The following is a 142,978-nucleotide window of genomic DNA, read 5'->3' on the forward strand; positions in this document are numbered from 1 at the left end:
CTTTTAAATTTTTTTAATTTTAATTTTTTAGAGAGAGAGAGAATTGGCATGCCAGGGCCTCAGTCACTGTAATCAAACACCAGACACTTGTGCCACCCAGTGGGCATGTGTGACCTTGTGCTTGCCTCACCTGTATGCCTCCGGCTTTGTGGGATCTGGAGAGTTGAACATGGGTCCTTAGAGTTGACAGGCAGATGACTTAACTGCTAAGCCATCTCTCCAGCCTGAATTTGAGATATGGTTTCACTCTAGCCCAGGTTGGCCTGGGACTCATACTGTAGTTCTAGATTGGCCTTGAACTCACAGTGATCCTCCTACGTCTGCCTGGGATTAAAGGTGTATGCCTCTATGCCCAGCAGTAATAGTAATTCTACTTTAATGTTCAAGACAGTTGTAGAGATTGGATCGAACATCAGGAGATTGAGTTATAGCCCATTCCTCCACTGGGTGGGTATGCTCTTCACTGCGTGGGTACGTTCTTCACTAGGTGGGTAAGGACTCAGCTTATCTCCTTAAAGGACAACAAAGGTCAGTCCTATGGAAGCATGCATTTTCAGTCCATCAGATTTTTTAAAAATATTTTATTTTTATTTATGTATTTAACAGAGAAAGAGGGAGAGAGAGAATGGGTGCACCAAGGCTTCCAGCCACTGTAGATGAACTCCAGACATGTGCACCCCATTGTGCATCTGGCTAATGTGGATCCTGGGGAATTGAACCAGGGTCCTTTAGCTTTGCAGGCAAATGCCTTAACTGCTAAGCTATCCCTCCAGGCCAGTCCATCAGATTTTGTGCCCCACTGAAATGAGAGGGTGTGGCTGGCTCAGATTGTCACAGCAAACTTGATCTGTGTTATGCTAGGTAGCTTCCTTTCCCTACTGACTTTCACTGAAAGTTTAACAACTGGCCATAAAGGAGGCTTCAAAGGTCCTCGTTTTTCCAAAGGAGCTCCTTCCTCTCTCCCGTGCCCTCCACCAACCCATGTCTCAGCAGGGCCATTCCCTTGCAGTTGCCCCTCCCCCAAAGGGAGCATATATGTGTCCTTCAGACCCAGCTCCCTCTTTCCCCCCAACTTCTTGTATAAGGTGTGTGTTTTGCCTCTGCCTTGTTTTCTCCCTCCCGACACCCACCCTTCCTTCCTCTTCCTGTGGCTGTCCCTCTCCCTTGGGTTCCTTTCCTCTCTCACACTCTCTCCCATCTTCTCAGTTCACAGCAGTCGTGGCTTTTCTCCCGAAGCTGGCCACCACTGCCATCTCTGCTGGCTCTCACTCTTCCACCCATCCATCCCTGCCCTACGTGGGCTCTCCCGCGATACAAAATAAAAAAAAAATACCCTGCCCCAAGGAAACGGTGTCCTCGAACCTCTATTCCAGACCTGAACACCAAGGACGTTGCCCTCGCGGGTTGTCATCACGGCGGGGCGGGCTTCCTGGGGGTGCGTCTGCCCTCAGTCACTCCTGCTTCTGCAAACGACCTCCACCCACACTCCGGGAAAGGAATCCCAGTAAACTCGCCGCAGCACTGAGCTACATCTGGGTGTAATCATTTCTTTGGGCTATTGTCAGTGCCCCAGCTGGGTGAGTAGATGTTTGTTCTTGTCTCCCAAGGAGAAGTTTACATGAAATGCGGTGCCTGTGTTTTATCCCATCAACGTAACAGCTCCACTGAGCGCTCGTCTGCCTAATCCACACAAACCTTCCCAATCTGTAACCGTTACATATGCTATTGGTTCTGAGTGGATGGACCTGCCTTCAGCTACTGTGGTATTCTTGGGAGGTAGCTGTGCTCACCACTATTACCCTAGTGTAAGCCTGTGTTCTTTTTTTTTTAAAAAAAACTATTTTTAAAAAAATTTATTTGAGAGAAAGCAGCAGGCAGAAGGAGGGAGAGCGGAGAGAGGGCCTCCTGCCGCTGCGAACGAACTCCAGACACTTGTACCACTTTGTGCATCTGGCTTTAGGTGAGTACCAGGGAATCAAACCCGAGCCACCAGGCTTAGCCACAAAGGGCCTTAAAAAAAAAAAAAAAGGAAAGGAAGAAAAGGCCGTTAACCACTGAGACATCTTTCCATCCTTAAATTCTTTTTTTATAATATTTAATTTAATTAATTTATTTATTTGAGAGAGAGAAAGAAGCAGATAGAGCGAGAGAATGGATGTGTCAGGGCCTCCAGCCATTGCAAATGAACTAATTCCAGATGCATGCACCCCCTTGTGCATCTGGCTTACATGGGTCCTGGGGAAACAAACCTGGGTCCTTAGGCTTTGCAGGCAAATGCTTTAACCACTAAGCCATCTCTCCAGCCCACCCCTGTATTCTTAAGTTAGACTTTCCTTACATTATTATTATTATTTTTTATTATTTTGGTTTTTCGAGGTAGGGTCTCACTCTAGCCCAGGCTGACCTGGAATTCACTATGGAGTCTCAGGGTGGCCTCGAACTCATGGCGATCCTCCTACCTCTACCTCCCAAGTGCTGGGATTAAAGGCGTGCGCCACCACGCCCAGCATTCACAGTGATCTTAAACGGGGACGGTGGGACTAGGGAGACGGCTTGGGTTCAGTTCCCCAGCGTGCATGGAAAGCCAGACGCAGGGAGTGGAGATCATTTGCAGTGCCTGGAGGCCCTGGTGTGCCCATTCTCTCTCTCAGTCTCTCTGTCTGCCTCTTTCTCTCTCTCTGTGTTGCTCTCAAATAAATAAAAATTTAAAAAAAATTTAAAAAAGCTGCCTTGTAGATTACTATGAAGATTGAGTGAGGTGTTGTGTGTGAAATTCAGATCCCCGCTGCCTACTATTTAGCGTTTGTAAGCAGTATTGTTATTCTTCCTACTGTCACATACAAAACAGACAGCAAGTCATTCCCGGGGGCCTCCTGGGTGGTTGTTCCACGTCTGTCACAAATTACTTGCCTACCTCAGTTTCCCCATCTGTAAAATGGCAGATACCGCTATATCTGGCCTTTTGTTCTTCTCGCAAGGAAGACTTACCAAATATTAACTTTGTTGCGGCCAGGCACTGTTGAAAGCTCCTTCAGTATCAATTCACTTAATCCTTACCACACCCCAACTTTGCATAGGAGGAAAGTGAGGCACAGAGGCCGAGGGTCAGGTGGCAGACGGAGCTGGAGTTCTGGTTCCGGCAGCCGGCCCAGAACCTCCGTTCTTCTTCCCGTGAGTCTCCAGACCGCATCACAATCATGAAGTGCCTTGGTAGTGGGGAGCCCCGCACACGGGTCGTTAGCCCTGTTTACCCGAGTCGCTCGGCATTTGGTCTGCAGCTGGATCCCTTGACCTTGCCAGGGAAGGGATGGAGTGGGAGAATTACTTTAAATTGTCCTGGAGCCTTTGAGTCACTGCTCTTGAGAGGACAGTGACATTCGTGGGTGTGGTGACCCGCGCCTTTAAACCCAGCAGCACTTGGAAGGTTGGGAGGTTGAGGTAGGGGGAATCACCATGAGTTCAAGGCCAGCTTAGATTAGATAGTGAGTTCCAAGTTAGCCTGGGCTAGAGTAAGACTCTTCCTCAATAGAAAGAGTTGTGTGACCAAAACGTATCTGGTTGAGGGCTGGAGAGATGGCTCAGTGCTTAAGGCACTTGCCTGCAAAGCCTAATGACCCAGGTTCAATTCCCCAGTACCACGTAAAACCAGATACACAAAGTAGAACACGCATGTGGAATTCATTTGCAGTGGGTAGAGGCCCTGATGGACCCATATTCTCTTCTCTCTCTATGTATCTCTCTGCTTGCAAATAAAGTTTTTAAAAATTTAAAAAACATATCTGCTGAATTCTAACCATAAGTAGTACCCCGGGGGCTGGGCACAGTGACACATACTTTTAATCTCAGCACTTGGGAGGCTGAGGTAGAAGGATCTCTGTGAGTTCAAGGCCAACCTGGAACTACAGATGAGTTCCTGGTCAGCCTAGAGTAGAACAAGGCCCTACCCTAACAAAACAAAACAAAACAAAACAAGTTGGGATGGGCTCTTGTGGATATGACTACTATCCTTATAAAAAGGGATGAGCTGAAGAGATGGCTTAGCTGTTAAGGCACTTGCCTTTGAAGCCTAAGGGACCCAGGTTCAAGTTCTCAGTGCCCAAGTAAACCAGATGCACATGGTGGCACAGCCATGCCTGCCATTGTATTCTCAAGAGCAGTGACTCAAAAGATCTCAAATTATCTCCCTGGTGTGGGCACAGCTCCCTTTCTATTTTTAACTACCTCTCATCTCTTAGATTTTCAGGATGGATGGCAGAGTCTAGTGCCTTGGGTCTCCCTGAGCTTGGAGATTTTTACTCTAACACCAAACTCAGAGAGAGAGGCTGACTGTCCAATTGGGGGAGCAGAGCATCTTCTGAGGACTGGGGAAAGGCAGTTGAGTGGGAAGGCAAGAGCAAGGGGGGGTTATGACCACGGTACCTAGGAGGGGGCACTTGGGATGGGACCACGTAGCCAGATGCCATGAGTGTGTATCATGTGTTTGCAAAGCCAGAATTAAGCACCAGCAAGAAGTAAGAGTTGGGAGCTGGAGAGACAGTTCAGTGGTTAAGGCACCTGCCAGCAAAGCCAGGGGACCCAGGTTCAGTGCACCAGGACCCACATGAGCCAGATGCACAAGGTGGCTCGTGTGTCTCGAGTTTGTTTTTAGCGGCCAGAAGCCCTGGCACACCCATTCTTTCTCTCTCTCAAATAGATCAATAAATAAAAATAATTAAAAAAAAAAAAAGAAACAAAAGTTGGGAAGGATTTGTTATCTGCAGCTGGTACACAGAGCACAAAGGAAGTGCCTTTCATGTGAAGCGTAGCAGTTGCCGTCTTGTTGCCGGGACAAACACCCAACCAGAAGCAGCTGATGGGAGGAAAGGGTTTGCCTTGGCTCACAGTCTTGAGGGGCAGCTCCATGATGGCAGGAAAGGATGGCATGGGCAGAGCGGTGGACCTAGCCTATGCCAGGGCAGCAAGAGGGTGAGCTCACCTATGCTGACAGACTGGGGGTTGATAAGCCTCAAGGTCCACATCCTCCAGCGATGCTTCTTCTCCCAGACTGCCATCGGCTAGGCATCAAGCCCTCAGAGCACACGCGTTTATGGGGGACACCTAACTCCAACCACCACACCAGGAAGAGCAAAGGCTTGAGGAAGGCAAGCCAGTCTGATCATGGGAAGGCGCTTTAGACTGCAGCGTGTTGCAGCGCAGGGCCGTAGTTTAAAAAGGAAGGATGGAAGACATAGTTTTTGGTTTAGCTTAAATTCATGGGACACACATTTTATTTAATTTATTATTATTTATTCATTTGCGAGAGAGTTCATTTGCAGTGGCTGGATGCCCTGGTGCAGCCATTCTCTCTCTCTATCTCTCTCTTGGTTTGCAAATAAATAAATAATTTTTTTTTTTTTTTTACCTTGGGATGACTCAGAAGGTATCAGGGTGCTGGAAAGACGTGACTGAAGAGCTCAGTACTGCAATAAATAAACATTTAAAAAAAATTTGTTTATTTATTTGACAGAGAGAGAGAGAAAGAAATAGACTTTTGGGCTTCTTGCCACTGTAAACGAATTCAAGATACATGCATCACTTTGTGCATCTGGCTTTACCTGGGTACCGAGGAATTGAACCTGGGCCATTGGATTTTGGAAAGAAGTGTCATTAACTACTGAGCCATCTCGCCACCCTCTCTTTTTGTTCTTCAAGCAAACTCTGGTGAATTTAACTGGCCTACTAGTTTGCCTTTTCTTGTTGTCCCTGTTTTTCTATTAGCTGTTTCCTATGGTCACTATAACAAGTACGTGATGGTCTAAACAAGAACTTTATTCTTGCAAGTTCTAGAGACCAGAGGTCTGCAGTCAAGGTACCTGCACGTTTGTTCTCTCTAGAGCCTAAGGAGATCAGTGCAATGTCCCTCCTGGCTTGTGACAGGAATCCCTGGGCCCTTTGCTGGTAGGTGTATTACTATAGTCCAGAAATGAACCACAGCAAAGTCCACAAAGAGGGACTATTGGCCGAGGGTAATGCAAGAAACAGGCAGTAAGAGAGAGGGTGTGTGGGACTGGGGAGGTGGCTGAGCAGTTAAAGGCACTTGCCTGCAAAACCTAACGACCTGTGTTCGATTCCCCAGGACCTGTGTAAAGCCAGGTGCACAAAGTGACATATACGTCTGGAGTTCATTTGCAGTGGCTTTGCGGCCCTGGCACACCTGTCTGTCTGTTTCCTCTCTCTCTCTCTCTCTCTGAAAGTAAATAATATTAAGAAAGACAGGGTTTGGAAAAGGGTGGAAGGTGGTAAGGAGAAGGGAGGAATGCTTTGCTGAGTGAGCCCTCTCCTGAGTCCTTGCTAGTTGCTTTTATTTGTCAGCGGATTCCTACGTGAATTTTACATGCTTACGTAAAGGTCATTTCTGAAATCAAAAAAAAAGTCAGCTACATGAAAAAAAAATAAATAAAAGTAGAGCATTTTCATTTCAAAAAAAAGAAAAGAAAAGAAAAGAAAAGAAAAGAAAAGAAAAGAAAAGAAAAGAAAAGAAAAGAAAAGGTCATCTCTGTGTTGGAGAAAACTGCTCAGTTTCCTCTGAAAAAAAGTGAGTGCAACGCCGACTCCACCTGTGAACACCAGAGGGCGCACTGTCCAGCGCCCAGTGACCTCCTGGCCAGGCTGAAGTCACCGCTGGGTCTAGACAGCAGCCTCAGCCGGTCCTGGGTGACTTTCTACCATCGAAACAGCCGAGCCCGGCCTTCTCAGCCGGCCTTTCCTCCCCAGGTCTCAGAGGAAGTCCTCTGTCCTATAGATCTCCTTCCTTTTAGAGCAAAACCCAGCGTCAGTCTCAAAGCGCCCTCCCGCAGCCCAGCTGGCTGAGAACCCGAGTCTTTCTCCTGAGGGCCAGCCTCACTGGGGACCCGGGACGACCTGTCTTCTCTCCTGAGCTGGCACCCCCACAGGGACCCCTCCAGCTGGCCAGTCTGACACTTGCCAAGGACGTGGATGGGAAAGTCCTGGTGTCATTTCTCCAGGCCTAACCTTGCTCTCTTTTTCCTGTGACACGAGCTTGTGTTTCTGTTTCTATACCTCTTGGCACAATATACGCCTCTTTGCTTTTGCCCGCTCTCTCTCTTTCCTTCTCTCTCTCTTTCCCTCCCGCCTCCGCTTTTTTTTTTTTTTTTTTTTTGAGGCAAGTTCAACAGACTGGCCTTTTTTTTTTAATGAAAGAACCAGAGAGAGAGAGAGAGAGAGAGAGAGAGAGAGAGAGAGAGAGAGAATTGGTGCACCAGGGCCTCCAGCCACTGAAATCGAACTCAAGATGCATGCACCACCTTGTACACATGTGTCACTTTGTGCGTCTGGTTTATGTGGGTTCTGGAGAGTCAAACCTGGATCCTTGGGCTTCTCAGGCAAGCACCTTAACTGCTAAGCCATACTCTCCAGTCCCCCTTTTGTAATTAATTAATTTATTTACAAGAAGGGAGAGAATGGGCACGCCAGGGTCTCTTGCCACTGCGACCTTGTGCATCTGGTCTTATGTGGGTACTGGGGAATCGAACCCAGGTTGTTAGGTGTTGTAGCAAGTGCCTTAACTGCTGACCATCTCTCCAGCCTGGAAGTGAGTTCTATTGCTAAGTTCCAGAGAGGAACAGAGGACTCCCAACTGCAGTGTGAGTGAGCCAGGTGTGAAGAGGCCCCCCCCCCCCCCCCCCCCGTCAAGCCTTCAGGTGACTTCAGCCCTGACAATAGCTTGACCACAACCTCCAGAGACATCCTGACCAAGAACAATCCCAGTGACCTGCTCCCAGAGTCCCGATTTCCCTTCAGAAATGGTGAGATAGTAAAGGCTTGCTGCTTGGAGTCACTAAACTCAAGCATGATTTCTTTTTTATTCAATTTTTAAAATTTATTCATTTGATGGATTAAAGACCTTAACATCAGACCGGAAACTTTGAAACTGCTAGAGGAAAAAGTAGGGGAAACCCTTCAACATATTGGTCTTGGCAAAGACTTTCTGAATACAACCCCAATTGCTCAGGCAATAAAACCACAGATTAACCACTGGGACCTAATGAAATTACAAAGATTTTGCACCGCAAAGGACACAGTGAAAAAAGCAAAGAGGCAACCTACAGAATGGGAAAAAATCTTCGCCAGCTATATATCTGATAGAGGATTAATATCTAGGATATACAAAGAACTCAAAAAGTTAAATAATAAGGAATCAAACAAGCCAATCAAAAAATGGGCTATGGAGCTAAATAGAGAGTTCTCAAAGGAAGAAATACGAATGGCATATAAGCATCTAAAAAAATGTTCTACGTCACTAGTCATCAGGGAAATGCAGATTAAAACTACATTGAGATTCCATCTCACTCCTGTCAGATTGGCCACCATCATGAAAACAAATGATCATAAATGTTGGCGGGGATGTGGAAAAAAAGGAACCCTTCTGCACTGCTGGTGGGAATGTAATCTGGTCCAGCCATTGTGGAAAACAGTGTGGAGGTTCCTAAAACAGCTAGAGATTGATCTACCATATGACCCAGCGATAGCACTCCTAGGCATATATCCAAAGGACTCATCTCATTTCCTTAGAAGTACATGCTCAACCATGTTTATTGCTGCTCAATTTATAATAGCTGGGAAATGGAACCAGCCTAGATGTCCCTCAACAGATGAGTGGATAATGAAGATGTGGTACATTTATACAATGGAGTTCTACTCAGCGGTAAAGAAAAATGAAGTTATGAAATTTGCAGAAAAATGGATGGACCTGGAAAGTATTATACTAAGTCAGGTAACCCAGGCCCAGAAAGCCAAGCGCCACATGTTCTCTCTCATATGTGGATCCTAGCTACAGATGACTGGGCTTCTGTGTGAGAATGAAAATACTTAGTAGCAGAGGCCAGTAAGTTGAAAAGGAGACATAAAGGGTGGAGAAAGGAAGGGAGGAGGATACTTAATAGGTTGATATTGTATATATGTAATTACAATGATTGTAACAGGGAGGTAATATGATGGAGAATGGAATCTCAAATGGGAAAGTGTGGGGGTGGGGAGGGAGGGAATTACCATGGGATATATTTTATAATCATGGAAAATGTTAATAAAAATTAAAAAAAAAAGTGATACAAACAGGGCTAGAGAGATGGCTTAGTGGTTAAGGTGTTTGCCTGCGAAGCCTACAGACCCAGGTTCACTTCCCCAGTACCCACATAAGCCAGATGCACAAGGGGATACATGCATCCGGAGTTCATTTGCAGTGGCTGGAGGCCCTGGGGTGCCCATTCTCTCTCTTTCTCTATCTGCCTCTTTCTCTCCCTCCCTCTTTCTTTCTCTCAAAATAAATAAATTCTTAAAAAGTGAAAAAAAAATTTATTCATTTGAGAGAGACAGACAGAGAGATAAAGAGGCAGAGAGAAAGAGAGAGAGAGAGGAAGAGAATGGGTGCACCAGGGCCTCCAGCCACTGCAAACGAACTCCAGACGCGTGTGCCCCCTTGTGCATCTGGCTGACATGGGTCCTGGGGAATTGAGCCTCGAACCAGGGTCCTTAGGCTTCACAGGCAAGCGCTTAACCGCTATGCCATCTCTCCAGCCCATGATTTCTTTTTTAAACCATTTTTATTTGCAAGCAGAGAGAGAGGCAAAGAGAGAAAGAGAAACAAACAAAACAAAAAACAATGGGTGCACCAGGGCCTATAGCTGTAAATAAACTCCAGATGCATGTGCCACTTTGTGCGTCTGGCTTTACGACAGTACTGGGGAATCACACTCAGGTCATTAGGCTTTTACAGGCAAGTGCCTTCACCACTGAGCCATCCTCCAGCCCCTATTATGGTTTCTTACGGAGCACTAAATAACTAACCTGCCCACAGCAACTGCTCTGAGTTATCTTCCAATACTTTCTCCCCAGCTCCCACAAACTTACTCTGACCAAGGTGTTTGCTCTCATCCTCCTTCTGTTTAAGATTTTTTTTTTTTTTACCCCAACAACATGTCTTGGGTCTCACTCAGTTACCTAGTTGCCTAGTCTCTCTATATAGGCTCAAAGCAATTCACAGAAGAAAAAATAAAAGTGAGTGCTCAGTGAACATATCTTTAAAATAAAACATTGACTGACTGTATTTAATTTCATGGAAGCATGCCCCTCGTGAAGTTACCTCCAGTCTCTGAGGTCAAAGTCCATTTTGTACTGGGGGGGTGGGTGGGGTGTCACTGGTTGGCCTGTGCACTTAGAATTCTGTAATGGGCTGGGCATGGTGGCACACGTCTTTAATCCCAGCACTTGGGAGGCAGAGGTAGGAGGATCACCGTGAGTTTGAGGCCACCCTGAGACTACATAGTGAATTCCAGGTCAGCCTGGGCTAGAGAGTGAGACCCTACCTCAAAAAACCAAAAAAAAAAAAAAAAAAAAAATCTGTAATGGGGAGCTGAGGAGATGGCTCAGTGGTTCCAGGTGCTTGCTTGCAAAACCTGCTGGCCTGAGTTCAAGTCCCTAGTACCCACATAAAGCCAGAAACGCAAATAGAGCATGCATCTGGAGTTTGTTTGTGGCAGTAAGAGGCCCTGGCATGACCATTTTTTTTCTCTCTCTCTTTCTCTCTCTGCTTGCAAATAATTAAAAAAAAATTTTTCAGTTTTTTTGAAGTAGGGTTTCATTCTAGTCTAGGCCGACCTGGAATTTACTCTGTAGTCTCAGGGTGGCCTCGAACGCACGCTGATCCTCCTACCTCTGCCTCCCGAGTGCTGGGATTAAAGGTGTGCGCCACCACGCCCAGTTAATAAAAATATTTTTAAGGCTAGTGAGTGGGACTGGGGAGGAAGGGAGAGAGGGAAAGGTGTGGAGCAGTGTCTTGGTGAGCCCTCCTTCCATCAGGCCCCCACCTTTGGGTGCCCGTCGTCCCCATGGCCAGGCACCTGGCTTTGGACTTCACCTTGGTGCCCTTGCCAGGTGGTGGTAGTTGGCGGTGGGCCAAGAGAGCCACAGCCGGGGGCTGGAGGGAGGGCTTAGCGGTGAAGGCGCTTGCCTGTAAAGCCAAAGGACTTCCGTTCAATTCCCCAGGACCCACGTAAGCCTGATGCACAAGGGGGCACAACCATGTGGAGTTCGTTTGCAGTGGCTGGAAGCCCTGGCGCACCCATTCTCTCATCCCTCTCTCTTCTCTCTCTCTCTGAATCATCCAGGGGTTGAGCCAAGCCGGGAGGTATGCCCTCCTCCTTATGAGTTCTGTGGCGTGATGGTGTTGCAGTCCGGTTCACATTGCTGGTAGAAATCACCCAATCAAGAGCAGCTTGTAGGAAAAACAGGTTTATTTTGGCTTACAGGCTCGAGGGGAAGCTCCATGATGGCAGGGAAAACGATGGCATGAGCAGAGGATGGACATCACCCTCTGGCCAATATAAAGGTGGACAATAGCAACAGGACAGTGTGCCAAACACTGGCAAGGGGACACTGGCTATAACACCCATAAGCCCACCCCCAACAATACACTGCTTCCTGGAGGTGTTAATCCCCAAATCTCCATCAGCTGGGAACCTAGCATTCAGAATACCCAAGTGTATGGAGGACACCTGATTCAAACCACCGCAGATGGCCTACTGTTGGACCTCAGGTTGGAGTGGGCCCGATGCCTCTGGTTGGCTTGTAAACCTTGCTGTCTGAAAGCAAAGCAGGAGCCAGGGTGGAGAGCGATTCAGGGAGGTTGGTGCCCTAAAGGCGGAGGTGGAGAGCCTGTAGCCCAACCCCGAGGAGGCCCAGCACGCGAAAGCTCTGCCTTGCTCTCCCATGCTGCGGCTGGAGCGGCTCTCCAAGGCAAGGACCAAATGGACCACACCTGAGCAGACACCTGCAATTGCATGTGTCACTTAGTGCTTCCCCCGAAGGGCTTGATCTGAATGATGGCCAGATGGCCCGGAATAGGAGGGGGAAACCTGACACCAAGTCTCAACGTTGGACAGGGAGACAAGGCACAAACCCCCAGGGAGATGCCTGACGGCTCTGCTTTGTTGGATTCCCTCCCTTGCAGAGTTGGGGGTGGGTTGGGAGAGGAGGAAATTCACTGACCCAGGGAATCTCAGGGCCCTGGGCCCAACGTGATAGGTGACTCTAAATTGCTGCAGACAGATAAAGACTGATTCTAAGAAATTTATTAACTGCTAACAGACAACAGCCCCAAGGTTTGTGTTTAGATTAAAAAGTAATCAATGTTGAGTTCGTCAGAAAATTTCTAAAACTTCTGTGTTCAAATTTTTAAAATATATGTTTCAAAGAGCTGATATGAGGTTACAAAAAAAAATCAACAAATGATAAGATCTATATGTATATTCTGAGTAAATAAGATAAGTCAGGATTGCTCTGCTCTTTTATAAAAGATTATTTCAAAAAGCCTTTTAAGGATAATAAAAATACTTAAATGGTCATATTAAAAGATCTTATGATAAGAACAATAAAAGTTTTGCTGGTAATTATAATGAGATAAGCTAGATAAAAAGATAAACTAAAAAAGAAACTTTAAATGTTAAATATTGAATGTTTGATGAAAAGATTGTTTCAAAATGGTTACACAGATTATGAGATAAAAATATGTAGATAAAGGTATAAGTAAATTTAAACAAAAGATTTAAAGACAAAGTTGATTAACTAAATCTTAAACTGCTTGATCAGATTACAGATTAACAAAGGATGGCCCTAGCTGGTTACAGGATGTTATAAGGTTGTAAAAGACTGGCTTTAAAGTTCTCAACCAAGCCAGGTATGGTGGCGCATGCCTTTAATCCCAGCGCTCGGGAGGCAGATGTAGGAGGAGGATCATCGTGAGTTTGGAGCTGCCCTGAGACTACATAGTGAATTCCAGGTCAGTTTGAGCTAGAGTGAGACCCTACCTTGAAAATCAAAAAAAAAAGTTCTCAACCAAGTTAGCTATGTTCCTCTATTTGTCAACCTTTTAAGATTTAATAAGATTGTTGTATCTAAAACAGAAAACCCACAAAATACTGTAATCTTAAAATGGTTCCTGTCTTGTTCAGGCTGTTTGACTGGGTGATTATCACTGAGATTATTCTCTAAGTCCTAGGTGACTTAGTCATTGTGACTTTGTTCTTAGGAAAACTGAAAAAAAAAACAAAAAACTCCCGTCCTAGGAAAGCCTGCAACATACAAACCATGTTAATATAGTTTGTCTAAGCTTCATATATTCTACCAATTGTAAATGTTGCTTTATGTTAAGATTAAAAGTGGTCCAATAGTTACAGGTACTTAATTAAGAAATCACTTCCTGTCTGTCATAATGTCTCTAATATATGTTAAAATCAGGTTAATTTAGCTCAAACAATTGGCCAGGTTTGGCTTTATTCTTAAGATGTGTATGATCAGTCTCAGTCAAGGTTTTACTTAAGTAATTGTCTCATTTCTGGTACTTTAAGTTCATTGTTTATAGATTTATTGCTACTTAAGACATGTTCCCTACTCAAGAAAATTGATCTTAAACTCCTGTTCTGCTTCCAGTTTGGAGGGTGATTGGCACCTACATAGGTGCACAGACTAGCCAAAGTTGTTTTCAAACACAGATGCCAAGTTTTTATGCTGTCTTGTCTTTTCCTGTCATATAATTTCTAGATCAAATCAATCGATTTAAAATTATAGATAAAATATTGTTTCCAGGGCTGCTAACATATTCTGCCTATACTTACAACTGGCGGATACTTAAAAGATAAAATATATGTCTTCTCTGTTCCAGATATAGCTTACACTGTCTCCTGACAACTAAACTTAAATGCTAATCAAGATGATTTAAAACTATTGTGTCATTCTCTGACTGGATCTGCTTTGCTAACCAGATATGCTCAGCACCTTTTAAGGAAATATGCTTTGCTGATCAAATATGTACAGTCTCTCGAGGTGATTACTAACCATATGTAAGAGCCAGACTCAATTAGAAACATCAGAGTTAAAAGGATAACCAATATTTTGGTCCATCCTCCTAGGTCAAAAGGCCACAGGAGACAATGGGACACTTGCTAACATCTAACCTCTGGCAAGTTACACGTCTTCAGTGTGATCAGGGAAAACACAGAGACCTGAAGATGGGCTCCAAATCAATGTATCTACAACAGGAGAGTACATCGGAGGAAAGTCAGTCCTCCTGGCTTCCCAAAAGAACGAGGAGCACTTGGTCAATATGGCCTTGAGTTATCCTAACAGAGGACAATGCTGAGAGTCATAGAACTCCTCACATGTCCCCAAAGTCTCTTCTACAGAGCAATAAATGACCTCTAAAATATGATACATAGTAAATTTTGGTTGTCTACATGGTCTTAAACACCCAGTTTTATATAGATAGATAGATAGATAGATAGATAGATAGATAGATAGATATAGTTATATATATATAAAGCTATAAAATATTATAATATAAACCAAGATTCAAACAAATAGACTGCCCTGCCTGATGGTGGCTTACAGTACTAAGCTATTAACTGGTGCCTTCTGCCTGGCCCTGATTAGTCAGCCACTGTTTGCCTTTAAATCAAAGATCTTTTAATCAAAGATTGTCCTCACTAATTATGTTTACTGGATAGCTATTGATTCATACGAAATCCAATCTCTCCTTGATATGTCATATCAAAAGGGCGTATATCACTAAGGACAGATCTCAGAGCCAAGTCCTAAAGTACATTTATGACAAATCTAGTGCCTATCCCTAGGATGTAAAAACAATAGAGTTCTGAATGCTTGTACTTGCTAATGTTGGTGGTGCTGGATGTTTGTTGGCATCTCTTTGCTCATATTTACAGAGGTAAGCCAGGTTCTCCTGCCATTCATGATGTTTCCTTACATTTTATAACACAAGGGGACCCACCTACCCTTAGAAAATTTGGCCCACACCCATTGGCCAAGTGATATAAACTCAACACACTAGAATCCAAAAGACAGTGTCCTCAGCCAATTGTAACAGTTAATAGTTCACCAGGGACCTAGAGGGTGCCCTCAAAGTCAAGCTCTGGAGGACACCTGCCCCTGCCACAAAGACTGTGGCCCTGCTCCAGTCCCAATCCTGAAAGCTGACTGGTCCACACCTGACAAAAGCCTGAAGACTTCAACATGAGATGCCAAAAAAAATAAATAAATAAATAAAATAAAATAAATAAAATAAATCAGACACACGGTTAGAATCCTAACTCCTTCCATTTGCTGAACCAATCAACTCATTTGACAACCTAGTGGGATCCACAAAAAAAGAAAACTTTCAGCCCTGAACAGATACAGCTCTTTAGTTTTTTTTTTTTTTTTTTTTTTTTTTTTTTACTATTGCCTAGTTTTATATCCTTTTCCTTCCACAGAAGTATGCGTTTTTTTTTTTTTTTTTTTGAGGGATGCGGCACAACACCCTCTTCCAACAGCAGGAATGTTCTTTGCTCTCCTCCTCACAACAGGATTAGTCACAGCAGCTCCTGCTGACTCATCTTGCACAGAGAAGGCCCTCCCGGCTCTCTTTGGCTTTATTTATAATAATAATTCTTTTGCCATCTATGTTTTCAAGGACAATCATCATGAACCAGTTCCTGCTGCTGAGAATTAAGTGTAAGATTGAATTGGCAGCGGTGCCAGTGTTCCTGCAGAGATGACAACGGACATGTGCCTGGCCCTCAAGGTCATACTTGCTCTGGATGACCTACAGCTGGCGTCCCCCAGACCTGGGGCCTGGCCCTGTGTGGACTACATGTGGACACTGGCTAGCTCCGTTAACGGGCCCTCTCATAATAATAATGCTGGCACTTATGTTAAAAACCTGGTGTGTCCAGGTTTGTCTAGTCTAGGATGAAAATAATTAAAATGCAGGAGTACCAGCCATTACAGACAAAATCATAAGGTGTTACGATGATAAAGAGGAGGGAATGTGGTAGAAATGAAGCTAAATGTTCAACTGACTCACTGAGTTAATGTAAGAGTTAATGGCTGAGGACCTGAAACTTAAATCTCTGTCAGCAGATAGAAAAATCCCACCCCCCAAAGAAACTGTCCAGAAAAGACCCAAAAGAATGATGAGAAGAAAAGACAGGTTAGGCTAAAACAAACTAAAATAGAGCTCATTGTTAGGGTGGCCTGACTGCAAAAATGATTGACATACAAATTGCCACATCTTGTTTGTTCACTTACCCCTCCCCTTGGCTATGAAAATTATAAAATGAGGGCTGGAGAGATGGCTTAGCAGTTAAGCGCTTGCCTGTGAAGCCTAAGGACCCCGGTTCAAGGCTCAATTCCCCAGGACCCACGTTAGCCAGATGCACAAGGGGGCGCATGCGTCTGGAGTTCGTTTGCAGTGGCTGGAAGCCCTGGCGCGCCCATTCTCTCTCTCTCTCTCTCTCTCTCTCTCTCTCCCCCCCTCTTTCTCTGTCTGTTGCTTTGAAATAAAATTTAAAAAAAATATTATAAAATGAAAATAAAGTCTCAGCTCGGGGCCAGAGCTCCTTTGGAGGGCTCCCTCAAGCTCTTTGCCCCCCCCCCCCCGCAGTTAATAAACTCTTCTACTTTCTCTCATACTGGCATTAAGATGTTCTTTCCAGAAAACTTCTACGACAGTCCCAGTGTGGTTCTGCAACTGCAACTGGCGCCAGAGGATCAAATGTTCAGGAAGTGACTGTGCCCGGTGAGGAGAGTTTGAGGCTTCAGGGTCTCCTTTTCCGGGAGGGGGTCCGTATCCTCCCCTCTGGCCCGGGGCCCCGGTTTGGTACCCCAGGCTGTGCGCACCCCATGCCCTACTCCTCCATCCGTTCCCAGAGGACGAGGCATCACCTCTGTTGCTCCCACTGCTCCGGCATTCAAATTCACATTGAGGCGCCGGTCCTGCCCACAGGGGGGGACCCGAGTGGGGAGGTAGGGGAAAACAACCTGGGCTTTTATTTATTTATTAATATTTTGTTTTTATTTATTTCTTTATTAGAGAGAGAGGAAGAGACAGAGAGGGAGAAAAAAAATGGGCACACAAACGAACTTCAGACACACACCCCACCTTGTACATCTGGCTTTTATGTGGGTACTGGGTAATCAAACCTAGGTCCTTAGGCTTTTATTATTTATTTTTTCATATTTTTATACCACTGACTATCAGGAATGATTTTGAAAATATTTAACATCTGATATGATAACTATAATCTATAAATTTGTGTATAAGTCAGAAAATTAAAATACATTTTTCCTTATTGTCTAGCTAACTCAAGCTATGGTTACTATGGTTAGCATAAAAAGGGACAAGGGTGTCAGGTGAATCAGTCTTAAATGAATGGCAAATTTCTATCCACCACAAGACTCATCAGCCATCCGTGCGTTCTGGAGGGCGACAGGTGGTGTCACTGCTGCAGCCACAGTCACCAGGTGCTGTCCACTCAGGGCTGGGGAGGCAGAGTCTTCCCAGAGTTCTGGGCCCTGGAGTGCTCGGCCTCCTCTGGCGGAGTCCTGGACCTCCTCTGGCTTTGTCAGCCAGTGTCCCGTGATCCTTTCTCCAGCCATGCTTTTCTGTGCGGTCCTTTTTTCTCTTGAGGAGACCTCTCTCAGAACAACTTTCTTTTCATATTGATTTTTTAAAATAATTTCTTGTTCATTTTTATTTATTTATTTGAGAGTGACAGAGAGAGAGAGAGAAAGGCAGAAAGAGAGACAGAGAGAGAGAATGAGCACACCAGGGCTTCCAGCCTCTGTAAACGAACTCCAGATGTGTGTGTCCCCTTGTGCATCTGGCTAATGTGGGTCCTGGGGAATGGAGCCTCAAACTGGGGTTCTTAGGCTTCACAGGCAAGTGCTTAACCACTAAGCCATCTCTCCAGCCATTTTGTTTTTTTCTTTTTTTGAGGTAGAGTCTCACTCTGGTCCAGGCTGACCTGGAATTCACTATGTAGTCTCAGGGTGGTCATACTGATTTTAAAAATAGTTAATTAATTTATTTATTTGGGAGACAGATATGTAGAGAGTGAGAATGGTTGCACCAGGGCCTCTAGCCACTGCAAACTAACTCCAGACACATGTGCCGCTTTGTGTATCTGGCTTATGTGTGTACTGGGGGAGTTGAACCTGGGTCCTCAGACTTGTCAGGCAAGCGCCTTAACCACGAAGGCACCTTCCCAGCCCCTGATTTGAATTTTTTTTTTTTGGTTTTTCAAGGTAGGTTCTCACTCTAGCCCAGGATGACCTGGAATTCACTGTGGAGTCTCAGGGTGGCCTCGAACTCATGGCAATCCTCCTACCTCTCTCCCGAGTGCTGGGATTAAAGACGTGCGCCACCACACCCAGCTCTGATTTGAAGTTTTAAAGAATATTTTGTTTATCGTTGGTGGGGGGGGAGAGAGAATGGGCATGCTAGGGCCTCCACCCACTGCAAACGAACTCCAGACACATGCAACACCTTGTGCATCTGGCTTACGTGGGACCTGGAGAATTGCACCTGGTCCTTAGGCTTTGCAGGCAAGTGCCTTAATGACTAAGCCATTTCTCCAGCCCCTTGAATTTTTTTTTTTTTGAGGTAGGGTCTCACTCTAGCCCATGCTGACCTGGAATTCACTCTGTAGTCTCAGGGTGGCCTTGAACTCATGGCAATCCACCTATGTCTGCCTCCCGAGTGCTGGGATTAAAGGTGTGCACCACCACGCCCGGCTTCTGGATTTTTATATGCATCCCTTTTCCCTCGGTGTGGCTTATATACCCCTCATGGGCTAGGATGCTATCTTTTATCCCCAGAACCAACCGCAGAGTGCTAAATCCTACAAAGTTTATATTGAGGGCTGAGGAGATGGCTCAGTGGTTGAGGGTGATTGTTCCACAAGCTTGCTGACCTGAGTGTGTAACCCTAACGCCTACATAAAGCCAGATGCAAGGTGGAACACGTGTCTGCACTCTCGGTGCACCTAGGGCAGTGAGCGGTGGAGGCAGGAGAATCGTGAAGCTCACAGGCAATAATTCCAGGGGCAATAAGACAAGAGAGCCTCTGTCTCCAAACCACAGCAGAAGGAGGTTGTCTCTGACCTCCATGTGTGTGGTGTATGTAGCAAGAGCGTGCCCATACACACATACACATATGTGCACACACGCACAATGTTTTTAAAGCTTGTTCCAAGGGGCTGGAGAGATGGCTCAGTAGTTTAGGTACTTGCCTACAAAGCCCAAGGACCAGGGTTTGATTCTCCAGTACCCACATAAGGCCAGATGCACAAAAAAAAAAAAAAAAAAAGATGTTGAAATAAATGCCCCCTTAAGCCTCTGGAGAACTTTTCTGTGGAGGCTGGCAGTTAAAGATAAAAAGGCATCTGGGAACCTCTTAGAAAGCTGTCATGAAATGTCATGGTTGGCCCTGTTAACCTAGCCACAAATAGACATAAAATAAAATTAACCATGAGTTCCCACATCTCTGTGCTACGAGCAGTTGTGTGTGTGTGTGGGTGGGGGGGGTACACTCTATGAAGATACCCAGCCTGTACAGAGCCCCAGATTCAACCTAGCACCCTAGTATAGCCCAACTTAGGGGCTGTATGGATGAAGATAGAAACTGTTCTATCCTGACCTCCCATGACCTGTGGCATGCGGGAGGGAAAATGACTGTGAAACTTGATCTATAGTGAGCTGCAAGCTGAGGGTGACCCTGTCTTCCTTCCTCTGATGTATAACTTGTAAATTGTGCTCCTCAGGTAGACAAGTGGTGGCTAGTATTTTGATGAAACTCCTCAGACCAGAAAGTCTTTGGGAGAGCTATCATGCCAGATACAGAGTCAGAAATCAGATTCTGGGGCTGGAGAGATGGTTCAGCACTTAAGACGCTTGCCTGCGAAGCCTAAGGACCCATGTTTGACTCTCCAGATCCCACATAAGCCAGACACACAAAGGAGAAGCAAGCACAAAGTCACACATGTCCACTAGGTGGCGCAAGTGTCTGGAGTTCAATTTCAGTGACTGAAGCCCTGAGTGCCAATTCTCTCTCCCTCTCTCTCTCTCTCTCTCTCTCTCTCTCTCTCTCTCTCTTCCTCTCTCTCAAATAAAATCAAAAAATAAATCATATTCTGATTTTGGTCACTGAGTTACTTGTCTCTGGATTTTGTGTTGGTGTTACACAGGTAATTGAGAGTCTTATCAGGTTAAGAATATTCTAGCTCCTTGAGTTTTACATGAGTAAAATGAACTCATGCTGTTAGCAACACAATAACATACTTAACAGATCAGATGCTGCCGCTCGCTAACCTCCGGTCAGTGATGTTCCACCTTAACAAAGCAAATATTTTCTTTCTTTTGCTTCCTTAACCACCTTATGAAGTTGTTCCCTCACTGTTGCTGGATAGATCCCAAAACACTTGTAGTTTGTTGACTCATGAATTGTTTGCTCAAATAAACTCGAATGTTTTTTAAATTTTTATTTACTTATTTGAGAGAGAGAGAGGCAGATAGAGAGGGAAAAAACATGGGTATGTTAAAGCCTCCAGTCACTGCAAATGAACTCCAGACAGACACATGCACCACCATGAGCTGACTTACATGGGCTCTGGAGATTCAAACCTTGGTTGTTAGGCTTTGCAGGCAAGGGCCTTAGCCACTAAACAACCTCTCCAGCCCTAAATTAAAATATTTTAATGTGCATAGCACTAAACATTTAATATGCACCATGAGAGACTGCCAATGTGTTATGATTTGGATATGAAATGTACCCCTAAAGCTCATGTGTTGAAGTCTTGGACCCCAAGTGGTTGACCCAATCATTGACAAGTGGTTGGATAAGGATAATGTTGAATAACAATGAAGGTTCTTTCCTCATCAATGGATTAACCTATTGGTGGATTCGACCTTTGAATACACTGTAGGGAGAGAGTGGTGCGCTGGAATCTGGAGGAAGTGGGTGACTGAAGGCTTGCTTTGGAGGACGTGTATTTATCTCTGGTTCGCCTCAGGTGGCTTCTCTTTCTTCCCAGCTGCCGTGGGTTGACCAGCTGTCTTCCACAACGCTTCACCATGATCTGCCTTGTTTCAAGCCCCATAACAAGAGAGCCAAGTAGCCATGGACTGAAATCTCTGAAACTGTGAGCCAAAATAAATCTTCCCTGCTTTTGAATTACTGCTATCATGTGTTTGTCATAGCAAAAAGAAACTGGCTACCATACCGTGGGAGGAAACTATCTTAATAGATTGAGATGGAGACTGATGATTTAGAGGGATAATTTCTTTTCTTTTTTTAAAATTTTTATTTATTGATTTATTGATTGATTGATTTTTGAGGTATAGTCTCACTTTAGCCCAGGCTGACCTGGCATTCACTATGTAGTCTCAGGGTGGCTTTGAACTCATGGTTCTCCTCCTACCTCTGCCTCCTGAGTGCTGGGATTTAAGGTGTGTGCTACCACGTGTGGCTTAGAGGAATATTTTCAAAAGTGTGATTTTATTTTATATTATGCTAGAGAACTAAGGTATGTAGTTGTTTTGTTATAGCTCTCTATTTCCCTCATGACAAAATTCAAACTTGTTTCTTTGGTGCTGTTCCATAATGGCACTCTAGGGCCTCCTTCCCTTTTTTAATGCCCCATCAAATGCAAATACATTCTCTGTCCTCAAATCGTGGCACTCTTCTGCCCATTGACTATGTTAGTCTCTACCTGGAATCTACCTGTTCTACCCAATGGTGGTTCCACCTTATCTTTCCTACAAATCTCACCTTAGATATGACTCTCCTTAAGAAACTAGCAATGATGGTTAAGCTTGATTGTCAAATTGTCAGGATTTAGAGTTGCCTAGGAGACAAACTGACTGCTATCTGTGGGAGGACTTCCTTCTTTTTTTTTCCTCCCTCCCTTCCTTCCTTCCTTCCTTCCTTCCTGTTTTCCTTTCTTCCTTTCTTCCTTCCTTGTTTTCTTTAGTTTTTTTGAGACTGGATCTGATGTAGCCCTGGCTGACCTCAAAGTCAATAGGTATAATATGTGGTTAAAGATGACTCTGAACTTTTGATCCTCCTATCTCTGCCTCTCAAGGGCTGGGATCACAGGTTTGTGTCACCATGCCCAGTTTATAGAGTGTTGGGGGTTCACCCTGGGGCCTCCTGACTATTAGACAAGCATTCTGCTGAGTGACATCCTCAGCCCAGCTAGAGAGGTGACCTGAGGAAAGACCCACCTTGAATCTGGGTGGCACATCCCATGGGCTGGGGTACCAGACTGAATATAAAGGAGAGTATGAGCTAAGAAGTACCCTTCATCTCTCAGAGCTTCTGGAGGTGGTGTAATATGACCAGCTGCATTATCCTCCCATTGCTGCAGCTAGACCGCCCACATCTTCCCACCCCGATCAACTGCACCCTAAAACTGTGAGCCAAAATAAACTCCTCCTTCCTGAAGTTGCTTTTGTCCCGTTGTGTCACAGCAATGAGAAAAGCAAGGAATCCTCCCAGCCCCAGGTTTAATTTGCACAATCTGGTTGAGGCATGCTGGTTGGGTGTTGTGGTGGTTTGATTCGGGTGTCCCCCATAAACTTAGGTGTTCTGAATGCTAGGTTCCCAGCTGATGGAGATTTGGGAATTAATGCCTCCTGGAGGGAGTGTATTGTTGGGGGCGGGCTTATGGGCTTTATAGCCAGTTTCCCCATGCCAGTGTTTGGCACACCCTCCTGTTGCTGTGGTCCATCTTATGTTGGCCAGGGGGTGATGTCCACCCTCTGCTCATGCCATTGTTTTCCCCTGCCATCGTGAAGCTTCCCCTCGAGCCTGTAAGCCAAAATAAACCTCTTTTTCCCAGAAGCTACTCTTGGTTGGGTGATTTCTACCAGCAATGCGAACCGGACTGCAACAGTAAAGTGGTACCGAGGAGTGGGATTGCTGCTAGACACCTGACTATGTGGCTTCAGCCTTTTGTAGCTGATTTTCAAGAGGAATGTGGAAGGAGTTGAAGTCTTGGCCTAAGAGATGCCTTGCAGTACTGTAAGTACAGCCTGATGGACTAATCTGGTCAGAGCTGAAAGACCTGAATGCAGTAAGAACTACGGACTGTGAGGTTTGGCTTATGAGGGTGAGAAAGAGCTGTGCCTGGACTGGGCTAGCAGTTTGTGTGAGAAGCTTGCTCTTGTGCCCATGTCCTGAGAAGTTGTGCAGGGTTGCTTAGCATAGAAATGAACTGGTGTGTGCAGAGGGATATGGCACAGAAAGAAAAATCTTTGGGTGAATTGTTGCCCGTTCAGCTGCAACTGAAAGATTACAACCTTTGAGACGGGTTAGCTGACCTGCGCTGGGGCAACAAGAAGAATGTAGACTCTTTTGAAAGGGCCTGAGTGCTCAAGGAGTCCTGTTCTTCAAAGTCTGCTTTATTCCCCCCTGGATTAACAAATTGGCACCCTACCTGGTATCGTGGAGTATAAGAAATGCTGGAAAGAGGGTCATTGAATTTGCAACATGGTCTTGTGTTTTGGAAATGGCCATGGGCAGTGTGAAGCAGGTTTGCTGGTTGCCTTCATAGAGACCCCATGGGGCCATGAGGATGAACCGTGGATTGCAGTGGAGACCCAGTGGAGATGCCGGGACCATGAGATGGCTGCCGAGGAGCTGCCGGCCCCGATGAAGTTTCCCAGGACTGTGAGTAGCCTAGCTGGAGGGGCGGAATTGGAATGCCAGAGACTTGTTGCTGGTTAGAATTATCAGACTTGAAGATTTGTCACTGGCTAGAGTTGCTGGACTTGAAGCTACAGAGTTTGATGTTTGCCCTGGTTGTTTTAAATCTTGTATTGGTTGAATGTTTCTTTGCTATGCCCAATGCCATCTTTGCAGTGTGAATATTTATTCTGTGCCATTATGGGTTTTTTGAGGTTATTTTTTGGCATTATGGCTCAATTAAAAGATCTTGAACTATGGGGATGTATGAACATCATTGGAATTGATAAAAACTATGGGGACTTTTAAAGTCAGACTGAATGCATTATATTTTACATCATGTATGGATATCAGCTTATGGGGGCCAGGGGCGGAATGTGGTGGTTTGATTCAGGTGTCCCCCATAAACTTAGGTGTTCTGAATGCTAGGTTCCCAGCTGATGGAGATTTGGGAATTAATGCCTCCTGGAGGGAGTGTATTGTTGGGGGCGGGCTTATGGGCTTTATAGCCAGTTTCCCCATGCCAGTGTTTGGCACACCCTCCTGTTGCTGTGGTCCATCTTATGTTGGCCAGGGGGTGATGTCCACCCTCTGCTCATGCCATCGTTTTCCCCTGCCATCGTGAAGCTTCCCCTCGAGCCTGTAAGCCAAAATAAACCTCTTTTTCCCAGAAGCTACTCTTGGTTGGGTGATTTCTACCAGCAATGCGAACCGGACTGCAACAGGTGTGTACCCAGATCAACTTTCCCAGCATGAGACTGAAGGGAAAACTACCTACAGACTATTTCAGTCTTAACTCCAGACCCTTGTCAATGTGAGATTATTTTTTTCATAGGCTAGAGTATCAGATGAAGATTTCTAGCTCTCTTTGATGAGAATATGACAGTTCTGAGCCGGAAAGATGGCTTAGCAGTTAAGGCACTTGCCTGTGAAGCCTAAGGACCCACGTTCAAGTCTCCAGATCCCACGTAAGCCAGACACACAATGTGACACAAGCAGGCAAAGTCTCACGTGCACACAAGGTGATGCACACGTCTGGAGTTTGATTGCAGTGGCTGGAGGTCCTGGCATGCCAGTTTCTCTCTCTCTCTTGCATTATAAAAAGGCCAGTCTATTGGGCTTGCCTCAAAAAAAAAAAAAAAAAAAAAAAAAAAGAATATGACAGTTTTCATGTATCAGGCTCTAAGAATCTAGTTCTGATTTATTTAAATTGAAGACAGTTTCTGGGAAATGATCATGATTTTCATTTTGATCCAAACCCACAGAGAACATTGCAACAAATCTGTGTATGTAAGTCAGCATCATCTCCACCCGCATTAACAGAGCAACTTTAGAAAACCACATTGGCCTTATACTAAGCAGGATCCACAATTAAGCGCAGTGTGGCAAAGCTTTCAAGGCTGGTCTTGTAGGCACTGTGCACCTGCGCCTGCCTTATCTAACTGAAAATTGCCTTAACCATTGTCACACACTTTGCATCCTCCAAAGGCTTCATCTGGCTTCCTGGTTGCAGAAACTTCTTCATGGTGGGAAGGTTGCTGAGTCTGGTTTTCAGGGCCTGTGATACACAAATCATAGCCTTAGGTGGAGCAAAAGTAAACCCTATTATTTGTACAACCCTGCCAAAAAAAACAGTTGAGCCCCCTCCCATGCACCCCAGCACCAGTGTGGTGGCTAGAAACAGACCTCAGTGAGAATAAAAATGAGAAGGAGAGCATAAACTTGATCTCCAATATATCTTTAGGCCTCATTGTGTTCCAGCCATCCCTATTTTCTTCCTTAAATGGGCCTATAGACTGTTTCCTGTTTTATAATTAATTGAGGAAGAACAATTGGCCTATCAGATATCAATACACAGAGACACCCAAACAGGTGAGATGAAGACACAAGAAAATTGATTTACAAAGTATGATAGAAAAATAGAATTGAAAAACCTAGGTCCAGTCACTATCAGCTTTCACACTGAAGGAAAAAAGTGGGAGTTTGTCTTGGGAGAAACAGAGCGAGAGAGAGAAAGAAAAAAGCCAGGCCCAATGAGCCAATGGGTGTAATAGTGGCACATCTGTTATGGGGAAATCAACCACTCTCTAACTGCACTGGAGGCCCGCTCCATGGGAGGGAATACATGCCTGATACTGAAAACTTATGATGGGGGAAGTCATGAGCCCTAGGGGTGTAACACCTGCTGGTGTCTGGCTAAATACATATATTATTCTCACCAAACTGCCCACTAAGCACTTTTCTTAATTTTTATCCCATATATTAATGCTACTCTCACTTTTTGTTAGAAAAGCTTTGGGGGGAGGGAGTGTTTCGAGGTAGGGTCTCATTCTAGCTCAGGCTGCCCTGGAATTCACTATGTAGTCTCAGGGTGGCCTCAAACTCATGGAAATCCTCCTACCTCTGCCTCCTGAATGCTGGGACTAAAGGCATGCACTAACACATACAGCTAGAAAACCTTTTTTCAGATGGCAGTGACCTTGGGATGACTCAGAAGTCACCATGGTGCTGAAGAGAAGTGACAGAGGAATGCTCAGCACTGAAACATCTCTATCACACCTTCCAGGGCTCAGGGTGTGTTGTGGAAGAGGTGGCAGAAAGAATGTAGGAGCCAAAGGAAGGGTAGGACTGCTTACAATGCACTCTTCCAGATGCAAAATGGCCTGGATATCTATGACCTTGCAGTCCCTGGCACTACCTACACAAGACCATCATAATAGGAGGAAAAGATGATGACATCAAAATAAAAGAGAGACTGATTTAGAGGGGCAGGGGATATGATGGAGAGTGGAGTTGTGAAGGAGAAAGTAAGGGTGGAGGGAATTATCATGGTTTATTGTCTATAATTATAGAAGTTTTCAGTAATAAAAAAAATAGCTGGGTGTGGTGGTACATGCCTTTAATTCCAGCACTCGGGAGGCAGAGGTAGGAGGATCACTGTGAGTTCAAGGCCACCCTGAGACTACATAGTGAATCCCAGGTCAGCCTAGGCTACAGTGAAACCCTACCTCGAGAAACCAAAATAAATAAATAAATAAGTAAGTAATAAAGAGTAAAAGGCCAATGTACAGAGGAATACAATGTCTGATAGTAGACTCCCGAGCTGAATGAAGGAAATCAAATCAAGACCTCTTCAGATAGACTCAATATGGAAGGAGATGGGAACAGCTGTAATCAAGGGAATCCCAGAAAAGCCAGGATCAAACCAAGTGGAGTAAGAATCTAGGGAAAGAGATCTGAACCCTGAGTTCTTTTCATTATTCAAGACAGAATATACTTCTTGAGGTAGCATCTATTTCAAATGTCCTTACATAACAAGATTATTTTCATGTCTCAGAACCAGGGCCTAGGATCTCATTTTGGACATAGGGTATATTGGGAAGATGGGGGGCAGGGGGGGTGGACTCCCTATGTAGTCAGGAGGAAGCTCAAACTCTGAACACCACCAGCCCAATGGTCAAAATCCTGGATTCCATGATCAGAGATATTAGCTGCCTTCCTGAGAGTCTGAGACGCATCACCTTCAGCAGAGGGAAGTTCGCCAGAATGCCCGAGTCCAGCTCTTCCATGTGGTACAGAAGTTCAAGCAGGTGAACGTCAGCCTTGCTCAGCCTGTTGCCAACAAGGTAATCTTGTCCGTGGCCCTTCAACACCTGCAGAATTTGAGGAGTTAGGTCATGAACACAAACAGCCACAGATCAGAGGCCTTGCTTCTCCCTGAGCTGCTCCAATCAATTCTCCCCTCTCCGCTGCCTCTCTGGGTAGATGCGGAGCTCCACGCCATTGCCCAGGCCTCTGACTCGTGAGGGGCGGTGAGACATAGGAGTCTTCTTACCCTTCCATTTCAGGAAGCCATCCTTTCATACTTATTCTCACGTCTATATGACATTCACCTGTCCATCCGTCCTTACCTGCATTTTATACACGTATCTGGGCCTTGGCCCCAGCTGCACCATTTCTTTCCCCTCCTTCACCTACAGTAGGTGTGACCCTGATATTTGAGGGGGCCCCCACTACCTTCTCTATTTTCTTAGTGGGAACTGGCTTCACCTCTACGACAGTATCCTTCCTCTTGCCAATGCTCCCCATATCTTGGAAATGTCTCTGTGATCAAAAGAAAACTTGAAACCTGGGTGTGGTGGCGCACGCCTTTAATCCCAGCACTAGGGAGGCAGAGGTAGGAGGACTGCTGTGAGTTCAAGGCCACCCTGAGACTCCATAGTGAACTCCAGGTCAGCCTGAGCTAGAGTGAAACCCTAATTCAAAAAACCAACCAACCAACCAAACAATATATATATATAAAATGAGGAGTTCTTTTGAATGGTATAGTGACTTGTCAGATTAAAGATTTTCTGCAGATATTCACACTAGTTCATGACTCACTATATATTTATACCCTGTAGATGGATGTAATAACATGGCTGGACTTGTTCCTTTGGTTTTTATGTTTTTGCTTGTTTGTTTGCTTGTTCATTTTGGATAATCAAAAATAACCCTTCTGAGAAAACCTGGTGATGAATGCATGTCCTAATATAGTAAAAAAATAATAATAAAGTAAACTTGACCCGTTACCTCCTGTGCAACACTGGCTCAGACGCCTTACCTTGTGCTGTTATCTACTGTGGTGAAGTGTCTAGGGGTTGACTGCGGGTCTCCAGTTTATTTTTTTTTAGTATTTTATTTGACAGAGAAAGAGGGAGGGGAAAGAGAGAGAGAGAATGTGTGCACCAGGGCCTCCAGCCACTGCAAATGAACTCCAGATGCATGCGCTTCCTTATGCATCTGGCTAACGTGGGTCCTGGGGAATCAAACCTGGGTCCTTTTGGCTTTGCACGCAAATGCCTTAACAGTTAAACCTTCCCTCCATTCCTCCAGTTTATTTTTAAATACTAGAAGAAAAAAACAACCGTGTTTGATTGGTGGAAACAGCAGTGGGAGAGAAGGACCTAGATGGCACATAGTGCGTCAATTTTGCTTTCTTAGTGGAGGCTATCCATATGGTATTTCAACTTCCTCCAACTTTTCCCTTCCTTTGCTCTATCCTACTCCTCCTTCTCCCGTTCCTTCCCTCCTTTTGTTTTCTCTCTCTCCGTGTGTGTGTGTGTGTGTGTGTGTGTGTGTGTGTGTGTGTGTGTGTGTGAGAGAGAGAGAGAGAGAGAGAGGGAGGGAGAAAGGGTCTCATAGTCAAGGCTGGCTTCAAACTCATTATGTAGACTACACTAACCTCCTGATCCTCCTTGTCTTGACTTCTTTTTTTTTTTGATATTTTTTGTCCATTTTTATTTATTTATTTATTTGAGAGTGACAGAGAGACGGAGAGAGAGAGACAGATAGAGAGAGAATGGGTGCGCCAGGGCTTCCAGCCACTGCAAACGAACTCCAGACGCGTGCGCCCCCTTGTGCATCTGGCTAACGTGGGTCCTGGGGAACCGAGCCTCGAACCAGGGTCCTTAGGCTTCACAGGCAAGTGCTTAACTGCTAAGCCATCTCTCCATCCCTGTCTTGACTTCTTGAGTGCTGGTATTACAGGCATGTGCTATCATGCGCACCTCAATTGTTTTGATGTATGAAAGTCTATATTAAAAAATTTAGGGTAGGTAGAGAAAGGAAGGGAGAAAGATACTTAATAGTTTGATATTGTACATATGTAATTACAATGATTGTAATGGGAGGTAATATGATGGAGAATGGAATTTCAAATGGGAAAGTGTGGGGGTTGGAAGGGAGGGAATTACCATGGGATATATTTTATAATCATGGAAAATGTTAACAAAAATTTAAAAAAATTAGGGTATGCTGGACATGTTGGCACATGCCTTTAATCACAGCATTCAGGAGGCTGAGGTAAGAGGGTCGCTGTGAGTTTGAGGTCAGCCTAGGACTACATACTGAAACATAGGTCAGCCTGGGCTGGATCAAGACCCTACCTCGAAACTCCCTCAAAAATAAGGGTAATTGCTAATCTACCAAAAAAAAAAAAAAATTGAAATAATGAAGCAAAAAAAGAAAAGACACCCAATGGTACTACCAATTAGGCATAATATTTTGTCAAATATATTATCAGAGTATGGATACAAATAGAAGTATGAATGATTGTTTGACAAAAGAACAAAATATAGAAAATACAGGGCTGGAGAGATGGCTTAGTGGTTAAGCACTTGCCTGTGAAGCCCAAGTACTCTGGTTCGAGGCTCGATTCCCCAGGACCCACATAAGCCAGATACACAAGGCGGCACATGCATCTGGAGTTCGTTTGCAGTGGCTGGAGGCCCTCTCTTTCTCTTTCTCTCTCTCATTCTGCCTCTTTGTCTCTCTGTCTGTCGCTCTCAAATAAGTAAATAAAAATAAACAAAAGAACAAAATATAGCATCATATTGACACTGTAATTTACATTATTCACTGTAATTTACATTATTCACTTATATTCGTGGTGGCCTTTATCTTCATAGTAAAGATGACCTAAGTTTGATGGTGGGAAAGCTTGTCATGTGACCTGCCCTAAACTGTCAGCACCCCAAGCGTAGGAGGGAGACTCTGAGCTTATGATTATTACATATGTTGCTTTATCTCTCTGTGTGTGTGTGTGTGTGTGTGTGTGTGCGCGTGCGCGCGTGCACTCATCTGTGCATGCACGTGGGGGCCAGAGGACAGCCTCAGTGTCATCCTCAGACACCACCCACCTTTCTCTCACTGGACTGAAGCTCCCCAAGATGGCTAGACTGGCTGACCAGTGAGCTCCAGCCTCCCATCTTGGCTTCTCCAGTGCCAGGATTAACAGGTATGGGCCATCATGCTTGGCTCGGGCTCGCGTGCTTTCAAGGCAGGCACTTTACAGACTGAGCCATCTTCCCAGCCCCGACTATTTACATTCCTAATTGCTTGTCTTGTATCTGACACATAAGTATATTTGTGGAATGAAGTAATAACATAATGATAGGTAAGTGGAAAATAAATGTTTTTTTTTTTATCTTCTGTACGTCTTCTTTTCTCTCTCTCTCCATATGTATGTGTGTGTGTGTATATACATACATATATATATATATATATATATATATACATACAGATAGATATAGATATATATATATATATATATATATATATATATATATATATATATATATATATAGTATCCAAGGCTGACCTGGAATTCACTATGGAGTCTCAGGCTGGCCTCGAACTCACAGCGATCCTCCTACCTCTGCCTCTCAAGTGCTGGGATTAAAGGTGTGCACCAACACACCCAGCTCTTGGTTTATTTCTTTGTATTCAGTGTGATTTCAGGTAGTTTTGATCTTGAAATCTTGTCCCTTGTGTTTAAACATCTATTTCCTTATTTTTGTGCAACTTTCTTCAAAAATCTCAGCTCAATGTTGCTAAATTCTGCAAATCTTTCCCCCCCTTAACATTTCATCTATGTTTCCTCTCATCCTCTGCCAACATCATTGCGCAGACACTTTGCTCCAGTCTCCTAATGGGTCAGTGCTCCGAGCCTGCCCTCTGCTTGAGGATGGGATATTTTGTGATGAACTGCCTTCCTCTCTTGGGTGCTCTTAAGTCAAAAGATTATGGGGCTCTGCGTGAGGTAGCCCATCCTCTGATGTGGCTCAGCTGCTGGTACACTCCAATTCTAATCATGACTATGCCATTCTGTCAGACAGAATATTCTAGAGTGGGGGCTGGAGAGATGGCTTAGTGGTTAAGCGCTTGCCTGTGAAGCCTAAGGACCCTGGTTCGAGGCTCAGTTCCCCAGGTCCCACGTAAGCCTGATGCACAAGGGGGCGCACGCGTCTGGAGTTCGTTTGCAGTGGCTGGAGGCCCTGGCGCACCCACTCTCCTCTCTTTCTCTCTGCCTCTTTCTCTGTCTGTGGCTCTCAAATAAATCAATAAAAATTAAAAATAAACAATATTCTAGAGTGGGTCATAGTAAAACAAATTCTTTTGGAAAACAAATATTTGGTACAACTATATCAATGCCTTTTCACGTTCTACCTGTGAACAGTGCCTTGAGTGACAGGGCGCTAAGAGAATTCTCAAGGTCATTTGGAAACGAAGGTCAATGCTCCAAAAATGCCTTGTTGCTTTTTTTCCCCCCTCTTGTTATAGATTGGATATTTGTTTTCCTCCAAAATTAGTATGTTCTGATCCCAACCGTCCCTCCACATGATGCTGCTAGTAAGTGGGCTCTTTGGGGGGGAATTAGACCCTGGAGCTTGAGCTCTTGTAAATGGCATTCGTGCTGCAGTCATGGGTCCCTGAGAGTTCCTTTGTCCACCACTGAGGACATAACCAGACAATGAGCATCATGAGTCAAGAAGCAGGTCTCGCCGGGTGTGGTGGCGCACGCCTTTAATCCCAGCAATCGGAAGGCAGAGGTAGGAGGACTGCCATGAGTTCGAAGCCACCCTGAGACTACACAGTGAATTCCAGGTCAGCCTGGGCCCGAGTGAGACCCTACCTCAAAAAAACAAATCAAACAGCAACAAAAACAAGCAAACAAACAAAAATGAAGCAGGCCTTGCCACGGGCTTTGATAGTGTGCTTCTCAGTCCCTTGACATATGAGAAACATGCGTTATTGGGATCTGTGTGCTTGAATGTCTGTTGTCTAACCCACTCAGCCGTGGACATTTTTGTTTCATAAATTTTGATAAACTTTGAAGCATCTGTAAGGGCTGATGTGCCGTCTTAGGACTAAGGTACCCGGTAAACTACTGGTGCCGTTAATGGTGAGACAGCCGCCGCTTACCTTCTCAAAGGCGGGGAAATAACGGTTTCTTGCTTTCTCCTTGATCTGGGCAAGGCTCTTGTCTTTCTCTTCGGGGGAAAGGTATGGGTAATAAAGCACCAGCTCGTTCAGATCTAGTAGACCTTCTGAGTACATATCAATGCTGAAAAACAAAAGCAGGCATTCTACCAAATGCCTCTGGCTGGTGCACATCTTTAATGCCAGCACTCACTTGGGAGGCAAGAGGTAGGAGGGTCTATGAGTTAGAAGCCAGCCTGGGACTACAGAGTGAGTTCCTGGTCAGCCTAAGCTAGAGTGAGACCTTGCCTCGAAAAACAAACAAACAAACAAACAAATCCCTACTCCTGACCCACTTCAGCTTCAAGTCTTCCCAGGAAGGAAGACTCCTCAGGGTTGCTGCGCTCACAATGAGGGTTGTATGCAAGTTTGGGAGAGATGTGGTGTTTGAATAGAAAGCACCCACCAGTCTAGATCCTTGCACAGATTTGATAGGAAAAAAAGAACCTATACTATTGAGGAAAAGAAAAAAGGAAGGATGAGTCCAAGGTGACCTGAAGTCCTCTCCCCAGGAAACCAGTAACCCTGTACAGAAATAACAGCAAATTGACAATGGCAGTGTCCCAGGACCCCCTGAGGAGTGGGGCTTCCTTTTTGAAAGACTTGCTCACTTCATAAATAAATCGATAACCTCTGGCATCACCGGTCCTCCACGCAAAAGCAGGTAGCTTCTCTGGAAAACACCCGATGGGCCCCTCTTGACAGGCCTCAAGTGCTTCAGAACAGATCACCGGTCCAAGCCCCCGCCCAGATACAAACCAGAAGCCCAGGGCTGAATTGAGCTAATCTGGGTTTTAGCAAATCGTAGCGTACCACATGGAGGTCCTGCTGTGCCGACACAGCAAGCATTCAGATAGAAACTGATTGTGTTCTTACAGAAGGAAAAACTACGGCCGTGGGTGCTTTCAGCGGGCGGCAGTGTGAGCATTTACGCTCAAGGTCTCTGTGGCCGACGCCTCACTGACATTCAGCTTCCCAAGTTTATTGTATGTGAGACTGCATGTCAGCTGTGAAACGAGTCAAAAACATTTGGAATTTACATATAAAGGTACTCTGAGATTTCTAAATTTAACTGGCTATAAAATTACAACTGAGGGCTGGAGGGATGGCTTAGTGGTTAAGGCATTTGCCTGCAAAGCCAAAGGACCCAGGTTCAATTCCCCAGGACCCACGTTAGCCAGATACACAAGGGGGTGCACGTGTCTGGAGTTCGTTTGCAGTGGCTGGAGGCCCTGGAGCACCCATTCTCTCTCTCTCTCTCTCTGACTCTCTCAAATAAATAAATAAAACTTAGAAAAAACTACAACTGAAATAGATTACAAATCAACATGCAATATCTATGAGAATTACTTCTATGGAACCAGACAATATTATGAACTACAAAAAATGCTCCATATCAATTTGGAAGGTTATTATTAAATCTCTAGTAATTAAAAAAAGAAAAACCTAAAAGGTAGCAAAACAATTCACCTCTAATACCAGTTCTAATGATCTCATCTTAACTTACGATTACCTTTTTGTCATTGTTTTCGAGGTAGCCCTGGTTGACCTGGAATTCCCTCTGTAGTCCTAGCCTGGCCTTGAACTCATAACACTCCTCCTACCTCTGCCTCCCAAATGCTGGGATTAAAGGCGTGTGCCACCACGCCTGACAGATTAAAATAAATTTTAACAGCCTAAGGGCTAACAAATACTATTCAAATATTTAAATATTTGAATTCAAACCATAAACAGTTTTCCTTCTTCTGTTTGGATATTACAAGTAACGCAGCTATGAGCATTTCTGTACACTTCTTACTGAGGATGTATTTTAATTTTCTTGGAGGTATACCCAGTAGTGAAGCTGCAGGTTGTTGGCAGCTCTAGGTTTAATTTTTGAGAAGCAGCACACAGTTCCATAGCAGATTTTATTTTCAATCAAGCAGCTCTATTTGAAGAGAGTGGGGACCTCACTCTCAGCATTTGTAATTCTTTTTCAAAAATTTATTTTTATTTTTATTTATTTATTTGAGAGTGACAGAGAGAAAGAGGGAGAGAGAGAGAGAGGGAGAGAGAGAGAGAGAGAGAGAGAATGGGCATGCCAGGACCTCCAGCCCCTGCAAACAAACTCCAGATGTATGTGCCACATTGTGCATCTGGCTTACATGGGTCCTGGGGAATCCAACCTCGAACTGGCCTCAAACTGGGGTCCTTAGGTTTCACAGGCAAGCACTTAACCACTAAGCCATCTCTCCAGCCCCCAGCGTTTGTAAATCTGCCTTTTTTAGTTCTAGGTCTTGTGCTTCATGTAACCCTGGTATCTTGACACCAGACTCAATGAATCACCATCAGTGTGACCACATGAAGAACTCAGTGGTAACTTAGGTGCCTGGCTGTCTATCTTATAATTATCAGAACCAACTTCTATGGCTGCTTCTCTTTCCTGACACTCAAATGCCTCCCCTTGTCCCAAGTTATTGACTAACATCTTGCCTCTAAAGACTAAGTAGGGCTGGAGAGATGGTTAGTGGTTGAGGCACTTGCCTACGAACCCTAAAGACCAAGGTTCAATTCCCCAATACCCACATAGACAGATGTACAAGGTGGGGCATACGTCTGGAGTTCGTTTGCAGTGGCTGGAGGTCATGGCACACCCATACTCACTCTCTTTAATAAATAGTTTTTAAAAAAATCTATTTATAAAGATGACAAAAATAGAATCAGGATCCCATCATCATCTCCTGAATTCATACTTCCTGAGTTTTTGCAAATTTATGTCACTGTACGGACTTCTGACACAACACTTTCCTAAGCCCACCAAGACTACAATCTTCCCTCCTCTCTACACATGACACCTCCAGACTGAGGTCGGCATCTATGCCCAAGATCCACCACTCTGCTTCTGGCCATGAATCTTGCTGTAGCTCAGCTCGGTCAAGGCGGGTTCTAAATCTTTCCGGAGGACAGAAACTAGAACATACATGGCTCTCTCTTTGATGTCCTTTCCATAGAGGTTGTGTTTGGCAGCAATGTAGTTGAGAATGGCTTTGGTCTGCACCAGTTTCATCCCGTCCATCTCCACCATGGGCACTTGCTGGAACATCAAAACCCCGTCTTGTGGAAAGAAAAAGGTGAGTGAAATGTCAACGGTTAGACACATCCAAGATAAATAAATTAAAAAAATATATATATATATATACACACACACATATATAAATATATGTTATATATAAATATATATATATTATATATATATATATATTTGAAGGAATAGTGGAAGTAAAAGAAAAAAACTAATTACTTAGTAACTTTTCTTTTTTAAAGTATTTATTTATTTATTTTTATTTTTAGAGAGAGAGAGAGAGAGAGAGAGACAAGAAGAGAGAGAATTGTGTGCCAGGGCCTCAGCCACCGCAATCAAACTCCGGACCCTTGCGCCACCTAGTGGGCATATGCAACCTTGCGCTTGCCTCACCTTTGTGCGGCTGGCTAATGTGGGATCTGGAGATGGGTCCTTAGGCTTTGCAGGCAAATGCCTTAACCACTAAGCCATCTCACCAGCCCATAACATTTTTTTTAAAAAGTCTTATATATTTGCAAGCACAGAGAGAGATAAAGAGAGGGGGAGGAAGAGAGAATGGGTATGCCAGGGTCTCTAGCCATTGCATATATACAAACTCTAGACACACACACTACTTTGTGCATCTGGCTTTACGTGGGTACTGGGGAACAAAAACCAGGTCGTTAGGTATTGCAGGCAAGCCCCTTAACTGCTGAGCCATGTCTCCAGTCCACTTAATAATCTTTCAGTAAAATAGCATTTCTTTTTTGTTTTCCGTTTCCTTTTTGTCTTATCAGTCTTCTTTAATTTGGAACCTTTTATTTTCTTGATATTTTTATTGCCCATCCAAATAACGCTGTCCCTCATTGTGTGTGGGTGGGTGTGTCTTTGATTTCATCTTCATGTCTATTTTAGGAAAAAGTCCATGAAGGTACAAGAGGGCAGTCAGATAAGACCATTTAATGCAGGAAGTGCCCAAAGTCTCGGTCATGATATCAAGACCAGTTTACAGACATGCTTCTAGGTAGGTCCTCAGTGCGCTGATCAACTCACACCATGGGACAATGTGTTCTGGGTGACCCTGTGACCCTGACCCCCACACACTGGGCTTTTGCTTTCCCTCCTCATCCTCTCACATGGGGTTCCAGATAATTCAAGACAATCACATCGTTAATTCTGCGATGTCACCGGGGAGTTAGTTGGTTTGTAGAAGCTGTCAGAGAGAACTCAAGTGCTGGACTTGTTAGCTAAGTTGAACACCACCTAGTGAAGCGTGCCTGGGTGAGGGGCAGTGCAGGAAGCTTCAGTCCTGGTGCAGGAAGCATGAGGAAGGAAGGACAGGGCATTCACAGGGCCCTAGGGAGGATGGTTTCTAAGTAAATGCTAAGAGAAGGCTAAGAAATACACACACACACACACACACACACACACACACACACACACACACACACATACTTATGCATGTGTCTGGAGTTCGTTAGCAGCAGCTAGAGGCCCTGGTGCACCCATTCATTTTCTCTCTCTCTCTCTCTCTCTCTCTCTCACTCTCTCTCTCTCTCTCTCTGTGTGTGTGTGTGTGTGTCAGGTGTGGTGGGGCACACCTTTAATCCCAGCACTCAAGGGTCAAGATAGGAGGACTGCTGTGAGTTCAAGGCCACCCTGAGACTACATAGTGAATTCCAGGTCAGCCTGGGCTAGAGACCCTACCTTATAAAACCAAGAGAGAGAGAGAGAGAGAGAGAGAGAGAGAGAGAGAGAGAGACGCAGCCCTTTGTATTACTGAGATACGTGTCTCATCTGCTCAGGGAGACCCGTGCCTTACTTTACCACTCTTTCTCCATCCCCAGTGAACAGCATAATTGTACAAATAATGCTCGCTGTTCAAACCTTCTACTACGAACCCTATTAGGACACCTTTAGATATTTGTTCTTACCCTTTCTTAACTTCTCCAAGTCTTCCTTAGTTTTCAGAAATTTTTCTTCAAACTGGAAAGGAGAAGCAGTCAATGAGTCCATATGAATTAATTCCCTTGCATTTCAAGTCGGTCACTTTGACAGCTACTGTTTGTATATAATATTGAGGATACAAGACTTTTTTTCCCAAGTTCCTTCAATATTTCCTTATGTTGCAACTCTTTTTTTTTTTAATTTATTAGAGACAGGGAGGGAGAGAGCGAGAGAGCGAGAGAGAGAGAGAGAGAGAGAGAGAGAGAGAGAGAGAGAGAGAATGGGCATGCCAGGGCCTTTAGCCTCTGAAAACAAACTCCAGACACATGTGCCACCTTGTGCATCTGGCTTACGTGGGACCTGGGGAATTGAACTTGGGTCCTTAGACTTCACAGGCAAGTGCCTTAACCACTAAGCCATCTCTCTAGCTGTGAGATAAGACTTCTGCGTTCCATAAATGTACAGATCATGGCTATCTGGAAGTATATAGTAGATCTGTCAAGCAAGGTACCTAGGTCACAAAATGTGGCTGATCACATGGTAGTTCTCACTTCATCTCCATTATCATTCTGTTTTCATGATAAAGTCATGAGGGAGGAAAATGGCAGTGGAGGGAAGAGGGGGGTAATTTCTGCTAGCTATGGATGGATTTGTAATGCGCCAGGAAAGCCTATTTCCATGCGAGACCGGGAAGAACACCGTGTGTCTCCTATGGATTAAGACATGGGTCAGTTAATGGCTGCTCCTCATAGACCTCTGCCGGAATGCATATCACTTCTCTCCTCAGAAGCCCTGATAGATGAGTTCTTTCTGCAAGTAAAATTACCTGTCCTGGAAAATGTGGGGCACAGCTGGGTAGAATTCTTGATTTAAAAAGAAATTAAGGGCTGGAGAAGTGGCTTAGCAGTTAGGGCACTTGCCTATGAAGCCTAAGGACCCAGGTCCGACTCTCCAGGATCCGTGTAAGCCAGATGCACAAGGTGGCGCACGCATCTGGAGTTCATTTTGCAGCAGCTGGAAGCCCTGGTGCACCCATTCTCTCTCTCTGTCTCTCCTTCATAAATAAATAAATAAATAAAAATATAAAACAAAAAAGTAAGTTGATGTCTTCACTATTTTGGGGGGGCTGTCACTGAAATCTTTGGTTTCATATATGGCTGTGTAAGTTGAATGTCACCTTTTCAATGTAGTGCCTTCTTTTAGCTCGGGCACGCTTTTAATCCCAGCACTTGGGAGGCAGAGGTAGGAGGATCACAGTGAGTTTGAGGCTACCCTGAGACTACATAGTGAATTCCAGGACAGCCTGGGCCAGAGTGAGACCAAACCTTGAAAAACAAACAGAAAACTTAATAATAAGTAAATAAAATAAAAATAATGAGAAAAATTAAATCATGAAATTCTTGGTAGTAAAAAAGCCAGGTCTGTGGGGTTTTAACCTGCTCTGCAAGATGACTTCTTCCGTCTCAATAAGATCACACAGGATCATGCTTCAGACACAGTAAGTGCTGATAATTTTCCATGCATCTAATCCAGGGAAACACAGGGGTGGTGATGGTGGGTGATTATCACAAGAGGGTGACCAAGGTGATTAGGGGAGTGTGAGGCTGACTGTAAGGCTCCTGGGGATGTGTGGGGCTGTTAGGATGAGGCTTTGGGCACAGAGAACCCGCAAGGTCTGAACAGTGGGCTCCAGGACAGAGAAGCAGCAGCCCTGGACGTTGGCATGGCCACTTCCTTTCCCCCTGCGCCGAGCTCCCCTGTCCCAAGGCACACAAGGTTGGTTGGGAAACCAGATTACTCAGTTGTCCAAGGAAAACAACTAGAATGCCTCTTCAGGGCTTGTTTGCTTTATTAAATTGAAAAGGATCAAATGGCATAGGCCATGAACTCATGAAACAATTACGAAAAGGTGGGTATAGTAAGGCTTAAGTAAACACGTTGCTATGAGGCAGAGAGAGAGAAAGCACTAGAAGTTCTTCTAAAGGGACATGACCTTTTGATTTACGCCCCACCCCCCGCTTTTGGTCCTCTCTGAGGGACAAGTTCTAACAGTTTTCAGTTCTCCCTCCTCCGAGAACTCTCCACACAATAGTCTGGTCCTTCTGGTCAGAACCCAAGAAGCCTTTTTTCCCCAGTGACACCTTGAGAGAATAACACTCACCTGAATCAAAAGCTTCCCTCCCAAAGATTCCTGCCCAACCCCTTAGAAAACTGACTTTTTAGCCCTGTAAGAAAGCTTGATCCCCATCCTTCGTCGATGAGGAAGTTGCCCAGAGGCAAGCCTCTCTCTGTTTCCTGGCATCCCCACGCCCGCTCCACAAAATACACCCACAGGAAGGAATGCTTACCAGGAAGGGTGTCACTGTCTTGGGCCCACCCCTCATTTGTGGTGAGCATTTTCATTGTAGTTACATCCATTTCCTTATTGTGGACGCTTTAATTGTTTTAAAATTTATAACGTGTATAAGAAGAAAACTATAATGTTTCTCCGTACATATTCCTACCCACTCATCTTCTTGTGCAATAACTTGAAGGAAACCCCAAATATCATGCACACTCATCTCTCACATAATAATGTTCATCAACCACAGATGACAGACACAAAGGTGGTCTCAAAAGATCAGACTGGGGCTGGAGAGATGGCTTAGCGGTTAAGCGCTTGCCTGTGAAGCCTAAGGACCCTGGTTCAAGGCTTGGTTCCCCAGGTCCCACGTTAGCCAGATGCACAAGGGGGCGCACGTGTCTGGAGTTCGTTTGCAGTGGCTGGAAGCCCTGGCGCACCCATTCTCTCTCTCTCCCTCTATCTGTCTTTCTCTCTGTGTCTGTTGCTCTCAAATAAATAAATAAATATTAAAAAAAAATCAGACTGGGAGCTGGGCGTGGTGGCGCACGCCTTTAATCCCAGCACTCGGGAGGCAGAAGTAGGAGGATGGTCGTGAGTTCGAGGCCACCCTGAGACGGCATAATGAGTTCTAGGTCAGTCTGGGGTAGAGCAAGACCCTTCTTCAAAAAACAAAAACAAAAGAAGAAGAAAGCCCGGCAAACCACCAGGGACATGAGTAGAGTGGCGTCTCCCCCAGGTGAGCCTCAAGCAGCGCCCCCAGTTGTTGTCCCAGAAGGAAGGCATTACCCTCGCAGGAGGCAGTGCGTCAACGCAGGTTACTGAGCCCAAGACCTTCCGGGGAGACAGGACATGGAGGTGAAAGACACGGACACTGACAATCGTGAACCTGTGTAGGCCAACACTGTGTATGCGCTTGTGTCTGAGATGATAATGGAAAGTTTAAAGCTCTGGGTAGATGGGCCAGTGATTAAAGACACTCGCTTGCAAAGCCTTGCGGTCCAGGTTCAAAAGTCTCCAGTGCCCACGTAAAGCCAGAAGCACAAGGTGGCACAGGCCGCTACAGTTTGTTTGCAGAGGCAGGAGGCCCTGGGGTGCCCATCCCCTCCACCCTCTCTCTTTCTCTGTCTGTTAAGTAAATAAATTTAAAAAAATTTTAAAAACATTTAAATATATATATTTAACAGAAAAATTGTATACAATAAGGCTATATTAAAAAAATAGTTGAAAGCCGGACGTGGTGGCACACGCCTTTAATCCCAGCACTCGGGAGGCAGAGTTAGGAGGATCGCCGTGAGTTCGAGGCCAGCCTGAGACTACAAAGTGAATTCCAGGTCAGCCCGAGCTATAGTGAGACCTTGCCTTAAAAAACCAAAAAAAGGGCTGGAGAGGTGGCTTAGCGGTTAAGCGCTTGCCTGGGAAGACTAAGGACCCCAGTTCGAGGCTCGGTTCCCCAGGTCCCACGTTAGCCAGATGCACAAGGGGGCACATGCGTCTGGAGTTTGTTTGCAGAGGCTGGAAGCCCTGGCGTGCCCATTCTCTCCCTCTCCCTCTATCTGTCTTTCTCTCTGTGTCTGTCACTCTCAAATAAATAAATAAATAAAAATTTAAAAAAATTAAAAAAAAAAAAAGTCAAGACTGAAGAGACGGCTTAGCAGTTAAGGCATTTGTCTGCAAAGCCAAAGGACCTTAGTTTGATTCCCCAGGACCCAAGGAAGCTAAACACACAAGGTGGCACATGCACCTGGAATTCGTTCGCGGTGTGGCTGGAGACCCTGGCATGGCACGCCCATTCTCTCCCTCTCTCTCTCTCCTCTTTCTCTTGCACTCTCTCTCAAATAAATAAATATGTTTTTTTTTTTTAAAGTCTATTATAGTATGCTTTGTGAGCAGTTGGCCTTTGTTGCTGTAGCAAATACGGGAGATAATCAACTTAAAAAGAGGAAAGAGTTTATTTTGGCTCAGGTCAGAGGTTTCAGAGGCTTAAGTCCATGGTCAGTTGACTTCATTGATTTTGGACTTACCGTGGCATGTAATGGGGGGGGCAAACTGCTTACCTCATGGCTGCTGGAAGCAGAGAGACATGGCTGCAGACACAATGTCCCCTTTATTACCACACCACTAAGGGCCTAACTTCCTCCAACTAGGTCCCTCCTCTTAGAGGTGCCACTACAGCCAGCGGGTGGGGACCAAGCCTTTAGCCCATCTGCCTTTGGGAAACATTTCAGATTCAAATTATATCATAAAATGATGTCTTCTTAGGTTTGCTGGTCTCTCACTTTTCTCTCATTTATTTTTTTCCTGCTTTGAAGCCCAAATTATTCCATGTGGCTATGCATTTCTTCAATATTTTATTTTTATTTATTTATTTGAGAGAGTCAGAGAGAGAAAAAGAGGCAGAGGGAGAGAGAGAGGGGGAGAGAGAAAATGGGTGTAACCAGGGCCTCCAGCCACTGCAAACGAACTCCAGATGCGTGCGCCCCCTTGTGCATCTGGGGGAATCAAACCTGGGTCCTTAGGCTTCGCAGGCAAGCACTGTAAACACTAAGCCATCTTTCCAGCCCTATTCATTAAAAAAATTTTTTTTCTTGTTCATTATTTATTTATTTGAGAGTGACAGACACAGAGAGAAAGGCAGGTAGAAAGAGAAAGAGAGAGAATGGGCGCACCAGGGCCTCCAGCCACTGCAAACAAACTCCAGGCGCATGCGCCCCCTTGTGCATCTGGCTAACGTGGGTCCTGGGGAGTCAAGCCTTGAACTGGGGTCCTTAGGCTTCACAGGCAAGCGCTTAACCGCTAAGCCATCTCTCCAGCCCCCTATTCATTTTTTTTTTTTTTTTTTTTTTGATGCCTGCAATAATGTTCTGCTACAGCGACCTGGATTTCCAAAGCACCTTAGCCAAGGGTCACGTCCCAACCATGGCCCTTAAAGGTGGGAAGGAATGGATGTGTTAAGGAACACAAAAATGCCAGGTATCCATATTGTCCTGTGAGGTTCCTGCAAATGAGAACACACGTGGCTGCACCCCTTTGCTTTCCTTCTGTGTGGGGGCTGGTTAATCACCACAGTGCTTGGGCAAGTCAGGCTGGGCACCGTCTGTCCCAGCCGTTCCCTTCCTGCCCTGTCCGTAAGGCCCAACCCTGCTGAGGGAAGGTAAGGCCGGGTCTGTGGGTTGGATTTTGATGAAACTAGTGTGAGAACTTCCAGTTTCAGATGATTTAGCAAAGCCTAAAGCCAGATTGTATTTGCACACAACCTTATTCTGACATCTCTCAAGAATCAATGCATACACGATTTTTGTGTCACCAGCTAGGGTAACATATAAGATAAAGCATCACTTTTGAAAACAGAAGTGTATCAGCTGAGCTGACTCGCTGCAAAATGTATGGTTGGCAAGCCAGCTGCTGGTTTACTTGACAGAGAACACTGGTTAGAAGCCCTGTCCCACGTCCTGAACTTCACTACCTTGTTAGGAAAAATTTTCTATTTTTACTTTTTGTTGTTGTTTTGAGGCAGGGTCTTGCTCTAGCCCAGGCTGACCTGGAATTCACTGTGTAGTTTCAGGCTGGCCTCAAACTCAGGACGATCCTCCTATCTCTGCCTCCAAGAGCTAGGATTAAAGGTGTGTACCACCACACCAGCTTAAAAAAAGAAAAAGAGTGTATGTATATGTATATATAGAGAGATAGATGTCTCTATCTATCTATCTATCTATCTATCTATCTATCTAAATTTATTTAAGAGAGAGATACAGGTACAGAGAGGTAGACAGAGAGAAAATGGGTGCACCAGGGCCTTCAATCACTGCAAATGAACTCCACGTGCATGCACCACCATATGCATCTGGTTTATGTGGATTCTGGGGAATTGAATCTGGGTCCTTATGCTTTGCAGGCAAGCACCTTAACAGCTAAGCCATCCCTCCAGCCATTATTATCATTATTATTATTATTATTATTTTGGTTTTTCAAGGTAGGTTCTTACTCTGGCCCAGGCTGACCTGGAATTCACTATGGAGTCTCAGGGTAGCCTCGAACTCACAACGATCCTCCTACCTCTGCCTTCCGAGTGCTGGGATTAAAGGCGTGCGCCACCACGCCCGGCCCTTATTATTATTATTTTTAACACAACAAGCAGCTTGGAGTGGTGGCACAATCTCACCACTAAGGAGGCAGAGGTAGGAGGATCGTCTTGAGTTAGAGGCCAGCTGGGGCTGCAGGGTGATTTCCAGGTCAGCCTGGGCTGGAGGTACACCCTACTGCAAAACAAACAAACACCAGAAAAAGATAACGGGGTAGGAGAGATGGCTCTGCGGTTAAAGATACTTGCTTGTGGAGCCTGATGGCCTTGGTTTGATTTCCCAGTCCCAGGTAAAGCCATGCTCTGGAGTTAGCTTGCGGTGACAGGAAGCCCTGGCACGCCCATATTCTTTTTCTCTTTCTTTCTCAAATAGATACATAAGTAAATTACCAATGTGTTCATTTTCAATGGTCATGGGAATTCTTTTGACTTCCCTCTCATGATTATTTTTAATTTGCTTCTATTTTTGTCTGAATGGCATAGTTTTTTTTTCTATTTTTATTTAAATACAAATCTAAATGTCAACAAATTTTTGATAACTTGATTACATTTATTTTTGTTTATTTTTTATCTATTTATTTGAGAGTGACAGACAGAGAGAGAAAGAGGGAGAGAGAGAGAGAGAGAATGGGCTCGCCAGGGCCTCCAGCCACTGCAAACGAACTCCAGACGCGCGCAGCCCCTTGTGCATCTGACTAACGTGGGTCCTGGGGAATCGAATCTCGAACCGGGGTCCTTAGGCTTCACAGGCAAGCACTTAACCACTCAGTCATCTCTCCAGCCTGATTACATTTATTTTAATACCTATGATTTCTGATGAAAATATTAACTTATTAGGACAAGTTTGTGAGCCACTTAATAATTGGCAATTTTTATTTGAGGCTCAAGTGTTAACAGGTTTAATAAGAAATATTACATAGCTTATGGGAGAAAATTATTTGATACAATCAACTTCAGGCCCGGTTTAAAGTGACCCAACACAGAACCTACCTCTACCCCAGCTGCAGCCAAGAGCCAGCGGACGCACTCCATTCTCCCCCGACCATCGAAATAGTGAAGGATGGGCTTCCCTGCCATGGTAGCAGTTTCTTGTTTTATTTTTTTCTTTTTTTTCCTAAATGGGAATGAATGAATAAATGAATGAACAAACAAACCATGCTGTCACAGCATCTAATTTATGGAGGCTGGAGAGATGGCTCAGCAGTTAAAGGCACTTTCTTGGAAAGCCTGCCGACCCAGGCTTCCATGTAAAACCCTGCTTCTAGAGTTTGTTTGCAGTGGCAAGAGGCAATGGCTTGCCCATACTCACACTCACTTTCTCTCTTGCTCTCTCTCTCTCTCACTCTCATACACACACACACATGCTCACACGCACTCTCACTCTTTGTCCACAAATGAATAAAATATTTCATGGTGGCGCACGCCTTTAACCCCAGCACTCAGGAGGCAGAGGTAGGAGGATCGCCATGAGTTTGAGGCCACCCTGAGACAACGTAGTGAATTGCAGGTCAGTCTGAGCTACAGTGAGACCCTACCTCAAAAAAACCCATAGTAATAGTACGATTTATAATGGACAGTGGAACAGCGGTAGTTACACTGAACAAGTGCATGGCTTTGGAGATCATCCTGGAGTATACGCCTCCATCCAAATTGCCACATGAAACACAGTTTATTACCCATCAGGAACCATCTTCAGATTGCCCCAAACCAGTCTCATGTAATCAGTGGTTAAACTGTTTTTAGCAGGCTTTAGGTAAGGGCAGGTGGTGGTAACTGATGTACGGGAGAGAGTTGGAAAGCAATGAAATAAGCTGAGTGTGGTGGTGCGCATCTTTAGTCCCAGTACCCAGTAGGCAGAAGTAGGAGTTCGAGGCCAGCCTGAGACTACTACCGAGTGAGTTCTGGGCCAGCCTCAGCTAGAGTGAGACCCTACCTGAAAGAAACTAAACAAAACGAACAAACAAAAACCAACCAAACAAAAATCTAATGAAATAAGGCAACTAAAATATATTGTTGGGGCTGGAGAGTTGGCTTAGTCGTAAAAGCGCTTGCCAGCAAAGCCAAAGGACCCAGGTTCAATTCCCCAGGACCCACGTAAGCCAGATGCACAAGGTGGTGCACATGTCTGGAGTTCGTTTGCGGTGGCTGGATCAAGCCCACTGTTTGCACTTGTTAGGCAAGCACTGAACTATGAACAACGCTCCAGCCCTAGTCTCTCTTGGTACACGAAGTCTTTCATATTCATAACCACGACGTGAACTCATGGCTGTCATCTGCCCTTTTCAGTTAAAGACACAAACCCTCAAATCATTTAATGCAGTGTCCACAATCATGGCAAATGAAGGAATGAAAGCTGGACATGGTAGTGCACGCCTTTAATCCCAGCACTTGGGAGACAAAGGGAGGAGGATTGCCATAAGTCCGAGGCTACCCTGAGACTACATAGTGAATTCTAGGTCAGTCTGGGCTAGAGTGAGATGCTACCATGAAAATAAGAAAGAAAAAAAAAAAAAAAAGAATCAAGGACATGAATAATCAAAATGACCCGTATAAACATGGGTCTGAAGCCGGGCGTGGTGGCACATGCCTTTAGTCCCAGCACTCGGGAGGCAGAGGTAGGAAGATTGCCGTGAGTTCGAGGCCCCCCTGAGACTCCATAGTGAATTCCAGGTCAGTCTGGACTAAAGTGAGACCCTACCTTGAAAAATCAAAACCAAACCAAAACAAAACAAAACAAAAAACAACCGAGGGTCTGTGTCCTCACAGGGCAAGGCTCTGGGAACTTAGGTTCTTGAACCCAGTGAGGTCACTGACAGCAAGGGCCAGAAGATAGCAGTCCCTATTAAGCCTTTTGGTTGTTAGGCTGCATTTGGTCAAAAGCAGAAATTGAGGGCTGGAGAGATGGCCTTAGCAGTTACAGGCACTTACTTTCAAAGCCTGATGGCCTGGGTTCAATTCCCCAGTATCCACGTAAAGCCAGATGCAGAAAGTGATACATGCATCTGGAGTTCATTTGCAGTTACAGGAGGTCCGGGTGCACCCATTCTTTCCTTCTCTCTCTCTCTCTCTGTCTCTCACTCAAAGAAATAAATAGATTTTTTTTAAAGTAGTGATTAGGCCTCAAAAAATCACTCAGCTATACCTCAAACCATCCATTCTCTCCTCCCGCTGTGGACAAGGGATGGCAAGAATAACCCGGTTGTAGCTTGTGGTGGTTTGAATGGAACAGGTGGCCCCCAATATATTTAGTTGTTTGTAGTTTGCATCTGTAGCCACCTGCTGGAGGCGATGTCACTGGGTGATCTTAAGGTGTGGTGGTGGGTTTCAGGTTTCAATCTAAAGATATGCAAAGTGTGCCTAGCTGGAGTTTCTGAAGTGTGCTGTGTGGCTTTTTGGCTTTTGGCTTGTGCTTCTTCTCTCTCTCTCTCTCTCTCTCTCTCTCTCTCTCTCTCTCTCTCTCTCGGCTTGGTCCTGTGAAGGCAGGCCAGCTTCTTCTGCCATTATGGAACTTCCCTTGGATCTGTAAGCTTCAATAAATCTCTACCTCCATAACTGTACCTGGTCTGGAAGTTTATCTCAGCAAACCTGAATCTGTCTGCTACATAGCTCAAGATTCGAATTCTGTCCACAGGCAAGGGTGCTGATTCCTGCTTCCTTAGAGTGCAGCTCTGACCTGGGCATTCAAATTCCAAACCAACCAAGCACAGATGTATGATTGAATTCACTGTACCTTATAATGACACCAAGCCCACAGCTGTTCTATGTTTGCCACTTGTGCGGTATTATCACAAGTTCACCTTCATTTTGTTCCAGAGAGAAATCACTTCATGGGACCTCTACTGCTATTTTTTTTTTTTTTTTTTTTGGTTTTTTGAGACAGGGTCTCACTCTAGCCCAGGCTGACCTGGAATTCACTCTGTAGTCTCAGGGTGGCCTTGAACTCACAGCAATCCTCCTACCTCTGCCTCCCGAGTGCTGGGATTAAAGGCATGCGTCACCACACCCAACTTATTTTTTTTTATTTAAAAAATATTTTATATTTATTTATTTGACAGAGAAAGGGGGCCGGGGAGGGGTTGGGGGAGAATGGGCCTGCCAGGGCCTGTAGCCACTGCAAACAAACTCCAGAGAATGCAGAGCAGTGACTCCTGGGACAGACCTGACTCGGAGAATCGTGGGTGAACACAGAAGCTTACTGGACTCATAGAAAGCAGGAGCACTAATGCTGCAACTTGGGGAAAAACAGTAATATATATATTTTTCTATCCAAACACAAAGGTCTATTTTATTTTATTTGTTGGTTTTTTTTTAATTTAAAAAAAAATTTTTTTTTAAATTTTATTTATTTGAGAGCGACAGACACAGAGAGAAAGACAGATAGAGAGAGAGAGAGAGAGAATGGGCGCGCCAGGGCTTCCAGCCTCTGCAAACGAACTCCAGACGCGTGCGCCCCCTTGTGCATCTGGCTAACGTGGGACCTGGGGAACCGAGCCTCGAACCGGGGTCCTTAGGTTTCACAGGCAAGCTCTTAACCGCTAAGCCATCTCTCCAGCCCTTATTTGTTGTTTTTTGAACATTGCATTTCTCTTCACAAAGCTTCCTGTTCTTGTTGATTTCTTTTGTCTTTACCCACAGGTGTATTTGAGGGCTTGATGGACTTTCTTCCCAAAAGATGGATGAGCTTACCTTAATGCAGAAAGTCCCGGAAACCGAAGCAGTTCCAGACATTGCCCCCAGCAGAAAACCTTGGAGGCAGCTCCTCAGTGAAAGATCCAACAAACCAGACTTTGTTCCAGCTCAGTTACTTGTCTAGCCCCCCGCACTGCACCCCTTTCCTGACTATTTCCTCCAGTAGCTCCCTGGTAGGCTGAGCCCCGTTTCCTGCTGGGTGCTGAGGGCCCCTCGCTGTGCTTCAGCAGCAGTCTGTTGAGATCTAGTCTCCTTTGCTTTTCTCTTTCACTTTCCTCACAGTATTTACAAATAAATGCGTGTGACCTGAACTTCAGATATCAAAATGTTCTAAACATCCACACTTGAGATGTGGAACTAAAAACTCTAAACTTTATAAGGTATATAAAACCCATTGGAAATATACTTAAGTCGTCATTCTTGTAACTGTAGATTGTGTGTGTTGGATTTTTTTTTTTTTTTTTTTTGAAGTAGGGTCTCGCTCTAGCCCAGGCTGGCCTGGAATTCACTATGTAGTCCCAAGATGGCCTTGAACTCATGGCGATCCTCCTACGTCTGCCTCCCAAGTGTTGGGATTAAAGGCGTGCGCCACCACACCGGGTTTGTGTTGGATTTTTTAACCAAGGAAATGAATATGGCATAATTCAGCAGGAAAAAAGGGAGAGGAAAGTTCACACCGGTTGAGTTGAGTTTGTGAGGGACACAGAGCCAAGTGATTTCAATTTGCACTAAGTTCCATTAGCCACTGATGAAAGATGATGTTGTAAAGGGAAATTGATCTTTACCTTATATAATACTTTATCATAACGCTCTTTACTGTAAGTAACTTTCTCCCGGTTCCGCATACAAGGCGTCTGAGACCAAGAAGTAAGCGACTGCACGGCTTTATGGAGTCAGCAGCAAATGCTCCCAAGAGAGGATGATCTGACAAGATCCAGTTTGAGTTCCTCATTCTCATTCAGGACCGAGTTGTAACTCTCTCCTCCACAACCGCCCTGGGAACATCTCCTGGCATCCCCTTTACAGAGGAGTCCTGGATGTTGGCAGAGAACCAACTCGCGCATGCTCTCACACTGGGTGTTATGAACCTGATCTCCTAGCTTCAGGTCGGGATTTTTTTTCACACTCCACCCTGGCACCAGGTGCTGTTCTCTGAGGACCTGCTCCATGTTCTCCCAGGCAGACCCATGCAGCCCAGCGAAGGTTAGATGGGGCGCAGTAAGTTTATGGGTGCCTTCCTGAGAGCAATTTTTTCTGACTTTCAGGGGGAGAAAAAAATTGTTCAAAGTGTTGCTTGGAGTACATTTTCTAACCCTTATCTGCTTTCTTCCTCTTCAAATCTCATCCAAACGTTACTCTATGCAGCATCTTGCCAGCAGACTTTTTATTTTTTTTCAAACGTTATCTATACAATATCCTTTCTCATAGTTTTATTTCCTAGGAGTAATTGTAGAACCTTGTTACTTTGATGTCTGGAATTTAAAGAATCTCACAGTCTGTTTTGTAACACCTCTCTTCCCCCACGGTGTTGATATTTATTTCAGGGCGTTGTTGACTTTGACATTCTAAATCCAGTGACCTGTGCGATCCGGCGGCGGTGAGTTCACTTTTCAAGCATTAGCTCTGAGCTTCGGTGCTTGTCCTGGCCTCCCAGCCAGACTCCGGGCTGAGAGCCAGTGGGAAGTCAAGCTGGGGAGCGCAGCCCTCGCCCCGCTGACATTGGTTAACATTGTGTGGAGACGATTTTGCTTATCAGGACCTAAGCATGGGGAAAAGACACTAACAGAGGCCAGAGATCCCTCTAAACATCATCCCAAAAGATGCCCAGAAAGGGTGATAAAATCCAAAGCCCGGTGGTGGGGGAGGGAGAGACTGGAAGGACAGCTTAGCGGTTAAGGCCTGTGAAGCCTAAGGACCCAGGTTTGATTCCCCAGGACCCATGTAAGCCAGGTGCACAAGGTGAGGGATGCGTCTGGAGTTTGTTTGCAGTGGCTGGAGGCCCTGCCGCCACCCATTTAGCTTAGTGGTTAAGGCATTTGCTTGTGAAGCCTATGGACCCAGGTTTGATTCCCCAGGACCCATGTAAGCCAGTTGTACAAGGTGTTGCATGCGTCTGGAGTTCCTTTGCAGTGGCTGGAGGCCCTGGAGCCACCCATTCTGTCTGTCTGTCTGTGTGTGTGTGTCTCTCTCTCTCTCTGCCTCTCTCAAATAAATAAATAAAACTTAAAAAAAAAATCAAGGTCGGGTGTAGTGGCATATACGTTTAATCCCAGCACTCAGGAGGCAGAGGTAGGAGGATCACTATGAGTTCAAGGCCACCCTGAGACTACAGAGTGAGTTCCAGGTCAGCTTGAGCTAGAATGAGACCCTACCTCAAAAAAAAAAAAAAAAAAAAAAAAATTCTCCAGCTGGGTGTGGTGGCGCACACCTTTAATCCCAACACTTGGGAGGCAGAGGTAGGAGGATCGCCATCTCTCTTTGCTCACAAAATAAAAATATTTTAGGGCTGGAGAGATGGCTTAGCGGTTAAACACTTGCCTGTGAAGCCTAAGGACCCCGGTTCGAGGCTTGGTTCCCCAGGTCCCATGTTAGCCAGATGCACAAGGGGGCGCATGCGTCTGGAGTTCGTTTGCAGAGGCTGGAAGCCCTGGCTCGCCCATTCTCTCTCTCTCCCTCTATCTGTCCTTCTCTCTGTGTCTGTCACTCTCAAATAAATAAATTAAAAAAAGATATTTTAAAAAGAGAAGATTTGAGTGTAGATTTGATCAGAGACATTGAGAGAGAGAGAGAGAGCACGCGCGCTAAGTTGGTGTACCACAGAGCACATCCAGTCACAATAACCAACATATGAAACCAGTGTAGATGTTCATCAACAGATGAATAGCTAAGGAAAATGAGATACATACACAGAATGGAGTTTTCAAAGAAACTAAAAGAGGGCTGGAGGGATGGCTTAGCAGTTAAGGCTCTTGACTGCAAAGCCAAAGGACCCAGGTTCAATTCCCTAGGACCCACATAAGCCATATGCACAAAGTGGTATATGCATCTGGAATTTGTTTGCAGCAGCTGGAGGCCCTGATGCACTCATTCTCTCTCTCTCTCTCTCTGTCAAATAAATAAATTAATAAATTAACTAATTAAAGGAAAGAATAGGAGATGGTAATAGAGGTGAGGTGAACAGAGTGAAAGCACATGCTATACTTGGATGAAAATATCATCATGATAAAATGTACTTTGTACACGAACAAAAGTTTTTGAAAATATTTCTATTTAAATATTTATTTAAATAGGTGTTATTAATTTAAATATTTTTATTATTTGCAAAGAGAGAGAATGGGCATGCTAGGGCCTCCTACCACTGCTAACAAACTCCAGATGCATGTGCTACTTTATGCATCTGATTTTATGTGAGTGCTGAGGAAACGAACCTGTGTCCTTTGGCTTTGTAAACAAGTGCTGAAAAGAATTTTTTTTAAAGAAATGAATAGTTCCATATACTAACTGTGGGCATGGGTTTATCAAAATCATGTGACATTTCAGTGTCTTAAACAATCGCTATTTATGTATAATTTTGTTAGATTTTCTAGTGTCTAAAGAATTTAAAGAATATGTAAACTGTTTTGGTGTACCAACTTTTGTCTAAAGAATTTCACCCCAGTAAATCAGGTTGTAAGTAAGTTATGAGGTTTATTGCACTGGTTTATAGGCTGATAAAACATAAGAACATAATTCAGAAAGATCAAAGGTCAACGCACATGTTTTGGCTGGCTGCAAACATAGTTCATAATCTTGTTGGTGAGATTTTCTTAAGTCTCAGCCAGCAGCAGATTTTTTCCCCCATGTCTTTCTATCCTGCCTGTTTACAGTTCATAGTTGGATGATCACACAGTTGCATGAAAACCATATAGAACACAACTTTAGTATACATTTCACACCTTTCTTCATTGGTTATAATGCCAATTTGTCTTTTTGGTTTCTCAAGATAGGGTCTCACTGTAGCCCAGGCTGTCCTAGAACTCTGTGGCTCCAGGCTGGCCTCAAACTCACAACAATCCTCCTACCTCTGCCTCTTAAGTGCTGGGATTAAAGGCATGTGCCACCACACCCAGTCATAATGCCACATTGTCTAGATTGTTACCACCTCTCTTTCCCCTCACCTTACTAATACCTTTAACTGTCATGCATTGCTTTCCCAAACCCACCCTTTTTATATTTCTATAAAGATGTACACAAAAGAAATGGAATCAACAATTTTTTGACTTTCATGAAATTACACCAAGGTTGCATAATGTTCCTGTAAACGTCTTTTTCTTGTGCTAAGGACACATTTTAAAGTCACCCCCCCACCACCACCGCCCAGGTAACTAAAAGAGAGTCTGTAGAAAATGTGGGAAAATTAATTTGTTCAGGACTTACCTTGGTAAAGGCTGTTCCCTCTTAGCTCCACAACACAAAAGACTCCCTGATGTTTTATGCACTATTTATTAATTTCAATAAGCCCTTCCCACTTAAAGGGAAATGCTGCTTCCAGTGTCCAGGAATCAAAAGTGTTTCATAAGAGATTAGAAGAAAAGTGCTAAGTCATCCTCATATTGCAAGAGACCAGGTAATGTGTTCTTTTCCCAAGTGGCAAAGGAAAGTTAAACAAGAAAACATTTCAGGTAGATTTCATTCCCTCGGTGAGTCAGTGGCAATGGGCCTTTTCAAGAGTCTTAGGTGGAATTTTCATGAGTGGAATGCAAGGAAGGACTGACGCACACAGAAAATCCATATTTTAGCTTATCTTGGAGGTAAATTCTGTAATAAGCAAGTATCCCCTCACTGCAAGCCAAAATAAACCCTTCCCCCTTAAAAAAAAAAAAAGTTATTTGGGCTGGGGAGATGGCTCAGCAGTTAAGGTGCTTGCCTGCAAAGCCTAACAACCTGTGTTCAATTCCCCAGCACTCACATAAAGCCAGATGCACAGTGGCGCAGGCATCTGGAGTTTGTTTGCACTAGCTGAAGACCCTGGTGTGTTCATTGTCTCTCTCTCCTTTTCTTTCTTTGTGCTTGCAAATAAATAAAAATATTTTTAAAAAGTTATTTGCCCGAGATTTATCAGGATTGTTTGCATGTATGTGATGTGTGATGTGTGCATGCATGTGCATGCATAGCAGGGCGTGTACTTGTAGAGGCCACTTCTTATATAACAAATATAAGATCCTGTAGGGCAGTGTTTTTCACACACACACACACACACACACACACACACACACACACACTGTAGTAGTTGACACTGTAGGGCTTTCATCTACAAGATAAACTTCTCTCCACACACTTGTGTTAGAAAACTGCTTTCCCTCCTTGATCGGATTTAGCCTTTAGAGGACATCTTCGTAAATGACCCACTGCTCCTGCAAGTGCTGAGTCATGCTCATGGGTTAGCACAGACCGATCTCAGGGTGAACTGAGGGATGGGCGGCAGAACACAGTAGAAACATGGAAGAGGATGTATTTGTGCATCTTCCTGTTTATGTGATGCGTGTGGGTACACGGGCACATGTGTGCGTGTGCATATAGAGGCCAGAAGTCAAGGTTGCATGTCTTCCACAATTGCTCTCTTCACTTTAATTATTGACTTATTTTATTTTATTTTTTTAGGTAGGGTCTCACTCTAGCCCAGGCTGACCTGGAATTCACTATGTAGTCTCAAGGTGGCCTCGAACTCATGGTGATCCTCCTACCTCTGCCTCCCAAGTGCTGGGATTAAAGGTATGTGCCACCACACCTGTCTCTACTTTATTTTTAAAATATTTTATTTGTTTATTTTGAAAGAGAGAGAGGGAGGGAGGATGCAGATGGAGAGAGAATGGGTGCACGAGGGCCCCCAGCCACTGCAAATGAACTCCAGATGCATGCCTCCCTCGCTCTGCGATGCTACACTTGGCTTTTTACAGCCAACTCTTTACTAAGCCATATCTCCAGCTCTTAAACTGCTTTTCATCCTTGGATCATAACTACCAACAATGCCTCAGGAAATTTTAAATTTGAATCTTGAGTTGAGAATTTGACAAGATGTTGTAGATGGTTCTCAGAAAACTAAAACAGGCACTGGGCATGGTGGCACACACCTTTAACCTCAACATTCCAGAGGCTGAGACAGGAGGATCACTGTGAGTTTGAGGCCACCCTGAGACTACATAGTGAATTCTAGGTCAGCCTGGACTAGAGTGAGACTCCACCTTAAAAAATAAAAGGTGGCGGGGGTGCAGCTGGAGAGGTGGTTTAGCAGTTAAGGTGCTTGCCTGAGAAACCTAAGGAATTCACTATATAAAGAAAAGGAAAACTACAATGGGACTGGAGAGATAGTTCAATGGTTAAGGGTACTTGCAAAGCCTGCATGCCTGGATCCAATACCCTTGAATCCACATAAAACCAGATGCCCAAAGTGACATATGCATCTGAAGTTTGTTCACAGAAGCAGGAGGCCCTGGCACAAATATTTCCTGCTCTCTGTGAAATAAATAAATAATAATAAAAAAACCATAACAGGGCTGGAGAGATTGCTTAGTGGTTAAGCGCTTGCCTGTGAAGCCTAAGGATCCTGGTTCGAGGCTTGATTCCCCAGGACCCACGTTAGCCAGATGCACAAGGGGGTGCAAGCATCTGGAATTCGTTTGCAGTAGCTGGAGGCCCTGGCGCGCCCATTCTCTCTCTCCCTCTGCCTCTTTGTCTGTCGCTCTCAAATAAATAAATGAAGTAAATAAACAAACAGAAGTATAACAGACCACATGATCTACATTTTCTTTTCTTTATTAAATTCTTAATTATAAGAAAGGGACAAGTTAGGAGGTTAGAAAACAATTCCATAGCAGATGCTAATGAAAAAGAACAAGTTTCAGTTAAGCCCTGTCAGTTTATTTTACAACCAAAAAATTATCTCAGCTGGGCACAGTGGCGCGTACCTTTAATCCCAGCACTAGGGAGGCAGCGATAGGAGAATCACTGTGGGTTCAAGGACAGTCTGGGATTACAGAATGGGTGTCAGGTCAGCATAGGCTAGAGTGAGACACTACCTTAAAAAAAAAAAAAAAAAAAACTGATCACTTCACAGGCAGGTCAGCACTTAGGTGTAGCATTTATTCAGTGACATTTATTTAGAAGTTGAAAATCTTCCTTGCTTTTGCTATGCTTTTCTCATCAACAGGAGGCTGCCTCTGGCTCCCAGGCTGCAGAAACTTCTTCATGGTGGGCATGTCACTGATTCTGGTTTTTAGGACCTGTGGGACACAAATCACAGCCTTAGGGAGGAGCCCAAGGACCAAACCCACTGTTAGCACAACTTGGGAAAAACAGCGAGTATCTTCCTTAGCTTGAGGGTGAAGGCTGGAAACAGATGCCCAGTGCTAAGGAAGTCAAGATATAGAAAATCAGGCCAGAGGGATGGCTTAGCGGGTAAGGCACTTGCCTGCAAAGCCAAAGGATCCTGGTTCGATTCCCTAGGACCCACGTTAACCAGATGCACAAGGGGGGCGCACACATCTGGAGTTCCTTTGCAGTGGCTGGAGGCCCTGGAGCACTCGTTCTCTCACTCTCTCTCCCTCTTTGTCCAATAAATAAATAAATACTTTAAAAAAAAAGATGTGGAAAGTCACTGAATAGCACTTTGCATGAAGATTTCTTTAAAACTTTACTCAGTTACAACCATACCATCATCTCCCTAATACTCAAACCGTGTAGATTCATGATTCTGGTACAACATAACAAAGAACCAGGAGTCTGTTAGATACCATGGCAGAGGAATACTCAAGTAGATGAAATGAAGACAGAGTAAGCTATGTTGGAAACTGAGTGTAGAAAACATGAAGCAAGTCTTAACAGATACAAAGGAAATAATTTCTTGTAGATCAGGGAGAAAATTGAATTTTTCTTTTCTAGGATCAAAGGACAGTGAAAGCACCGTTTGCCAGAGCATTCAGGAAGTAGCTACGGCGGTTTTAAGACACGTTGTGGCTGTGAGTCTCGCAACAATTCAGGGGCGTCTCAAATGAATAATTCAAGGATACACCTGAAGGTGCTAGAAAAGCCAGAACATGCTAAGCCCCAAAGCAGCAGGAGTTAAGAAATAATAAAAAGTGGTCTGGGGACTGGAGAAATGGTTTAGCAGTTAAGGCACTTGTCTGCAAAACTAAAGGACCTCAGTTCAATTCCCCAGGACCCACGTAAGCCAGATGCACAAGGTGGCACATGCACCTGGAGTTTGTTTGCAGTGGCTGGAGGCCCTGGCATGCTTAGCTTATTCTCTCTTTAGCTACTTCTCTCTCTCTCTCTTTTTCTCTCAAATAAATAAACAAAATATTTTAAAAAAGAAATAATACAGTGCCAGGGATGGGATACCGTCCAGTGAGTTGTTGGCCACGGAGGTACCTGATGCCCCCAAAACATTACAGGCCATTGCTGAGGCTCTTGTTTTCCCACCAGGAATAAATGGTAAGACCCTGTTTCTGAAGACTCCACATACTTGGGCTGCAAGGTCACTGAGAATTCTGCTGGAGCTGAGCTGAAAACCTCCTCCATGTAGACCAGCTGACAGAAAGCTGGAAGAAGCCATGCAGCATGCAGTCCTATGGGAGAGAGAGAAATTACGAGTGAAGGTACTCAACAAGCCTTAAATTTGGCCAGACAGGCCAAATGAGCCAATGGGTGCAATAGTGGCATGTCTGCTATGGGGAAAACCAACTGCCCTCTAATTAGACTGGAGGCCTGCTTCATGGGAGGGAATACATCCCTGATACTGAAAACCTACAACGGGTAGTCATGAGCCCTAGGGGTGTAACATCTGCTGATGTCTGGCTAAATGTATGTACTATGCTCACCAAACTGCCCAGTAAACACTTCTCTTAATGTTCATACCCATATATTAATGCTACTATCACTTTTGGTTAGAGAAGATTCTCTTTCCAGATGGCAGTGACCTTGGGATGACTCAGAAGGTACCATGGTGCTGAGAAGTGACAGAGGAGTGCTCAGCACTGAAACATCTCTATCACACCTTCTAAGGCTCAGAGTCTGTTGTGGAAGAGGTGGTGGAAAGAATGTAAGAGACAAAGGAAGGGTAGGACTCCTTACAATGTGCTCCACCAGACACAAAATGACCTGGATATCCATGATCTCACAGTGCCTGACACTATCTACACAAGACCATCATACTAGGAGGAAAAGATGATGACACCAAAATAAAAGACTGATTGAGATGGGGAGGGGGATATGATGGAAAGTGGAGTTTCAGAGGGGAAAGTGGGGGAGGGGAAACTACCATAGGATACTATCTACAAGCATGGAAGTTGTCAATAAAAAAATTTTAAGAAGCCAGACGTGGTGGCGCACGCCTTTAATCCCAGTACTTGGGAGGCAGAGGTAGGAGGATCACCGTGAGCTCGAGGCCACCCTGAGACTACATAGTGAATTCCAGGTCAGCCTGAGCCAGAGTGAGACCCTACCTCGAAAAACAAAAAAACAAACAAAAAATTAAAATTAAAAAAAAAAGAAATATAAAGGTAAAGAGCAAAATTATTGAAATGGAGACTAAAAGCACAATATATAGAATTAGTCAAACACAGAGCTAATTATTTTTGAAATACATAAGAAGATTGAAAATTCCAAAAGATGACTCAAAATAATAAAACTAGAGATGAAGAAAAAAGGCTATTACAGGAAGATTTCAGTGAAATTCAGAGGCTTTTCAGAGAATCCTTTGAAAACAAATATATTTAAAAAAAACTTGAAAACTCTAGAAGAAATGAGTAAGTTCCCAGACACACTGCTTATGAAAATTAAATCAAGAGAGTCTAAACAACTTTAAACAGAGCCAAAACACGCAACGAGATTGTAGGAGATTCAGGAGAAAGCTAGATTCTTTCAGGTACTTTCAGTTAGGAACAGAAGTCCAAAGAGAGGACCAGGAGGTGCCACCTCACGTGCCAACACACCTTGGCAGAAATAGAACTCAAGTCTGACCCAGATTCATCCACAACAGCTACAGTGCCCTCTGCTGCCCACGGTTTAACATACTACCTTGGTGAATACCAGATAGATGATAGGTAGGTAGGTAGATGATGGATGGATGGATGGATGGATGGATGGATGGATGGATGGATGGATGGATGGATGGACAGATAGATAGATAGATAGATAGATAGATAAATAGACAGACAGACAGACAGACAGATAGATAGATAGACAGGCTGACTGACTACGGGCTCGCCAGGGCCTCTTGCCACTGCAGCGTGCAGGCACATGTGATACTTTGTGCATCTGGCTTTCCATGGATACTGGGAAATGAGACCCAGGCCAGCATTCTTTGCAACACGCGCTTTGAAACAATGAGTCATCTCTCCAGGTCTCTACCAAACCCTTGAAAGAGGAACTAACCCCAAGCCTTCTCAAACTGTCTGTGAAAAGAAAGGCAAGGGACACTACCAACTTCATTCTATGAAACCTGCATTCCCAATACCAAAACCACATAAGAACAAGACAAAACAAACAAACAAAACATAGTCAAAGCACCTGATAAACATTAGATTTAAAAAAAAAATTGTTGGGCTGGAGAGATGGCTTAGCTGTTAAGCGCTTGCCTGTGAAGCCTAAGGACCCCGGTTCGAGGCTCGATTCCCCAGGACCCACGTTAGCCAGATGCACAAGGGGCGCACGCGTCTGGAGTTTGTTTGCAGAGGCTGGAGGCCCTGGCGCACCCACTCTCTCTCTGTTGCACTCAACTAAATAAATAAAAATGACTACAACAACAAAAAAAAACATTAAAAACTTGTTAATAAAATATTTGCAAATTGAATGTGAGAACACATTTAAGAACATGCTCTACCCTGACTAAGTTGACTTTATTCTGGGGTTGCAAAGTTGATTCAGCACAACATAAATCAGTACATGAAATACAACGTATAAACAGACGTCAAGACAGAAATCACATGATTATCCCAATAGTGGCAGAAAGGCCTCTGACAGAGGTCAGCATTCCTCTATGACAGAAGCCCTGCAGAAACTTGGAGCAGAAGGAATGTACCCAAGCATGAGAGCTACATGCATGCAAAACAGAGGTGTGTGTGAGAGAGAGAGCTTTGCAAAGAGAAAGACAACAGGGGCTGGAGAGATGGCTTAGCGGTTAAGCGCTTGCCTGTGAAGCCTAAGGACCCCGGTTCAAGGCTCGGTTCCCCAGGTCCCACGTTAGCCAGATGCACAAGGGGGCGCACGCGTCTGGAGTTCTTTTACAGAGGCTGGAAGCCCTGGCGCGCCCATTCTCTCTCTCCCCCTCTATCTGTCTTTCTCTCTGTGTCTGTTGCTCTCAAATAAATAAATAAATAAATAAATTAGAAAGACAACAGCTCACAGCAGGAACCAGAGCTAAGAGAAGGAGATCAGCTGGAAGAGGCCTGCTCCCATGGATTTAGTATGCAAAGACATGGTTCTATCTGGGATGAAGAGAATCCCAGAGAGTACAGGAGACGACCTCGGTGGGACATGGGAACAGGGAGAGCTGCTGTGCTGGGTTCCCTCTCAATGTGAAAGTCACGATCATCTCTAGGAGTAGCACACTCCTCAAATTCCTTTTTCATTCTGTTATTTATTTATTCTGAGGTAGGGTCTCACTCTATCCCAGGCTGACCTGGAATTACTAATGTAGTCTCAGGGTGGCCTTGAACTCTTGGCGGTCCTCCTACCTCTGCCTCCCCAGTGCTGGCATTAAAGGTGTGTGCCACCATGCCAGGCTACAGATTTCTTTCCATGACAAGATTCTCTTAAGGTCCCAGAACAAATGCCTGAACACCCACTTTACCCACCCAGGGATAAGTAGTGCAGACCAGACGTGCACTACCAGCCCAAGGGCCGAAATAGTAGATGCATGACCGGAAGTGTGAACTGGTTCACCTGCAGCAGAGGGAAGTTGGCCAAAACGTTGGAGTCCAGCTCTCCCATGTTGTAGATCATTTCAACCAGGTGAACGTCAGCTTTGCTCAGCCTGTTGCCAACAAGGTAGTCTTGTTTAACACCTGTAGAAGTCACAGGATCAGATCAGGAACACAGAGAGAGAAAGAGAGAGAGAGAGAGGGAGGGAGGGAGGCTGGGCCCTGCCTACTCTCCCCTTAAGTACAGAACTACAGGTATGGCGCTCCAGACCTTGCTACAGAGCTCTCAGGAGGAAGACTGACAAATGGTCTCTTTTCACTCCTCCGCGGAGGCCCACGTGACCCTCTCTTTCCTTTTCACGTCTTTGTGGAACCCCTCCCCTAGCCTCTAGGGCTGCAACCTGTTCTCATAGCCCCGAAACTTCCTGATGTAAACTGGATGTGATGGCACGTGCCTTTTATTCCAGCGCTAGGGAGCCTGAGGTGGGAGGATCAGCTTGAGTTTAAGGCTATTTTCAGGAGGTTTCAGTTGTTGCTGGTGTTCCTAGGCTTCATTAGTGTAATAAGAGTATAATTGATGTAACTGTAAGAAATATATGACTGTTAGCCGGGCGTGGTGGCACACGCCTTTAATTCCAGCACTTGGGAGGCAGAGGTAGGAGAATCGCTGAGAGTTCGAGGCCACCCTGAGACTACATAGTGAATTCCAGGTTAGCCTGAGCCAGAGTGAGACCCTACCTCGAAAAACAAAAAACAAACAAACAAAAAAACCAACAAAAAACAAAAAAGAAGAAAGAAAGAAGTATTTGAATGCATCTAAGACCTTCACTAAAGCAGTCTGAATCTCACAGTTCTAGCCCAGCACGATGCCTTTAATCCCAGCACTTGGGAGGAAGAAGTAGGAGAATCGCTGTGAGTTCAAGACTGAGGGGTTAATAGCCTTTACCGAAAACTAAAAGGAACTAAAGAGTTAATAGCTATCCCTAAAGCTTGCTGGCGATAAAGAAGTCTGATACCTCCCCTGACTGATGTACTCCCTTTAGCCTAGATGGCCTTGAAGGACCAGGGACTATCTGGGCATCCTCCCTCAGACATTCCTGGCTGAAGAAACCTATTCTGAACAAGGATGCAAACAGCTCCAAGTTTCTTATCAACTGCACCTGGTCCAGTCTGTTTTTCTTAGGTTTCTCCTTATAAGCTGTCATCCTAACCTGAGCCGGTGCTTCAGCCTGCATCCCATGGGAAAGCTGGGGCCCCTCGCTGTTTCTCTCAATAAACAGTCTTGTCTGTAGGGTTTAAGTCGGGTGCTCTCTTTTGCTTTTCTTTTACACTTTCCTTACAAAGGCCACCCCGGGACTACATAGTGAATTCCAGGTCAACCTGGACTAAAGCGAGACCCTACCTCAAAAAAAAAAAAAAAAAAAAAAAAAAAAAAAAAAACAGATCTGGAGAGATGACTTAGTGGATAAGGTGTTTGCCTGCAAAGCCAAAGGACCCAGGATCTATTCCCCAGGACCTACGTAGCCAGATGCACAAGGTGGTGCATGCATCTGGAGTTTGTTTGCTGTGGCTGGATGCCCTGGCGTGCCCATTCTCTCTCTACCTCTCTCTGCCTCTTCCTCTCTCCCTCTCTCAAATTAATAAATAATAAAATATTTTAAAACAACAACAAAAAGAATTTTACATGAAAATACAGCTGAAAAGTTTCCTTTAAACAATTTGTTGTACAGTCAATATGTTAACGGATGACAGAAAAATCTGACAATGTAGTTAAACAGATGGGAACTGACTCACAGACCTGATTTCTTTAGACCAAACTTGTAGTGTATAATGAACTACCTCATCTTTGGAAACCAGCAACTTGTAATTAGTCTATTTTTCAGAAAGGAATGTCTTAACTGTGTATTTCCAGATTGTACATCTCTCCCCTCTGCAGCAAGGGAAACCTTAAACAAAGACGTTGTTAAGGTATAAAACCTTTACATAGCCAGTGCTGGGGCCTCTATCTATCCTGGCACTAGCCAACAGAAGTCCTTGAGTTAAAGGCTTCAAAAAAAATTCTCTCTCCCAGAGCTGTGGAGATGGATCAGTGGTTAATGGTGCTTGCTTGCAAAGCCTAACGGCCAGGTTTGATTCCCTGTACCCACACAAAGCCAGATGCACAAAATGATGCATGCATCTGGAGCTCCTTTGCAGAGTGGCAAGAGACCCTGGCATGACCATGCTCTCTCTCTCTCTCTCACTCTCTCATTGCAAATAAGTAAAAATATTTAAAAATAAGACAATAACAAAAAAATCTTCTCTCGTCTCTTCAGTGGATGTGCCTGATTATTCTCCCTGACTTGATTTACCCAACTTCCCATCGCAGCTAGAATGGAGCTGCAGAGTGAGATCCAGGTCAGCCTGGGCTAGAGTGAGACCCTGCTTCAAGAAAAACAAAAAACAACAACAACAACAACAAAAGCAAAGCCAAAATGGGCAGAACTGGGCTGGAAAAATGGCTTGGTGGTTAAGGTCCCTGCCTACGAAGCCTAAGGACCCATGTTCTACTCTCCAGATCCCACATAAGCCAGACACAAAGGTGAGGCAAGCACAAGGTCACACATGCCCACTAGGTGGCGCAAGCATCTGGAGTTTGATTTCAGTGGCCCTGGCACACCAATTCTCTCTCTCTGTCTCTCTCACTTGCTCTCTCTAAAATAAAAAATATATATATTTTTAAATTTTTTATTTTTATTTATTTATTTGAGAGTGACAGACAGAGAAAGAAGCAGATAGAGAGAGGGAGAGAGAATGGGCGCACCAGGGCCTCCAGCCACTACAAATGAATTCCAGATGCGTGTGCCCCCTTGTACATCTGGCTAACGTGGGTCCTGGGGAGTCGAGCCTTGAACCAGGGTCCTTAGGCTTCATAGGCAAGCACTTAACCACTAAGTCATCTCTCCAGCCCAAAATAAAAATATTTTCAAAAATGAAAAAAAAAAAGGGGCAGAACTTCATTTCATGATGTTAGTGTTTATGGTGCTTATGTCTGTAATCCCAAATTTCAGAAGGCTGAGTCATGAGGATTGTTGAGTTCAAGACCAGCCTGAACTACATAGTGAGTTTTAGGCAAGCCTGGATTACAACGTGAAGCTCTGTCTCAAAAACAAAACAAAACAAAATCAAATTAGGACTGGAGAGATGGCTCAGCAGTTAAAGATGCTTCCTTGCAAAGCCTATTGCCCTTGGTCCAATCGCCCAGCACCCACATAAAGCCAGATGTAAAAAGTGGTGCAGTCACAATAGACCTTGGCACACCCGTGCACACACACAAATAAATAAAAATTAAAATATATATATGTATTTCTTGGTTTTTCCTTTTTTTTTGTGGTAGGGTCTCGCTCTAGCCCAGGCTGACCTGGAATTCACTATGGAGTCTCAGGGTAGCCTCGAACTCACGGTGATCCTCCTACTTCTGCCTCCTGAGTGCTGGGATTAAAGGCGTGCGCTACTATACCCGGCTAAAAAAACAATTTTTTTATTGCACCTGCACAGGTCTTTGTTGAACTGATGAACTTTGATGAAACTGAAACGAGGTGGAAGAGCAACTACGTGAGAGCAACTAAGTGAAGTTCCACTCTGGCAGCTACAGGAGAGCGAGCTCCTCCACAGGCAAGCTGACGGGTGCTAAGGGCACAACTATGGGCATATAACACACACACATGCTCACAGTATATATATATATGTTATGTATGCATATATATGTTTAAAATGGGTGTGGTGGTGCACACCTGTAATCCCAGCACTCGGGAGGCAGAGGTAGGAGGATCACTGTGAGTTCTAGGCCATCCTGAGACTACAGAGTGAATTCCAGGTCAGCCTGGGCTACAGAGAGACCCTAACTCAAAAAAACAAAACAAAACAAAAAGAAATGAAAAGAAAACAGTCAGGCAAGATGGCGCACGCCTTTAATCCCAGCACTCAGGCGGCAGAGGTAGGAGGATCGCCATGAGTTCAAGGCCACCCTGAGACTACATAGTGAATTCCAGGTCAGCCTGGGCTAGAGCGAGACCCTCCCTTGAAAAACCAAAAACTAAAAACAAAAAACATATATTTAAACCACAAAATGCTTTGGGCATGTGTCTCCCCTCAGCTTTCACTCTAATCTTCCCTGGGCAAGACCTCCACTGTCATGACCACACTTTTCACGCAGGAGTAAGACACCTCATTGCTGACATGTTCCCTGACCTGCTCTCCTCGCGTCCTGGTATAACTCTGGGATATGAAGTATTCCTGGGTGAGCTTGCATTCCTCTTCCTTGCGACGTTTGCCCCGAGCCCTAGCTTACACTGTGAGTTAAGCTGCATGAGGGGTTCTCCAGGGTGACTGCGGCTGCTGCCTGCAGCTGACACTGTAGTGTGTGAAAAACAGCGCCTGACTGACGGAGGAGGGAGAGACGGACACAGATGATAGAGTCGACAGAACAGCACGTTAATTTAAGCGGAGAGTTCCTATATGTTCGTTAAATGCTTCCTTCAGAGCTGGAGAGATGGCTTAGCTGTTAAGATGCTTGCTGGCAAAGCCAAAGGACCCAGGGTCGATTCCCCAGTGCCCATGTAAATCCAGACGCACAAGGTGGCGTACACGTCTGGCATTTGTTTACAGTGGTTGGAGAATCTGGCATACCAGTTCATTCTTTCTCTCTCTCTCTCTCTCTCTCTTTCTATTTTGCCTCTATCTATCTCAAATAAATAAATAAATAAAAATATTTAAAATATTTGAAAAATGTTTCCTTCAACCTTTCTGAGTGTATATAGCTTTATATTTAAAAATTGAAAATAATTTGTGATATTTATTAAAGAACCTCAACAAGGGCTGGAGAGATAGCTTAGTTAAGGTGCTTGCCTGCAAAGCCTGAGGATCCATGTTTGACTCTCCAGATCCCATGTTAGCCAGACCCACAAAGGTGAGGCAAGTGCAAGGTCGCACATGACCACTAGGTGGTGCAAGCATCTGGAGTTTGATTGCACTGGTTGAGGCCCTAGCGTGCCAATTCTCTATCTCTCTTTCTCTCTGTCTGCTTCTTGCCCTCTCTAAAAAGTAAAAATGAAAAAAAAAAAAAAAAAGAACCTCAACATTTAAATTTTAGTAGAAAATACATATATGTTAGCCAAGTAAAGGTAATATTTTGACAAGGCCCTTCTCACATTATATGTACACATACATGAATATATCCATAAATATGTATGTATAAGGATTGTTGAAAAGACAGAGTACAACATCTAATGCTATATTATAATTTACATTGTTCATTTATGGAAATCAGGCCTTGTTTTCAATGAGACGACACTGGCTGGAGAGCTTGTCACCATGTGATGTGACCTAACGTTTAGCACCACCAGCCACGGTGTGTGAAGAGCTGATTGTTCTCAGATTTTCCATTCTTTCAAGGGCACAGTTGGCAATGAATTGGTCTTTGTGGGATGAATGAAAAGACAGCGTAGAGTTACTGTACTATGATATTTATAAGCTTACTGTGCTTTTTATATTCACTCTTTTGGTTCATGATATTTTTTTCCCAAGGCAAGCTCTCACTCTAGCCGTGACTGACATAACCTCACTTGGTATCCCGAGGATGGCCTTGAACACACGGCTGTCTTCCTACCTCCGCCTCTCGAGTGCTGGGATTAAAAGCATGCTCCATCATGCTTCCCAGCCCCCTCCCCCACCCATCGGTTCATGACTTTTATTAACACTAATTCAGGTAATTTTGAAATGCAGCCCTTTTCCCTTACACAGGAGTCTTAGCTAAGATAGGTGCAGTATATAACAATGGACCTTTATATCCTTATGCATGTGACTTCAATGGTCTAAGAGACATGTCCCCAAACTTGGTAATTTTGTTAATGTTTCTTCCTCTCCATGCCTGTCACCATCACTATGTAGACACTCCCATTCATTCCTGAAATACTACTACAGTCCCCTCATGGTCAGCTGGGCTCGGGACTCCCTAAACATGGCACCAGAACGCTTCCTGATGTGCTTTTGCCATCACATTGTATCAAAAAGTTGAGGTGTCCCATATAATCTTGTCTAGCTTCCAAGATGACACAGAACCTTCCACAGAGCAAGTTCTTGTGTGTGTGTGTGTGTGTGTGTGCGTGTGTGTGTGTGTGTGTGTGTGTGTGGTTTTTCGAGGTATGGACTTGTTCTAGTCCAGGCTGACCTGGAATTCACTATGTAGTCTCAAGCTGGCCTTGAACTCACAGCGATCCTCCTACCTCTGCCTCCTGAGTGCTGGGATTAAACATATTCTAACCATCACCGTGAAATTCTCTCACAGTATGCCACCTTGGATCCCAGTAAATTAAAACTGGTGCACACCTTTAATCCCAGCTCTCAGGAGGTAGAGGTAGAAGGGTGGTTGTGAGTTTGAGGCCATCCTGAGAGTATGTAGTTAATCCCAGGTCAGCCTAGGCTAGAAAGACACCCTACCTCAAAACAAACACACACAAAAAAACACTTTCATGTAAACAAATGTTAACTTCAATAAAATTATTAGAAAATTTCCTCATAGCACATGTATGTCTAGATAATACTTGAGGATTAGTAAACTGACATTAAGGCATTCTTTAAGTTTATGTAGGTCTGGAGAGATTGCTTAGTGGTTAAGGCATTTGCTTACAAAGCCTAAGGACCCAAGTTCGATTCTTCAATACTCACATAAGCCAGATGCACAAGGTGATGCATGCATCTGGAGTTTGTTCGCAGTGGCTAGAGGCCTTGGCACCCCCATTCTTTCTCTCTTTCTGCCTTTCTCTCACTAATAAATAAATAAACCAAGTGTGGTGGCACACGCCTTTAATGCCAGCACTCAGGAGGCAGAGGTAGGAGGATTGCCGTGAGTTCGAGGCCACCCTGAGACTACATAGTGAATTCCAGGTCAGCCTGGACTAGAGTGAGACCCCACCTTGAAAACCCAAAGTAAATAAATTAACTAATTAAATTAAATATTAAAGTGCACGTGGATGACCCAGGACTTCTGAAAGACCATCTTGCTGATGTCTTCTTTTATGTTTTGCACATGTGTCCCCACAAATTGCTACACTGAGATCGTAACCCTTGGTACCAAGCTGTCAGTAAACTGGGCCTTTGGGAGGGTACTAGGAAATGACGGTGAGATCGTGATGGAAAACATAAATGCCCCCATGAAAGGGACGCTGGAGACTCCAGTGGCCCTGTAAGGGTGCAGCTGGACGTGGGTCACCTGTGACACCAGAAGCAGGCTCTCATCAGGAGCTAAGTGGCCCAGCTCTTTGGTCTTGTCTTTGTCATTGTTCAGATCTGTTCGCACTGGCATCTTTTGTGTAAGACATTTAGTCTATGACATTGTTGTTGTTGTAGCAGACTACGTAGGACTCAGACAGGGAGTTTTAAATATGTTCTTGCTCTGTCACCCATGTAAAGAATGGCATTCGAAGCCGGGCGTGATGGCGCACGCCTTCCATCCCAGCACTCGGGAGGCAGAGGTGGGAGGATCACCATGAGTTTGAGGCCACCCTGAGAATACAGAGTGAATTCCATGTCAGTCTGGGCTAGAGTGAGACCCTACCTCAAAAATTAATTAATTAATTAATTAATTAATTAAAGTGGAGAGAGCAAAAGCTGCTTCCGCATAAATTTGACACTCTCCTTTACTAGTTGTAATATCAGCGTATGTAAAATGCCAATTATATCATGTTTCTTCCCCTGAGGAGATGGAGATAGAGGATTAAGATACAGGTTAGGAGCCGGGCGTGGTGGCGCACGCCTTTCATCCCAGGACTCGGGAGGCATAGGTAGGAGGATCGCCATGAGTTCGAGGCCACCCTGAGACTCCATAGTGAATTCCAGGTCAGCCTGGGCTAGAGCAAGACTCTACCTCGAAGAAAAATAAATAAATAAATATGTAAATAAATAAATATAAAGATACAGGTTTGGTTCTGGACAGACAGCTATCCAGAGACACAGAACTGTTAGATCGTAGAAGCAGTGGTCCCTAGCTTTCTGACAGGAAACTAACAAGGTTTCCAAGCTTTTCCACTTCAATTCCCCTGAGCCCTGGGCACTCTGGACTTTCCCTGAACTTCTGCAGGCTCACCAGGAGAAACCGTCCCCTGCAAAGCCAACCAAAAGTCATTTTCATAGTCAATTAATCACAGCCCTAAGTGGAGACGAAGGTGCTTACAGAATGTGCGGCTTGGAAAACCAGCTGAGCGCTGTGTGGCCCTCCCCTCCCCCTTTGTCTGTGTGAAGGACAGCGAGGTGGGGGGGGGTGTTGAGCTCCTTGCTCACTGAGGGGTTAAAAGGAAAGGTGCAGCTGGTGTTCAGAGAGGCTGGGGGTCTTTGCCCCAACAAATAAAGTTGTATTCCTGCCTCAGAGTGTGTCTGCCTAATTCTTCTCCCATCTCCCCACCCTACAAAAAAAAAAAAAAAAAGTAGAGACTTCATTAGGTTAAGAGAAGAAGGAAGAGAAAATACAGTGAGCTCCAGCCACAGAGAAGGCCAAAGGGGATAGAGAGAACACGTGGGAGGGTTAGGGTCCTCCTCCTCCTCCCCATCTCGGCCCAGCAAGTTAAGGAAGGGGGCTTACCAGAGCAGACAGCCAGAAGTTCAAGAGAAGTGAACAAAAGAAAAAAGAGCTCTGGCTAATTCTTTTTTTTTTTTTTTTTTAATATTTTTATTTGTTTGAGAGTGACACAGAGAGAGAGAAAGAGGCAGATAGAGAGAGAGAGGGAGAGAGAATGGGCACACCAGGGTCTCCAGCCAATGCAAAGGAACTCTAGGCACATAAGGCCCCTTTTGCATCTGGCTAACGTAGGTCCTGGGGAATCGAACCTGGGTCCTTTGGCTTTGCAGGCAAGTGTCTCAATTGCTAAGCCATCCCTCCAGCCCAGCTCTGGCTAATTCTTGTAACGAGGTCACACAGAACCCTCAGGTGCGTACCTGTGATGTTGTTAAAATTTCTCATATCAGGCTGGAGAGATGGCTCAGCAGTTAAGGTGCTTGCCTGCATAGCCTAATGACCCAAGTTTGATTGATTCTCCAGTACCCATGTTAAGCCAGATGCACAACGCGGTGCATATATCTGGAGTTCAACTGCAGTGGCTAGAGGCACCTTGACGTGTCCATTCTCTTTCCCTTGCTCTGTCTCTCTCATTCCCTCCCTCTCCTCTCTGCTTACAAATAAATAAATAAATATATATGTTAAAGAAATTTCTCATATCATTTTTTCATTCTTTTGTTTTCTATATTCTTCCTTTGAACATTTCAAAACAGAAGTGGAATCAAATTCTGTGAAAATGTGTTAGACAGCAGCTGAATCAATGATTCTTGACACGTCCTTTAAGCACACTTTGAGTATAAGAGATGTTCTTAATATGATGGAGAATGGAATTTCAAAGGGGAAAGTGTGGGGGGGAGGGAGGGAATTAACATGGGATTTTTTTTATAATCATGGAAAATGCTAATAAAAATTAAAAAAATAAAATAAAGAGATATTCTTGTGCCAAGGATATATTATGAAGGACTTTTCTAGGCATCTAAAAGGGGAGAAAAAGAAAGTAAAGGAGGAGAAAAGAAAATTTGCAGCAAAACTTAGACCAATACTTACCTTGTCAAAGGATGTCTCAGCTCTGCTGCAAGAAAGGGCTTGTGTGTTTACAAGCTATATTTATTTGTTGGCATAGCCCCTTCCCACTGGAGGGGGAGGAGTCCAGTTGCAGAAAAGCCACCCCCACAAATGTTCAGAGGCAGGGATTTCATTTTCAGTCAGATGGGAAATACCAAGTCATCTTCATAACGCAAAGTAGCAGGTTAATATTTTGCTTTTTAAGCTTAGCCATGATAGTTGAAGCAAACCATATGAAACAGATCTTCAGACTGTGGAGACTGTGGGCCGGGACCGTGTTTTTGAACAACATACTGGCAGTTTCCATGAATGGGTTCCAAGGACAAAAGGCTGAGGTAAAGCCTCCACAATGAGGTTAGCCCTGTAAGCCAAGAACTCACAGACACAAATGCAGTTTTGTTCCTGGGCAGATTAGATTTGTAAATACCACTGGCTCAGCTCAGGAACCTAACATATATGCCAACAAAATTCACGAGGACTGAGATCTGGGTGACAGAAGGGGATGTTAGTGTTGGCAACTTTCATTCTTTGGGGAAGGAGTGCAACAGATTGGGATTATCGTATACTTTGTAAATCCATTGGAATATCCAGCTCAAAATGGAGTTGGGGGGGGTATGAAGATAGCCTCATAGGGCTGGAGAGATGGCTTAGCGGTTAAGCGCTTGCCTGTGAAGCTTAAGGACCCCGGTTCGAGGCTCGATTCCCCCCCATGTTAGCCAGATGCACAAGGGGGCGCACGTGTCTGGAGTTCGTTGGCAGTGGCTGGAAGCCCTGGTGCACCCATTCTCTCTCTCTCTCTGCCTCCTCCTCTCTGTTGTTGCTCTCAAATAAATAAATAAAAATAAACAAAAAATATGTATATAAATAAATGAGAAAAATTTAAGAAAAGATAGCCTAGTAGCTAAAGGTTCTTGCTTGCAAAGCATGTCAGCTTGGATTCAATTCCCCAGCCACCCATAGAAAGCTAGATAGGCATGCTGGAGAGATGGCTTAGTGGTTAAGGCACTTGCCTACGAAGCCTAAAGACCCATGTTCAACCTCTCTCCAGATCCCATGTAAGTCAGACACACGAAAGTGAGGCAAACACAAGGTCGCACATGCCCACTAAGTGGTACAAGGGTCTGGAGTTCGATTGTAGTGGCTGAGGCCCTGGTGCACCAATTCTCTCTCTGTGTTGCTTTCTCTAAAAAGTAAAACAATAAAAATAAACTTAAAAAAAAAAAAAAGAAAGAAAGCTGGACAGGCATTTGTTTGCCTTGGCAAGAGACAAGCCCTTGTTTTGTTTCTTGCTGTCAAAAGCTGCTGGTACATTTGAGATATTTGGAGATTTTGTTGTACTTGTCCAGATTGGTTGATGTAAAAGCAGCTTTCTTCCTTCAGTACAGTATGGGTTCTACCATGAGCAGCTGTCAAGAAATCTTGGTATATTTGAAGTAAATCAGCTGGAAGGATATTGAACTGTTCCCGTGTTCCCGAATGTTCTTGGTTAGTGTAGGTGTTTGGTCAGTGAGTTCTAGAAGTAGTCTCTCTCTCTTTCTCTGCTAGCAAATAAATAAATAAATAAATATTTTATTTACTTATATTTTCTTCTTTGTTCTTTTTTTTTTTTAAGGTAGGGTCTTGCTCTAACCCAGGTTGACCTGGAAATCACCATATAGTCTCAGGCTGGTCGTGAACTCATAGCAATCCTCTTAGCTCTGCCTCCTGAGTGCTGGGATTAACAGCATGTTTCACCATGCCTGGTTAAATAAATATTTATGAAAGATATATTAAATTGTGGAAGTTTCCAATAATACTCAAAAAACTGGAAATAATGACCACCCCCTGCGAGAGGGTTAAGACACTCTGTGGAGCTCAGAGGAGGTTTGAGTCCAGAAACGAAACAATTACTTTACTTAGAGCAGAATCTGGTCATTGTTGAGCCAAAACAGCTCAGATCTAGTACAACCTATGACAAATCTATTTAGAAAGAGAAAACACCATTTGACAACCACTGTGTTTAGCCTAATCTGGGATAGCAATTGATCTTATGTATAAGAGAAATTTTTGTTAGCATAAAACAATTTTATGTCTTATCCATGACTTGAAATTGATCAAGCTGAGGCAAACTATCCCAACATATTTTACCTAACAGGAGGATAAAGATTATAGTGACTGAGTTAAATCACTTAACCCTGGGCTGGAGAGATGGGTTAGCGGTTAAGTGCTTGCTTGGGAAGCCTAAGGACCTTAGTTTGAGGCTCGATTCCCCAGGACCCACGTTAGCCAGATGCACAAGGGGCGCACGTGTCTGGAGTTTGTTTGCAATGGCTGGAGACCCTGGCGTGCCCATTGTCTGTCTCCTCTGCCTCTTTCTGTCTCTGTCTGTTGCTCTCAAATAGATAAATAAAAATAAATGTTTTTTTTTTAAATCACTTAACCCTAAGTGATTAAACCTAGTGATGACTTATTAGGATAATTCTAGCATATATATACACACACACACATGCACGCACACACACACACACACACACACACACACACACACATATGGCATAATAACAGGAGATATCTTTAAAGTCATAATGTCTTTAGGTATGAGTACCTCATCTTTGGAAATTAAACAGCTATATGTGAAGTTTTATCTTCAGACTCAATTTCTCCAATAGTTAAAACCTGGACAAATGGAGAAAACTAATTTATTTTATTGAGAGCCTTAAAGCCAGTTTTTATGACCCTTAAACCATAACAAATTAGCATCAGTGAGCTGTTAATGCATGAGACTTAACCGTAAGACTCAGTTTCTCCATGGGTTTGGTTGAATTGTATAGAGAAGGGAGCTTGATCCTCAAAGGAGCCTTCCTCAAATACTGCACCAAAGATGAGCAAAGTAAGGATTTGGGAGGCCATTTGAAATGGTTTCTTATCCCATGGTTAAGACTGGTTATAGGGCTCCATCTGCTGGTGGAAGTGAGTTGTGGCCAGATCTTGAGAGAACTGGCAGTGGAAAGAGATGCATGAGAACATGCGTTCAACAGGAGGGCTTTGCTTTTTATTCTTATTATTTTTATTATTGACAACTTCCACAATTATAGACAATAAACCATGATAATTCCCTCCCCCATCACTTTTCCCTTCACAACTCCGCTCTCCATCATATCCCCTCCCCTCTCAACCAGTCTTTTATTTTGATGCCATCATCTTTTCCTCCTATTATACTGGTCTTGTGTAGGTAGTGTCAGGTACTGTGAGGTCATGGATATCCAGGCCATTTTGTGTCTGGAAGAGTGCATTGTAAGGAGTCCTACCCTTCCTTTGGCTCTTATATTATCCTCGCCACTTCTTCCGCAATGGACCCTGAGCCTGACATCTGCTTCAGGGCTGAGCACGCCTCTGTCACTTCTCAGCACCATGGTGCCTTTTGAGTCATCCCAAGGTCACTGCCATCTGAAAAGAGAAGCTCCTCTAACCCAAAGTGAGAGTAGCATTAATATATGGGTATGAACATTAAGAGAAGTGCTTACCAGGCAGTTTGGTGAGCATAGTATATGCATTTAGCCAGACAGCAGCACACGTTACATCCCTAGGGCTCATGACCTCCCCTGTCATAGGTTTTCAGTATCAGGCATGTATTCCCTCCAGTGAAGCAGACCTCTAGTCCAATTAGAGAGCAGGTGATTTACCCTATAACAAACATGCCACCATTGCACCTGTTGGCTCATTTGGCCTGGCTGACCCAACTTAAGGCTTACAGTGTCTGCTGTTGAGTATCTTCACTGGTGATTTCTCTCTCTCCCATAGAGCTGCATGCAGTGTGGCTTTTCCCAGCTTTCTGTCAGCTGATCTATATGGAGGAGGTTTTCAGTTCAGCTCCAGCTTGATTTCTCAGTGGCCTTGCAGCCCAAGTATGTGGAGTCTTCAGCAATAGGGTCTTACCATCTATTCCTGGTGGGAAGCCAAGAGCCTCGGCAATGGCCTGCAATGTTTTGGGGGCATCAGGGACCTCCATGGCCAACAACTCCCTGTGCTTCTTTTTTATTTGTTTTGTTTTTGGGGTGTGTGATGTAGGTGTGTGTATATGTAAGCCTGTGAGTGCACTTGTGTGTAGGGGTGTGTGTAAGTGTGTGCATGTGGAGGCCAGAGGTTGAGGTCAAGGGTCTTTCTCAACTACTCTCTGCTCTATTTACTGAGCAAGGCCTCTCATTTGAATGCAGAGCTCTCTGACTCAGCTGATCTTGATAGGTGGTTTACCCAGGGGGATACCCTGTCTGTGCCTTCTGAGTGTTGGCATTAGCGGCAGACTGCCATACCCACCTGGCATTTACATGGGTGATGGTATTATGGGAAATTGAGTCACACAGAGCTGACACCAAAATAGAATAGAAAATCAGAAAATGTATCCATTAATCCTAGCACTTGGAAGGCAGAGGTAGGGGGATCATTGTGAGTTCAAGGCCAGCCTGAGACTACATAGTGAATTCCAGGTCAGCCTGAACTAGAACAAGACCCTACCTTGAAAAACCAATAAATAATAAATAGATAAAAGCAAGAAAGAAGTTAAAAAAATTATTCATGTCTACATGGGCTCAGAGGAATAACTTCCAAAGACTGAGTACTGGGCTCTGACATCTCAGAGCTTTCTACAGATTTATAGACAGTGTGGCAGGCAGTTTGACATCAGCTTGAGTTCTTTACACTATTGGTGGGCTACAAGTTTCTAAGGTCATTTTTTTTTTGGTGGGGGGGACACAACCAGAAAATTCCTTAGTGGTAAGTCAGTGATAAGAAAGTACAAATTTAGAAGAGAAAACTGTTTGTTCAGGGGTGTTTTTTATTACTCGTGGTCCAGTTTTACAAGATATTTGACTAACTCAGGATGGGACACAGTGATGCAGGACACATCTGTATCAACGTCTGATAAGATTGAGGCTTTACGTTTTCAGCGTAGACTGCTCTGCACAGAATGAGGGAAGGCCTTTACAGTGATTAACATCTCCACAACGGGGAGGCCAACTTGAGTCTTCATACTTGTGTGGCAAGCGTGTTATCTGCTAATCCACCTCCCTAGCACTGTGAGTTCTTTTATTTTTATTTATTTTCAGGAAAGAGATGGAAAGGCAGACAGAGAGAGAGAGAGAGAGAGAGAGAGAGAGAGAGAGAGAGAGAGAGAAGAGAGAGAGTGAGTCTGGGCAGGATAGGCCCTTTTGCCAATGCAAATGAACTCCAGATACATGTGTTAGTTTGTAAATCTGGCTTGACATGGGTACTGGGGAACCAAACCAGGGCTTTCAGGCTTTGCAAGCAAGTGCCTTCAACTGCTGAGCCACTTCTCCACCCTACCCCTATGAATTCTAAGATAATCATCATATAATGTGTTGAGGAAAACAAGAGAAAATTAGCCAGAATGTGATGCAATGCTTTCACAGAGATCTGAGATTAGCTCCCACTTGTATTGTGAGGAGAGACCTGATAGTATTTTAGGCAACTTCCAGAAACTTGCATTATCCCATACCAAGTGAAATCAATAAGGTCACCCTGGAAAAGTTTATGAAAGAGGAATTCTCTAGGTTGGGAGCTAGTGATTTCTTGGGAAGTTTAAGGGAAAAGTTCAATGGATAATAATAAGAGAATGGGGAGCAGGCAAGATGGGGCTCACATCAGGGACTGGGTTCACGGGTATAGGGAATAACAGGTTGTTTTCATCATTTGAAGTCTTTGTGAACAGTAAGTGCCAGTTCCCACGAACTCAGGACTAAAGCAGGCTGTTGAATCTTTTCTTCCTGGAGGACCACATTTAATGTGGAAGAGGCAGGTCTATAGAGAAAATTCTGGACACTTAACTGAGGTAGGCATTGTTAGGGGAACTTAGTGAGGGCTGGCCCAGGGAGGTGCCAGGGGTTTCTTATCTTGTGGGAAAACTTTGTGATATACCCCATCCTCAGGTGTTAGAGAGAGGGTTCCTTGCTTGGTGAGAAGGGATCTGGCTTAGGGTTGTAATTGCCTTAATAAATATTGATGACCTTGATTGTGAGCCCCAGTAATGAAACATACTGGGCAAGATGAGTTTCGGGGTTCAGTAAAGATATACCTGAAGGGGAAAAAAAGAAAGAAAAAAAAAAAGAAAAGAAAAAGAAAAATGTTAAAAGGCAGGCATTGTGGCACACGCCTTTAATCCTAGCACTCAGGAGGCAGAGGTAGGAGGATCACCATGAGTTCAAGGCCACCCTGAGACTAGATAGTGAATTCCAGGTTAGCTTGAGCTAGAGAGACACCTTACCTTGAAAAACCAAATAATAAATCAATAAAATGAATAAATAAAAGCATCTATAGAGACAATTTGTGTGTAAGTTCCTTCCATGGGGGCACAGGAGCAAAAATCCATATGCCAGTTCTCTCCTGGAAGGGCTCCTCATCTTTGGATGGGATGAAGGAGTGGAAGGGGTCATGGATATATATGGCATCATGTGGGATAGGACTGAGAAGTCAAGCGCAGAATTTATGAAATCTCTTTGGCTAACGAATAAAGTCTCAGTCCAGTCCTGGACAGCCCTAGCTCCCAAGGGAATAGATGGTGGTGGCTATTTAGAATCTTCTACTGGGAATACTGGGGCAGTAAGAATTGATTTGGCCCTTTTACCCAGTCCTCGGGGTATGCCTCCTGGGTATCCTGGGGATAAAGAACGGTCCCGCAAAGAGTGTTCTGAGGAATCAAACCCAGGACATTTGCTTTCCAAGAAAGCACTTTCAACAACTGAGCCGTCTCTCCAGCCCCACGACAGCATTTTCAATAGGCTAAAATAGCATTAGAAGAGTCAAGGACTACTGTGGAGGACACCATATGCGGTTGACACGTAAAATGGAACAGCATGGCTGGAAGCCAGGAGAGAGTCAGTCCCCAGACAGTCAGCGTGTCTAGTGCCAGAAGGTGCTACATGGGCAACTGGGGGAAAATGACCAATATCTGTCCAAGCAACTCATGGTCTAACCTACCTAGCAGCAAATAACCTGTTGTGATGCTCAAACAAGTGCAATAGTGGCACACAGCCATGGTGGGAAACCAACTGCTCTCTATTCGGCTAACTGATCCCCTCAGTGATAAGGAACCCATAGCTGGAGCTTGGAAACAAGTCAGAACAATATCCAAACATCAGCCTGCTCTCCATCATCAAGCTACCACCAATCATGGGCTATAAGAGGGGCTACACCTATTAAATTCTCTATAAAAAGTAAAGGTTGGTCCAGCCATTGTGGAAATCAGTGTGGAGGTTCCTAAGACAACTAAAAATTGATCTACCATATGACCCAGCTACAGCACTCCTAGGCATATATCCTAAGGGCTCATCTCATTTCCTTAGAAGTACGTGCTAAACCATGTTTATTGCCGCTCAATTCATAATAGCTGGGAAATGGAACCAGCCTAGATGTCCCTCAACTGATGAGTGGATAATGAAGATGTGGCACATTTATACAATGAAGTTCTACTCAGCAGTAAAGAAAAATGAACTTATGAAATTTTCAGGAAAATGGATGGATCTGGAAAGGATTATACTAAGTGAGGTAACCCAGGCCCAGAAAGCCAAGCGCCACATGTTCTCTCTCATATGTCGACCCTAGCTACAGATGGTTGGGCTTCTTTGTGAGAAGGAAAAAACTCAGTAGCAGAGGCCAGTAAGTTAAAAAGGAGATATAAAGGGAAGAGAAAGGAAGGGAGGAGGGTACGTAATAGGTTGGTATTGTATATATGTAAGTAGAAGAATAGATAAACGGGGGTGAAAAGGCCCAAAGTGAGGTCAGGGGAAGAGATTGAGTAAAGGAAAGGTGGAGGAAGGGCTAATCAAAATCTAAGAGGATGCAAATAAATCATATGGAATCCTTTGGTTTCAGACAATGGAACACTCAGGAGCCATAGATCATTGTTAGAAAATTTTCAGTGCCAGGGATGGGAATACCTCCAGTGAGTTGTTGACCAGGGAGGTAACTAATGCCCCAAAACATTATAGGCCATTGCTGAGGCCCTTGGTTTCCCATCAGGAATCGATGGTAAGACTCTATTGCTGAAGACTCTACATACTTGGGCTGCAAGCCCACTGAAAAATCCTGTTGGAACTGAGGTGATAACCTCCTCCATGTAGACCAGCTGACTGAAAGCTGGAAGAAGCCATTCTACATGTAGTTCAATTGGAGAAAGAGATACCACCAGTGAAGATACTCAACAGTGGATACTGCAAGCCTTATAATTGTCCAGCCAGGCCAAATGAGCCAATGGGTGCAATAGTGGCACGTCTGTCATGGTGGAAACCAACTGCCCTCCAATTGGACTGGAGGTCCACTCCATGGAAGGGAATACATCCCTGATACTGAAAACTTAAAACAGGGGTAGTCATGAGCCCTAGGAGTGTAACATCTGCTGATGTATGGATAAGTGTATATACTATGCTTATCAAACTGCTCAGTAAGCACTTCTCTTAATATTTATACCCTTATATTAACACTACTTTCACTTTGGGTAGAGAATCTCTTCTCAGATGGCAGTGACCTTGGGATGACTCAGAAGGTATCATAGTGCTGGAAATAAGTGACTGGAGTACTGAGTAACATCTGGATCACACCTTCCAAGGCTCAGGGTCTGATAAGGAAGAGGTGGCAGAAAGAATGTAAGAGCCAAAGGAAGGGTAGGACTCCTTACAACATGCTCCTCTAGACACAAAATGGCAGGAATATCCATGACCTCACCATGGCCTGACACTACCTACATAAGACCATCATAAGAGGAGGAAAAGATCATGATATCAAAATAAAAGAGAGACTGAGACGGGGAAGGGATATAATGGAGAATGGAATTTCAAAGGGGAAAGTAGGGGGAGGGAGTGTATTACCATGGGATATTTTTTGTAATCATGGAAAATGTTAATAAAAATTGAGAATAAATAAATAAATAGTAAGGATTATATCATTTGTCTGGTGCTAACTTACTCTCCGTTGGAGAATCTGCTTCTCTTTTTCAGATAGATGTAGATCCTAAGGAGAGAGCCACCCCATCATACCTCAAAAGGGCCCCAGCTGAAACTAAGAACAATTGGTGAAACAAGCAAGGGTGCTGTTTTCTTGGTGAACCAGGTACCAGCACAAGGGTGAAGGAGATCAACACAGAGAATGATCAACTCCTACCAAATCAGAGATCCAGAGGCCCCCAACACCTCATCACTGAAGCAGACCAAAATTGAACCCAACATGGCTCAGGGAAATTTTGCAGAAGAGGGGCCAGAAAGAATGTCAGAACCACATGTTGGGTCATGATATTCAGAGACATTTATCCTACCTGTAACTGTGGGCTAACTCCAGAATGCATTACCCATATACCTCAATAAGGAGGGGGCAAGGGGAGGGGGTAGGTCACGGGTGAGCCTAATAATGGTACCAAACTGACTGTGTTTGCTGAATACAAAACTAATTAATAAAAAATAAAAAGAAGAATCAAAGCCAGTGTGCACAGTGTGACCCAATGCCACTAAGGCATATAATCTTCACTGTGGCATATTTTGGAAGAAGCAGTGATCACAAGTATGACACAGAGTAAAAGATCATTTTAACTTAAGATACCCATGTGGGGCTGGAGAGATGGCTTAGTGGTTAAGGTGTTTGCCTGTGAAGTCTATCTAAGAACCCAGGTTCAATTCCCCAGTACCCATGTAAACCAGATGCACAAGGTGGCGCATGTGTCGAGGTTGTTTGCAGTGACTAAAGGCCCTGGTGCACCCGTTCTCTGTCTACCTCTTTCTGGTGTGGTAGTAAAAACCTTTAATTCTAGCACCAGGGAAGCTGTGGTAGGAGAATCCCATGAGTTCAAGGCCAGCCTGAGCTTTCAAGTAAGTTATAAGTTAGCCTGAGCTGGAGTGAGACCCTACTTCAAAAGCTGGGTGGGGTGGATCACACCTTTAATCCTAGCATTTGGGAGACTAAGGTAGGAGGATTACTGAGTTCCAGGTGAACCTGGGCTAAAGAGTTAGACTCTTTTTCAAAACGAAGAAGACCAGCCAGGCCAGGCGTGGTGGCGTACACCTTTAATCCCAGTGCTAAATAGGCAGAGGAAGGAGGATTGCTAAGAGTACGAGGCCAACCTGAGGCTATACAGTGAATCCCAGGTCAGCCTGGGCTAGAGTGAGCCCCTACCTCAAAAGAAAGAGGTGGGCGTGGTAGCACACGCCTTTAATCCCAGCACATGGGAGGCAGAGGTAGGTAGATCACCGTGAGTTCGAGGCCACCCTGAGATTACATAATGAATTCCAGGTCAGCCTGCAAAAGAGTGAGACCCCTCAAAAAGAAAAAAAAAAAAAAAAAAAGGAAGGAATGAAGGACAGAAATCAAAAGCCAGCACATCAAAATCTTTACAAATGACAGAGCTTGGTTTATTGATTTTCTTTGCCAATAGACAGCCGCACACTTAGGACACCAGTATCAAACTTCCCCCAATGTCCTTCCCAGAAGTCTTTCTCAACAAGGGTGGTCAAGACTTTCCCTCACATCCTACTTTCCCAGAGGAGGCCAGTCTTCATTATGGATGAGTGAACTTCAAGGAAATCCCAAACAATCAAACAAGCGAGAGAGGCATTCCCCCACAGTCATGTTTCCAACCACACAGGACTCCAGAGAGGGGTCCCAGTTGTCCGGCCACTGCCTCATGCTGAAGTCGGCCTCGGTCAGCCGCTGTCTTCGGACTCGCTGCAGCATCTGCAGGCCTGTGGAGGAGATGCGAAACAAAGTTGAAACAGGGCCCATGAGGAAGACGGAGATCGGGACGCGGTGGGGGGCGTCAGCCCAGTCTAGGCCTCCCTGGTGACTCCCTCCTGCATCCCTGCTCCCCCAGTGGCCGCAGGGATGCTGTGCCCTTCATCCCTCCTCTACCCCCCACCCCACCCCGGGGAAAATATTCGGATTCCTAAACACTCAGCAATTCAAGAATTTCTGATTCCAGGCTATACTGGGAAGGGCATGAATCCCTTACCACAGGGCAGACAGGGGCCCCTACCTCGGTTCTGACGGTTGAAATCTTTGCTCCACACACTCCTGATCATGTCCAGCAGCCACTCCCTAGCTCGGCGTGGCCCCACGACAGTGACGCGAGTGTGCCCCGCGACCGTGAACCAGCTCTCCAGCTGCACGAGGGTTTGGCTGTGCACCTCGATGCTTCGAAGGTACGTGTCTGCTGGACCTGTGAGCAGAAGAAATGGGAGGAAGGACAGACAGGTGAGCTGCCTGAATCCGTGGTTGCCTTGAGGTTCGGGCTCTGGGATGGGCCGGGGAGGCTGTGGAGGGGAAGGTTGGGAACCGGGAGGAGAGGGATGGGGCGATGTGGGGAAGATCCACCCACCGAATATAAAGCGCTCCTGCTCCGCCTGGATGCAGAAAACCAGGGGCGTGTCGAAGTTTTCAGGCACATCCCACCATGGTTGATTGCCAAGAGTGCCCATGTCCGTGTTGGTCAGGGCTGCTCCTTGCTGAAGAGCAGGCGGAGTCCAAGCAAGTTGCTGGAGAAAGCGAGGAAGGAAGGAGGCCCTGGCTTATTTATATGTCTCCCTCCAGCCAGCCCGCTTTGACCCGCCTTAGGGAGGCGGTCCTCGCCCTGGAGCTCCTCCCATGAAAAGCCAATCAATCAAGTGTCCCTTCTGCAATGAGACTGCCATTCAATGTCAGAACCTAATCAAGCTTTAAATTTTTTAATTTTAATTTTATTTTTTGGGTTTTTGAGGTAGGGTTTCAGTCTAGTTCAGGTTGACCTAGAATTCACTATGGAGTCTCTGGGTTGCCTCGAACTCACGGTGATCCTCCTACCTCCGCCTCCCGAGTGCTGGGATTAAAGGCGTGCGCCACCACTCCCAGCTTATTTATTTATTTTAATTTAATTTATTTATTTATGGAGACAGAGAGAGAAAGAGAGAAAATGGGCACATCAGGCCTCTAGCCACTGCAAATAAACTCCAGATGCACGCGCCACCATGTGCGTCTGTTTTACATGGGACCTAGAGAATTGAACTTGGGTCCTTAGGCTTCACAGGCAAGTGCCTTAATGGTTAAGCCATCTCTCCAGGCCTCGTTTTATTTTGTTTTTTGTTTTTGAGGTAGGTTCTTGTTTTAGACTCGCCTGACCTTGAATGTAGTTTCAGGGTGCCCTGGAATTTATGGTAATTGTCCTACCTCTGCTTCCAGAGTGCTGGTATTAAAGTATTAATACCTTCTTATAGAGCTCTTGGACATATATTAATTTTATATTTACTGACAGTATTGAAAGTTTTTTTTTTTTTTGAGGTAGGGTCTTACTATTGCCCAAGTTGACCTGGAATTCACTATGTAGTCTCAGGCCTTGAACTCATGGTGATCCTCCTAATTCTGCCTCCAGAGTGCATGGGATTAAAGGCATGTGCCACCACGCCGATGAAAGTGATTTTCTTTATACTAATTCTAATTTCAATCCAGTGCTCTGTTGTTTGTCTTCCTTTTTTTGTCGGACAGGGTCTTCCTCTAGCCCAGGCTGACCTGCATTGTCCAAGCTGGCCTTGTGCTCACAGTGATCCTACCTCTTCCAGAGACTGCTGGGATTAAAGGCGTGTGCCACCAAGCCTAGCTATTTTTTTTTCTTTCTTCTTCTTTAGATTTTAAGCTGGGCATGGTGGCACATGCCTTTATTTATTTATTTATTTTGGTTTTTCTTTTTCTTTTGTTATTTTTATTTATTTATTTGAGAGCGACAGACAGAGAGAGAAAGAGGCAGATAGAGAGAGGGAGAGAGAATGGGTGCGCCAGGGCCTCCAGCCACTGCAAACGAACTCCAGATGCGTGCGCCCCCTTGTACATCTGGCTGACGTGGGTCCTGGGGAGTCGAGCCTTGAACCATGGTCCTTAGGTTTCACAGGCAAGTGCTTAACCACTAAGCCATCTCTCCAGCCCTATTTTGGTTTTTCGAGGTAGTGTATTGCTGTAGCCCAGGCTGACGTGGAATTCACTATATAGTCTCAGGGTGACTTCGAACTCACAGTAATCCTCCTACCTCTGCCTCCCAAGTGCTGGGATTAAAGGCATGTGCTACCATGCCCAGCACTTTTTTTTTTTTTCCTGTGGCAAGGTTTTACTCTAGTTTAGGCCGATATGGAAGCCTCTATAGTCCCAAGCTGGTCTCAAACTCACAGCAATCTTCCTATCAGTGCTTGGATTAAGGGTGTATGTCACCAGCCTGGCTCTCATTTCAGGTTTTTAAAATATATATACATATTTCAGGCTGGCAAGCTGGCTTAGCAGTTAAAGCACTTGTCTGCAAAGTCAAAGGACGCATGTTTGATTCCCCAGGACCCACATAAGCCAGTCCTAGCTCATGGTTCCTTCTTTCAAAGCTCCTGCTGGGTGCGGTGACAGCACATGCCTTTAACCTACAGATGCACAAGGTGGCACATGTGTCTGGAGTTCGTTTTTAGTGGCTGAAGGCCCCAGTGCACCCATTCTCTCTCTCTCTCTCTCTTTCATTACAAATATCTCAATCGTGAGAAACCAATTATTACTGGGAGCCTTATGGATTTTTTTATTTTTTGGAGATAGACAGAGAAAGAGAGAGGGAGAGAGAGAGAGAGATAAACTCGAACTCCGGACACTTGTGCCACCTGGTGGGCATGTGCAACCTTGCACTTGCCTCACCTTTGTGTGTCTTGCTTACATGGGATCTGGAGTGTGGAACATGGGTCCTTAGACTTTGCAGGCAAGTGCCCTAACTGCTAAGCTATCTCTCCACCCTGAAGCTTCTCTCTCTCTCTTTTAATGGGAGGGAGGGTTATTTTAGGCTTACACAATCCATGGGAACACCATCAATGGCAGAAGATACTGGCTCACCTCGAGAGAGCCAAGCAGACCGTAACAACTACAGCAAGCAAACACTAACACCAGCAAGCAAGAGCCTCCAGAGCTCCAACTGCTCTCTACAGACCTTTGAGCTAGACTCCAAGATCCATCCCCAGGGGCACCTCTTCCCGGGTAGGACTCTGCCCACTGGAGATTGAAAATGCAAGTCTGAGACTATGGCCCATATATTAAAAGTACCATACAGTCCTAACACATGCGTCCTTCTTTCAAAGCTCCTGCTGGGTGTGGTGGCAGCGCACACCTTTAATCCCAGCCTTTAGGAGGCAGAGGCAGGGGGATCATGGTGAGTTTGAGGGCAGCCTGAGACTACATAGTGAATTCAAGGCCAGCCTGGGTAGAGTGAGTGCCTACTTTGAAAAACTAAACAAGCCGGGTGTGGTGGTGCACACCTTTAATCCCAGCAATGGGGAGGCAGAGGTAGGAGGATCACTGTGAGTTCAAAGCCACCCTGAGACTACATAGTGAATTCCAGGTCAGTGCTGGGATTAAAGGTATGCACCACCACGCCAAGCTCCATCTTTCTTCCTTTCTTTCTTTCTTCCTTTCTTTTCTTTTTCTTTCTTTCTTTCTCTCTTTCTCTTTCTTTCTTTCTTTCTTTCTTTCTTTCTTTCTTTCTTTCTTTCTTTTTTTCTTTCTTTCTTTTTTATGAGAGAGAAAGAATTGGTGGGCCAAGACCTCCAGCCACTACAATTGAACTCCAGACCGTGTGCACCCATCTGTACACATGTGTGACCTTGCATCACTATGCATCTGGCTTATGTGGGACCTGGGCAGTCAACCGTGAGTACAAGCACCTTACATACTAAGTCATCTCTCCCTCCAGCCCTGTCCTCATAAATACATAAAGTAAATAAAATTTTAATTTATTTTTTAACTTTTTTATTTATTTGAGAGCGATAAAGAGGTGTATACACACACACATCTATCTATCTATCTATCTATCTATCTATCTATCTATCTATCTATCTATCTATTGAGAGAGAGAGAATGGGCACACCAGGGCCACTAGCCACTGCAAATGAACTCCAGAAGCATGCGCCACCTTGTGCATCTGGTTTATGTGGGGGGTCCTGGGGAATCGAACCTGGGTCCTTAGGTTTCAGAAGGAAGTGTCTTAACTGCTAAGCCATTTCTTCAAACCCTACCTTGATAACCCCCCTCCCTCCAAATAGAAGCAGGGCTGGAGAAATAGCTCACTCAGTAGTAAAGTGCTATTCTTACAAGCGTGAGGATCTGAGTTTGACCCACAGAACCCACTAAAAATGCTGAATGTCACGGTAACTGTTTATAACCCCAGTACTGGGTAGGTAGAGTCAGGTGGACTCCTGGGGCCTGCTGGCCATCCAGGGTAGCAGTACAGCCTGCTTGGGAAAAGATAAGACAACATCTGCAAAAGTCTCTGGGATAGAAAACAACTCAATAGTCCCAAGGAGCAAAGCCAAAGGAGGCACAGGGAATAGATGGTGGTGGCTATTTAGAATCTTCTACTGGGAATACTGGGGCAGTAAGAATTGATTTGGCCCTTTTACCCAGTCCTCGGGGTATGCCTCCTGAGTATCCTGGGGATAAAGAACAGTCCCGCAAAGAGTGTTCTGAGGAATCAAACCCAGGACATTTGCTTTCCAAGAAAGCACTTTCAACAACTGAGCTGTCTCTCCAGCCACACGACAGCATTTTCTAATGGGCCAAAATAGCATTAGAAGAGGCAAAGCCAGTATGCACCGTGTCAGCCAATGCAACTAAGGCATATAACCTTCACTGTGGCATATTTTGGAAGAGGCAATGATCACAAGTATGACAGAGTAAATGATCATTTTAACTTAAGATACCCATGTGGGGCTGGAGAGATGGCTTAGTGATTAAGTCATTTGTCTGAAGTCTAAGAACCCAGGTTCAATTCCCCAGTACCCATGTAAGCCAGATGCACAAGGTGACGCATGTGTCGAGTTTGTTTGCAGTGGCTAGAGGCCCTGGCACACCCATTCTCTCTCTCTCTACCTCTTTCTGGTGTGGTAGTAAAGACCTTTAATTCTAGCACCAGGGAAGCTGTGGTAAGAGAATCCTATGACCCAAGGCCATCCTGGGCTATCAAGTCAGTTATAAGTCTGTCTGAACTGGCGTGAGACCCTATTTCAAAAGCTGGGTGGGGTGGATCACACCTTTAATCCCAACATTTGGGAGACTGAGGTAGGAGGATTACTGAGTTCCAGGTGAACCTGGGCTAAAGAGTCAGACTCTTTCAAAATGAAGAAAACCAGCCAGGCCAGGCGTGGTGGTGCACACCTTTAATCCCAGTGCTAGGTAGGCAGAGGAAGGAGGATTGCCATGAGTTTGAGGCCAACCTGAGGCTACATAGTGTACACAGGTCAGCCTGGGCTAGAGTGAGCCCCTACCTCAAAAGAAAGAAAGAAAGGATGGGAGGGAGGAAAGGAAGAAATCAAAAGTGAGCACATCAAAATCTTTACAAATGACAGAGCTTGGTTTATTGATTTTCTTTGCCAATAGACAGCCTCACACTTAGGGCACCAGTATCAAACTTCCCCCATTGTCATTCTCAGAAGTCTTTCTTAACAAGGGTGGTCAAGACTTTCCCTCACATCCTACTTTCCCAGAGGAGGTCAGTCTTCATTATGGATGAGTGAACTTCAAGGAAATCCCAAACAATCAAACAAGCGAGAGAGGCATACTCCCACAGTCACGTTTCCATTCATAAAGGACGCCAGAGAGGGGTCCCAGTTGTCCGGCCACTGCCTCATGCTGAAGTCGGCCTCGGTCAGCCGCTGTCTTCGGACTCGCTGCAGCATCTGCAGGCCTGTGGAGGAGATGCGAAACAAAGTTGAAACAGGGCCCATGAGGAAGACGGAGATCGGGACGCGGTGGGGGGCGTCAGCCCAGTCTAGGCCTCCCTGGTGACTCCCTCCTGCATCCCTGCTCCCCCAGTGGCCGCAGGGATGCTGTGCCCTTCATCCCTCCTCTACCCCCCACCCCACCCCGGGGAAAATATTCAGATTCCTAAACACTCAGCAATTCAAGAATTTCTGATTCCAGGCTATACTGGGAAGGGCATGAATCCCTTACCACAGGGCAGACAGGGGCCCCTACCTCGGTTCTGACGGTTGAAATCTTTGCTCCACACACTCCTGATCATGTCCAGCAGCCACTCCCTAGCTCGGCGTGGCCCCACGACAGTGACGCGAGTGTGCCCCGCGACCGTGAACCAGCTCTCCAGCTGCACGAGGGTTTGGCTGTGCACCTCGATGCTTCGAAGGTACGTGTCTGCTGGACCTGTGAGCAGAAGAAATGGGAGGAAGGACAGACAGGTGAGCTACCTGAATCCGTGGTTACCTTGAGGTCAGGGCCCCGGGATGGGCAGGGAGGAGAGGGATGGGGCAATGTGGGGAAGTGCCACCCACCGAATATGAAGTCCTCCTGCTCTGCCTCAATGTAGAAAACCAGGGGCATGTCGAAGTTTTCAGGCACATTCCACCATGGTTGATTGCCAAGAGTGCCCATGTCCGTGTTGGTCAGGGCTGCTCCTTGCTGAAGAGCAGGCGCAGTCCAAGCAAGGTGCTGGAGAAAGCGAGGAAGGAAGGAGGCCCTGGCTTATTTATATGTCTCCCTCCAGCCAGCCCGCTTTGACCCGCCTTAGGGAGGCGGTCCTCGCCCTGGAGCTCCTCCCATGAAAAGCCAATCAATCAAGTGTCCCTTCTGCAATGAGACTGCCATCCAATGTCAAAACCTAATTAAGCTTTAAACTTTTTATTTTATTTTTATGTTTATGTGTTTGGTTTTTTGAGGTAGGGTTTCACTCTAGCCCGGGCTGACCTGGAATTCACTATGGAGTCTCAGGGTGGCCTCCAACTCATGGTGATCCTCCTACCTCTGCTTCCCGAGTATTGGGATTAAAGGTGTGTGCCACCACACCCGGCTTATTTATTTATTTATTTATTATTTACAGAGAGAGAAAGAGAGAAAATGGGCATATCAGGGCCTCTAGCCGCTGCAAACAAATTCCAGATGAATGTGCCACATGTGCGTCTATTTTACATGGGACCTGGAGAATTGAACCTGGGCCTTAGACTTCATAGGCAAGTGCCTTAACGGTTAAGCCACCTCTCCAGCCCTTGTTTTTTTTTTTTTTTTTTTTGAGGTAGGGTCTTATTTCAGAGTAGCCTGACCTTGAATTTAGTGTCATGGTGTCCTGGAATTTATGGTAATTGTCCTACCTCTGCCTCCAGAGTACTGTTATGAAAGGTGTGTGCCACCATGCTTGTGTAAATTTGTGTTTTATCTTTTTCTTTCTTTCTCTTCTTTTTTTCTTTTCTTTCTTCTTTTTTTTTATGGTAGGGTTATGTTGTACTCCAAGCTGGCCTGGAATTCACTATGTCGTCTCAGGGTGGCCTCGAACTCACACCCACCCTGGGATTAAAGGTTGTGTGCCACCACACCTGGTTTAACTTTGCTACTTTAATTGGCTTATTGCAGATAAATGTCTGATGTGGTTATGTTTGGGCTGCCATGGCCCACCCCTCACTTTTGTAATAAGGACAGAGACAACAGTCCTCAGACCTGAATGTGCTAATGCAATACACCGTTTTGATTGCTTTTTGAGGCAGTGTCTTACTCTAGCACAGGCTGACATGAAACTTATCATGAAGCCCAAGTTGTCCTTGAATTTATGGGCATCCTTTCACCTCAGCCTCCATAATGTTGGGATTTAAAGCTTATGCCACCATCATACCTGGCCTTTTCTTTTTTTACTTTTAATTTTATTTTTTGTTTTTGAAGGTAGAGTGTCACTCTCGCCCAGACTGACCTGGAATTCAGGCTGGTGTTTCAGGGTGGCCTCACACTCATGGCTATTCTACCTCTACCTCCTGAGTGCTAGAATTAAAGGTGTATGCCACCATGCCTGGCTTGACCTTATTTTTTAATCTGGAAAGCAGATACCATGGTGCTTGAAAATATCAGATGTTGGGCTACAGAGATGGCTCAATGGTTTATGCACTCACCTACGAAGCCTGACGATCCAGCTCGATTCTCCAGCACCCAAGTAAATCACATACACAGAGTGATGTGTGCATCTGGAGGTCATTTTCAGGAGCTGGAGGCCTCAGTGAGCCCATTCTGTCTCTCCACTTGGAAATAATTTTAAAAATAAAATAATTGTTGGATCCTAAACATAAAAGTATCAATGCCTTCTTACAGAGTTCTTGGACATAATATTCATTTTATATTTACTGACAGCATTGAAAGTGTTTATTTTTTTTTTTTTTGTTTGCTTGTTTGTCTTTTCAAGGTAGGGTCTCACTCTAGCCCAAGTTGACCTGGAATACGCTATGTACTCTCAGGGTGGCCTCAAACTCATGGCGCTCCTCCTACCTCTGCCTCCAGAGTGCTGGGATATTCCCAGCATCCTGGGAATAAAGGTGTGCCCTACCAGATCCAGCCAATTAGGGCACTTTTAAGAAGCTCCTTCTTGGGCTGAAGAGATGGCTCAGTGGTTAAGATACTTGCCTGCAAAGCCTAATGACCTGGGTTCGATTCCCCAGTAACCACATAAAGACATTTGCACAGTGGCACCTGCATCTGGAGCTCAGTTGCAGCAGCTGGAGGCCCTGGCGAGCCCTTGCTTTTTTTATCTCTCCTATTCAGTTGTAAACACAGGAGTGGGAGAGGACATCCTACCATGTTGGGGAGGTCTGTAGTGTGGGTGCCCGTTTGCATCCTGGTCTTCCCTGGCAGGTTTCCCTTCCTGGAATAACTGGTTTCTTTTTTGTTTGTTTGTTTGTTTGAGGAAGGGTCTCACTCTAGCACAGGCTGACCTGGAATTCCCTTTGTAGTCTTAGGCTGGCTTCGAACTCACAGTGATCCTCCTACCTCAGAGACCTCCTGAGTGCTGGGATTAAAGGCGTGCGCCACCACTGATCTGTGGGTGCACAGATACGGTTACATTCACACCCACAGCCAGCACATTACAGAAGCTCTGGTCACATCAGCTAACTTCCAGGGCTCACACTTACCTGGGGGAAAACTTAACTGACCTTCATTAGGAAAAGCTCACATAGACACCACTGGATTCAGCTCACTCGAGAGACACCCAGCTTGGGGAGCATATACCTTCAACAGGCTTGGCTTCTGCCCGGGCATACAAAATGGCCGAAGCTTATGATGTAACTGATTCAGCTCCCCTTATGCAGATGAGATCACTGTGTGGAGTGTGCCTGTGTGTAATTTTGTTTTGAAGTTTTAAATTTTTTTTTAAAGATCGAGAATGAATTAGCATGCCACTGAATTCAAACTCCAGATGCTTGCACCACCTAGTGGGCATGTGCGACCTTGTGCTTGCCTCACCTTTGTGCCTCTAGCTAAAGTGGGATCTGGAGAGTCCAACATGGGTCCTTAGGCTTTGCAGGCAAGTGCCTTAACTGCTGAGCCATCTCTTCAGCCCCCGTGTGTGATTTTGTTGCTGTTGCTTTGAGACAAGGTCTCAGGTCTCTCAGATGGTCTCAAACACAATGCAGTTCAGGATGACCTTGCACTCCTGATCTTCCTGAGTGTGCAGCATCACACCTGGTGGTGTTTTGTTGTTGTTGTTGTTTTTAAGGTAGGGTTTCACTCTAGCCCAGGCTGGTCTAGAAATCACTATGTAGTCATGTAGTTGCAGGGTAGCCTCAAACTCATGGGGATCCATCTGCCTCTGGCTCCCAAGCGCATGTTTTGCATGTTTTTTTGCTTTAGATTTGGAATCACGTGTGACCTTCAGCACTGGAAGGGGACTCTGGAATACGCTTTCCCTGTGTCACGCTGTTCGCCAGCTTCCCTGGAAGGAGTAGAAGCAATAGAAAAGAAATAATAAAACACATTTTTGCATGCTCTTGGCAAACCTAGTAGCTTGTGTGTGATTATCGTTGCATTCTGATCATGAGACAGTACTCCAACCTACACACTGGGCCAAACTGGGTGCTTAAGTCAGGGTCACCCGGGTGCCCGCCACACGTGCTCCCTCCAGACTCGAGTTCCCAGTAAACAAGGTCCCCACCGCCGGCAGCGCCTCGGCTTCGTGGCAAAGAGCCTGGGGCCTTGACATCCTGTTTGAGCTCCCGGCGGGCCCCGCCCGCTTTGCAGGTTCCTGCTCGTTCCTGTCGCTCCTGCGCAGCTCCCGTCCGGGCGGTGCTTTGTGCGGGTTGCTGGGGACGGTGCAGACTTTCTGAGAGAGCCGTCGCCGTCCCCGAGGCAAAGCAGCAGCAGGGGCCTGGACCTGGTCACCGGTGGCAGCAGACACGCCACGCAGGCCTCAGGAATGAGCTTGTGCGCAATGCTGCTGTCTGAGGATGGGACGCACTCCCTCCTGCTGACACCCCATGGTCACCTGCCACTGCCAAGGGGCTTACCTAGCAGTCCTTGTCACTGATTAGGAAAGGGGGGAGCTGGGGACAGGGAGCCGGACCTCACCTCAGGAGTTCCCCAACCCAGTGACCTGACTCCAGTGGCCCCAGGTCACCCCATGTCAGCTGTGATGTGGACTGCAACCTTCCTCCACCCCAAAATTTCTCATCTAATGCTTCAGACATTGCTGACTGAAGAGAAGTGACACTGCAGAAGAAAATCTCTGTGTAGGCGGAACTGTCGTGTATGTAAATTCCCTGAAATAACCCAGAAACAAACAACACAGGTTCAAGAGTGGCCCTGGCACCCGGGCTGAGTTTGGCTTATTTTGTTGGCTTCAGACAGCTTCTTGCCATACAGCCCACATTGGCCTCGACCTCTCAGTACTGACATGGAGTCCAGGAGTGACCCTCATGCCAAGTTCCTGGTTTTTGGAGGACTATTTGAACCCGAGGCTTTTGGAAATGGCTGACTCCAAATCTAAGGGGGAAAGAAAAAAAACAAAAACAAAAACAAGCATTTGGGATGCAGAGGTAGGAGGATCACCATGAGTTCGAGGCTACCCTGAAGCTAAATGACTTTGCCTGAACTAGAGCTGAACCCTACCTCAAAAAGCAAAACAATAAAATTTGGGTTTTTTTTTTTTTTTTGAAGTAGGGTCTCACTCTAGCCCAGGCTGACCTGGAATTCACTATGTATTCTCAGGGTGGCCTCGAACTCACGGTGATCCTTCTACCTCTGCCTCCCAAGTGCTGGGATTAAATGCATGTGTCACCATCCCCAGCTAAAATTAATTTAAAAACCAGCCAGGTATGGTGGCACACACTGAGGAAGATCAGGAGCGCAAGGTCATCCTGAACTGCATACTGTTTGAGACCGTCCTGAGCTACCTAAGACCCTGTCTCAAAACAACAAAATCACATTCATGTACACACACATGCACACACACACACACACACACACACACACACACAGAAATATAACACAAGTCACGAAACCTAATACTAGCAGTAATGAGTAATAGGAATGGCACATCTAGACGACTAATCATGGCAAAGTGACTCAGATGGTTAAAACAAAACAAAACAAAACACAGAGGTTACTACTGACCAAATATGGGGTAATTTGAGTTGTGATGGGCAGAATTGAAACTATCAAGTATGCTGAATTCTATGAGTCCTTAATGATGCTGAAAATGAAATAACAGCTCACCTTTAGAGGGCAAAAGAAAAACTATTTCCTCTTGAACATGAATAACTAAAGGGGGAAATGAAACATTTAGTCTTTTCTAGATTGTACCACTGGATAGTTAAGTAGATAGGAGATCTCTTTACAGAAAGACTCCAACTAATAAATGAAACAGATCAAAGAATTAGAACGTTGTTATATTGCAACTTCTAGTGAAAACTAGAAGCAGGCATTATGGGTATTTTGAGGTACACTTATAATCCCAGAGCTTTGGAGGTGGAGGCAGAATGAAGGACCTAATCAAGACAGGAAGGGGGCTGGAGAGATGGCTTAGCGGTTAAGGCACTTGCCTGCTAAGCCTAAGGACTCATGTTTGAATCTCCAGGCCTCACGCAAGCCAGACACAGTGACACAAGCATCTGGAGTTCATTTTCAGTGGCTGTAGGCCCTGGCATGTCCATTCTCTCTCTCTCTCTGCCTCTTTCTCTTTTTCTATTTCTCAAATAAATAGAAAAAAATTTAAAAAGAAAGGGATGGAGGGAGAGTAGGGAGATAAAGAGGTAGATGTTACCGCAGTGTGGGGAATTGAATTGTCAACTTGGCTGACTTAGAATCACTGAGGCGTTGAGAACATTCAGGGAGCGGGAAGAGCCTCCTTCCACGGGCAGCACCATTGCACAGGCCGGGCCCAGGATGTAGGAAGCAGAGAGAACTCGTTACCTTCCGCCCCTCGCCGTGGGCAGCCGCCTCAAGCTCCTGCTGCCGTCTCTTCCCGCCGTGACGGACCGGCAACTGGAAAAGCCAAGTTAAACCCTTTCTGCCTTATACTGAGTCGAGTTTTGCCAGGCATTTTGTTCCAGCAACAAGGGGACCCTGTACTTCGGTAGAGCTGAACCGGAGCGATCAGCAAAAACTATGCCACAGACTCAATCTGTCTTCCGCTGTAAATGCAAACACTGTTCTCACCACCTCAAAGAAAACTCGACAATTAATTTTGGAACCAAATATGACAGAATTTGGCCCAGAGGCACAGATTCAGGTTGTCTCAAATATATGTAATAACATTTATTCTGTACCAGGCTGACCTGGAAATCACTCTGCAGTCCCAGGCTTGCCTCAAACTTACAGTGATCCTCCTGCCTCAGTCTCCCCATGGCTGGGGCTAAAGGCACGCACCAGCGCACTCAGCTTGTAATAACACTTGAACTCATTTTGTGTGTGTGTGTGTGTGTGTGCTGTACGGACATGTTTATGCACATGCCCACGCTCACACATGGGTAGACCAGAGGACGACATTGGTGTCCTCCTGTTTTCCTCTTCTGTCTGATTTCCTTAAGACAAGGTATTGTTGATCGTGGATCTCACGCCATGTTTTGGTTGATTGGTTGACTGGTAAGCTCTGGTGAGTCTCTGTCCCTGTCCTCTCAACCCCAGGAGGAAGGAGAGACCAAGAATATGCTGCTAGAAAAAAAAAAAAAACAAAGAATATGCTGCTAGAGCTGGGCGTGGTGGTGCACACTTAATCCCAGCACTCGGGAGGCAGAGGTTGTTGGGCCCTGAGAGGCCCGGGCGTGAGGCCTAGTGGAACTTCCTGAGCCTAGCCAAAGTTTGGCGACCTGACTCTGGCCAGCTATGACTCAGCAAGATGCCTAATGGCTTCTTGCCTGCCACTTCTGCTCAGGAGTTGAAATTATCATTTCAATAGTCACAGTTTACTATTGGCCCTTACCTCTTCCCCCACCCCCCAGCCCCTGTCCTAAAATCCCTGCCTTCATCCCCAACATTATATAGGCAACGGCTCATAGCAATAAAGGGAATTCCTGCTTCCACAAGACTCCCGACTCTATGGTTTTTCTCCGGTGGCCAGGAGAGGTTTCTGAGTTGTAGTACGCTCATCTTCCTCCTCAACCCCAAGGGAGGAACCAGCAGGCGTAGTCGTTCCCTCAGCACCACCTGCCCCTGCTGGTGGAGCCCAGAATCTGGTGCCTAACGTGTGGCTCTTGGAGTCCGGCAGACAAGTGCCCCGTGACAGGCATTCGTAGAGGAGGTAATCAGTGTACATGTGCAGGTGAGCGTACCCTCATAAGTTATGAGGCAGTCTTCATATTTATCAAGGAATAAGCTGAGATGAACCCGACCATGTGGATGTCAATCTTTTGGAAACTTTGTTTTGGAGAAATAGGCATGGACTTGGTGCTTACAAATGAAGGTGTCTTCTAGAGTGGTGTGGTGGTTTGAGTCAGGTGTCCCCCATAAACTTAGGTGTTCTGAATGCTAGGTTCCCAGCTGATGGATATTTGGGAATTAATGCCTCCTGGAAGGAGTGTATTGTTGGGGGCGGGCTTATGGGCTTTATAGCCAGTTTCCCCATGCCAGTGTTTGGCATACCCTCCTGTTGCTGTGATACACCTTATGTTGGCCAGGGGGTGGTGTCCACCCTCTGCTCATGTCATTGTTTTTCCCCTGCCATTGTGGAGCTTCCCCTTGAGCCTGTAAGCCAAATAAACCTCTTTTTCCCAGAAGCTGCTCTTGGTTGGGTGATTTCTACCAGCAATGCGACCCAGACTGCAACAGTAAAGTGGTACCGAGGAGTGGGGTTGCTGCTGGACACCTGACTGTGTGGCTTTGGCCTTTTGGAGCTGGTTTTCAAGAGGAATGTGGAAGGAGTTGAAACCTTGGTCTAAGAGATGCCTTGCAGTGCTGTAAGTACAGCTTGGTAGACTGTTCTGGTCTGAGCTGCAAGACCTGAATGCAGTAAGAGCTATGGATTGTGAGGTTTGGCTTATGAGGGTGAGAAAAAGCTTTGCCTGGACTGGGCTAGCAGTCTGGGTGAGAAGCTTGCTCTTGTGCCCATGTCCTGAGAAATTGTGCAGGGTTGCTTTGCATAGAAATGAACTGGTGTGAGCAGTGAGAGATGGCACAGAAAGAAAAATCTTTGGGTGAACTGCTGCCTATTCAGCTGCAACTGAGAGATTACAACCTTTGAGACTGGGCTAACTGACCTGAGCTGGGGCAACAAGAATAATGTAGACTCTTTTGAAGGGGCCTGAGTGCTCAAGGAGTGCCCTGTTCTTCAAAGTCTGCTTTATTCCCCCCTGGATTAACAAATTGGCACCCTACCTGGTATCATGGAGTATAAGAAATGCTGGAAAGAGGGTCATTGAGTTTGCAACACGGTCTTGTGTTTTGGAAATGGCCATGGGCAGTGTGAAGTGGGTTTGCTGGTTGCCTTCATAGAGACCCCATGGGGCCATGAGGATGAACCGTGGCTTGCAGTGAAGACCCGGCGGAGATGCCGGGACCATGAGATGGCTGCCGAGGAGCTGCCGGGCCCGATGAAGTTTCCCAGGACTGTGAGTAGCCTAGCTGGAGGGGCGGAATTGGAATGCCAGAGACTTGTTGCTGGTTAGAATTATCGGACTTGAAGATTTGTCACTGGTTTGAGTTGCTGGACTTGAAGCTACAGAGTTTGATGTTTGCCCTGGTTGTTTTAAATCTTGTATTGGTTGAATGCTTCTTTGCTATGCCCAATGCCATCTATTACAGTGTGAATATTTATTCTGTGCCATTCTGGGTTTTTTGAGGTTATTTTTTGGTATTATGGCTCAGTTAAAAGATCTTGGGCTATGGGAATGTATGAACATCATTGTAATTGATAAAAACAATGGGAACTTTTAAAATGAGATGAATGCATTGTATTTTACATCATGTATGGATATCAGTTTATGGGGGCCAGGGGCGGAATGTGGTGGTTTGAGTCAGGTGTCCCCCATAAACTTAGGTGTTCTGAATGCTAGGTTCCCAGCTGATGGATATTTGGGAATTAATGCCTCCTGGAGGGAATGTATTGTTGGGGGCGGGCTTATGGGCTTTATAGCCAGTTTCCCCATGCCAGTGTTTGGCACACCCTCCTGTTGCTGTGATCCACCTTATGTTGACCAGGGGGTGATGTCCACCCTCTGCTCATGCCATCGTTTTTCCCCTGCCATCGTGGAGCTTCCCCTCGAGCCTGTAAGCCAAATAAACCTCTTTTTCCCAGAAGCTGCTCTTGGTTGGGTGATTTCTACCAGCAATGTGACCCAGGCTGCAACAAGTGGTAAACCAAATTTTATAGACTATTTTGATGAGAGTCTGAGAATGCTACGTACAGACAACATTAAACTTCGAGGCTTGGCTTATAAGCTTTCTAAGAGGAAAAAAAAGACTACAAGGGACTTCATTGGAACTGGGCTATTGGCATAAGGGCTGGCTGTGTCCTGCTGCCCAGGCCCAGATAGTTTAATCAAAGTTAAATTAGTAATAGATTGATATGCTTAGCTAGAGATATTGGATTAAAATATTTAAATTTTTTTGTTTGGTTTGGTTTTGGTTTCTTGAGGTAGGGTTTCACTCTAGCCCTGGCTGACCTGGAATTCCCTCTGGAGCCTCAGGGTGGCCTAAAACTCATGGTAATCCTCCTGCCTCTGCCTCCCGAGTGCTGGGATTAAAGACGTGCACCACCACGCCCGGCTGAGACTTAAGATTTTAAGCTAAAAAACCTCAAGCAAGTTAAAATTACAAGCACTGAGACTACTTTTAGGTTATGGTGGTTCACTTTACATTGTTTTAGTCTCTCCTTGCTATGCCTTATACCAGTTAAAAATGTTTACTCTATGCCTTTATATGTTAGAAGTGTTTAACATGTTTAATTTTACAGATCTTAATATCTTAAGTTGGTGAAGAATGTGGAGACCTTTAAAATTAAACTAAGTACAATTTATAATTATATGATGATTATAAATATATTGGGAGCCAAGGACAATATGTGGTAATTTAAATAGATGGCCCCCCTCCTGGAAGCTTGTGCCCAGCCCTCCCCTACTGGGTGTTGGTGGGCAATCCACCTCCTGGGAGACTGCCATGTGGCTCCCTTGGACTGACCCAGATGGGGACAGGGGAGAAGTCTACCCTCTCGTGATGACTGGGCTCACTGACCTTTTCCCATGCCTACTGGGCATCGGCACATGCCGGGGAAAAATCTAAACATGCCATCAGTCATATGCTTCAATGTTTTGCCACTCTCAGGTTGTCTGATCAAATTAAAACAGATAATGGCCCCTACTTCGTAAGCAAGACCTTTATAGATTTTCTCCAAACCTGGAAAATCTCACATTCCACAGGCATTCCATACAACCCCAGGGGCCAGGCTATCACTAAAAGATATAATCAAACTCTCAAGTCTCAATTACAAAAACAAAAGGGGGAATCCTTACCCCACATGACCAACTAAAAAGGCATTATTTACCCTACATATTTTAAATTTTTCTAACAATTTATAATGTGTGATGGTTATAAATCTATTGGGTTCCAGGGGCCAAATGTGGTGATTTAAATAAATGGCCCCCAATATATTCAATTGTTTATCTTAAGGTGTGATGGTGGGTTTCAGATTTCAATCTAAAGATATACAAAGTGTGCCTAACAGGAGTTCCTAAAGTGTGCTGTGACATTTGGCTTTAGGCTTGTACTTTTAATGTCTATCTATCCTTCATACTCACAGCTTTAACGTAGCACCTGAGAAAGGTCAAACTTTACCTCCCTTTAAGATCTTGGGCTCAATCCTTATCCTAGATACAGTTTCACCTGTTAGACGCTCTATATACTAGGGTTAAAAGTTAAAACTCGTTTGGAGTGTCATATAGATTTTCAATGGATTTATGTTACTTCTAAAAAATATAATGACAGTCAACAGCGCTGGGAAAATACATTTATCTAATTCAGTTACATTCAGAGATTTTGTCTTTGCAAAATAATCCTCTTACTTTAGATGCAGCTAAAGCTGCTGCTGACTTAATATTTGCTTTTAAGTCTGCCTTGCCTGGATGAAATTCTCTCACTTCTTGGATAAGAAGCTACTGCTACAGGTGTTTGTCTTTTGCTCATTCTGTGTCTGCTGCCCACACTTGTTAAATGCCTTTTGAGATCCATTATAGATATCCATACAAAAATACATGAGATACAGCTACGACCTGACCCTGGCTTCCTGAGACATTATCTTAAAGCCCCTGCAGAGGCTGGTAGTCAAAAACGGGTAAGATTCTCTCGAGTTAGGTCAACCTAAGACAGGGCATGAATGATGGAATTCATGTACCAATGATGAGTAAGGCCTAAATATCATAGAGGACAACCTAAGACAGGCACAGTCTTTCTGTACCAGGCCCAGAAGGGCCTGGTTCATGAAAAAAATAAAAAATAAAAAAGGGAAAAGGAATTGTCTAAAGCCATTTGGCTGGCCTTGTAGCCATAGTTCTGGGCCATTTGATAGCAAGACTTTTGCACCTACATGTAAGCAAGATTATAAACATTCAGTGTTACTGATAAGAGCTGGCCATTCCTTAATATTTATGTTCATATTGCTGAGATCAAAGGGTTTGTTTATTTCCCAACCTAGGGATAATCTTTTGTACTGAGAAGTGATTAAAGTACGAAAACTCTGTAACAAATCGAGTTTTTTGATGGAAACTTGTGTGAAGCTCAGAAAATTTTTGTCCATGGGAAAACTTTGTAAAAAGAAAAAGACCCATTTAGGTACCAGCGAGAGACCTAAAATATCTGGGCCTCCCTGGCTGCTTACATTACAGTTGCCCATATGACCTTAAAATATTACTCAGCCGCCTTCCCATCCCCATCCAGCTTTTCCCAATGATTCCTCTGGGCATTGGGGCCCCACCTTCCCCTAATGATTCCAATATAGATGTGGGATACATTCATCCTTCCTTCTGTACTTTTAACACAACTGAGCCCAGTGTGCTTAACGCTGCCCGCCTTCTGGAATGGTTTATGTTTGTGGAGGCAGGATGGCCTATGACTTTCTGCCCACCAATTGGACGGACTTTTGTGCCCCAGCCACCTTAATCCTAGATGTAGATATCATTCCTGGAAATGAGGCCCTCCCTATGCCCTCCTTTGATTATATCAGAGGGAGACCTATCTCCAACAACAGCTAGATTCCCCGGCTGAGTTAGTCCTACAAAACAGGAGAGGACAAGACCTACTAATGGCTGAAAAAGGAGGTGTATGCTTGTTTTTACAGGAACAATGCCACTTTTATGCGAATAAACAGAAATCGTCTAGGACAAGATTAAGAGGCCCCAGGAAGACTTGGAGAGGAGGCAGCAGGACCTCCAGGAAAACCTGCTGCGGATGGGCCTACATGACTTCTTACCCTACCTTCTCCCTCTACGTGGGCCCCTCCCCCTTCTTCTCCTTCTCCTCACTGTTGGGCCTTGTGTAATTAACAAAATTACACAATTTATTCACCAGCGGCTAGAGACAATAAAACTTCATCAGGTCGAGATACATTATCACAGGCTGGCAACTCAGGAATTAAGTTCCTTAAATGACCCATTGCCACCTCCTCTGCCCTCCATGTGACTAACGACGGGTAAGATCCCCAGAGGGGGACAACCTAAGACAGGGGCCATGGTGACTAATGCTCTTACAAAAATAAAAGGGGGAGATGTTGGGACCTGAAAGGCACAGGCTTGAGGCCTAATGGAACTTCCTGAGCCTAGCTAAAGTTTGGCAACCCATCTCTGGCCAGCTATGACTCAGCAAGATGCCTAATGGCTTCTTGCCTGCCACTTCCATGCAGGAGTTGAAATTACCATTTCAATAGTTAGTTTACTATTGGCCCTTTCCTCTCCCCCCCTCCCCCGTCCTAAAATCCCTGCCTTCGTCCCCTACTTTATATAGGCAATAAAGCGAGTTCCTACTTCATAAAGACTCTCGACTTAGTGTGGTTTTTCTCCGATGGCTAGGAAGGGTTTCGGAGTTGTTCTGACACTCATCTTCCTCCTTAACCCCTTGGGAGGAACCAGCAGGCCTGGGCCTTCCCTCAGCACTACCTGCCCCCACCATGGAGCCCGGCAAGAGGTAAGAGGACCATCATGAGTTTGAGGCCAGCCTGAGACTACAGAGTGAGTTCCAGATCAGCCTGGAATACAGGGAGACCCTATTTAACAAAAACAAACAAACAGAAAAGAGTATGTTTTCAGTGCAACTGCATCATTGTCCTGCTCTGAGGCAAGCTTGGGCCAGGACACCCACAGTTGCTGAGGTCAGTTCTCCATAGCACACTGGTGTGCAGACACAGGACACTGAGGCCCCAAGTCCCAGGGCAGCTTTCTGTTCAGTTCATGCAGAGGGCGGGCTTATGCAGGCCTGATAATTCAAGGGGAGTTTCTTGTTTATCCCCCATCTTGTGACAAAGGCTTAGATGATGGGAGTCTGGGTCACTAGGGAAGACAAGTAGGCGCTCATCTCCTCTCGGGATAGTTATTTGCTGTCAGAGACTCACTGAGAGCTGACAGTCTATGTGGATTGCACTGCATCCTGTATACAGAACTATGAAGGACTAAGCTGGGCTTTGTGGCACAAGTCTTGAATCCCATCGTTCAGGAGGCTGAGGCCTATAGGGGATCACTATGAGTTCAAGGCCAGCTTGAGGCTACACAGATCAGCCTGGGCTAGACTGAGATCTCTGTCACAAGAAAAAAAAAATCTATGAAAGGTCATAGCTACATATGTTTTTAAAGTTTTTAATTTTTTAATTGACATATTCCATAATCGTAGACAATAAGCCATGGTAATTCCCTAACTCTCCCACTTTTCCCTTTGAAACTCCACTCTCCATTATACCCCTCCCCCCTCAATCTTTTATTTTGATGTCATGATTTTTTTCCTCCTATTATGATGGTCGTGTGTAGGTAATGTCAGGCACTGTGAGGTCATGGATATTCAGGCCATTTTGTGTCTGGAGGAGCATGTTGTAAGGAGTCCTACCCTTCCTTTGGCTCTTACATTTTTTCTGCCACCTCTTCCGCAATGGACCCTGAGCCTTGGAAGGTGTGATAGAGATATTTCAGTGCTGAGCACTCCTCTGTCACTTCTTAGAACCATGGTGCCTTCTGAGTCATCCCAAGGTCATCACCATCTGAAAACAGAAGCTTCTCTCACCAAAAGTGAGAGCAGCATTAACATATGGATATGTTTGCCACTTTTATTTTTATTTTTTTGTGGTTCCGGTTCTACCTGTGCTCTCTTCTGTTAACTAGTATTTGAGTATTGCTTGTTTTATCTAGGTTCCTTATATGTGTGCTTTTCCTTTTGTTCAGCATGGAGAATTCTATCAAGTATTTTCTGTAGAGCTGGTTTTGTCTTCAAATACTCTTTTAACCTGCTTTTGTCACAGAATGTCCGTATTTCTCCATCATTTGAATGGATAGCTTTGCAGGATAAAGTAACCTTGGTTGACAGTTGTTATCTTTCAGAACTTGGAATATATCACTCCAAGCCCTTCTGGCTTTTAAAGTTTGTGTTGAATAATCTGCTGTAATCCTGATGGGCTTGCCTTTGCAGGTAAATTGATTTTTCTCTCTAACTGCTTTCAATATTTTTTTCCTTGGTTTGTGTGTTTGGTAGTTTGATTATAATATGATGAGGAGAGGTTCTTTCCAGGTTTTGTCTGGCTGGGGTTCTAAAGGCTTCCTGTATCGGCATTGGCACCTCTTTCCCAATTTGGTGGAAGTTTTCTTCTATGATTTTGTTGAAGACGCCTACTATGCCTTTGGAGTGGAATTCTTCTCCTTCTACTATGCCCTGAATTCTTATATTTGATCTTTTCCTAGTGTCCTGAATATCTTGAAATTCCCACTCATACTTTTCTATAAGTTTGTCTTTCTCTTTGTTGGACTGTATTAGATCTGCCACCTGATCTTCTAGCTTAGATATTCTGTCTTCTCCTTCATCCATTCTACTGGTGAGATTTTCTACAGAGTTTTTTATTTCATTAACTGTGTTCTTCATTGCTAGTACTTCTGACTGGTTTTTCTTTATTAATTCTATTTCCTTATTTATGTCTTGTATTGCCTTCTTTATTTCATTGAATTGGTGTCCTGCATCTTCTTTGATTCCTTTGATTTCCTCTTTGAGTTCCTGTTTGACTCCTTTGATTTGTTCTCTTTTTTGAACATATTGACAATCATTCTTTTGAAATCTTTCTCAGGCATTTCCTCTAACTCGTTTTCACTGGAGGTCATTTCTGATGCATTAATACTTTTAGGTGGATTTATATTATCTTGCTTTTTAGTGTTTCTTGTGTTATAATGTATATATTTTTGCATATTAGATTAAGTTAATGCTTGGATTTTCTAGCTAGCTGGGTATTCTTAGCTATATCAATTGATTTGATGTTATGTATTTTCAGGGTAGGAGCTTAAGGTGTTAGGTGTGGCTCTCAAGACTCTCAGAGTATCTACAAAGGTGCTCCTAGGGGTTGAGTTTCCCTACTATGGGAGTATTCAAGTAGGCTGAGTGGAATAAAATACAGGTAGATTCTAAAAGTTAACTAAACACTGTACCCATTCAATCAAAAACAAACAAACAAACAGTGTGAAAACATGGGCAGAAGCCACACATTGCTAGGAACCAATATCCCTTTCATCTTACTTTTCGCGGGAAACTGTTATTTCCAGTCAGGAATTAAAGGGTGAGCTTGTTTAGCTCTTCCTACCAGGCCTTTTGAGGCAGGGTCTCACTCTAGCCCAGGCTGACCAGGAATTCACTGTGTATTCTCAGGGTGACCTTGAACTCACAGTGATCCTTCTACCTCTGCCTCAGGAGTGCTGGGATTAGTGTGCACCACCATGCCTGGCCCAAATAATTTTCTAAAATATATTTTAAAATTTATTTATTTGAGCACGAGAAAGAGACAGAGAGACTCACCAGGGCCTCCAGCCATTGCAAATGAACTCCAGATGCATGCACTACCTTGTGGTTCTGGCTTACTGGGTCCTGGGGAATCAAACTGAGGTCCTTTGGCTTTGCAGGCAAACACTTTTAATGGTTAAGCCATCTCTCCAGCCCCCAAATAATTTTTTAAAATATTTTATCTTTATTGGAGAGAGGTAGGTAGATATGGTGCACCAGGACCACCAGCCACTGCAAACTCCAGACACATGTGCCACCTTGTGCATCTGGATTATGTGGGTCTAGGCAAGCGTCTCAACTACTAAGCCATCTCTTCAGCCTCCTGCCAAGTAATTTCATCACAGTTACAAGAAGGTGACTGACAAGAGTACCCGTGAATAAATTAGTCTTAGGAGTAGACAGCCTTCTCCCTGTGTACCTCGCTGACAGTGATTCCAGGCATTCTCCATCACTGCACAACATCACAGCTAGCTAAATCATGAAACACACAATGCTTCTCCAGTGTGGAGACATCCAAACACACCCTGTGGACACAACTGCTCACATCTAGCTCCTGCCTCTGGCATTTAACTAACAGCACGGAGAACTTCAGAAGTGCCAGCCTTCATGTCACGGGAAATACAAGTACTTATTGTTTGAGACTGTTAATGGTTATAGATGGTCCTTATGAAGTTTCAGTGTGATACGGCAAAGGACTAAATGTGTGAATTCGTGAGTCACACTGTGTTCGTGTGGCCCCAGGGGGCACTCAGAGGCTGGCCACCAGGCACCACAGCCCACGCAGGCGCAGCTCTTCCCTCTACGAGCTGTCATCCGCATACACCCATTAACCTGACACAGCTGTAGTGTGAATGCATCCACAGTTCAAACCAGGAGAGGTAGATTTGGAAGAAGAAATGCTCTTGTTGCTATAGGTCGTTAAGACTCAACCAGCACCAACCATTTAATGGTACCATGAAAATTCAGTGCGATACATTTATGAACAGTAAATGAACTCCATGATCTCCTTGAAGCTCCATTCTGAGTGAGATGGTGTACTTGGAAACAAGTGATTAGACCAAATGTTTAAACAACAAACAATTATCAATTCTACAATATTCTGCCACTAAGCAGACATAATTATATTTTGAATACATCCACAGTTCAAACCAGAACACAAATACTAAGAAGAAATTCTATTTTTCCAGTACATTGCAATGAGATTCCACCAGCAACATCTAAAGGTACTGTGAAAATTCAATGAACAGATAAATGAAGAATTATACTGTGTCCCATATATAGAGCTATGAAGGAGTCAATGTTTTTTTTTTTGTTTGTTTTGTTTTTTCAAGGTAAGGTCTCACTCTAGCCCAGGCTGACCTGGAATTCACTGTGTAGTCTCAGGGTGGCCTCCAACTCATGGCAATCCTCCTACCTCTGCTTCCCAAGTGCTGGGATTAAAGGTGTGCGCCACTATGCCCAGCTGAAGTATATATATTTTTTGTTGGTCCTATTACCTTGCATTGCTGGACAAGCATCCAACCACATGCAGCTTATGGGAGGAAAGAGTTCCTTTGAGGCTCACAGAACCCAGGGGAAATATCATCAGTGGTGGAAGACGTTGGCCTGTTTTCAAAGATCATAGCAGAGAGATATCACCGAACAGCCAGCAGACACAAAGAACCAGAGCTCAAACTGCTCTGAACACACTTTAGGGCTGGACTTAGGACCTACCCCAGTGACACGCCCTCCAAGAGGCGGCTGGAGACTTAAATTGTAAACTCAATTCAAAACCCCTCAGGCTACAGGGAGTTACATTAACACTCCCCGGCACATAGGTAAAACGTGTGGTCTTAGCTCATCAGTAGAGTCACACCACAGAATTTCAAAGTGGTTTTGAAGCCAGGTTGGGTTTTAAATGAATGATTCACCATGGGCAGCTGAGGTGGACACTTACGAGCAGTGTGGCTTCATCAGGTGTAGCAGAAATGGGTGAGCCACCCTCCAATGACCTTCTTGTGGATGACAGCCCATCAGAAGTGTGCTCTCAGCAAGATTCCATCAAAAGTCAAGCTATTAATTTTGAGAAAACCACGACGGTAAAACATTCACTGAACATCAAGTAGGTAACAGTGTTGTTGGTTGATCCTGGGGGAACGTCTTGTGAGCATCTAAAACGTAGAGCACGGTTTTGGGAGTTTCTGCAAATGCCTTGTGTGTGGTGTCTCTGGAATAAAATCTTTCTCCTTTGATCCTCTACCCATCCCCAGCATTATAATCAACTTCTCTCTTCTTTTCTTCTAAATGTCTAGGCCAGCTACTCGAAATTCTTTCTGTTTTTGGAAGGCAGCAAGGTACCTAGAGAAAGAATGCAGAATCACCTCCTAATCATGTATCATAGGACAAGGATAAATTACCCAAGAGTTACGAAAATCATCTGGTTACTTGGGGAAGAAATAGTATTTAAGCCTTCATCTTACACCATTTATATTATACCACTTTCCAATTTATATTTAAAAATGCACATAACAGAGGTGGCTTAGCAGTTAAGGTGCTTGCCTGTAAACCCTATGACCTGAGCTCAATTCCCCAGTGCCTATGTAAAGCCAGACATATAAAGGGGCACATTTGTAGTGGCTACAGGCTCTGGTGTACCCATTTTCTCTCCTGGACCCCTCTCTGGCTACAAATAAAATAAATGAAAAAAAAAATGGGGGGGGGGGCTGGAGAGATGGCTTTGCAGTGCAGGTGCTTGCCTGTGAAACCTAATGAACCAGGCTCAATTTTCCAGGTCTCATGTAAACCAGACACACAAAATGGTACACATGTCTGGAGTTTGCTTGCAGTGGCTAGAGGCCCTGGTGTGCCCATTCTCTGTCTCAAATAAAAATAAATTTAAAAAAGTGAACAAAAATGCACACAATAATGCTGGAGAGATGGTTTAGTGGTTAAAGATGCTTGATTACAAAGCCTGATGTCTGAGTTCAATTTCCCAGTACCCACAAGAAACCAGATGCTTTTGAAGTTTGTTTGTAGGGGAAAGAGACAATGGTGCCCCATTCCCTTTCTCTTTCTCAAAGACATATTAAAAAACCACAAAACGTGAAAAAATGCATACAATTAAAAGCAAAAAGAAAACCCAGACAAACTAAGTACATGTCTCGTCTCTAGGTGAGAATAGAGTTCTGAATTAGTAAGTGGCAAAGAATTAGCTCAAGAGCTTTGAGATTTGGGTTTCATGAATCTTATGGACACAAAGTGGCCATAGCATGCATGACCTCACAGTGGCTGTAGTTTTACCCACACCACAATGGACCTGTCAACATGTCATCACACATGGCGGGGGTAGGATATGAGGGGGAAGTACAGTTAATCACAACTAAAGATGGTATGAATAAGCATTTGGAAACCTATTGCTTTGTTAGCTAATTTAAAAAAATATAATTTCATGAAAAACGAGAGCTCAAACAAAAGTACCTTGTGGGGCTTGGGGGAGGGGAGAATGCTGTGCCTAGAAGACACAGGTTACTTAAAGAACATCCTGGGGAGCTGTTCATCAGGGAGGACCATGAGGCCCCCAAAACGATACAAGCTTTTGCCAATGCTCTTGGGTGCCCATCAGAATTGATGGTAAGATCCTCCTGCAGAAGACACTGCATGCTTCAGTTGTAGCGCACTGAGAAATCAAGCTGCTACTGAGCTGGAAGCCTCCTCCTTGCTGGCCAGCCGCCATACTGCTTGAAAACGCTGAAACAGTCACCAACGGTCTTAACCCACAGTGGACCCTGCAAGCTATGCTATGTCTAGTCAAGCAAGATGTGCCCACAGGAGGACAAATACCACAATCATCATGGGATAACCAGCTGGTCTATAACTGGGTTTGAAGCCTGCTTCCTGGTAGGGAATTCATTCCTTGTACTGAAAGCCTGGTCAAAAAAAAGGCTAGAAAGGTCATAGACCCTGGCAGGGCAAGTTACTACTGTTATTTGGCTAAACTGTTATGCTGTGCCCATCAAAATGCCCTCTTAGTACTGATGTTTATGCCCAAGGAGTAGTGGTACTCTAGCCTTTGGTGAGAGGCTTCCTTTAACAGACAGTGGCAACCAGTAGGGAGTTCTCAGGACTTCCACCAGTCTGACAGTGGAACACTCAGCACTGAATGAGACATTTCTCACACGCCCTCTGAGACCCAGGGGACATTACAGAAGAGTGCTTTGGAACTCTGTCTTCCTGACATGAAGTGACCTTTGCATTCACAGCCTCAGGAGCTACTCTTTCCTGCACAATATTGGGCCTATCAACATGCCATCACTGAATTGAAGAAACAGGAGATAAAGGGATGGGGGGGGAGAACTACTCTAGATGGAAAAGAAAGGACACCTTTGGAAAAATACTGAGAACAGTGGCAGAAGCACAACTCTAGAGCGTCACAGGAGCTGGGAAAGAGCTACAGAGTTTAGGGGAGGCCTGAGCACAGCCACTCACCCTCACCCTATCAACTGGACCAGGCCCGCTGGCTTTTCTTCTGGATTTGGATCTCTCACCCCATGTTTAACTTTCATTAATCATCTGTGGTTTTCTCTTCATTTTCCCTTTGCGCAGTTTCATCCCTAGGGGGGAAAACCCATCACAGTATTATATCATTTAGTATTAGAATTATGGCCAGTTTTCCTAGCTCTGGTATGCACCCTCAAAAATAAACTTGGGCTGTAAAGATGGCTCAGCAGTTAAGGTGCTTGCCTGCAAAGCCTAAGGACTCATGTTAGACTCTCCACGTCCAACATAAGCCAGACACATAGTAATGCAAGGTTGTGCATGGGCACAAGAGGATGCATGTACCTGGAGTTCTACTGCAGTAGCTGGAGGCCCTGGCACACCAATTCTCTCTCTCTAGCAGAAAAAAACAAAAAAACTCAGAATGGGCAGTAACAAAATATTTATATTATTGCTTCATATGACAGAAAGGAGATTAAAATTCTCCAATTTCAGGGCTACTGAAATGGCTTTGTGGTTAAGGTTCAATTCCCAAATACCTACGTATGCAAGATGCACAAGGTGGTGCATGCATTTGGAGTTTGTAGTGGCTGGAGTCCCTGGCACATCCATTCTCTCTCTCCCCCTCTCTGCCTCTTTTCCTTTCTCTCTCTTTCACAAATAAATAACTGAAGTGTATATTGCTTTAAGTCTCCAACTTGTGCTTCCAATTGCTATGAAACAGCACCTCAGCAGATCATTAATCACAACTCCCGTACTGCAGCACAAGGAGAACACTGGAAATGAACCAGAAGGCTCAAACAAGTTCTCGGTACTGCCGAGGAAGGACAACCCTTACTTGATCTTTATCTTCTCTTTCCTGTGATAAATATGTATGATCTGTATTTTGTTTTGTGAGGTAGGGTCTCACTCTGGCCCAGGCTGACCTGGAAATTACTATGTAGTCTCAGGGTGGCCTTGAACTCACCACGATCCTCCTACGTCTGCCTCCCGAGTGCTGGGATTAAAGGCATGTGCCCCCACACCTGGCAAGCATCCTTTTTAAAACTATTTTTTTTGCCAGGTGTGGTGGCACATACTTTTAATCCTGTCACTTGGAAAGCAGAGGTAGGTGGATTGCTGTGAGTTCCAGGCCAGCCAGAAACTAGAGTGAGTTCAGCCTGGGCTAGAGTAAAATGCTATCTGGAAAAACAATAAACAAGCGTAAACTTTTTGTTTGTTTGTTTGTTTGTTTTGAGTTAGGGTCTCATTCTAGCCCAAGCTGACCTGGAATTTAGTCTCAGGATGGCCTCGAACTCACAGTGATCCTCTTACCTCTGCCTCTGAGTGCTGGGATTAAAGGTGTGTGCCACCATGCCCAGCAATTTTTTTTTTTTTTTTTTAAGAAAAAAGACGTAATTGGGATCAGCCATGTGACATTTGCAACACAGAGTTCAACAGCTTTTCCTTCTCCGGCTTTAGTCACATATGTGTTTTAGTGTAGCATTTATGCAGCATTTCATCTTTAGAAGAACCAAAATCAACAATTGTGACCTTGCCTAGAATACCAACCATTTACCATTCATTTCTTAGAAGAAGTCCTAAAACAATTTATAAATTTTCCAACATAATCTATTTTTACTCTGAGACCCTTCTATCTCTACAGGATTTTCTCATAAAATGCTCTCAAAAAAATACATTAACTTGGAGAAATGGCTTTGAGGTTAAGGTGCATATCTACAAAGCCTAAGTACCCAGGTTCGATTCCCCAGGACCCACATAAGCCAGAAGCACAAGGTGGTGGATGTGTTTGGAGTTCATCTGCAGTGGCTGGACACCCTGGCATGCCCATTCTCTCTATCTGCCTTCCTCTCTCAAATAAGTAAAATATTTAAAAAAAACCCCACATTCAGATGAGGCTTTATATCTCCTTCATTTAGTACCAAGTATTATCATGTACATTAGGAAAAACTGGGGCAAGACAGAAAGATGGATTGGGACTGGAGAGATGGAAGCTGGTTAAAGGCACTTAACCTCCAAAGCCTGACAGACTGGGTTCCACTCTCCAGTACCCATGTAAAAAGCCAGCTGCACAAAGCAGCACATGCATCTGTACAATGTTTATAGTGGCAAGAGGCCCTTATACTCTCTCTGTCACCCCTTTCTCTGTCTTTGCCTCAAATAAACAAATAATTTAAAAAAAGTGTTTTAAAACTAGGCATGGTAGCAAATGCCTTTAATTTCAGCACTCGGGAGGTAGAGGTAGGAGGATCACCATGACTTCAAGGCCACCCCGAGACTACATAATGAATTTCAGGTCAGTCTGGACTAGAGTGAGACCCTACATCGGAAAAAAGAAACAAAAAGATAGGTTGCTTAAGGCACACAGGAAACAAGCGACAGCTGAGTCTAAAAGGCCAGCCCTGCTCCACCGCTGGTGTGTCACAAGGCCTGTGCTTTTGCAGAGAAGACACACAGGGCTGACATTTCACTCCTCAAAGCCACATTCTGTTTCCCACTTAATGTCTGGTACATACCACATTCCATTGGAAGTGCTTTGCTGATTTTCTAGGCAGCAGTGAGGCAATCCTAGACCACTCATTTTTCCCACAGTTCATTACTGCTGCTTTCAGAATTTTATCCTAGAAAAATTGTCAAAGAAAATTACACTCAATCATCAAACTCCAAAAGAAAAAAAGGCAAATTGCAAATTAGCCTTCTAGAATGTTGTAGACACGCATGCACGACCACACACACACACACACACACACACACACACACACACACGCAGAAACTACCCGCTTAGGAGCCCTCCCAACTTGAGAGCTTTTTAGCTTTATTACTATTTTCTGCTTTATTTCTCTAAAATAAATCTTTCTTAACTTTAAAAAGAAGTATGAAAACCTCATGGACTGTCAATGATAAATAGTATACAAGAATAAGAAAAACAAATATTAGGATGGAGAGATGGCTTAGCAGTTAAGGTGCTTGCCTGTGAAACCTAAGGACCCAGGTTCAATGCCCGAGTAAACCATGTAAGCCAGATGCACAAGGTGGTGCATTCGTCTGACCTCGGGCCTCCAAGACTCAGAAAACAACTTGGAAGTCTAATTCGGCACTCATAGAGAAGATGGAGGTGGCCTTAGGATTCACATCTCCTCCAGACACATCAGTTGCTTGGGCCAGTCTAAATAATGTGACACCAGGGAACCCAAACCATTATGGAATGCAGCAAACCCAGGGCAGCCTGGGAAGCCAGGGAGGACAGAGCCTCTTTACTCCATCTACTCTATGACAATTGAGATTAAAACAAGTTTACAAAGAGAGAGAGAGAGAGATCTCACAGCGATGGTCATTACCTGCACAGTACTGGGTCCATCAACAGGACATCATGAATGTTACAGGAAGGCAAAAAGAAAAACAAAACAAAACAACACAAAAACACCACACGTGGAAACACAAGAGAAACTACTAGTGGGAAAAGAGGAAGGGATTCAGTGTAAGACACCTGGGCAAAGGCAGACTAAAGTAATCAATGGGAGGCGATAATGACCAAAATACACTAGGTTTATGTACACAGGTATTAAAATTGTCAGTAAAACATTGTTTTTTAAAAGGAGGCTACAGAGCTGGCTCAGTGGGTAAACCGCTCACCACACAGTCTGAGGACCCAAGTTAGGATCCGCAGCCCTCATATGAATGAAGTGTGGGTGTGGCCACCAGCCTTTGACCCCAGGGCTCAGGAGGCAGACAGAGGGCATTCCCAGGACAAGCTGGCTACCTAGACCAGCTCAGTATGCAAGCCTGGTTTCAAGTGAGACAACAATCCTCAGTAAAGAAGGTGGGAGGCAATCAAAAAGACACCAGGGCTGGAGAGATGGCTTAACCGTTAAGACGTTTGCCTGCAAAGCCAAAAGATCCTGGTTCCACTCTCCAGGTCCCACGTAAGCCAGATGCACAAGGGGGTGCATGCATCTGGAGTTTGTTTGCAGTGGCTGGAGGCCCTGGCGTGCCCATTCTCTCTCCCCCCTCCCTCTCAAATAAATAAAGACTAAAGTAAAAAAAAAAAAAAAAAAAAGACACCAGGGCTGGAGAGATGGCTTAGCGGTTAAGGTGCTTGCCTGTGAAGCCTAAGGGTCCAGGTTCAATGCCCCAGTAAACCACGTAAGCCAGCTGCACAAGGTGGTGCATTCGTCTGACCTCGGGCCTCCACACACATCTTCACATACTTGCTACTGTTTTACTCCCCACACACACAGGCAGAAAAGACTTCAAGGTTTTGATCCCTACACAGGAACCCTGCTGTTTCCAGATCCTGTGTATGCAGCTCTCTCTCCTTCAGCAGTCTTCTCTCTTCCAGCTGAAACACCTGCTTCCCTCACCAGCCGGGGCCATGTTCAGCGCTTCACTTGTAACTTTATTCAGGTTCTGCTGCACTTCACCGCATCTTCAAGTACTGACGCCAGGCATCGGCTCTACTAGATTCGCTCCAGAACGTCACCAGGCAACCTGCTTGTCATGCTGGCGACTGTCCTGGGTGCGAGGCCTTCCAAAGCCTGCGCCCCTGCAGTGCTGGCTGGTAAGGCAAATAGCAGCTGGTGTTTACTGAAGCCCAAGTGCCTGACTCGTTCTCCGTGTGCCAAACGTATCACCTCCCCGCATCCTCAACGGAGGTCCAACTAGTACCTCCTCCAGAAAAACAGGGAAACTGACGCTTTGGGAGAGTAAGAGGCGTATTAACTCACTGCATCCTCAAAGGAGGTGCAAATAGGGAAACTGACGCTGAGAGATTAAGAAACTTCACGCAATGACAGGTGCTTGCAAAAGCGCGGAGCGAACTGTAAAACTGGAAACAGAAAGCCACTGGGGGTGGCACACATTCTTGGGGTGACTGCACAAGGATCCCGAGAAGTGTTTCTGGGCTGGGTGGGCGGGAAGGGCGCCAGGCAACGGGAAGCTCCTGGGAGAAGGCGCAGCGGGCAAAGCCGGCGTCCGTCCGCCCGTCCGTCTGCACGCGCGCTTTCTGTCGGTGCTTCCTCCGGGGCTCGGCGCGCGCCCGGCCTGGTGCACTGGACACCCACGGGCGCCCGTCCTGCCGGCTTCTGTCCAGCACCGGCGCAGAGACAGCAGCGCGGTGAGACGCGGCTCCTGACCCAGCACCGAGCCGGGGGCTTCCACCGCGAGCCCGGCCCCGCAGGCGCTCGGAGGACCCGGGGAGGAGCCGGCCCGGGCCCCGCGGGGTCCCCCCGCACACCCCGAAAGGCCGCCGCGGCCTCCCCGCGCGTGCGCACAAGCTCCCCGAGCGGACGGCGGGAAACGGAGACCCACCTCGGTGTTCCTCCCCCCTTGATCATGATCCGAGGCATCTTGGCGGTGGGGTGTTCCCGGCAAACGGCCGCGAGGAGCTTCTGGAAGAACTAAGGCCGCTTCGGTCCCGGTGCCTCAGCCGCGCCTCCAACAGCCGCCATGAGCTTTGAGGAGCTCTGCGCAGGCGCGGGGGGGGGGGGCGAGGAATCAAATCTCGCGAGATCTCAGCACGTGAAGGGGAAGCAGGGCCATGGTCCTGTGAGTTGGAAGCCTGATAGGAAATCATGGATGATCTGTTGCTAAAGTGCCCCGGGACCATGGTCCAGACAAGTTAGATTGAAGCAGGCCTCTTGCGAGGTACTGTGACAGCCCTAAGAAGTTGATACACCTCTTAAAAAAAAAAAAACAAAAAAACTATTTTGGGCTGGAGAGATGGCTTAGCCGTTAAGGCGCATGCCTGTGAAGCCCAAGGACCCAGGTTCAATTCTCTTGGTCCCACATGCATCTGGAGTTCCTTTGAGTGGCTAGAGACGCTGGATTGCCCATTCTCACTCTCTTTCTCTCTCTCTGTCTTAAATAAATAAAAAATCTAAAAAGCCCCACAGAGAGAAAGGGTGCACCAGGGCCTCTATCCAGTGCAAAGGAATTCCAGATACATGTGGCACCTTGTGCATCTGGTTCTATGTGGGCACTGGGGAATCCAACCGAATCCTTAGGTTTTGCAGTCAAGTGCCTTAACTGCTGAGGCATCTCTCCAACCATGATACACTTCTTTTTTTAAAAAACAGAGCATGCCTAGGACCTGGGAAGAGAGCTTAGTTTCTGAAGTGCTGATCCTGTAAGCCTGAGCACCTGAATTCAGTCACCAACCTTGTGATAATAACTGACATGATGGGGTTCACCTTTCACTCCAGCACTGGGAAGCAGAGACAGGAAGATCCCTGGGGTTTGCTGCTGCCCAGACTAGCCTAATTGTTGAGATCCCCCAATGAGAGATCATCTCAACACACATAGGACATATTCCTAAGGAATGACACCTGTTGTCCTTCAAACTCCACATACACACATGCACACACAGAGACATGCATTCATATATGTATTTTTTTAAAGTAGGCTAAGAAAAGTATTTCCAAAATAATTTGATCCAGAAATCCTTTTTCTTTTTTTCATATTTGTGAACCTGAAACACAACTCAGGAGAGATTAGAGGTCTGTCAGACTTACAAGGAGTATTTTTGTTTGTTTTGTTTTTGTTTCATTTTGAGGTAGGGTCTCACTGTAGCAAAGGCTGACCTGGAACTCACTCTGTACTCCCAGGCTGGACTCAAACTCACAGTGGTAATGCCTCTGCCTCACTAGTGCTGGGATTAAAGATGAACGCCACCATGCCTGGCTTATTTTATTGTTTTTTAAAACTTAAAAAAATTTTATTTTATTTATTTGAGAGAGAAAGAAAGAGGCAGATAGAGAGGGAGAGAATAGGCATATCAGGACATTCAGCCACTCCAAATGAACTCTAGACCCATGTTGCCACCTTATGCATGTGGCTTACATGGGTCTTGAGGATTTGACCTGGTTCCTTTGGCTTTGCAGGCAAGCACCTTAATAACTAAGCCATCTCTCCATCCCTAAAAGGAGTCTTTAGACTGCATCACCACCTCATTATGCCACTTACCTTCCTCTTCTAAGGGACTGTTTCTGACTCTATTAGTATTTACTTAGCTGGAGAAAATGCTTAAAAGGTTCGTTTCTGTCTGACCCACTTTTTCTTTCACTACCAAGAAACTACACAGGAAAATACTAAAATTAGGGATGAAAGCCAGTGGCAACACCAAAACAGGCTTTGGATTTGTTAGTCAAACCACAGTCATTTACTGAAATAACCATATTTGATGTAAGAACCTGTCCTGTCTTTCAAATAAGATAAGCCCTCTAACTCCACTCCAGCTGTTAGATTTCTACCCATAAGCCCCTTTTGCCATTTAGAAATCCCACTAGCAAGCACTTGCAGAGGGATGCACTACTCCCTTTACCAAACATGGAACTCACTGCATGCTTATCCTGGTCATTTGTATTATATTGTAGAATATTTTAAAGGATTTATTTTTATTTATTTATTAGAGACAGAGAGAGAGAGAGAGAGACAGAAAGCAAGAGAGAGAGAGAGAGAGAGAGAAAGAATGAGCGTGCCAAGGCCTCTAGCCACCACATTTGAACTCCAAACACATGTTCCACCTTGTGCATCTGGCTTACATAGGACCTGGAGAATCAGACATGGATCCTTAGGCTTCCCAGGCAAGCACCTTAGCTGCTAAGTCATCTCTCCAGCCCTAGGATATTTTTATATAAAGTAAACTTTATAATGAACATGGATGAAAAACAAGTTTTTAGGTTCATATGACGTTCGTGCAAACAAAAGATCTTTAAATATCATGGGTAGACTTGTTGGAAACAATGGTCGTCGGGCGGTAGGGGTTGGAATGTCAGTCCTGAATCTGTAGGAAGGAGTGCTTTGCAACAATGGGGGAGACCCTCCTGGACCTAGATAGAACTCGTGGAGGGATCCAAGAAAATTGGTTAAGTTGTGAAAAGGAGGTAAAAGTCCCAAATGGAAGCCAGGCATTGTGGCACATGCCTTTAATCCCAGCACATGGGAGACAGAGATAGGAGGATCACTGAGAGTTCAAGGCCACCCTGAGACTATATAGTGAATTCGAGGTCAACCTGAGCTAGAGTGAGAGCCTACCTCGGGGGGGGGGGGGGATGTCCTGGATGGAATGTCACCGAGGGAACCCCTGAGGAAGGAACAGCAGGAGCTAGTCCTGGGCCAGATGTGGGCCTTCTGTGAGGGAGTCCTTACGGCTGGCATCCTTTAGATGCTGAGATTTGGAGGAGGTGACCTACAGCAGTGTGGGATGAAGGGGACATCTGCTGGAGGTCTGGCTGTGGTGGACGCCATGGCTGTGATGTCACCAGTGATCACAGTTGATGTCATCAGTGATCTTTCAGGGCTGGTACATTAGCAGGTTCTTCTGCCAGAGGGTTTTGGTCCTACGAATAAAACTGAGCTAGGGGGTAAGAGTTGCTACAGTCTTTAATATTATTGGTCATAAGGTACATTATCATTTGTGGAATTAGGTCTCAGATGCACTTGTTGATAATTGACATGTAGGAGTCTGTGAGATTACAGCTGGTCTCCACTTGCTGCTGCAACCGTGGCTCTATAGACAACTTTTCCGCTTGGCCATTCTCATCATTTTCCCTAAAAGGTTTTTCAGGATAGACTCCAGCTCGCAGGTGGGGTGTTTTCCACCCATCCATGTCCTCCTGTGAATTATAGGACCGCTCAAGTAAACAACACTCTTTACATACATTTCTTTGCTCTGTATTAAAGTGTAAAAAGATGTGCTTGTGAGAGACAAGACTCTTTTCCACATGCCAAACATTGAGGCTGTCCAATGGAAGCATGTGCTTTTGTTTTTCCTCATCATCTTTGTACCAGGACAAACTTTCTGCAGTAACGATGCATAAAGATTCCTTAGGAGCCTCCTCCTATGATGTCACTGTAGCTGATGGTCAGCCAGCCCTACGAATAACTACTGTGTGTAAAATCCTACATGGATATGCATACAAAGTACCACCACTCTTGGAGTGATCCCTTTGCAGGTAAGAGGTGTTCATTCTTATTTCCAGACCCTGTGAATATCCTTTAGTTCTTTTTTTTTTTTTTTTTTTTTTTCCTCAAGGCAGGGTCTCACTCTAGCTCAGGCTGACCTAGAATTCACTGTGTAGTCTCAGGGTGGCCTTGAACTCTCGGCGATTGTCCTACCTCTGCCTCCCAAGTGCTGGGATTAAAGGTGTGTGCCACCATGCCTGGCTTTCTTTTGTTCTTTTTAATTGTGTGTGTGTGTGTGTGTGTGTGTGTGTGTGTGTGTTCACGTACCACTGTGTGCACATGCAAGTGGAGGCCAGAGGTCAACCACATGTGTGATTCCTTCAGACACTGTGCACCATTTTTTAGGAGCTCACCCAATAAGCCAGACCAGACCCAGCTGTCTCTGTACCCAGCCCCTGGGTGACAGCGTGTGCACGTGGTGTTGCAGTCAGTGCCTGTTGCTGGGACAAGCATCCATCCAGAAGCAGGTTAGAGGGGGAAAGGGTTTGTTTCAGGCTAAAAAAAAAAAAAAACTCCAAATAAACTCTATCAGTGGTGGAAGAAGCTGGCTCACTTCCATAGATCAATAGCAGAGAGACGCCACCAAACAGGCAGCACCATGAAACAGCAAGCTGGAATTGCCGGGACTCAACCTGCTGCTCTCCGCAAACCTTAGGCTGGACCCAGGTTCCACCCCCAAACACAACCCTAGCGCTAGACTCCAAAAATCTGCCCCTAGTGGCATGACCCGTGTATAGGAAACTGCCTGCTAGAGCCTCATGTAGGAAATTTAATAAAAACAACAACAACAACAACAAAAAATGACCGAGTCTATGGGACCATACATTCAAACTATCACACCTGGCTTCTGTCATGTGAACCCTGGGGGTTGAACCCAAGGTCCTCAAGCTTGCAAGGCAAGTACTTTACCAACTGAGCTATCTCCCCACCACTGCAGAAACTAAACTGGATTAAGTTTCAGCTATTGTCACTTCTTTGTGATAGATGTAATTGTAACTTATTATTTTTGTCTCAGTGGCTCATCTTTGTTGGTAACGTCATTCCCCGGGGGATCTCCTGTGCCCTGACGTGTGGAGAAATGTTCCCAAAAAGAATGTCATCTTCCTCACGCCAGAGAGATTCAAGGAGAATTCTGAGTTCACTGCTCAGTTTGAGAGCAATATCTCAAACTGACCATTGCTATCTACTCCTGACATCCACAGGGCACATTTGTCAGAAGGGATTTTCTTGTTTATTTTTTATTTATTTATTTGAGAGCGACAGACAGACAGAGAAAGAGGCAGAGGGAGAGAGAGACAGAGAGAAAGAATGGGTGCATCAGGGCCTCTAGCTATTACAAAGGAACTCCGGATGCATGTGCCACCTTGTGCATGTGGCTTATGTGGGTACTGGAGAACTGAGCCTCAAACTGGGGTCCTTAGGATTCACAGGTAAGCGCTTGGAAAGGTGCCTGTCTGTGAAGCCTTGGTCTCACGTAAGCCAGATGCACGTGGTGGCGCATGTGTCTGGAGTTCGTTTGCAGTGGCTGGAGGCCCTGGTTCACCCATTCTTCCTCTCTCTCCTCTCCCTCTCTGTCTCTAATAAATAAGTAAAGATTAAAAATGCCACATGGATTCGAGGGGGTCCTATAAACAGCACCACCGTCTCTTTGTGGCTACTTTTCCTTCCACTATACCTCTCCCCCAGCCACGGGCAAGTCATTCCAGAGACCCACATGGTACCCTACATCTAATGTCATCTCCATTATGGTGAATATAATTTTCCATGTCAGGTGAACATAAATGTAGAGCTTCTATTTACATGTAAATTTCAGATAAAGAGCAAAACATTTTTAATACAATTGTGCCCTGGACATCCATTCTGCCTTCTGTTTCTAACGGAACGCTTGTCTTACTCCATCCCAGCTATGTCCACCTGAAGGACTCATTCCTAGCCAGGTGATTCTTTCACACTCACACCTTCACCACTGGGAGGTTGGGTTGACTGCTGTCCCCACACCGTCTATGGTAGACGCTTTTCCTCAGAAAATAAGTCATTGGTGGGGAGGTCTAGAGGTATAGCTCAGTCATTAAAGTGCTTACAGCTCAAACATGAAGACTTGAATTCAGATCCCTAGCCTGGCACGGCAGTGTTTGCCTGTTGGCCCAGTGATGGAGAAGTGGGGATGGAAGGGTCCCTGGGACTTGCTGGCTAGCTAGTCTGACTGAATTGATGGAATGTGTACACGTTCCTGTTGATTTGAGAACATCCTTAGAAAAATGAACATCTGGGTAAAGCAGAGTGTGGACTGTACATTAGTGTCAATGTTAAATTCATTGAACTGGACATTTGCATTTCACTAGAAAATGTTCTTGGGTGGGCTGTGAAGATGGCTCAGCAATGAGACCTAAGTTTCATTCTCCTTACTTATGTAAAAAGTCAGGCACTCTTGGTCACCCTTGCATGTGAGGCAGGAGACCACTGTAACTCTTTAATTAGCCAGTCTAACCAAAAAAATACTGGGAGGGCCAGGTTCAGGGAAAAAATTCTGTAAGGAAAGCTAAGGTGGAAAAGTGATAAATAAGGAGATCTGGCGTCTTCCTCTGGACTCTGTGCTGTGCACACAGGATGCACACATATTCACTTTCACACAAGTGCACACATGGATACCCACACACCACAAAGAAGAAAGTATTCTTGAGCAGGGCGTGGCAGTGCACACGTTTAATTCCAGCACTTGGGAAGCAGAGGTAGGAGGATCGCCATGAGTTCGAGGCTACCCTGAGACTCCATAGTGAATTCCAGAACCACCTGGACTAGAGTGAGACCCTACCTTGAAAAAAACAAGAAAAACTTGGACAGTGCTAGCAATAGAATTGAGGTGGAGGATGTCCCAGTGTTGATTTCATGATTCTTGCAGCTTTTCTATTAAATAGTGAGAATAGAAATTGAAGCGAGACAATGCACAGTGATTCCTCATTAGAATTCAGTCATTGGTTTATAATAGTGACATTGTCAAAGGCAAAAGAGTATGTGGTAACAGGAAGAGTCAGTGCATGTTTTGTGGGCTTGTTTCTGCTCAGGATTTCCTTAGCAAGCTGCCAACACCTGTAGATAGAGGCACCCAGTTAAAATATGTCTTCCTCTCAAGCCTAATCGCTATTAACCAACACACTGGACTCTCTAAGCATGGTGGCGACATCAGGGCATCTGCCCAGAGGCTGTTAAGTCAGGATGGATTCCCAAGATACAGTCACCAAGGTCAGCAGAATGGTGACAGAAGCATAGGAAAGTGGATTATCCATATGCTTCAAGAAACCACCAGGACATAATCCTCTCCTTGCCTAACAATGCCCTGGGTCATGGTTTCCTGCCCCCTTATCTCCTAAGTCGCATGGTCACTGTTCTGGTGTCACACCCTAGCTATTTTAAATGGTTAACACAATAATCTCCCTTAAAGGAACTTTTCTATTCAACTTAACAAATGAGTTCTTTTTCCTTTCCTCACCTTCCCCCCAACCGAAAAAGCCTTATGAAGCCCACGACCTGAAAACTCAGGTTAGCTGTGCTTCTTTTTCATGAGTCAGCCCTGGCAGCTCGTGATTTTCCCAAATAAAAGCTTTCATCTGTGCCTCAGAGTGGTTTGCACGGTCTTGGTCACTCCCAAACCTTACGAGGACCACCTTGGAACAGAAGAGAAGACACGCGCACTCCAAGAGAGGAGCTGCCTTCTCTACACGCCAGGTGAAACCTCTGGGTTGGCTGCCCTTCTAGGCTTCTCCAGTTTTTATATAGTATTTAGAAATTTCTCGAACTCACCAGAAAAGAGTATGGTTATTAAGGGTGGTGCTGGCTGCCAATCATCGAGCTCCCGGACTTCCTGTATCTCATTCTTCAGTGTCCTGGCTTTCTCCTTTTCCCAGAAAGGTAAGCTGCAGCAAGAAGACAGTCATCTGAGTTTGAACTTAGCTCATGGGATATTTATAAACACCATCCATGGATAAGACAGCACATGCTCGGAAAGTGCAAATGACCTCTGTGACGGTCAGTGTGGACTGTCGCCTTGACAGAATCAAGAATCACCTGGGGGCTGGAGAGATGGCTTAGCAGTTAAGGCTCTTGCCTACAAAGCCAAAGGGCCTCAGTTCGATTCCCCAGGACCCACATAAGCTAGATGCACAAGGTGGCGCACATGTCTGGAGTTCATTTGCAGTGGCTGGAAGCCCTGGTGCGCCCATTTTCTCTCTCTCTCTCTCTCTCTCTCTCTCTCTCTCTCTCTCTCTCTCTCTCTATGCTTCTCTGCTGATCTTAAAAAAAAGAAAAAAAAAGAATCACCTCACCTGGGAGGGAAACCCTGGACATGCCTGTCTGTGAGGAAGTTTATGTACTAGGTTAGCTGAGGTGAGAAGACCCATTCTCAAAATGGGTAGCGTCATCCCTTGGCTTGTGCCCCAGACTGAATAAAAAGGGGAAAGCGAGCTGAGCACCAGCATTTATCTCTCTGCTGCCTGACTGCAGGCACAATGTGGCCAGCTGCTCCATGCTTCTGTTGCCAGGTCTTTGTTGCCATGATGGAACACACCCCCCAAACTGTGAGCCCTTGGTTCCTTAAAAGTTGCTTTCCAAAGATCTTTTGTCACGATGAGAAAATTAACCTCTGAGTCAGAAGACAGGCTTCAAAATAAAAGTCCATGTTGCCTGTTCCCCACGTTCCCCTGCACCAAACCCAGGTCTCTCTTGGACCCTTCTCTATCGTGAGGCTGGCCCTTGCAGCTCACATGGCCTTGGTGGAGGGCATCTGCTTCTCAGGGGACCTTCGATCTGGACTCAGCTAATGGGAGACCCAGTCAGATCAGGTGGTAGGAAGAGGAAGTCTGCGATGGCTTCCCCAGCTCCTCCACTCCCACCCTTTGTCCAGGGGTATGCACTTTCTGGGAGGAGATGCATCTGCAATGCCATGGCTCCTGTCCAAAGCCCTTCTTCTAGGGTTCCAGCTCTCACTTCTCTGAGAGCCAAGCTTTCTCTTCTTCTCAGGCCTAGGAGAAGGACAGCTCCCCATGGTTGTAAGCCTCTGGGGGTTTTGCTTTCTCCTGTGGGTTCTCCAAACCAGACTCCACCTGTCCAAACATTTAAAATAGTCCCTTCACTAACTACCCTGTCCTCAGAACCCAAGCTGCAGCCCATGACAATCCTTGTCTCATAAAAACGTGGATGGCACCTCAGAGTAAAGATGCCCTCCATTGTCTTCAGGCCTTCACATGCATGTGTGGACAACACGAATGTATTTACTAATGTACGAAAGGAAATAGTCAGGCTGTAGAGATGGCTTTGTGGTTAAGGCACTTGCCTGCAAAGCCTAAGGACTCATGTTCGACTCTCCAGGTCCCACATAAGCCAGAGGCACAGCGACACAAGCATGCAAGGCCGCACATGAGCAGAAGGTGGGGCACATGCCTGGAGTTTGGAGCATCAATTCTCTCTCTCACTTTCACATTAAAAAAAAAGGCTGTCTGGGGCTGGAGAGATGGCTTAGTGGTTAAGCGCTTGCCTGTGAAGCCTAAGGACCCATGTTCAAGGCTCGATTCCCCAGGACCCACATTAGCTAGATGCACAAGAGGCCACATGCATCTGGAGTTCGTTTGCAGTGGCTGGTGGCCCTTGCGAGCCCATTCTCTCTTTCTCTCTCTGCCTCTTTCTCTCTGTCTGTCGCTCTCAAATAAATAAATTAAAACAAACAAACAAAAAAGGCAGTCTGTTGGCCTTGCCTTAAAAAAAAAGTACAACAGGTACTCGACACTGAAGAACAACCAAATAAATCTATAAAATAATAAAGAGCAAATTCAGGAACAGACCCTGAACCAAGCCTCTGTGTCTCCTGACAAGATTAGGAGCCTTTAGGTGATTGCCCTGAGAAAGAGCCTGGGTCTTCTGATTCAAGTATTGATCCCAGTATGGAAGAGCATGAGAGCATATAACAGTTTGTCCTTATATGTGTGTGCGTGCGCACACACACACACACACACACACAGAGAAGCCATATTCTTTCACATACGATTTAATGTTTCCACAAATTTATAAAATCTAAAGAAGTTGGTCAGCACAATGGGATGGGATTTAGGCAATTGCTGATATCTAGAATAGCATTTACAGAAAAATATAAAGTGGAGATATGAGAAACCTAATTATGTGATGAAGTAATAAATGCAATACAAGGAAGTATTAAAGACCCCCCCCAAAGTCTCATATTCCCTTGCTCTTCCCATGACACCTGTGTGGTTGAGTCTGGGATTAGCCCTACTTACACAAGACTGTTTTGTGTTGAAACCAAAGAGAACTATGACGGGGGAACATACATGTAGGGAGGAAGAGAAGGAGAGTAGGAAAAGAAGGGAAAGACAAGAGAGGAAGGAAGTAAAAAAGTGAAGAATGTGAAAGGAGAGAATAAAAGAGAGAGAAAACATCTTTCCATTACAGAAATCAATTTAAACAAGTGAAGTTTCTTCTGTGTTTGAGCAAACCCATGTGTGGTAGTTTGAATAGATGGCCCCCCAATATATTCAGTGTTTTATTAGTTTGTAGTTTGCATCTGCAGCCACCTGGCTGGAGGTAGAGTCACTGGACGGGCAGATCTTAAGTTGTGGTGGTGGGATTGTGACTTCAATCTAAAGATATTCAAAGTGTGCCTAGCTGTAGTTCCCGAAGAGTGCTGTGCTGTGTGGCTTTTGGCTTCTGGTTTGTGCTTCTCTCTGTGTGTCTGGCCCTGTGAAGGCAGGCCAGCTTCTTCTGCCATTATGGAACTTCCCCTGGATCTGTAAGCTTCAATAAATCCCTTCCTCCATCACTGTGCCTGGTCTGACAGTTCATCTGAAGCTGTCTGCCACACCATGTAATTGGAGGAATGCCTCATACAGCACATGGCATCTGGCAGCCTGCCAATGCCATCTTCTGAATATGTGCCCATTCCATGGCAAGATGCCAGGTACTTGTCCTCCATGGGTCTCTCTCTGTATGTCTTCCTGACAAATTGCCCCAACCCTCCCGCTGGGGTGCAAATGGTCTCTGAGGTTTGATTGTCTAGAGGTTCCCACATGGGAGAAAAGAACTGTCCCTTTCATATACACAGCATAGTATTCATACTGGGGAGAAAACTCACTTGGAAACTTGTGGAATGGGCTCCAATGGGATAAATGTATCAAATTTCTTCTCAAAAGGCTCCCTGAAAAACAAAAAGACAACAGTAGCATGGTGATGGTTTCTACAACACACAGAACAATGTACAACGATGTTCAAAAACACAGATATTCTGGTACTAAGATTCTCAAATATGAGCCTCAAAGCATCAAGGCAATACTTTTTATATTTTGTAGTTTTTTTTTAGTCAAAGTCATTTCATCCCACATGGTTGCTTTTCTACATAATATTTTAGGTTTAATGATCTTCCTCTTTTCCTCAATCACATAGCTCGGTTTCCCTCAAAGTTTAAGTTCATCCATGATAGTCACTAGTCAATCTGAACTTCATTTATATCCACATATTTTGTAGTACCATTCCAATTAAAACTGCTTTCTTGGCTCTGTGCAGTGGCACACACCTTTAATTCCAGCATTTTTGCTCATGGGAGGCTGAGGTAGGAGGATCCCCTTGCGTTTTAGAGTTCAAAGCCAGCCTGAAGCTACAGAGTGGGTTCATGTCCACCTGGGCTAGACTGACTCCTACTTCAGAAAGAAAGAAAGAAAGAAAGAAAGAAAGAAAGAAAGAAAGAAAGAAAGAAAGAAGGAAAGAAAGAAAGAGGGAAAAGGAAGGGAAGAAGGAAAGAAAGAAGGAAAGAAAAAGAGGGAGAGAGAATGGAGGAAGGAAGGAAGGAAGGAAGGAAGGAAGGAAGGAAGGAAGGAAGGAAGGAAGGAAGGAAGGAAGGGAGAAAACTGCTTTCTTGCTTCCATACTGTGAGCCGGTCTTCACAAGCTCTCACCTAACAGAGTGGATTTTACACATGCATCAAAGGGAATTTGCAGTCACTTTTCACTGTACTCCTCAGATCTGGGCTCTTCATGTGAGTACCTGCATAGGTCTACATGTCTCTTCCATCCCCACAAAATTAAAGTGCAGTCATTTTCTGGGGCTCTTAGCAACTGCCCTATCCCCAGCTTCTCACCCTCCCCTCAGCCTTTGCTTTGATGGGAAAAGACAGAGAACTTGTTTCCTTCCAGTTCATTTTCTCTCTCCTTCTCCATCTACCTACTGCCCCCCTCCCAACCTGGGGATCCTAAGCTTTCCAAGGACTTTAAATATAATGCCTTTCAATCAGATTTTATCTGCTTGTTTTCAGAGTGATAATTTTCTACAAATACTGCCATATTATCTGAGAAAGATGAACACGTTTCAAGAAAATTAAAATTCCATACTTTGAATTTATGGAAACAATGACAAGAGAAGGAACTTGGGGTGATGGCGTTGGTCTCTGAGCTACCTCTCCTCTTCTCCTAGGGACAGCGTCAACAACCACTATCTTATTGCTCTATTAAAAAAAATTTTAAACATTCTAGACATTCTATTTTACTTTTTATATTTTATTTATGAGGGAGAGAGAGAGAGAGAGAGAGAGAGAGAGAGAGGGAGGGAGAGAATGGGCACACATAGGGCCTCTAGCTACTGCACGCGAACTCCAGATGTATGTGCCACCTTGTACATCTGGTTTACATAGGTATTGGGAAATCAAACCTGGATCCTTAAGCCTTCACAGGCAAGTACCTTAACTGCTAAGCCATCTTTCCATCCTGTGTTCTATTAATTTTTTTTTTTTGAGGTAGGGTCTTATTCTGGTCAAGGCTGACCTGGAATTCACTATGTAGTCTCAGGGAGGCCTTGAACTCATGGCAATCCTCCTACCTCTGCCTCCCAAGTGCTGGGATTAAAGGCGTGCGCCACCACGCCCGGCTTAATTTTTTTTTAATACAACAAAATGGGTTTCCTGAGGACATTTCCCTATGAGTATATCATTGTATTTTGTTGAATTTATCTCTGTGCTACCGTCTTACATAACTCTTCCCTTTCTCTTCCCAAACAGTCCAGCTCCAGCTTTCATCTCTCTCTCTCACACACTTGAATCATGAACAACCCCTCTTTTGCAGTCAAGTTCTTCTATGTCATTGATCTGTGTATTACCATGTCACACTGAGCCGGTGTGGTGACTCATACGTGTAAGCCCAGCATTCAGGAGGCTGAGGCTGAGGGATTGTTATGAGGGCGAGGCTACCTAGTGAGACCCTGTTGTATAACCCAAACAAGCAAACAAGTCACAGAGTGCCCTGTAACAAGTACAGTTGCTATAAATCAGTTAAAAATAAAAAATTATTAGATATTGTACCTTTTATATTATACATGCATGTGGACACTAATTAAAGGTCAACTTTGTAAGTAATATTCACCAATTATGTTTTTTTTTTTTTTTTTTGAAGCAGGGTCTCACTCTAGCCTAGGCTAACCTAGAATTCACTATGTAGTCTCAGGGTGGCCTTGAACTCACGGCAGTCCTCCTACCTCAGCCTCCTGAGTGCTGGGATTAAAGGCGTGCCTGGCTTTCAATCATACCTTACTGAGATCCACTCATTTAAAAAATAATTGATATGCACTAGAGACACTCTTCCTTGAGGGTTTATGAGATGGCTCCAGAAGCAATAAACGTGCACTTACAATGAAAAGTTCACAGGTGGCAAAGTCGCCCCTGCTTTGAAGAACCCTCTGCTCTGCTCTGGGGACATATACGGATTATCCCCTGGTGTCAACTGCGGGATTCCATTTCTAGGATCGATATCTGTGGAAAATGTTTGAAAACATCACACGCAAGGCTGAAGATGACATGCAGATCAGCTGTGACGGCAACGTGACAATGAAAATTGCACACTTTTGCCAGTTGTGGTGGCGCACACCTTTAATCCCAGCACTGGGGAGGCAGAGGTAGGAGGACCGCTGTGAGTTCGAGGCCACCCTGAGATTACATAGTGTATTCCAGGTCAGCCTGGGCTAGAGTGAAATCTTACCTTGAAAAACAAACAAACTCCCCTCCAAAAAAAGAAAGAAAATTGAACATTTTCACGTTTATGCCTTCAAGGTCCTTTTGTTATCTCGCCTTAGGATTTTCACACTTTTGTGAACCTGGGCTAAGGACTCTTTCTTTTCCCTTCTTCCCTCCCTCCCCTCCTCTGTTTCTTTCTCTCTCTCTTTCTTTCTTTCTTTCTTCCTTTCTTTCTTTCTTTCCTTTCTTTCTTTCTTTCTTTCTTTCTTTCTTTCTTTCTTTCTTTCTTTCTTTCTTTCTTTCTTTCTCTCTCTCTCTCTCTCCCTTCCTTCCTTCCTTTATTTTTTATTTTATTTTATTTTTTTGGTTTTTCAAGGTAGGGTCTCACTCTGACCCAGGCTGACCTGGAATTCACTAAATAGTCTCTCAGGGTGGCCTTGAATTCACGGCGATCCTCCTACCTCTGCCTCCCAAGTGCTGGGATTAAAGGTGTGCGCCACCACGCCCGGCTCCTTCCTTTCTCTTGAAGATAGGATCTCACGCTAATCCAGGCTGACCTGGAATTCACTCTGTAGTCTCAGGGTGGCCTCGAACTCACTGCAATCCTCCTACTTCTGCCTTTTGTGCATCTGGCTAACATGGGTCCTGGGGAATCAATCCCGGGTCCTTTGGCTTTTCAGGCAAGTGCCTTAACCACTAAGCCTTCCCTCCAGCCCTCTTTCCTTACTTTTGAGAGGCGGTCTCATGGAGACCAGGCTGGCCTCACATTTCTCCTGCTTCTACCCCATCTGAGTGCTGGGATCACTGGTGTACACAACTGCTCCTGGTTTGTACAGTGCTGAGGAGCAAATGGGCTTCACACATGCTAGACAAGAACTCTACAAACTTGCTATGCTCCCAGCCTAAAACTATCTCATAACTTTAAAAAAAAAGTTGTTGAAGTTGCTACTTCTTTCTCTTTGCATAACTGCCTCAAAAATCTCATTCATCACTGGTGTGTTTGATACCTTCTCCTATGTCATAAGTATTTCTTTCTTTCGCTCTGCATTTTTTCTTTTTTCTTTTTGAGCCTGGATCAGGCTCTCTACCATGGGCTGACCTAGAATTCACTATGTAGCCCAATCTGCCCTTAAACTTATGGGTGATCTTCCTACCTCAGCCTCCCGAGTGCTGGTACTAAAGGCCTATGCCACCACACCTGGCTCAGTTACAGAGGTATTTCTTTAGATGCATGTGGCATAAATGGACCATTGACACTCAGTCACCAATTGGATCTTATGATAAATCTATTATGAGTAAGTTGAGGCAGAGAACTTACCAAGTTACAAGCTAAGGTGATACATGTGTTTATATATACAGTATGTAAAATATTTTTTCATCTGTTACATTAACTTAAACAACAATGTGCACCTTATGCTAGGACTTACTTTAAGTGCATATGAGAGGTGGTGTCTAGTTGAAACATACACCATTTCATTCAGATTCCTATGAGGTTTCTACTAATAACCACCGGGGAAAGACAAAAGTGTGGGCCTGCATACATTGTGAGTTCTTTGCAAAAAAAAATGTCACCTGTCATTGTGGTCTGCACGTCAACTATATTCCTGGCTGTCCTAACATACCACGGGGACCCTGTCCAGCTACAGAATGCAGAAGCACAGTGCAGAATCTCTTTACATAAAACAGTGAAGGTCCAGGTAAGGTAGAAATCATTACCATATTTCTTTTTTCCCAGGCTCTTGTCCACCGACCTCTCCAAAAGAGACCTCCTGTTGCCCTTGAAGACCCCATTGAAGAAGCACTGCTTCCCCACATGGTAGGTGTGGATATTGCTGCTCAGCCGTGGGTAAAATGTCCACTCGGGACGCTGCCCGTCTTCTGTAAGAGATTAGAAACCCTTCTTGTTAGCACAGCTCCCAGCCTCACAGACCAATTCGATGATAAGTTATAAAACTCCAGGGCGCCATCTTGCCTACAGTCATCCACCTACATGCTTTATAAAATTTTAGAAAAAATACATCCAGTATATCAACATATATCCACTCATCACAGCTTCGTTGTTGGAGAAGACTAAATAAGAGGTTTTAGACTCTGCACACGTCTGTATGACTTTGGCATTGTGCTGTGGCCTTTTATAGCATTCACATAAAGGCATATCACTTAAAAACAAACTGGTCATAGCTCCTAGCCATTCGTTGTGTGGATTAGAGAGGGCTGTCAGACGCCAGGCACAGTGAGTGTCCCCTTGCTGCCGCCCACACTCTGGCAGAGTCTGAGGTGACCCCGACACAGAGGTGGGGAGGAAGGCCTGTGGGTTTTGCTACTCACTTGTCTGCAACCTAAGCAGGCTGATTTCCTCAGGATGCTTATCCTCTGGGACTTGGAGCAATGAGGTTTCAGAGGAGTGATCCGAACGTGAGGAGGAGGAAGAAGAAGGAGAGCACTTCTGACCCAGATCCTCAGCCATACTGGGGGGCAAGCGGAAGAATTAGAATTACCCTGGGACTTAGAATCTGAGCTGATGTACTTTATCCTAGAATCACATATTCTCACTGACATAACAGAGGTGACTTCTGTAAGAAAAAAAAAAAGCCCCTGAGTACCTCATTTATTTATTCACTATTTGAGGGCACTGAAACATATTCAAAGACGCACACTTTAAAACAATTTAGTGGTTCCTCAAAAAGTTAAACAGGAATACCCATTCCACTCCTGAACATCTGTCCAAAAGAATGGAAAACAGAAACTCAAACATATACTTGTATGTGAATGTGCACTGCAGAATGATTCATATTGGCCCCAAAGTGGAAACAACCAGATGTTCAACAGATAAATGGATGAAGTAAATTTGGCATATATTCATGCAATGGAATATTATTCAGCTGCAAAATAGCAGAGCTCTAGTAACACTATAATGTTGAAGACTCTTGAAACTATTGAGGAAAAAATAAGCCAGACACAAAGGAAAATGTCATATGAGTCCATGAAAATGACAAGGGACAGTAGAGTCAAGGTTGCCAGGACCTGAACAGAGGGGAGAGTAGTGAGTCAGCATTGCATTGGCGCTTGGAATGATGAATGTTGTTGTTTTTGAGGTAGGGTCTCACTGTAGTCCAGTCTGAGCTGGAATTCGGTATGTAGTCTCAGGCTGGCCTTGAACTCATAGTGATTCTTCTACCTCTGCCTCTTGAGTGCTGGGATTAAAGGTGTATGCCACCACACTCAGCTGAAAAGCTTTAAAATTAGATTGTAGTGATGATTGTACAATATTTTTATTTTATTTTATTTTATTTATTTGAAAGTGACAGAGAGAGAGAAAGAAGGAGAGAGAGAGAGAGAGGGAGAGAATGGGCACGCCAGGGCTTACAGCCACTGCAAACGAACTCCAGACATGTGTTCCCCCTTGTGCATCTGGCTAATGTGGGTCCTGGGGAATCAAGCCTCGAACTGGGGTCCACAGGCTTCACAGGCAAGTGCTTAACCACCAAACCATCTCTCCAGCCCTGATTGTACAATATTATGAATGTAATTAATAAAGACATGCACTTTAAAGGGAAATAATTGCATTCACCACATTATATGTATTTACCAAAATATTTTAAAGGTAAGCTACATCAATATGTTACAACAAAGATGAGCCTATAATGCTAAGTGAAAGAAGGCAGACACCAATGACTATATATTGATGACTTAATACACATCAAATATCTAGAATAGACAAATCTATGCAAAATACAGAGTAGTGGTTTCTAGGACTGGGGGATAAGGGGGTTGGGAGATGACTGCCAAAGGGCACAGATGTCTTTCCAGGGGTGTTAGAGCTTAGATCTTAGACGTCACCTCAATGCTTTATGTATTGAAGTTGATCTTCAGTGCATTAATGTCAGAGGTGGGGTCTCTGGGAGGCTATTGAATGGATCAATACAGGCATGGGGTCCTAGCTTAACAGGGTTCAGTCAGGGACTTGGTTGCAAACCCGAGCATGCTCTCTTTGCTTTCTGGTTGCAGTGAAGCAAGCAGCTTTGCTCCATCGTGCACCCCCCCACCCCGCTCCCCATGATGTGCTCCCTGACCGCACACCCACACCAATGGGGCCAAGTGACAGCGAATGGAAGCCTCTGGAAACAATAGCCACATGAGATGTTTTTTGTTTCAAGTTCACTTAGCTTGGCTGTGTTTTGTCACGGTGATGGGAAGCTGCCTAACACTGATGAACACACTGTAAAGTCGCCCGTCAGTGATGGTTGCACAACTCCATCTAAAACCACTGAGTGGGGCTGGAGAGATGGCTTAGCGGTTAAGCGCTTGCCTGTGAAGCCTAAGGACATCGGTTCGAGGCTCGATTCCCCAGGTCCCACGTTAGCCAGGTGCACAAGAGGGCACACGCATCTGGAGTTCATTTGCAGTGGCTGGAGGCCCTGGCGTGCCCATTCTCTCTTTCTCTGCCTGTCTCTCTCTCTCAAATAAATAAATAAAAATTAACAAAAATAAATTTTAAACCACTGAGTGGTACACTTTAAATTTGTTTTTATTTATTTAGAGAGCGAGAGCGAGCACAGAGAGAGAAAGAGTAAGCAAAGCAATGGGCTCTCTGCTAAAAACCGGCACACACCCACACTCTTGTGCACCCAGCAAGCTGTTAGGGCATTCCCTCCTGCAGACCCCTGGAACTTCAAGGTGTGTCTCCCGAAGGGACCTTATCTCAAGAGCAGCAAGGAGCACCATGAGTCTATGGACCACACTGTCTGGTGATCCAAAGGCCTGGTGTCCTTCTGCCACCCCAAACTCAAAAGCATGCAAGCCTCCCTGCCTCACCCTTTCAAATAACTTCCTCCTTACCCTAAACCAAACTGGAAACTGCAGAAAGTTCTGGAGCTTCGCGTTAGGCTACCAGGACTCCTCTGAGGGACCAGGGAAAGTAAAGGTTGCTGCTCGGCTACTCTCCCGGTGTGTCCAGGGTACAGCTGGGGGCCAGGGCGTGGAACCTCCCAGCGCAGGAAGGGGCAGAGCAGGTGTCCTGGCCAGCATGGCCACGCTGGGGTGAAGGGCCAACCAAACACAGCTTATGGGAGAACAGGTTTATTTCGAGCTTGCCGATCCCTTCATGGTGGAAGAAGCTGCTTCCTGCCATAGACCTGAGCAGAGAGAGCCAAGTGCAGCAAGCCAAACACTGCACCAGCCGTCCACCCCCCCCCACGACCCCCCAACAGAGCTCAGACTGCTTTACAGCATGTGACATGGAAACACAGGCCTGCAATCCCAGCACCTGGAAGGCAGGAGGATCCAGAGTGCCTGGCCTGATCCCCTACTTTGTTTCTCATATATATATGTATATATATATATGATACATATATATTACCTAATATATATATACCTAATATATATATTATAATACATAATGTATACCTAATATATATACATATATACACATATACATACATATATATGCACATATATACATACACACACATATATATTAAAGTCATGAACCCCAAAATAATTTCTGTTTATATATTGATTATCTCAGGTTTTTACACTGAGGATATTTTCTTTTTGAGGTAGGGTCTCCCTCTAGCCCAGGCTGACCTGGAATTCACTATGGAGTCTCAGGGTGGTCTTGATCTCTCAGCGATCCTCCTACCTCTGCCTCCCGAGGGCTGGGACTAAAGGTGTGCGCCGCCAGGCCCGGCTCAGGTGTATTTTATAGTGGCAGAAGATGGCTAATATTAGTCTTTGTATCCTGTCCCCTGGATACAGCTCTGCTGAATTCTCAGAACTGTGCACACGCGATTTTAAACATCAAAAGCTACTTGGAGTAGAGCAGCGCAGACCCCGTAGTAGAAAGGTCATTGTTTGCAGTCAACAGGCGCCCTGAGCCTCTGAAAGTCAGGAGGGCAGGGCTGCTCTCTAAGCCCGAGTCTCCCTTCGCGCAGCGCCCCGGTTTACGGCTTGGAAGCTTGCAGGGCTTCCCGCAGCACCTCCCGCACTACCTGCCTCCTTTGCACCTCTGGGCCCTCGCCCGCCCTCTCCCGGAGGAGAGAAGCCGCTGGTCTGTCCTCTGAGGCCTTCAAGGAGGCTGTGACCCAGATCAAAGTGCCAACTGACAGCAGACCTACCCAGTGCTGGGACCCAGAGCAGAAAGGCCAGCGCACGAGTGGCTGAGCCACCAGCAGCTGCCCAGCCCTGAAGGCTCAGGGCTGGGTTGCCAGGACAACGAACCCTTCCTGCAGAGGAAGTCTGAGAGCCGGGGCTCCCCTGTCTTGCGGCCCCCTAGGGCTCCAGGGGAGGCTCCTGGAGGGGCATCCTCGAAGGGGGTGGATGGTGGATACATGGGCAGATGGATGGATGTATAGTTCTTTCACAAGGAACCTTCATGACCAATACTGCAGCCTCCGATGATTGGCAGGAAAAGATGCGTCTTCCAGCTCCCGTGTGAATCTCCCATCCTTATGTGATGGGAACAGGCAGCTCTGGGGGAAAGCCCCTGATAGAGATGCAAGCTATAGGGCTCTCTTTGTCGCCCATTTTTTGACTCCTGAGGGCCTCTCCTGGTCCCTGGCTGTGGAGGCAGTCTGGGAGCAAAAGGCCCTTCCCCCATACTGGTCCCAATGCCGTATATACATACATATTTTTCAAACTGGGTCCCTAGCCTGTGGGTTGTCATGTTGCTGAGGAAAATGGAGCGCTTGGCGGGAACTTTTGAATTTTGGTGGGTTCATTTGGCTCTTCGGATTGGTCCCTCTGCATTTCATCTCTCTGCACTCACCTAGGCGGTGCTGGAAATGGTACCAAGGGCTTCCTGAATGCTAGGCAATCCCTCCAGTGAACAATACACCAATCCCTGCCCCCCCACTTTGTTGTAGGAAGGAGGCCGTGGGAACTCTGAACCTAGGCTTAGTCATGCTAAGCAAGCGTTTTACCGCTGAGCTGTATCTCCAGCCTTTTGGAGCTCTAATATATATATATATACATATATATATATATATATATATATGTATATATATATATATTTATATTATATATTATATATTAATATATATATATATTTTTTCTGCTTCTGTGTGTCTGTGTGTAATGTGGGGCACTTGTGCGTGTAGTGTGGTATGTGTGGTGTATCCACATAGTTGTGCCCTTGTGGCACCCTGTATGCTGGCCTCAAATAGGGGTCACTAGCCAGCAGAAGCTGGAGTGGAACATCAGGTCTTCTGCATCACTGCTCCTCCACATGCTCTTACGTTGAGCCTAGACACAACCCCCTTTTTATTTCTTTATTACTTCTGGAGCTTGAGCTCTCTGAGACTCCTCAGGTCTCTGCACTCCTGCGGGTCTGAGGTTACCGGAGGGTTTGACCATGACCAGCTATTTACATGCCATCTGGAGACTTGAACTTAGCAGTCTCAGACCTTCTCACACCTTTCTTATTGCACAGAGGCATACTAAACAGAGCCATCACTCCAGCCCAGCTTTTCAGAATTTCCATTAATTACTTTTGTTGCTTTTGAGGCAGGGCCTCAGTATCCCAGGCCACCCTTAGATTCCTGAGCATCTTTCTTTGCCTGTTGAGTGCTGAGCTTACAGGCCTATGTGATCAGGACCAGCCTAGCTCTTACTTTATTTGAAAAATATTTTAGGCAGGGCTGGAGAGATGACTCAGTGACTAAGGAGCTTGCCTGCAATGTCTAATGACCCGAGTTCAAGTACCCATGTAAAGCCAAGTCAGATGCATGAGGTGGTGCATGTGCCCAGAGTTTGTTTGCAGCGACTATAGATCCTGGCACGCCCATTCTCATTCTGCCTCTCTCTCTGCTCACAAAAACAAAACAAAGCAAAACACTTTTATGCTGGGTGTGGTGACACACGCCTTTAATCCCAGCACTCAGGAGGCAGAGGTAGGAGGATCGCCGTGAGTTCGAGGCCACACTGAGAATACAGAGTTAATTCCAGGTCAGCCTGGGCTAGAGTGAGACCCTGCCTTGAACAACAAACAAAAAAAAAAAAAAAAAGAAAGAAAGAAAAGAAAAAAAGCCTTTTATTTAAAAATATATTATACTTCATATTTCTAATTTTTAAAATTTATCTTTTTTTATTTATTTGAGAGAGAGAGGGAGAGAGAAAGAGAAACATATAGACAGATGTTCCAGGGCCTCCAGCCGCTGCGAGCGAACTCCAGACACATGCACCTTCTTGTGCATATGGCTTATGTGGGTACTGGGGAATTGAACCTGGGTCCTTAGACTTCACAGGCAAGCACTTTAACTGCTAAGTCATCTCTCCAGCCCTACATTATATTTAAAAAATTATGTAGAGAGATGCATGCACCACTTTGTACAACTGGCTTTATATGAGTGCTGGGCAACTGAACACCTGGGCCATCAGGCTTCTATAAGCAAGCACCTTTAACCACGGAGCCGTCTCCCTGCCCCTAGCTTTTGAGTAAAGTGTAATGTCCACTCATAATATCTCTGATACTGTTTTATACCTGACTGACAGACTGGACAAGATGTATGTAAATTATTTTATTTTTTAATAGTTTATTTGTTTATTTGAGCAAAAGAGTGAGGCCAACAGAGAGAGAGCATGGGCACACCAGGGCCTCTAGCCACTGCAATCAAATTCCAGACACATGTGCCACCTAGTGCATCTGTCTTAATGTGGGTACTGGGGAATTGAACCTGGGTCCTTAGGCTTTGCAAGCAATTGCCTTAACCACTGGGTAATCTCTCCCTTGTAAATTATTTTCTGTACTTATAAATCGAATAATTGTATATTTAACCTTATAGGGAGTGGTTAAAGTGATTTGGCTTTATATCTTGCCAGTTTTCCCACACCACATCCAAATCTAATCTTCCTCCAAAGACTCTAATGCTGACTTGTTTTGACGGTCACACTTGAGTCACTGCCATCATTCCATTCATTTGTTTGTCCCACAGGACATTACATTGTTTCAAGAAAGGTTTGATGTCCATCTTGGGAGCTGTATGGAAAGAGGCATCAGTTTTTCTTTTTCTTTTTTTTTTTTTATTTTTCGAGGTAGGGTCTCACTCTGGTCCAGGCTGACCTGGAATTAACTCTGTCGTCTCAGGGTGGCCTTGAACTCAAGGCGATCCTCCTACCTCTGCCTCCCGAGTGCTGGGATTAAAGGCGTGTGCCACCACGCCCGGCTAGTTTTTTTTTTTAAAGAGATTATTTATGATGGACCTAGTGATGCAGGACTGCGATCCTAGTAACTCAGGAAACTGAGGCAGGCTGATAGCGAGTTCAAGACCTGCCTGCACTGCTGTAGCAGGCAAGGATGGCAGAATGATTGCCGGCCAGGCTTTAGATATCATTTAGCCTGCAGGGTCAAAAGTGAACTGAAGGAAAAGCAGGTGTGAAATGATCTGGGTAGAAATGCACAGGTCAGTACCAGACACCCTTCTCTGTCCCCTATACTCAGCTCCACGTTTTGGCTTGGGTGGTGGTTTGAATCAGATGTCCTCCAGAAACTCATGTGTTATGAATGCTTGGTCCCCAGTTGATGGCAATTTGGGAGGTGGAGCCTGGCTGGAGGAGGTGTGGTGTTGAGGGCAAGCTTAGGAGTGTTAGGAACCAGCTTCGACCTGACAGGGTTTGGCTCACTCTCCTGCTGCTGTTGTCCACCTGCTGTGGCAGAGGTGACATCCAGCCTCTGCTCATGCCATGCTTTCCCCCCTTCCATCATGGAGCTTCCCCTGGAGACCGTCACCCAAAATACTTTCCTTCCATCAGTTGCCTTTGGTTAGGTGTTTTGAAGAAGGTAATTGTGACAGAGAACTGGTACCAGAGAAGTCGGGTGGTTGTTTCTAGAAACCCACTGTGTGGTTTTTGGTCTTTTGGAACTGATTTGCAGGAGGAATGAGAAAGGATTTGAAACTTTGGTCTTAAAGATGCCTTGCAGAGTTTGATGGACTATTCCGGTTTGAGTTGAAAAGACCTAAATGTAGAAAGAACTGTGGACCATGCAGGCTTGGATTATGAGGGGGAAGAAACAGCTTTTTCTGGATTGGGCTAGAGGCAATTAGTGTGAGAGGCTTGCTGTATTTTTCTCGTGTCCTGAGCACTTGTGCAGGGACTGGTGTGAGCCGAAGGATATGGTACTGAAAGAAATGAAAACTTCAAACTGGAGATAGCACATGTTCAGCTGCAATTGTTTCAGAGGTTGTACAGTTGATATTGGGCCAGCTCTTCTCAACTGGGACAGCAGAGAGAATGCTGACTCTTTTGAAAACAGAGGGCCTAAATGCCAAAGACATGTCCTGCTCTTCAAAGTTAGCTTTATCCCCTAGTGAATTAACAAATGTGGTAGCCCACCTGGTACGATGGGAATATAACAAACACAGGAAAGAAAGAGTCTTTGGATTTGTAACACAGTTATTTGAAGATGGCCCCTAGGTACTGTGGAATAGATAATAATTTCTGAATGGAGTTCATGGGGGACATGGCATGGATGAACTGTGGGCTTCAGTGGAGACCCTAGTCATTTTATGAAATGCCAGGAAGATGGGACAGCTGCCAAAGAGAGCTGCCAGCTGGAGGGGCAGAATTGGGAACCCAGAGACTTGGCACTGGTTACAGATGTCAGACTTGGGGGCGACAGGACTTGATGTTTTCCCTGCTTGTTTTAGAGCTTGCATTGGTCCAATCTTTCCTTGCAATGCCATCTTTTGCAGTGTGAATGTTTACTCTGTGCCATTCTATATTGTTTTTAAAGCTCACAGTTAAAAAGACCTTGTCTGGAGTGTGGGGATGTTTGAACAGTGCTAAAGTTAACAGACTATGGGGACTTTTAAAGATGGACTGAATGTGTTGGATTTTACATCATGGATGGTCATAATTTATGAGGGCCAGAATGTGGTAGTTTGAATTAGGTGTCCTCCATCAATTCATCATGCGGTCTTGGTGCCCAACTGATGGCAATTAGGGAAGGTGGAGCTTTGCTGGAGGAGATGTGCTGTTGGGGGCAAGCTTAGGGGTGTTATAGCCAGCTCCCCTTTGTTAGAGTTCAGCTCACTCTACTACTGCTGTTTTTCACCTGCTGAGACAGAGGGTGACGTCCAGCTTCTGCTCATGCTCCCCTTTTCCCTGCCATCATGGAGCTTCCCCTTAAACTGAAAATCCAAGTATTTTCCTTCCATCAGCTGCTTCCAGTCAGGTGCTTTGTGCCAGCAGTGAAAAGGTAACTACAACAGCTTGGCCTGTGACTTTCAAGGAGATTATTATGACAAAGTGTCCAGTACCCATCACGTGTTCCTTATCCTCCGTGTTGTGGTGCCCTCTACATGCCATCATGGGAGCTGGAGAGATGGCTTAGTGGTTAAGGCACTTGCCTTCAAAGCCAAAGGACCCAGGTTCCATTCCCCAGTACCCATGTGAGCCAGATGTACAAGGTTGGAACATGAGTCTGGAGTTCATTTGCAGTGGCTAGAGGCCCTGGCGCGCTCATTCTCTATCAGCTAAATTAATTAACTGTTTAATCAATTAACAAATGCAGCATGCATGTATCAGGAAACACCTCAAAAAGGGACAAAAGTGGCTTCAATTCTAATAGTGGACAACAGGGGTCTTCTTCTATGGCTGGAAGATTAAAAGGAGATGACCTTCAGATCATTAAGAAAGCTCTGTCTGACCCAGAGTGGATTCTCTACTGGAAAGCCCAGAAAAAAACTGGGAAGGGACAGTGCGAATGAGCAGACGTGCCCTTCTCCACCCGGGAGAGGTGAAAGATGAAGTTGGAAGTTAGAAGGCGAGCAGAACAGCAGAGCCGCAGCCCTGTGAAGCAAGTTGAGACCAGGGTGAAAATGGAGTCCAAGGAAGGTGCAGGTAACTACTGGGGGAGAGGATGATAATGAAGATGAGGACTGACCAGCTGCAACTGATCCAGGACGATGCGGTGGTTTGACCTGGGCCTCCTCCTTCCACTCGTGTGTTTGGGATACTTGGTCCCCAGCCGATGGTAATTTGGGAGGCGGCGCCTTGCTTGAGGAGCTGTGTGGTTAGGGGTGGGCTTACGGGATGTCATAGCCAGCTCCCCTTGCCACAGCTTGGTTCACTCTCCTGCCCTGGTGCTCCACCTGCTGCGGCAGCAGTGATGTCTAGCCTCTGCTCATGCCGTCCTGCAGCTGCCCCTTGAGAGACTGTAAGCCAAAATAAACAACTTTCCTCCCATAAGCTGCTTCTGGTCTGGTGGTTTGGTTAAAAAAACAAAAAGGTTGAGAAAGGAGAGGGTGACCAGAGGTCATACCTGTGGAGATTACTCTTGAGCACATAGCAGGCTTTAGAAGCCTTACCCGGTATCTCCCCCCCCTCCCTCGCCGCCATTTGTCAAGGTCAAGATCAGGCCTTACCTACCCCATCTTCAGCACATTCTCCCTGCATTCCCTCCCTAAACCTAGTTCCATTTTTACTTCATTTGATGCTCCTAAGTCTTTCTTTAAGTTTATTTTTATTGTTTTGGTTTTTCAAGGTAGGTTCTCGCTCTAGCCCAGGCTGACCCGAAATTCACTATGTGGTCTCAGGGTGGCTTCGAACTCACAGCGATCCTCCTACCTCTGCCTCCCGAGTGCTGGGATTAAAGGCGTGCGCCACCACATCTGGCTTCTTAAGTCATTTAGTTAAGTTCTACCCTTTTTAATTTTCGCTTTTAATTTTGATATTTCTTTATGAAGTAACAATAAGGGGACACGTGGTTTCTGTCAACTGTCTGAAGAATCATCTCTCATGATGCAGAGAGTATAGTTCTTTCCCCATTCATACGTGTACTCAATAGTCGCTTCCCTGACTGCAAAGGCACCAGTGGCTTCAAACAAACTCCAGACACATGTGCCACCTCAGGCATCTAGCTTTACACGGGTACTGGGGGATCCAACCCGGGTGGTCAGGCTTTGCAGACAAGAGCCTGAACAACTCAGAGCCAGCGCTCCAGGCCCGCCAAGAGAGCACTTGCCCTACCTGTGCTTTCAGACACCTGATTTTATCCCCCTTCTCCACGCGGTACTGGTGCTCAGGTGTGCAAGCAGATAGGTATTTTTAACCGGGCGGTTATTAGCAAAGCACAACTGGGCTTTGCACCAGGGAACAATGTGAGGGGGCGGGTGGGCAGAGCGTGTCCGCGAAGGGCCGTTGCGGGGTCCTGAAGGCATAAAGCCGCGTGACGTCGCCCCCACGTGGCGGCGGGGGGCGTTACCGTCGCCGCGAGGAGCGAGCAGCCCCCCGGCGTCCTGCGCACCAAGATCTGGGCTCCCCAGCCGGGGTACGGGTGAGAGCAGGCAGGGAGGAGGGGCCTGGGATCAGGGACACCGTGGGAAGGAAGGATGAGCGAGACAAGGTTGGGGGGTGGGGGTGCCCGCCGATTCAGGGTCGCCTGCTTCCTGCTTGGACCTTGAACCAGCATCTCTCTGTTCAGCCTATGGAAACGCTCACCGCCTTAGCAGATGAACAGACCTCTGTAGCTTAGGCCGACCTGGAATTCGCTCAGTAGCCTCAGGCTGCCCTCGAACTCACTGCGATCCTCCTACCTCTTGCCTCCTCGGGGCTGCGATTAAAAGGCATGGACCATCATGTCTGGCTCATTTTTATTTTATTTATTTATTTGGAGAGAGAGAGAGAGAGAGAGAGAGAGAGAGAGAGAGAGAGAGAGAGAGAGAGAGAGGATATGAATGAGAGAGAGGAACCGGGGCTAGGGCCTCTTGTCACTGAAAACAAACTCCAGATGCATGTGCCACTTTGTGCACCTGGCTTTAAGTGGGTATTGGGGGACTGAACCCCGGGCCATCAGCTTTTGTTAGCCAGCACTTTTATCCATTGAGCCATCTCTCCAGCCTCAAAACCATATTTACTTATTTATTTATTGTTTTTTTGAGGTGGGGGTCTCACTCTAGCCCAGGCTGACCTGGAATTCACTACGTAGTCTCAGGGTGGCCTTGAACTCGTGGTGATCCGCCTACCTCTGCCTCCCGAGTGCTGGGATTAAAGGTGTGTGCCACAGCACCCGGCTAAAACCATTAAATCTAACCATTTCTAAGGCCAAACTGAAATGTTGGTTTCTTATTAATGTGGATGAATTCATGGGTGTAAATGTAGTAATTTAAACATTGGAGTCATTAGGCTTCTGAACTTTCTGTGATTCACTCACTTCCAAATTAAAAAAAAAAAAAATGAGGCTGGAGAGATTGCTTAGCACTTGCCTGCAAAGCTAATGACCTGGGCGACCTGGGTTCAATTCCCCAGTACCCATGTAAAGTTAGATGCCCGAAGTAGTACATGCATCTGGAGTTTGTTGGCAGCGGCTGGAGGCCCTTGTGTGCCCATTCTCTCTCTATGTCTGTCTCTCTTGTATCTCTCTTTTCTTGCAAATAAATAAAAAAATTTAAAAATGAGCCGGGTGTGGTGGTAGGAGGATTGCTATGAGTTCGAGGCCACCCTGAGACTCCATAGTGAATTCCAGGTCAGCCTAGGCTAGAGTGAGACCCTACCTCGAAAAACAAAACAAAGCAAAAATTTAAAAATGAATACAGATGGACCCCCAAATCCATGCATATACTTGATGCTCATTCTTTGAGAGCTTACAAAATTTAGGCAGTGGAAAGCTGGTTGTGATGGTGCATGGCTTTAGTTCCAGCACTTGGGAAGCTGAGATAGGAGAACTGCTGTGAGTTCGAGGCAAGATAGGCTCCAGACTGAGTTCCAGGTCAGCCTGTGCTAGTGAGACCCTGCCTAAAAAAAAAAATCAAACAAAAGATATATTAGGCATTAGATTGTAAGATTGAAGTTCTAGATAAGACATGGAGTCTTTAAAGTATACTGAACATTTCTTTTATTTATTTTTATTATTTATTTATTTATTTTTGTTTTTTGAGGTAGGGTCTCACTTTAGCCCAGGCTGACCTGACATTCATTATGTAGTCTCAGGGTGGTCTCAAACTCACGGCCATCCTCTTACCTCTGCCTCCCAAGTGCTGGGATTAAAGGCGTGTGCCACCACACCCAGCTTAAAAAAAAAAAACAAAACTATATTATTATATATACCTTTTTTTCTTTTTTGGTATTTTGAGGTAGGGTTTCACTCTGGCCCAGGCTGACCTGGAATTCACTAGGTAGTCTCAGGGTGGTCTCGAACTCATGGCGATTCTCCTACCTCTGCCTCCCAAGTGGTGGGATTAAAGGTATGTACCACCATGCCTGGCTTCTTTCTTTTCTTTTCTTTTTTTTTCAAGGTAGAGTTTCACTCTCGCCCAGACTGACATGGAATTCACTACATAGTCTCAGGGTGGCCTCAAACTCGTGGCGATCCTCCTACCTCTGCCCCCGAGTACTAGGATTAAAGGTGTGCGCTGCCACACCCAGTTTATACTGAAGTTTTTTGTGGCCCTTAGCTGGCTACTAGTTACTGAACTTTGTAAAGATGTCTGCTTTTAGTTCAGGGTTTGAAGGCGATACCAAGAAATGGAGGCACACTGTCTAATCTTAGGAGATTCTGATATTAATAGTGAGGTCAAGTAGTACGGTATTAGATAATAGTGAACTGTTGAGAAAAGGTTTGAGATGGACAGAACCTAGATGGTGTGTGTGATGTCATTCTTCATATGTTTATTCCAAGTGCTGTGTTTCGTGGTTCTAGGGTGATGAAAGTATACACCATGACCCTCCTACAGACCATCTAGGAGAACCACGTCATCCGGCTCTTAAAACACCTGCAAGAAAGGACACGGATACGGTATTGGTACTTTTCCATTCCTGTGTAGCCAGAGAGACCATGATAACCAAGTTTTCAGACACACACACACATGTGGGTTTAAAAATAAAACACCAATTTAGGGGATGAATAAAACACTTCCTTGAGTCAACATTCACCAACGGTGCCATTGCTATCCTTCAAGCAATGAAGATTTTAGCTTGGATGGGCAAAAGTGTGGGAAAACACTTGGCAAAGTGTAGTGTGTGCCCAGGGTCTACTGGTCTGTGGAATTATGGGTCAATCAATGCCAACATGCTCAGGACCTGAGCTGTGCACAGACGTCGGGTTCATGTGCACGCCTTCGCTGAGCTGATGAGGACACAGTGAGACATTTTCCTAAAGTTGACCAGGACCAGCCTCAGACCAGGACTCAGCCTCATCTGAATCTCTTGTTAGATCGCACTTTTTTATGAGGTGAATTTTTAAAAACATTTTATTTATTTATTTGCAAGCAGAGGTATATATATAGAGAGACAGACAGAATGGGAACGCCAGGGCTTGTAGCTGCTGCAAATGAACTCCAGATGCATGTGCCCCTTGTGCATCTGGTTTACGTGGGCCTTGGGGAATCGGA

General features: G+C 45.1%; 4 protein-coding genes and 1 long non-coding RNA gene across 5 annotated transcripts; all 5 read right to left on the minus strand.

Moving 5' to 3' along the window:
- Positions 1-24,784: 24,784 nt before the first annotated feature.
- LOC101601760 (glutathione S-transferase A3-like) lies at positions 24,785-52,914 on the minus strand. Its single transcript, XM_045157264.1, has 7 exons — positions 52,889-52,914; positions 44,774-44,897; positions 37,349-37,400; positions 35,335-35,467; positions 32,318-32,459; positions 27,094-27,225; positions 24,785-25,130 (listed from the first exon to the last, which is right to left on the minus strand). Exons 2-7 carry the CDS (start codon positions 44,858-44,860, stop codon positions 25,011-25,013), a joined length of 666 nt encoding a protein of 221 aa, XP_045013199.1. The 5' UTR covers positions 44,861-44,897; positions 52,889-52,914; the 3' UTR covers positions 24,785-25,010.
- A 4,101-nt stretch (positions 52,915-57,015) lies between these two features.
- LOC123462726 lies at positions 57,016-70,081 on the minus strand. The gene is made up of 3 exons (XR_006638488.1): positions 70,004-70,081; positions 60,392-60,513; positions 57,016-57,075 (listed from the first exon to the last, which is right to left on the minus strand). It is a non-coding gene; the product is annotated as an uncharacterized LOC123462726 (long non-coding RNA).
- A 6,511-nt stretch (positions 70,082-76,592) lies between these two features.
- LOC123462832 (putative KHDC1-like protein) lies at positions 76,593-113,160 on the minus strand. The gene is made up of 6 exons (XM_045156966.1): positions 113,009-113,160; positions 110,218-110,322; positions 81,369-81,525; positions 81,027-81,209; positions 80,618-80,736; positions 76,593-76,667 (listed from the first exon to the last, which is right to left on the minus strand). Exons 2-6 carry the CDS (start codon positions 110,296-110,298, stop codon positions 76,593-76,595), a joined length of 615 nt encoding a protein of 204 aa, XP_045012901.1. The 5' UTR covers positions 110,299-110,322; positions 113,009-113,160.
- LOC123462964 (putative KHDC1-like protein) lies at positions 86,363-87,449 on the minus strand. The gene is made up of 3 exons (XM_045157592.1): positions 87,316-87,449; positions 87,005-87,187; positions 86,363-86,714 (listed from the first exon to the last, which is right to left on the minus strand). Exons 1-3 carry the CDS (start codon positions 87,413-87,415, stop codon positions 86,548-86,550), a joined length of 450 nt encoding a protein of 149 aa, XP_045013527.1. The 5' UTR covers positions 87,416-87,449; the 3' UTR covers positions 86,363-86,547.
- A 6,530-nt stretch (positions 113,161-119,690) lies between the features above and the next one.
- On the minus strand, positions 119,691-132,984 carry Spats1 (spermatogenesis associated serine rich 1). Its single transcript, XM_045156967.1, has 9 exons — positions 132,873-132,984; positions 132,600-132,729; positions 131,545-131,688; positions 128,982-129,121; positions 128,370-128,531; positions 126,332-126,452; positions 123,795-123,857; positions 120,461-120,573; positions 119,691-119,749 (listed from the first exon to the last, which is right to left on the minus strand). The coding sequence occupies exons 1-9, from the start codon at positions 132,982-132,984 to the stop codon at positions 119,721-119,723; spliced, it is 1,014 nt and encodes a 337-aa protein (XP_045012902.1). The 3' UTR covers positions 119,691-119,720.
- Positions 132,985-142,978: the final 9,994 nt, after the last annotated feature.

This window comes from Jaculus jaculus, chromosome 8, assembly GCF_020740685.1.
Source record: "Jaculus jaculus isolate mJacJac1 chromosome 8, mJacJac1.mat.Y.cur, whole genome shotgun sequence".
Lineage (NCBI taxonomy): Eukaryota > Metazoa > Chordata > Mammalia > Rodentia > Dipodidae > Jaculus > Jaculus jaculus.

Bases quoted from the DNA above. Each gene is read 5' to 3' on its own strand.
- Spats1 (XM_045156967.1), bottom strand. From the start codon at position 132,984: ATGTATCCACCATCCACCCCCTTCGAGGATGCCCCTCCAGGAGCCTCC. The intron at 131,689-132,599 runs GTAAACCGGGGC...CCTTCACCCCAG, and splicing joins GCCCTGCAAGCTTCCAAGCC to CGTGGCCATGCTGGCCAGGA. The intron at 119,750-120,460 runs GTGAGTTCGAGA...CTCTATCTACAG, and splicing joins AATAACCATACTCTTTTCTG to GTGTTGGCAGCTTGCTAAGG.
- LOC101601760 (XM_045157264.1), bottom strand. From the start codon at position 44,860: ATGGCAGGGAAGCCCATCCTTCACTATTTCGATGGTCGGGGGAGAATG. The intron at 27,226-32,317 runs GTAAGCGGCGGC...CAAATTCTGCAG, and splicing joins ATTTCCCCGCCTTTGAGAAG to GTGTTGAAGGGCCACGGACA. The intron at 25,131-27,093 runs GTGATGCGTCTC...TGTGTATCACAG, and splicing joins CGAACTTCCCTCTGCTGAAG to GCCCTGAAAACCAGACTCAG.
- LOC123462964 (XM_045157592.1), bottom strand. From the start codon at position 87,415: ATGGGCACTCTTGGCAATCAACCATGGTGGAATGTGCCTGAAAACTTC. The intron at 87,188-87,315 runs GTGGGTGGCACT...TTCTGCTCACAG, and splicing joins GCAGGAGGACTTCATATTCG to GTCCAGCAGACACGTACCTT. The intron at 86,715-87,004 runs GTAGGGGCCCCT...TCTCCTCCACAG, and splicing joins TTTCAACCGTCAGAACCGAG to GCCTGCAGATGCTGCAGCGA.
- LOC123462832 (XM_045156966.1), bottom strand. From the start codon at position 110,298: ATGAACTGTGGGAAAAATGAGTGGTCTAGGATTGCCTCACTGCTGCCT. The intron at 81,210-81,368 runs GTGGGTGGATCT...TTCTGCTCACAG, and splicing joins GCAGGAGCGCTTTATATTCG to GTCCAGCAGACACGTACCTT. The intron at 80,737-81,026 runs GTAGGGGCCCCT...TCTCCTCCACAG, and splicing joins TTTCAACCGTCAGAACCGAG to GCCTGCAGATGCTGCAGCGA.